The sequence below is a fragment of the Silurus meridionalis genome, chromosome 9 (assembly GCF_014805685.1).
Source record: "Silurus meridionalis isolate SWU-2019-XX chromosome 9, ASM1480568v1, whole genome shotgun sequence".
NCBI lineage: Eukaryota > Metazoa > Chordata > Actinopteri > Siluriformes > Siluridae > Silurus > Silurus meridionalis.
Window position 1 is genome coordinate 18,141,169 of NC_060892.1, and position 144,179 is coordinate 18,285,347.

A 144,179-nucleotide genomic window follows, 5' to 3' on the forward strand; every position below is an offset into this window, starting at 1 on the left:
CAATTTAATCCCATTGTCACTCAGTGTCACTCCTCTGCTATTACACTCCTTACAGTGTTCACTTTGATAATATTCGCACAGAACTGTCTTTTTAATTCACCTCAAGTTCACCTCACCTAAATCACCAATGCATACACAAAAAATCTGTTTATTCTTCAAATACTGTATATTTATATATTTATTTGTTTGTTATCTTTCATTTATAATGTAAATGAGTTGTATAGTTTTTTTACTCTTTATGCTGCTGTAATATGTGTATTATTCTCTGGAACGATTGAACTGTCTGTCTGTCTGTCTGTCTGTCTTATTTGATGTGTAAATTGTGGATTTCTGTAGTTTGCACTTATACTTAAAAATCCTCAGAGTGATTTTGATATCAGCCAATACTTTGTTATATATGTTTTTATTTACATAAACATATTTACATATTTACATTAATTAACATAAGTAACAGTTGGTTCAGTATGATATCCCTAAATCTTCTAGAAATTATGCAATATTATTTTGTGCACTGCCTTCTGTAATCTGAAGGTTATTTAAGATTCAACCAAGGACACATGGGAAATAGTTAATGTTGGTACATTTTGCAGGAGTATCTTTCTTAGCTTATACTATATATAGTATATATACATACATATATATATATATATATATATATATATATATATATATATATATATATATATATATATATATATATATATATATATATATATATATATGTATATATATATATATATATATATATATATATATATATATAAGGTATATTTTACATGATGAAAGGAAATTAGCATTTTGCAAGTGCTGTTCTTGCTTACTTTTATTGTTAGCTCAATTAAAAAGAGAAAAGAAAAGAAAAGCAAAGCAAAGAAAAAAAAATTAATTTGATGTAAAGTGAGAGTTTGACCACTAGGTGGCAGTGTCTCTCTTAACGCTCTTCTCTCCAACTCTGACTCTGTCAGCGAAGTAGAGCCGCATGAGGAAGTGGTGAAGATATTTTTCTCACCCACTTGCTGCAACCTTTTGACAGATTTTGGTAAAGTATATACATTATTTCTTTCAGATTCAGTTTGTTTTTCTGAGTAAACTGTTCCTATTGTATACGTGCAATTTTCTCACACTGTTGTGAGAAAAGCTTGACAAAGCTTGACACCCGAATGCTACATGGCAATCTAATAGAAAAAGGCTGTATGTCAAACGGCGATAAATTGTAAACGCAGTGCACTACATGTGACGCAGTAGCGATCTCGTGTCTGACCTTAAACAGTGAGCGTACAGAGGGAGAGCGATGGATTTGGGGTGCATCCGCAATCGGTGCTTTTGTGTATGGAAGGTTTGATAGGTGTTTTTGGATTGGGGTCGTATTGTATTTCAGCTATATGGTGTAAAGCTTTGTAACTTTAGTGAGAGAATAAACTTTAAAATATAGACAAAATATGTTTTAAAGTAGTGCATTAGACATGTTTAATGAGAGAGTGTAAAATAAAAAAAGAAAATTATATTATAAATATCAGACATAACAGTGTGTATTTGGTTTGTAAATTGGTTTATAGCTTATTTTAAAAAAGGCATCAGGATAAATTGCACAATGTATAACAAATGTTCATAATCTTATGTTCAGTGAGTCTAGGTAAAAAGGGTTCCTGACAAAATGTGTATTTTCTGTAATAGTTAAAGTGACAGTTGCGACATTTTATTAGAGGACTCACACACACACACACACACACACCCCTTCTTGTAGTCTATAATGTGGTGATCGATTTACTTTACATGTAACCAGCCAGTGGTCAGACACAGTTGCACTGTTTGCTTCACTTCTGGTTTTTCTCCCTGGTTTAATTTTGGTTCATACCCAGCCTCCGTTATCATCTGACATTAAACAACACGTTTTTTCAGAGAAATTCAAGGCGACCATTTGTTCATACTGCAGCTCGGACTGTGTCACATGGCAGTGTAACAGGGTTTAGGAAAAAAAGCTATCTGCCCTCTTCCACATACATGAGCTTAAATAATCTAATGGTAGCCTAGAAAGCGTATAACATCCTTTACACCCAGAGAGCACAGACAGTGTAAAAGAGACGACCACACTGCACTTTTAACATGGAAAATCTTTCAGAAACCTGCTTTTGGTATGAGCAGCAACCAGATATTATCACATGCAAGTGGTAAAACATCTCATCGGATCCTGTATGCAGAGACACCACAAATAACGCAGCTTCTCTTCAGACATAATTTTTTTTAATTTGTTTAATATTATAAAGATCCGTTGTAAAAACCAGGGTGGGTCCAAACCACTATAATCAGTGCTTTCTTTAATTAGGATTTTCTGAAAATGTCATCCTGTCCACTGTAGATCACATGACTTCATGTGCTACCAATTCACAGGTCTGAGACTGACAGAAACATGGACTTTATATATAAGACCGTATATATAAGAGTATCGGAGGGTCTATTATTATCACCAACTGTGTGAACTTCTTATTGGCAGTGGCAGTAAAAAAAGATATACCAGTAGATTTATCAGAGACTAAACGCAGCAAAAATGATTGTTAAAATTTTTTGCAACAGATTTAAAATTATCAGGCGTGATGGAAAGCGCAGATCCAGGGCCAGCAGATGGAGAGGAGCGAATGGTAGAGCTACGCCCGAGGACACGCTCCAATCCGGAGGGAGCGGAGGACAGACGGAGCAGTAACGGTGGGCTGAACAGTCCTCCACCCTCACAACCTACTGTGGGAAGTCGAGTGGAGGGTGAAGGAGAAGCAGCCAGCACTGACAGTCCTCCAAGTTCCACATCCACCATCACAACGACTATTTCTGCCCCCATCACTGCTGCAGCCACTACCTCAGTTAGCAGCTTGTCCAATTCAGTACCTTCTTCAATGGCTGCGGCCAAAGAAAGGCCCAAACCAAGTCAGCCCTCACTGGCCTCGCAGATTCCTCCAGCTTCAGAACTCCAGCTTCGAGCACCAAGAGTCAACTGTCCTGAAAAAGTGGTGAGTCTTGGAATGTATTTAAACAGGTACCTTAATTCCAGTTAATTGTTGAGTCATTGATTTGATTGTGTGGATTATGTTTCCAAAAATAGATCATCTGTTTGGATTTGTCAGAAGAGATGTCCCTGCAGAAGCTCGAGTCCTTCAATGGGTAAAAATATTCACTGAGCTTTAAAATCAACCCATTTTTTACTTGAAGAAATCAATGGTTTATATGAGTTCTCATCTTTAGATCAAAGACGAACGCCCTGAATATCTCCCAGAAGATGATCGAAATGTTTGTGAGAACAAAGCACAAAATTGACAAGAGGCACGAGTTCGCCTTGGTGGTGGTCAATGATGATGCCTTGTGGGTGAGTAGAAAAGAAGCAACGGATACTAACCTTAATAAAACACAATCATCAGCCAGCCAATAGCTTCAGATCCCTAAATCTAGTTTACCTTGTGCAAAATTTTTAATAACTATCAATGACATCATTCTTTTGCATCTTATACCACAGCAGTATTTTCTGTAACTATGAGGCATTCTGTTAAAAAACTGACCCCCTTCAAGCCAATCATCAGTGCTGTGGTATAACTGCACAAGCTGGCATATTAGAATGTCTGATTACTGTGTTATTTATAAGTTTGTGTTCGTCCACTTCCAAAGCTGTTGTTACTGTAAATCCTAATCAGGCTCTCGTCCTCTCTCTCTTCTACCCAGTTATCAGGCTTCACCTCCGACCCACGGGAGCTGTGCAGCTGTTTGTACGATCTTGAAACAAATGTTTGCGAATCGTTCAGTATTCTTTTCATGTTCATAATTAATTAATGGATCAAATGCCATATTACATGATTACTACAACAAAAACAAATAGCATTTCTTAACCTGTTGAATTAGACCTGGAGGATCTGCTCAACGTAATGTAAGTGTCTTTTTTACACACTGAAGATGTTTCTTTTCAGTTTTCTACAACCGAACGCATTACATGTTACACTGCATTTATTTGTAAGTTGATCAGCGCACCTATTTTGTTTAAATCAGAAGTACATTTTGAAATAATCAATTATAGACATTTATTACAGTTTTTACAAGGTCAGAGTACAGAGTTGGCTATCCCCTTACACAGTCTAGGTGATGGGGGTAAATAAAACCCCTGATGATGAACAAACTTTGGTTCAAAAGGTTCAACTGAACCCCAAGACTGCAAAAAAAAAAAGAACTGTAAAGGAATTGGATGATTCATCGACCAGAGTATTAAGAGAGTCGTATATCAACCATCGGCTAAAAGGCTAACGAAACTGGAATTAAAAACCAGTAACCAGCTTTTGCTGGGGGTTCTTCTCAGGTCAGATCAAATAAAAATTTGACTATAATGGTGGAAAAAGGGTGAAGACTTGAATTCAAAGAACATTAACCTGACTATGAAGCATGGAGGTGGCGGCATCGTGTTGTGAGGGAGTTTTGCTGGAAAAGGGACTGAATGGCCGTGTGAGGAAGATGTTTATAAATACTAAAGAACAACCTCAAGACATTAGCCAGAAATGTTAGAACTTGGTTTGCAACTGGGTCTTACAGTAGGACAGTGATCATCAACATATCTCCAGACTTATAGGAGAATAGCTTTAAGAGAAATAAGTAAAAGGATTTGACATAACAGGAAATGTATGGTTTGGTAAATAAATGATTAGGTGTATGCAATATATATATATATATATATATATATATATATATATATATATATATATATATATATATATATATATATATATACAGTGCCCTCCACAATTATTGGCACCCCTATTTAAGATGTGGTCGTGGACTTCAAAAATTCTCCTTTTTTAAAACAACATAGAACCCAAATGCAAAAAAAGAGAAAAATCCAACCTTTTATTTAAGTACATTACTTTGGTGGTTTAAAAAAATCACACATTTAGAAAAAAAAAAAAAAAACTTGAAATCATGTGTGCCACAATTATTGGCACCCCTGATGTTAATACTTTGTACAACCTCCTTTTGCCAACAAGACAGCACTTAATCTCCTCCTATAACATTTCACAAGATTGGAGAACACAGAGAGAGGATTTTGACCATTCTTCTTTGCACAATCTTTCTAGATCATCCAGTGTCCTGGGTCCTCTCTTATGCACTCTTCTCTTTAGCTCGCCCCACAGGTTTTCGATTGGGTTGAGGTCTGGGGACTGAGATGGCCATGGGAGGACCTTGAGTTTGTGACTGCTGAACCACTTTTGTGTAGATTTTGCCACATGTTTTGGATCATTATCCTGCTGAAAGACCCAATGACGACCCATCTTCAGCTTTCTGGCAGAGGCCATCAGGTTTTTATTTAAAATATCCTGGTACTTCAAAGCGTTCATAATGCCATGCACCCTAACAAGGTTCCCAGGGCCTTTGGAAGAGAAACAGGCCCACAGCATCACAGATCCTCCACCATACTTCACGGTGGGCATGAGGTGCTTTTCGGCATACTCATCTTTTGTTTTACGCCAGACCCACTTAGAGTGTTTGTTGCCAAAAAGCTCAATCTTAGTCTCATCTGACCAAAGCACACGATCCCAGTTGAAGTCCCAGTACCGCTTAGCAAACTCCAGGCGTTTCGTTTGTGAGTGTTAGTGAGAAAAGGCTTTTTCCTTGCATGCCTCCCAAACAGCTTGTTGGCATGTAGAGAGCGTCTGATGGTTGTTTTGGAGACTCTGTGACCCCAAGATGCCACTCTTTGATGCAATTCTGTGACGGTGAGCTTGGGAAATTTTTTTACTTCTCTTACCATCCTCCTCACTGTGCGTTGTGGCAAGATAAACTTGGGACCTCTTCCAGCCTTGTTTGTCACTGTTCCAGTTGTTTTAAACTTCTTAATGATTCCTCTGACTGTAGATACCGGCAAGTTAAGGCGAGTGGCTATTTTCTTGTAGCCATTGCCTGACTTATGAAGGTCGACACACATCTGCCTTACTTGAATGGTGTGTTCTCTTGTCTTTGCCATGTTGACAAATGGGTAAGAGAATTAGGCCTCTGTGTCACGTCATATTTATACCCCAGGAAACAGGAAATCATGAATTACTAATTAAAAGTCCCTAGATACCCTGACCAACCTTAGCAACTACAGAAAATATATAAAAAAAAAAAAAAATTTTCAGAGGAATTGTTAGGGGTGCCAATAATTGTGGGACACATGATTTCAAGTTTTTTTTTTCTAAATGTATGATTTTTTACCACCAAAGTTATGTACTTAAATGAAAGGTTGGATTTTCTCTTTTTGCATTTGGGTTCTATGTTGTTTTAAAAAAGGAGAATTTTTAGAAGTCCACGACCACATCTTAAACAGGGTGCCAATAATTGTGGAGGCACTGTATATATATATATATATATATATATATATATATATATATATATATATATATATATATATATATATATATATATATATCAGAGCCTCTCAGAGCCTTGTGAGTAAAAAGAGTAAGCTTTTAGAACATTAACTAATAAATAAATTTGCATCCATTTATTCCTGGGACTGGGAAATTCTATGAACATTACGGTAATAGTTACACTCTAATTACATGCAGTTAAACCTTCACTTTATTATTACAGTCTCCAGAAAATCGAGCTTCCACAGATGGACAACGTCCAGACGATCCCACCACCCTTTGTGGTCCGTACTCTCCTCATCTACAGTCGGCACGTAGGCCAGCTGCAGTTTAACCCGTCTGATGCTGTCAGTGTAAGTAAACACATCATTCCCAGTCATGCCATGCCAGTCTTTTTATTTTAAAATTTTCTTAATTAATATGCTTTTCTGATTAAGTCTTGCGTTGTTGTGTTACAGAAAATGCTACGCTCTCCATACTTCTTCTTTGATGTCATTTACCTTCATAATGGCGCCGATGAGCAAATGGATGACAACAGCTGGAAGGTCATTTGATTTTCACAGTCTCTCTGTCATGCAGGCTTCGTTTTTTAATATTTACTCATTTATTTATTCATTCATTCATTCATTTATTCCTTTATATTTTTACAATTTTACTATACAAACCTAGAAGCCGTGAGGTCTTGACGCAGGAGACGCTTGTCATGTTTCGTATTAATCATTTTCTAACAAATCCAAATTCCAGGCAAAATTAACAGGGGGTAAAACTAAAAATATTTCTGTCATGACACGTTTTCTTAGGGGACCCAAATAATAGTAGAAGATTTATAACACAGTAAATTCCCAATTCACTATGCAGTAAATGTTTCTTATATAGGGACTTATATATCAGACATTTCACATAATAAAAATATTAAAAGCCTACTGATAAATGGATAGAAATTGTTTAATTGGTGATTTTGTTGATTGGTATTTAATTGGGGGATTTTCTTTGGAATGATATGAGTCTCATTATATATACAGTATCTCACAAAAGTGAGTACACCCCTCACATTTCAGCAATAATTTTATTATATCTTTTCAAGGGACAATACTATAGAAATGAAACTTGGATATGTCTCGTTTTGCATGTTTACTCTTTAACATCCTGTAAGAGTAGCTTCCATTACGATTTCTGACCACCTCTCCTCCCCCGCAGGACACGTACGAATCCTTCTCGAAGTTGGACTCGAAGGGGATGTGCTACCGTTTCGAAGTGTCTCTATGTGGCCCAGCTATCGAGCTGCATAACTGCATGGCTAAGCTGCTGTGTCACCCGCTGCAGAGACCCTTTCAAAGCCATGCCTCCTACAGCCTGCTAGAGGGCGACGAGCCACCAGAGATCGAGGCCACGGTGTAGAGCAGCGCTCATTAACCCTGCTCCTGGAAATAGCACTGTAGAGCTCCAATACTGATATAACACTTTTATCTGGACAATCAGTGTTGCTGATGCGCTAGAACTGTGTTGGAATCGTCTTGAATTCTGTAAGATGGTGCAACAGATAGTCCAGGAACAGGATTAATTAATGAAGGACTAGTTGACGAAGCATCTTACACTGAGATTCCTAACGATGGACACGTTCAATGCTAAGGAAAAAAAACAAGAAATCTAGTTGTCTTTATATGTGGACTGCTGTGGATTTTCTTTAGCATTGAGACGTTCAAGGGGGGAGGGATTGCCTTTTTTTTCACTGCTTCCATGCAGGATTTTTCTGTCTGCTTTTTAAATGTATGCCTTTTGTCTTTTATATTTTAATCGTTCATTAAGTTAATGTAGCCACCAAAAATATTTTTTTTTAAATCGTTGTTCTTTTTCTTTTTGGCATAAATCAAAAACCCTTGTGTCTAGATTGGTGAATGTGTAAATCCTTCTCTTTTTTTTTTTAAATGCCACGGTTGAAAGTATACTGAAATGTGTGATCACTAGAACATGTAACGTTCTGGAGTGCCATTCTGGCGAGTAAGGATGCGGTTGAATAAATGATGAATAATGAAACGATAAAGAGCACTGTGCAGTGAAATGAGTTTGTTGAATGTAAATCTGCAATACATCACTGACACATAACTTTAAGTCAGATTTTTTTTTCATATTCACTAGACATTAATCTCCTGTATATTCAAGCTTGTTTTTCACATGTACAGATGTCAGTTACAGTTTGTACAATGAAATGCTTAAGTGAGGCACCAGGCAAACTACAGCAATGTTGTGTGTGTGTGTGTGTGTGTGTGTGTGTGTGTGTGTGTGTGTGTGTGTGTGTGTGTGTGTGTGCAAAAAAAATACACGGTGTCCAAATCCTAACTACAGCCTCCCAGTCATTAGCAACATTACAGGGACTTTTCTTTATTACATGCTGTAATCACTGTCCTGTATAAGTTCAGTTGGCACATACCACATAAATTTAGAGTTATTGTTAAACTATAAGATTAAATGCACCTGGCCCAGTATGACACAAAAATGACAGTATAGTGCAGAATAGGAAAAATTTTTCCCAGTCTTCAGTTGTCTAATTTTGATGAACCTGTGAACACTGTAGTAACAGATTTCTGTTCTTGGCTGACAGGAGCGGAACCTGATGTGGTCTTCTGCTTTTGAAGCTCATCCACTTCAAAGTTGATGTCTTGCGCATGCTGAGATACTTTAATGTTCACCCCAGTTGTACAGGGTAGTTATTTGAGTCGCTGTATCCATCCTGTCAGCTTAAACCAATCTGGTCTTCTGATTTTTTAACAAAGTGTTTCAGTTTGCCGAATTGACCACTCTTACAAAATGTACCACTCTATTAACTTCTCAGGAGATCATACATTAATAAATTACACAAACCAGCCTGTCATCAACAACCATGACATAATTTATATGTTAGGGAAGTGGTCATTTCAAGATCAACATGGTTTGTCATCGTTAGCTAACGAAACACAAATGAAAGCAGGCTGAGGGAAATGTCTGCAGGAGATATGAATCTAACTGGAACAAGTGCATTTTGCTAACTGGGAAGAGTGCCACTGCGTGGCCCTTGAGCAAGGCCCTTCATCATCAGCACAGGTTTAGTTTAAAGAAAGTATCTGATCATGTCTTTTTGTTTTGGTGTGTTCTACCTAACAGTTCAGAGATGGAGGATCTGCTGTAGCGACCCCTAATGGAAGAAGCCGAAAGGAAGAAGAGTTTGTTTCTTTCTCATGTTGTTGTTTGCTGCATTTGTTCTGTGCAAATCGCTTAAAAATTTTTTGAAGGTTACTTTATGAAACTTTGATGTCGTTTCCTGCCATTTGAAACCTGACTTGCACCATTTACCAAATAATTGTCGGAAGAGTTTTAATGGTTGCGTTAATCTCGCTTATAATTTCCTTTTCTTCAAGCCAATAATTAGTAACCTGTAACCTCCTTATTTCTCAGAAACCAGGCACGCCAGCCCAAATTCAATTCCCAGCTTTTGCATACATTCTCAGAAAAGGGGCCTGCCCGTTTGCCCTTATGTGATTGTGTGCAATCTAACGTGACCTCTCCCCACTGACTCATGGTACACAATGGTGTGTTTGGATTGTAACACTGAAACAATGTCAACAAGTCAACAAAGCTATTTAAGCCAGCTGTTGGTCCTATCAATGTACCTTGTTGTCGCAATATCAGTGTTAATGCCAATTTTATCTTTCATCTTTCAAAAACACAAGATTATACCTTTAGTTGCATTAATATTACCACTGATTTTACACAATTGAGTATTTAACTATATAAAAAAAGTCCAGTAAGGCAAAAAGAATTACTACAGATTTTCCATAGGCTTTTAAGGGAAAAATAACATACCACAAATGAACAACATATTAAATATTGCATAGGTCTTTTTGCTTCTTAAAATCGATCTGTTATCTGTTATATTACTTTCTGCCCTTTTTAAAAAGCATCCTCATAAATTATGCTTTCCTCTGAGGACACATCAGAGTGAAGACAATAGGCTGCAGGAAAACCCCTGGCTTTCGTTATTTTCCCTTTTCACACCCGTCCCGGACAGGAGATGGGGCACTGAGCAGGGCTCTGAACGTCATCGGTGCAAACAAGAATTACCCGGCCTGGGAATATTTGTTATTTGTTCCATCAAAAAAAAAAAAAAAAAAAAGCTGACAGGTCACTATTGTTGTCCTTCTTGTCCCAGCGATGCTTACAGCAGTAGCACAGGATGCTGAGGTTTCGATGGCTTATTTTGAACCCCCATGTTTATGTGTGGCTTTTTTTGATCAAGGAAGAGATAGAGGGAGGTTTGGATATTGTCATTTACTCATGAGTTGCTTTTCCTGTGCCTCAACTGGTCAAAGTTTACTCTTCGAGAGGAAAGGGTCGGGAGCATGGAAATAAATTAGAAAAATAAGTAAACACAGTGTACACATGCACTCGTGTGCTGAAAAATAGCACGTGGTGGTGGAATACATGGTTATTTTTTTTTACAAGATAAACAGTTTGTATTAAAGCTTTATATCAACATACTATTTATAAAACAATGAATCATCAAGATAATGTTTGAAGAGGCATTTGGCATGATGAAGATGATGGAGAAGATCTAACTCAATCTGAGCAATGAATAAACAGAAAAATATTATATATTATATATTTTTTATAATATTATATATAATTCAGTGCTAACATAGTCAGCCAATTACATACATGCTGCCACTAAATCAGTAGGCTATAAATGGTCAGTGAAATCGTTATAATGTTTTATTTAAAAAATCTTTAACAATGGATATAAGAAAATGGTTTGACTTGTTCTTCAAAAATGTAATTCCTCCTCCTCTCGTCGTCTGCAGTGCTTCTAAAGGTAAGATGCCCTTTTGCTTTAGTAGCTACATTTGGTTATATGCTGGTGGTTAATTTGCGTGTGTTTTCATGAGTCTTGCACTTTAGAGTTATGATAAATTATTGTTTACAGTCAGTGACATGTTAAATATTTTATGTTTATTAAAGTATAATAATTATTATAATAGTATGTATCTAGTATGTAAACGAGATAGGCCCCCCGAAGTTAAACATCAGGCACAATCATTCTGCATTCTCTGGCGCCAACACTGTTTTGTTGGTATGCAATTATGGTGATATAACACCAAAAGTCAGTGGCGGGCAATGCATTTGGTACCTGGGCCTTCAGTGGGGACTTACCGACATAATCCACCTCTTCATACCACCACTATCATGTCTGTGCCACCTACATCATATGGAGCAGTCAGTTTTTGTCGAATAACATGAAAGAAACATTTATATTTAAATAAAATACAACCTACTCACCAGAGATGCAAACTCATAATTTGCACCGCTTCTCAGAGGCTGTAAACCAGTAGTACAGCTTGTATTTACTGATCTGGAAGTGGTGAACAAACCCTTTCCCGGGCTGAGACAAGCTAGCTAGCTTCGGGGTTGGCCGACCTCTCCTCAAGATGTCTAGCTTTTCTTCTAAATTGATTTTTACATATGTCTGAGACCAAATCAATTTCTCTTCCTCAGTCAGAAAAAAAACTCAGAGTTAGACTAAAAAAAGTCTAACTCTGATGTATTAATGTGTGCAGATCGCTACAAACAAGTTTTGCTAGTCGAACTTGGCTGTAACAGTTTCGCACTGACTAACCAATCTGAGTAGGGAAAAATGCTGATGCTATTCTTGGCCAGCTAGCTGGCCCTGTGAGGCGAATTTGAAATCTGATTGGTTAAAGAATCAGAGCCATTGATAATATAGTCAAAGGTACATCGGCCAGCACTACTGATTGTGAAGGCCCTGGGCAGATTAGATTGACATGGCAGCACATAGAGGCTGAAATCTGATTGCCCTAGTGACAGCCCACCACTGCCAGAAGTAATGAAACTATTCAACACTTCACTACATTTTCATTGTCTGCTTTTATCATCCTGGTCATTAAAGGAAAAAGTGGAAATTCTTCATAGAAAGAGTAATTTTTTTAACTATATTACAACAAGGGGATATCATCTTTGCAACAGACTTTTTTTTATAAGGAATAAAACTCAATCTGGTGCTGTTATCAGAACATAATCAACAGGATAATTACATAAAGCAGAAATTTTCTAATAATGTTAATATAAAATGCTAATTTTTCTTGTACTGCAGCGATTTCCCAAGGACTACATTCTTTATTAAGTAAAGAGCGACATGTCAAAGATCTTTCCCAGTTAGAGTTATGTTGAATGGAGAGAGAAGCCTACAAAACATGCTAGTTCCTGTTATCACTTAAATTAGAACAGCTATAAACAGTCCATTTCCTCACTGGTCTGTCTTTTTATTTGTGGAAATCGCATAGCAAAAATCATTGGAGACGCCTTCCTATAATGTGAATCCTCATTCCATCATATAAACAATAAATTGGTTTATTTTGAGTATCCACTATGGCGTATCTTGTGTTAGCTGTTACTATGGTACAATAATATCGTTAGCAATAAAAGCAATTAAGTAAAGAAAAACTTCTGTACCAGTCATGTTGTTAGGGAAAAGGAATCAAAAAAGAATTTCCTGCCAATCAGATTTGAGAATGTAGTAGCAATGTGATATAAAACATATTAAATCAATGTATATATAAATATATTTTTAATCCAGAAAGGCCCCAAATTGCTAATTTCTGGGTGATATGATTACAGTGTTAACGTCAACATTAACAGTCATGAGCTGTTACTATGATTTATGATTGGCTGTTCTGTATATCTCCAACCACACATTAGCACAGTGTGAAGTACAGATAACTATTTGGAGGAGGGTCAGGAAAGAGCTGCCCTGCAGGATGTGGACGCCAGCATATATAAGCACAGCAGTGATGCAAAACCTAGTAGTTGTGTGTACATGGCACATATGTAATTAGAAGGCTTCAAGACTTTAACTTTAGCAATTCTACTTGTCTGACAAAGTTTTTTTTGGCAGAGATGTACAACAGCAGTTACACTCGGCCCAAAGTGGCGATGAAGGCCCAGGACATACGCAGGTCGAAGGGAAAAGGCTGCGGGTATTATCTGCGCATCATCTTCTTCTTCTCTTCCCTGATACAGTCTCTGATCATCGTGAGTCTAGTGCTCTTCTTAGTGTATGGACAGCCGGAAAAGAGCGCTGATGAGAAAAGGGTGGCGGAGCTGGAGCAGATTTTTAACAAGCTCTCAATGGACAACACCAATCTGAGGAAGGACAACGTCAACCTCAATGCCACGCTTAAGATCAAAATAGATGAGAAGGATGCAGCTTATAAAAAAGTGACAAAACTCACAGCAGACTTGGATGCTGCCAAAGGAAATAACACAAAACATTTGCAAGCACTAGTAAGTCTTCATTGTTTTCAAATTATGTGCATTTTGGGAATGTTTTATTCGTACTGCAGGAACATAAAAGATAGAATTTGAGTAATATTGTATGGTCTTCTTTTTGTGTGTTCTTTAAAGGCTATTTGCAATTCAAATAAGACGCCTCTGCTTCGGAGTATATCCCCATGTCCACAAAGCGGTGCTTCAAGTGGTAAGTTTGATCATTTTTGCATAAAAAAATATACTGGGCTAAATTTAAATCAGCACTGTACCTGAAATTGTACCTTTCACATTTCAGAACAAACAAGATACTTACAGACTCTCTTGGAACAACAGAAGTCTCTGTATGCAATTGTCCAGGCCAATTTCAGCCAAACGGTGCAAAACCTCAAGTTTAACTTAAACAATGTGATAAAAGATAAAAATATGCACGAGATGGCCATGATAACACTAAAAAAAGAGTCGGAGGACCTGTCTTCTGAGCTCAAACTTTACAAAAAAAAGTGTAAGGAGGACTTTGTCACGTTACTTCAGGGCATACAGGTTGTCACGACCGCCTTCCTCACTAAGATTGACAGCCTCTTCCCCAACAGCTTTACCTTCCACCTTACTTGTGCAAATCAACAAGAACAAATGCGGAATATCCATGCAAACTGCACAAACCTTTCCCGGCAAGTAGAAGACAAGTTCCAGAACTACCTGAACATGGTTGGCGAAAAAGTCTCAACCCTCCAGGCTGAGAGCAGCCGGCTGGAAGTTGAAAACACACGGCTAAAATCTAATGGTGAGAAGTGTGACAAGGAACACACTCAGGTAGCCGAGCAGTGCACAAAGACTCTTCAGGAGCAACAGCAAACACATGACACCAAGGTGGAGCAATTGCTGAAAGATTATAAAGAACTGCTCCAGGAAAAGCAGATGCTTCAAGCTACATGTCTACCAAAAGTAAGAAACCTTAAGCACTGAAAAATAGATGCAACAGTATCATTCAGCAAGTATCAGTTTAGTTATTTAGCTGCAGTAGACATTAAACACAAAGTAATATGTCCAGTACAGCACCACAGGTCCACTGATTACAACTTTATTAAACTTTTTAAATAAGCCAGAATACAGAAGTGTTTTAAGCCATGTTTCCTTTTTCTGAAGTAATCTCGCCATGTGTTCTTCGAAAGCTTAGCAGATTATCCTTACTTGTTTCACAGCCCCCTGTGCCAAAACCAAGTGGAAACGAATGGCCTTTTGCACAGCAGAGACCGAATTTCGCTGGAACGAACACTGGATTCCAAAGCAAACCAAGCAACAGTCAACCACCAAAGGTACTTGACTACAGGTTTTTTTTTTATGCATAACTAAATTGCTTCCTTTATCTTAAAGACTCACACATGGCACAAAAATTTGAAACCTTCTCAAAGTTCTGACTCTTCTGAATCTATAGTGATTCATTTTTGTTGTTGTTGTTGAATAACAGAAATTCATTCAGATACAGGTCAAGAGTTTCATGTAAAGTGCATATCAAACATCAGAATAAAAAGAAAACAAAATTCTGATAGCTGTGAATTTACTTGTAGAATAGCTGTTGGTGCCAGATGATCTGGTTTGACTGTTTTTGAATTCAGTTAGGATTTTCACACACAGAATGGTGTGTGGTTCTGTGGGTAGAAGTGCAATGTAGTAAGAGATATCAGAGAAACAAAATTGCCAAATGTATTTAATTTACAAGGCCTAGGCTGCTGTAACTCAATCACTCTACACCCTGAGCTGAAAGGTATCAAAAACCTTGTGGTGAAAGAGCTTCACCAGCTGAACACCACATCAGATTTTACTCCTGTCAGCCAAGAACAAGAGTCTAAGGTTATGAAGCTAAGACCAGGAAGTAATTAGAAATAAAAGCTTTTATTTTCAGTCTTAACTGATCCAGTATTGGTGAGTCTGTCTATTATAGTCTGTGAATCTTGATCTGGGCTGAGAGGATTGGAACCTGGAAAGCTTTGACGCATTCAAAGCATTGTGCATTCTGAGATGCTTTCCTGCTCACTATGATTGTAAAGAGTGATTATTTGAGTTACTATATTCCTCATTTTTCTCAAATTAGTCATTTCTAAAATGCATAAAACCAGTCTGGCACAAACAGAGATCAAACTATTACCACATCCAGATATTTGATGTGAACATCAACTAAAGCTTTTTACTCTCCATTATCTCTATAATGATTGGATGATAGGTCTTCCAAATAAAGTGTATATAGTATAAAATAGCATATATAACATAATAGTTTGGCAGTTCACTGTTTTTTTTTTTTTCTTAGATTTAGGACAGAATTCTTTTACAGAAATGAATGGAATATTGAAAATGCATGTGTTATTTGTTCTAAACTGTTAATAATACATTTATATTTCTTGGTACAGGTCAGGTGAGCAGTGAGGAATGAGATGCAAGTGACAGACAGTATATGTCATCTTCAGTCACGTCTCAGAAAAACGCCTCAAAATGTGTAATTTCAAGGCTCTAACTTTCATGAGTTTAAGGTGAATTGTAAAAGTATTTGATGGGTAGGCATTTATAATACTGTGACAGTATTAATCAGCTGTACCTATTCCATTGTACATGATTGTATTACCAGTTCTTAGTAGTTTGTACATCAAAACATGATTTTTTTGTGTAAAATGATCAATAATATTATATATACAATGTATAAAATATCTCAGGGAAGTGTGAACATAGCCATGACTACATTCATTTTTTAAACCGACTGAAATTATCTTCACTGTGAACTTAGAGAATGTTAAACACTAAGAATGTTAAATGAATAGCAATTTATTTTTTGTAAATCAAAAATGACTGTTGTTAACAATGCAAGATTACCATTTAGCCTTACATATCCTCTTGCAAAGGCTGGGGTAAAAGCAATCTGAACAAGGTGTACTGTACATTTCTTTTTTTTATATTAACATTTTTGTAATATTTAAATTTGCATTTTCTAATCATTTAATGCATATCACACTTATTTTATTAAATCATAAAATAATTTTGATTTCTCAATGACTTGCATCTACATAAATATTTTTTAAATAATTGATTTTGTTCTTGTTATTACTTGATGAACATACACAGCTTATTCATATTGTACTTTTTATTCGACTGAAAAGTAAATTTTACGTCCAGGAATCATGCTATGTGGTTGCAATGGTGGACAGTTACAAACTAAATGTAATTCATTACTATTCTTAAGTAGCTTTTTTGCTGTATTTACTGAAGTATTTACATCTGGAAAGACTTTAACTTCACTACATTTCAAAGTCAAATATCGTACTTTTTACTTATTACATTTAGTGAAATCAGTCAACGTAACTAAATGTGCAAGATTACAATCCAACCACCAATCAGGGTAGAGCACGCTTTGATGGGTTTTGATGGCTGCTTGGTTGAATCTACTTAACACGAACATACAGTCCAGCGTCAGTTCAACAGCAAGCAGTTTTTTGATAGTAATAAATGATGAAAGAAACTCCTACCTAAATTTCTTTCTTCTTTTTTTATTTTTTTAAGAAGTTAAGCAGATTATGTTATCATTATAATTGTAATAGCTATTAATTAATCTTTTACTCATTAATATCATTCTATTAATAGATTGGTGTGCTAAGAGTAACATTAGAGTCTTTTCATATAAATTAAGTTGACTAAGCAAAGAGTCTTGTGACAAAAATATTAATAGGAACATTATAGTTGTAATAAATTATAGTACTTTGGATACTTTTGTACTCAAGTGAAGGTTTAAAGTAAGCAAAGAGGAAATGCAGGCAAGTCCAGAATTCAAAACAGCAGTTATATGTGGAAACAAATAGTATTCACTTTCCAGTGATTACTTCTTTTGCTATGATTAAACTGAAGGATATAATATGATTTTTTCCCCCAACCTCTCTTGAAGTGACTCTACAGCAGTTGGATGAAATAAATGATTTGAATGCCTTTTTATTATTATTTTTTATAATCTAAACATCATTTAACTGATAAGTATTCATCCCAAGTTGTCCCACAGGTGCCTCTGAGATTTTTAGTTGTAATTTTAGTTGTGTTTACAATGTAAAATCCAAAGATAAATGACAAACTAAAACTTTTTACATGAGAAATCAGATTCTAATGTATTTAAATTAGCTGTTGCAAAACCTCAAAAGATTAATAAGACGGGGGGTGAATATTTTCTCGGCACCGTGTCATGACATTTTGTATAAAATTATGCATAATATAGCAGTTAATCATTTTAAAACAAATAGTTCAGGATGATTAACAGATTAAAAAAGTAAAACTTCTAAGATTTAAAAGAACGTTTCTATACTTACGCTTCGTTACATATTTACATTTCCCTAAAGATGGATGCAACAAAGAAAACCATACCTCAAGAAATTGGCCCCCATTACTCAAGTACACTAGTTACTTTTTTGTTACTTATATATATACTATATTTATATAACCTTAAACAGCTTTCTTAAGGAAGAGGGATAACAAAAAAACACCTCATTCTTCATCCTACCACATAGGTCTCGGTGTTATTCTAAGCACCATCTGTTTTATGAATTGGAATACAGTACATACTTTGCTTGCAGAAAGTGCGTGGTGTGATTTGTGAGACCTTCTAACCTCTGTTTGGTCCTGCAGTGGGCTGAACACGGCATGACGTCATTTGGGATGAATTGTAGGAAAAGGTGAGGGTGCAGTGTGCTGCCTTAAGCGCCTTTCTGAACTGCACAAGGCAATGCCATCAGAGGGGTGAGGAGTTCAACAAACGAGCATAAATATTTAAATGAAGGTCGGATTGACAGGAGAACAAAGACCTGTGGGAGCCCCATTAAGCTGTTTGCTTCCTTTACAGCCAAAAGATCATCCACAACGTTTACTTTGGATCAAAAAAGGCACACTTAGCAGTTTTTATTTAACTCCCTATATACCACAAAAACAATCTTTGCCAGAAGTTATAAAAAAATAAAACTATTATAAAAGATTTCCTAGTATGTGATCTGCTTTATCATTTAAATACAATTTGAATTATTATACACCTTTTAAATGACAATTTATATAAACTCTTCAATCTTGTGTACAAGTATGTTTATACACGTAACTATATGACGTCTATTTTACACATTTTATGTCCGACTCAACATATTTTTACAAAAGGATTTCACATGTATGGCTCAATCATGCCACTTTCAATGTGTATTTTTTTAACACTACCCCTCCATGAGTTATGAGTACAGTGTTGTTGACAGTTCCCATGGAAATGTCATTTGTACTTGATGGAGTCTTTAATTATTTACCACAATTTGAGGCAGATAGAAACCATCACAGAATTTGTAATGATTTTAATAATTATAATAGGAATTGTACACTGCCTGCTCAAGAAAATTCCACCTACTGCACTCTTTTGATCAACTGCTTTTTGATTATAGTTTCATTGAGCTTACAGTATGCAAGGCCCAACATTTATTTTGATTCAGAGTTGCATGACGTTCAAGTACAGGTAAGTTCAATATCTTGTACTGATAATGTAAGACTCAGGCCATTGTGTAAATTCTTCTCCAGCACATCCCAAATATTCTTAATGGTGTTTAAGGTCTGGACTCTGTTTAGGTCAATCATTGAGTAAAAATTATGCCTCATGCTCCCTGAACCACTCATTGACAATTTAAACCAGATTAATCCTGTCACCTTGGTCTATACCCGTGCCATGAGGGAAGAAAAAAATCCATTGATGGAAAAACGTGGTCATTCAATATATTCAGGTAGTCATTTAAAAGACTGGAGGTGGAGCTGGAGGTAGCAGAGCTGAAGATGTTGAGGTTTTCGTTGGGAGTGACTAGGATGGACAGGATTAGAAATGAGTTTATTAGAGGGACAGCAAATGTATTATGTTTTAAGGACAAAGTGAGATAGGCGCAATTGAGATGGTTTGGACATGTGCAGAGGAGGGACATGGCGTATATCCGTAGGAGAATGCTGAGATGGAGCCGCCATGAAGGGGAAATGAGGAAGACCAAGGAGGAAGTTTATGGATGTGGTGAGGGAAGACATGCAGGTAGTTGGTTTGAAAGAGGCAGATGTAGAGGACAGGTGGGTATGAAACGGATGATCCGCTGTGGTGACCCCTAATAGGAGCAGCCGGAAGAAGAAGAGGTTCACCATTATTTGGGCACATAACATTGCTAAATCTAGCCCTGACCAACTAAAGCATTCCCAGATCATAACACTTCCCCTCCCCAACCATGCACTAGGCATAATTGTTACATCACTTCATCTGCCTTTCTGCTGAGGTCCTCAATAAATTTAAATTAATAAACATAATAAATTCTATGTTTTTCTACACTGGTTTTAGGATAACGATTCGATGATGTACACAAAGTCACTATAAAATGGACACTGGTGGTAAGTGTTTTAATGGTCTGTTATATTATCTATAGAAACAATCTAATGTATGTAATGGTTTTAATATCTTTTATTTTTTTAGCAGGGATAGTCTAGGTACCTTACTTAGTTTAGCATCCATAGTTCTTAGTTGCTTAGCAACAGTAGAGCTGTTTCTCGACCACTGGAGTACCATATATGTTGACCTTCTTCTCTAGTTGGGTTTAAACAAACCATAAAACAATAGATGATTTTTTTATTCTTTTCAAGTAATTTTTTTTTTATGACCATTAAATAATAATTAAAGTAAGCGCATTTGCTATTATTGTATCTATTTGAAATTTTACAATCGTACAAAAAAGCTGGATTAATGTTCTTTTAAACACAGAAAATAAAAATCACAGGCACTTCTTTAAATACTTTGCACCACATAACAGTTTTTGCTTTTATTAAAATGGTCAGTTCCCTTTCAGGAACTCGAGCTGTGTCACAACACTTAGGTAACACAACCGCGTTGTCCACGCTAAGAAATAATGTGTGTAATGAGTCAAAATTGGACGCGGGCCGTCACGACCAGGAAGTTTAAAACGTACATGGAGTGAAGCTGGCGCCAACTTTTGCTCGTTCACGAAGCGCTCTGTGTGTATGTGTTGAATTGTCTCAAATTGTTTGTCAAAAGACAAGCAAACAAGAAAGTTATGCACACTTTTCAGCTGTGTGTGTGGCTTGCTTGGATGAGGAGCTCGGTTCTTGAGAGTTCGGTTCTTGCTGTGCTCGTATGTCTCTGCGCTCGCTCTGCTCCCACTGGGCACTCTTCGAAGAGGGTGCCCTTACTCCTCGCAGTTCTGGCCCCGCTCTTGCCGAGGCAGAGCGTCGAGCTAGCTCATGGGGTTTGCAGATGGACCTTGCAGACATTGCAAAGGCTGTGCTCTGCGACACCAAGGTCCATGAGTTAATGGAGGTTGTGACCCGCGCCGCAGCCAAACTCGATATAACTTGGCCGGCTTATGAGAAGAAAGTGCCTCCAAACAGTAAAATGGTCGAGCACTTTCTGACACCATTACCGCAACCTCCACGTCAGGGTTCCCTGTTCTTTCCCGACCTGCACACTGGAGGTGTCCAGGTCATGGATGAAGCATCGCATCTCGCACTCCCCCTGTCAGGGATCCTGTGCGGCGCTCTGCATCAAAGCCCCGAGAAGTGACAGAACTGAAAACATCATCTTCTATAAGATAGCTTGGACAAAATAGTCCTGACATAGGACGTTCTGGGGATCTGGCCATGAAAGGGTGCGTATTACCGCATTACCCGGTGCCCGCCCTGTTCCGGCACCCTTGGGACCTGGTCCGTACCCCTTTCACGGAGCATCCTTCTTGTTCTCCACCCGATCACGTAGTGGTCCAGGAGAACTCCCCTGGGTCTAGGCAAACCAGAGGTCAGTCTCAAGTGACTGATACCCTTAGGGGACTACTTGGCAGCCTGGAAAGCTCTGCCAGACGTGTCTCAGTGGGTCCTGCACACTGTAGAGCGAGGCTATTCAATTCGGGTCTCGTCTGCCCCGTTTCGACGGGGTCCTTCCCTCTCTGGTGGGAACCGAGCAGGCTCTGGTCAAGAAAACACTGTTCCTGAAGATCAAGGTGGTCCCTCCATCAGAAAGAGAGTCCGGGTATTACAGCTAATACTTTATAGTCCCCAAAAAGGACGGGGGTTGCGTCCTATCTGGATCTACGTCAGCTGAACCGCCCACTCTTGAGATTCAGGTTCAGAATACTGACAACTAAGCAGATCGTGTCTCAGATCAGATCCGAGGACTGGTTTGTAACGGTAGATCTAAAGGATACGTACTTTCATGTACCCATCCTTTCTTCTCACAGAAAGTTCCTGAGGTTCGCTTTCGGGGCAAAAGCTTACCGGTAACGGGTTCTTCGGTTTGGCCTTGCCCTCTCACCCTGCACCTTCAGGGCATCCGCATCCTCAACTTTATCAACGATTGGTTGAAATTAGTGAAGTGTGTGCTTTTTCTATTACAAAGAACCACTAATCTCGGCTTTATATCCGATTTGACTACTTTGCACGTGCAGCTTTCCCCTGCCCACATTGTGTCCATGTATAATGATGGATGCATCCCCCTCACTTATGACCGCTCCGCCCAAGGTCTATGGGAAGGGCCCCATCTACTTTGAGATGCTTGCCATGCCTCTAGCATTGAAGCATTTTTCCCAGACCTCAGAGATCATCACCTGCTGATCTGTTCAGACAACACCTCGGATCAACCATCAAGGAGGTCTCAGCTTGCGCCCCCTGTACAGGCTGGCACACCAGATTCTCCTTTGGGCCCAGAGGCTCCTCTCTGTGACGCCATGGCTCAGGCGTGGCCGAGACTTTCCCCCTGTTGCGCTGTTTCCGGGAGTTCTGGAGAGAGATCCCTGGGACGGAGTCCGTCTCCTCCTCCTTCAAGGTGGTCGGGCGAACCATGGTACGTAGACCTGGTAGCATCGAATTTTGACTGAGTAAACACATTATTTCAGATCGCAGACAACGAGGTCGCGTTCCCAAAGCTTTGCGAAGCAGTGTCTCATTCCCTCAGGAAACTAGGGTTACATACGTAACCTGGAGATGTTATCATTCATCAGACATAAGGACTGTGCACATTGTTCTATTTATTTCCCAATGCAAAAATCTCTAAAAATCACATCCAAAATCTCTTCAGTGCCAATCTTGCCAGTGATTCTACCCAAGCAGCTAAGACCTAAGCGCAGTCCTTCTGCTGCCAGTGCCAGGTCCACATCTCTGTACTTATGATATTGACTCAAGGCCTCAACACTCTTTTGCAGGTTAGTCCGATGGCGAGTTTGCGTTAGACTTGGACTACCGACCAGTGGATCTGCACACCTTGAAAGAAAAGGCAAAAAGGGAAGTTATTATTCAGTTCTAAGTGTAACTTTGTATTTGGATTGCAATGACATGAAATGTTATGATTTTTCATATATATTAAATTTATATAATAATCAAAATAATAATAAAATAACTAAGAATATAATTGCAATAACTGAATTTTTATATTCTATACCAGATTATTATTAGTTATGGATGCAGTACAATCCATTTTCAAACTAAGATTCAGATTTTTAAAGCTTTAACGGTGAAATGGTAAAGATTCAACTCGGGTTTGTGTTTAGATCTGGTGTTTTTAAAATATAAATAAAATTTTAAATGCATATGCTGCCAAAATTTAACACCTGATTATTATGCAATTTTATTTAAATCTTCACACAACAATTCAAGCCATGGAATAAGATTTCAATTAAATTTAATTCGACTTCAAATGCATCATTTATAAATTCAAATTAAGCCAGAATAAACAGCAATTCTTTATATTATTATTCAGATTGTAGTGGTACATTGTCCAATTTAGAATAGATTTAAAAGATTTAAACATTCATTTAAGTAATAATATATTATAAAATTATTTTATTAAATATGTTTTCATAACCCTTTAATGGTTTATGTCATTGCAAATATACGGACATTTCCACCATATTTAGATTCTCTGTGCAAATCCATTTATGCATAAACAACAGGAATAAACACATCACAATGTTTTACTTACATTGTCTTAACTCTCTCCTGCAACACTTTTAAGAAATCAGCTAGCCCTTCTCTGGTACTGCATGATAAAATACTGACTGGAGCCACAGGTAACACGTCACTAAGGGCTTTCCGGATGATGCTAAGATGTTCATTAGGCAGTAGATCACTTTTGTTAAGGATCAGGAGATGCTGCGGCATGTGATCCTGATCAGTCTCTTTTGGCAGCACATTGTTGAGGTAGTCTTTCAGGAAATCTGGCACCATCTGAGGCTCCTGAGGAAGCTGTGTTGAGTCGAGGACCACTAGAGTCAGATCTGCCACTTCCACCCTGTAAAAGAAAAAAGAAAAAAAAAAAACTTATTTAAAAAAAAAAACAATTCTGCCTTGTTTTATGGCTTCTACTTATGACCTGACCAATGTGACAACTTAATCAGCAATAAGATAGTGTTAAGATAAAAAAATTAAGATTTTGTATTGGCTCATATTTGAATTTATGCACACTGACAGTTATATTAGTAAAACCCTGTTCAACCAAAAAAAAAAAAAAGTATGTATTTTATTTTGGGACATATTTTCAATTTTTTCACAGGTGATCATTTTTATAGGAAAAAAAATTAAGATTATTAGCAGGTTAGTCCGATGGCGAGTTTGCGTTAGACTTGGACTACTGACCAGTGGATCTGCACACTTAGGAAGAAAAGGCAAAAAGGGAAGTTATTATTCAGTTCTAAGTGTAACTTTGTATTTGGAATGCAATGACATGAAATGTTATGAATTTTCATATTTAAATTCATATAATAATCAAAATATTAATAAAATAACTAAGAATATATTTATTATAATCTGGTATAGAATATAAAAAATCAGTTATTGCAGTTATGGATGCAGTACAATCCATTTTCAAACTAAGATTCACATTTTTAAAGCATTAACAGTGAAATGGTAAAGATTCAACTCGGGTTTGTGTTAAGATCTGGTGTTTTTAAAATATGAATAAACATTTTAAATGCATTATGCTGCCAAAATTAAACACCTGATTATTATGCAATTTTATTTAAATCTTCACACACCAATTCAAGCCATGAAATAAGATTTCAATTAAATTTTATTCGACTACAAATGCAACTTTATTTATAAATTCAAATAAAACCAGAACAAACAGCAATTCTTTATATTATTATTCAGATTGTAGTGGTACATGGTTCATTTTATAATCTGGATTTCCTTTTTTTTTTTTTTTTAACAAAAGATTTATACATTTAAAAAAAAATGTAAAAGAAAAAAAACTTATTATTTTTAAAACAATTCTGCCTTGTGGATTATGGCTTCTAGTTATGACCTGACCAGAGTGACAATTAAAAAAGCAATAAGATATCAGTGTTAAGATAAAAAAATATATATATATTTTGGTTAAACAGGGCTTTACTAATATAACTGTTAGTGTGCATGAATTTAAATATGAGCCAATACAAATTCTTAATGTATGTATTTTATTTTAGGATATATTTTCCATTTATTTTCACAGGTGATCATTTTATAGGAAAAAAAAATTCAGATTATTAAAAATTACACATCTGGTTTTATATCTCATTGTTACTGATCTTTTTCTTTCTTTCTTTCTATCTATCTATCTATCTATCTATCTATCTATCTATCTATCTATCTATCTATCTATCTATCTATCTATCTATCTATCGTGCATTCAGACTTGACCTGTATATATTACATATATCAAATAATATATGTAATTATGAAATGGCCTACAAAAGTTTGACACTTGTGAAGAGGTTTTATGGCTTCATATCCATGTTGCTACAGATGGCCTTTAATATTTCTTTAATTCAAGGTCAAAATGTGACAACAAATGGTTAAAGACTGGGGCTGGACGACGTATTGTTTCTCATTGAAGTGGACACTGCACAACAAAACACTCAAGGTCGGAAGTACAAATGACTAACAGAGACTGCTATTCGTCCGCACAAGCACATCGTGCACGGTGTACGATCAGAGCTTAAAGGAAAACTCCCTGGAACACACTGATTGTGTTTATAATAAACCTTAATGTGCTTAGTGAATAATTTCTGCTGCTAATTTGTTTGGTAAAGCTATTTCTTCAAATATTCCTGTGAGACCTACATGATTGAATGATGGCACACTCAACCATGAAGGAGATCACTAGCAAAGGTTACAATGAAATAGAGAAAAAATAATTAATAATACCAAACATTTACAGTAGCATTTAGTAGATCCCCTTATTCAGAGCAACTTACAATTATTTCATTTATACAACTGAATACTTATGGGTTAAAGGCCTTGCTCAAGGGTCCAGCAGTGGCAGGCTGGACAGAAGTCATTTGTCATATCCACAGATTTACCACTTCTCTTCCCTTGCAAACAGAAGTGAAGATGTTCAGGTTTTACAGGATTAAACTCAACAATTTGTATTTTTTTTTTCTTTTCATATTAATGTAGGCGAAAGAAACAAATAGCACTGAGTTGAAATGTGGACTGTAACCAGCTTAGCTAGTCACCAATTTACATGATCATGAAGGCTTTGTTGGAGAACTTCAGTATTATTGCGTTATAAAATTGGAAGAATCGGCCAAGCCCAAAATGGCAAAATTAAGCTTATAAAATAAAGCAGTATTAAGATTTTATGGTCTTAACAACAAATCAGTGATCGGAAAATTAGCAAGAAGTAAACAAACACTGTGGATCTTTGCCTTTCTATCTATCCTGTGTACATTTTACAAAAAATATACACCCAGTTTTGTGTTAATTTTACCTCAAACATTCTAATCATTCTTGCTTACAACAAAACTATAAAAGTGAATGTCCCTGTTTTTAGCCCAGCAGCCCACTGCAGCAAAAGTAAACAACAAATGGTGCCACAGGAGTTCTCAGGAGCTCTGTGCATTAGTTTCACTCTTGCAAATGTTTTGATAAATAATTGTTGGTAAGGCACTTTTTTCCATTTTAGGCTTTGCCCAGGAGTGTATGAGAAGGTGAGAGAACTGGCTGAAGGACTAAAGTGCTGCTGCATCAGTCTCATAGGGTGGAGAAGCAAGGGCTAATTGATGCCATGATCCATCCATGTGAATTAGCATTTTAGGTATTGTACAAAAGTGGTATCAGAAGTGAAAATAGACCATCATGGTGAAAATTTTTTAAATGAATTTGAATTCTGTTAAGAAAGAAATCCTTGATGCAATTTAAAAAACAATATTATATTATTAAGCTATTTTCCTTTACTTTTAGAGTTCATCTTAGTGTTTGAATACCAGTGGGTGTAGTTCTGTTAACCACTACCTCTCAGTGTGTCCTCTTCAATATGTTTAAATTAAAAGCCTCTTGGTTGTTCACAATAGCAATAAAGATGGTTCTTCTCCAGAACATTTAAAGTGCTTTCACAGTGTGAATTCAACTAATGCCAATAGATTAAATGTGTTTACTTCAATATTAACCAATTTCATCAGCAAGTGAAAAAAAATGTGAATCATATTCAATGTAGAGGTGTGCAAACTGTTTAAAACATGATTATTTACATTACCGCTACAATCTCCATCCTTCTGTTCACACTGTATGAAAAATTGTAAATGATTATCAGTGTAATCAGAAGTCAAATATACATATATGATCACTCTTATTTGTTTTCTTTTTAGATAATTTTTAAGTTGGACATGTATTACATAAACATTGTGTAACCCATTCGTACATACAATCTAAAAAAGCAGAGCACAGGAAACCTACCTGAGGTGAAATTTTAAAATCATTGTTTCCACTCACAATAAGGAAAAAGTGTTTGTTTCCTTCCACCGGGCATTTAAAAAAATATGTCACAAAAATAAAATGCCAGTGCGTTTAAATTAGATGCAGTGTTGTTTATATTGTTTACCACTTTCCCACAAGCAGTATTTACCTTTTTAGGGCACGCTGGACACCCTCTTGCTCCACAAAATCGTCCGTCTCCCTTAAACCTGCAGTGTCACTCAACAGAACCGGAAAACCTCCGATGTCCAGTGGCGTCTCTACAACGTCACGGGTGGTCCCTGGTATCGGAGACACAATAGCTGCAGGACGTTGGCCTGTGGAAAAAACACGTGTATTTTAGGTATTTTATATATTATATTTATTTATTTAAGTGAGTGTGTAGATATAAAGATATACTGTATATACAAGACAACATTTTGAGAGTTTTTATACAAACCCTTAATCATTTTTTTTTGTATAAAATGAGAGCTTTTAAAAGGAAAACTAATCAAAACACCATGTCCCAGTATTAATGACAAAATAAAAAAACAAGCTCTACAATTTTGAGGCAGACTGGAAACAATAACAGGAATAAAACTGAGAACTAATGAATGCGGGTCACTTGGGGCAGGAAACTCAGCGATATCCACACACCCTGTCCTGCACCCTCGCTACTGTCATTACTGCCCTGTGTGCCAAAAACACCTCGAGCATTATCTACAGTTATTACGTAAGCTTTAAAACCCTAGATCTTTATCATCACAGATTTATTTGTTAAATGTTTTTAATTACAAACAAAAACTTTCTTGACTTTTCCTTTAATCTCATCAGGTGCACTTTCTCTAACTCTACCATGTTTATGCATTATATTATAAAGATAATCTGTATAAAAGTAAAAAAATAATAATGCTTAAAATGATCAAATATATGTAACCATTAATAAACAAATGAAATAAAACCAAGTAAATGGAAATCAGCAGATAGAAATGTCATTGCAGTGTCTGCTTTATTTCCCTTTTTTTTTTTTTTTTTTAAACTCCAACACACTGTGTAAGCATCTCCTGCTCATTTACAGAGCAGGAGATGATTTTACAGAGGTAGAGGAAGGAGCTGTGGCCTGAGTAATGACTGCCTGGAGTTGTTATGTCTAGCGATATTTCAGACATCAATTTATCCTAATAAACCCTGATAAGGGAACTTGGACCTACTTAATAAAACAATTGCAGGATTTCACCTCTAGTCTAGAATCGGCTCGGCCAATATATAAGGAAACACGTTTACAAACAGATGATGCTGAACGTTTCTCCAACACGTCATGACAGGACGTACGTCTCAAGTAGACAGTGACTCATTGATATATTCCACCATGTATCCTTTGCGAATTGAACTGTGGGTTAAATATGTCTGCAACCTTTAGGCAGTGTAGTGAAGAACATCCGTACAGTTTCTTCAGATGTGGAACAATACAGTGTTCCAGAGCAAATATTTCCTAAGTGAAAGAATAAAATGCTGGTCTTCTGAATAGGCTGCATGGAATCTAAGCTCTTGTCTAAGACAGAGCAAATTAGTCTCTATTTTAAATAAAATCAAACTAATCAATGAACGATATCCATTCAGCAGACATTGTCCAAATACGTTTCCATGCATTTAGGTCAGATCAAAATTATTTGATTATCTTTTACCAGTTATTGTTATGACAATAACAACTACAATTTATAATTTATAAAGAACTGTTAAAAATTAATTGACCATTTGCTGTACTCTAAGAAAGACTATGGTAGGAGCACAAACATGGTACCGTTTAAATAAAACACAATGTAAACATTTAACAAAATGAAACAAAGATATCCAGACTTATAACTGTAAAACGTAATGGCAAATAAGACTTAAATGGAAGCACAACTAACTTAAAAAAAAAAAAGGTAAGCATCCAGGCAACTAGGTATGTACTCAGGTGGAATTAATAACTTTGCAAAATGTACTCTGTGTAATCACTGTTACATTGTAACATGCAATACAATGTTAAGTCATGTTGACTTTTTTTTTACCAAATTAGAACTGTCAGTAAATCAGTTCCCTTTTAGGAACTCGAGCTGCATCACAACACATTGAGAATTCGACTGCGTTGTCCACGCTCTGAAATAATGTGTGTGATCAGTAAAAATTGGACGTGGGCCGTCACCGGCGGGGTGACGTCACGACCAGGAAGTATAAAACACACATGCAGTGAAGCTGGCGCCAGCTTCTGTTTGTTCATGAAGCGCTCTATGTGTATTTCATGTTGAATTGTTTGTCTATTTTTTAACACAAAACTGGGTGTATATTTTTTGTAAAATGTACACAGGATAGAAAGAAAGGCAAAGATCTACAGTGTTTGTTTACTTCTTGCTAATTTTCCGATCTCTGATTTGTTGTTAAGACCATAAAAGCTTAATATTGCTTTATTTTATAAGCTTAATTTTGCCATTTTGGGCTTGGCCGATTCTTTTTATTTTATATTTTTTTATATTTATATTTATGTTATTTTATAACGTCAATAATACTGAAGTTCTCCAACAAAGCCTTCATGATCATGTAAATTGGTGACTAGCTAAGCTGGTTACAGTCCACATTTCCAACTCAGTGCTATTTGTTTCTTTCGCCTACATTAATATGAAAAAGAAAAAAAAATACAAATTGTTGAGTTTAATCTTGTAAAACCTGAACATCTTCAATTCTGTTTGCAAGGGAAGAGAAGTGGTAAATCTGTGGATATGACAAATGACTTCTGTCCAGCCTGCCACTGCTGGACCCTTGAGCAAGGCCTTTAACCCACAAGTATTCAGTTGTATAAATGAAATAATTGTAAGTTGCTCTGAATAAGGGGATCTACTAAATGCTACTGTAAATGTTTGGTATTATTAATTATTTTTTCTCTATGTCATTGTAACTTTTGCTAGTGATCTCCTTCATGGTTGAGTGTGCCATCATTCAACCATGTAGGTCTCACAGGAATATTTGAAGAAATAGCTTTACCAAACAAATTAGCAGCAGAAATTATTCACTAAGCACATCAAGGTTTATTATAAACACAATCAGTGTGTTCCAGGGAGTTTTCCTTTAAGCTCTGATCGTACACTGTGCACGATGTGCTTGTGCGGACGAATAGCAGTCTCTGTTAGTCATTTGTACTTCCGTCCTTGAGTGTTTTGTTGTGCAGTGTCCACTTCAATGAGAAACAATATGTCGTCCAGCCCCAGTCTTTAACCATTTGTTGTCACATTTTGACCTTGAATTAAAGAAATATTAAAGGCCATCTGTAGCAACATGGATATGAAGCCATAAAACCTCTTCACAAGTGTCAAACTTTTGTAGGCATTTCATAATTACATATATTATTTGATATATGTAATATATACAGGTCATGTCTGAATGCAGGATAGATAGATAGATAGATAGATAGATAGATAGATAGATAGATAGATAGATAGATAGATAGATAGATAGATAGATAGATAGATAGATAGATAGATAGATAGATAGATAGATAGATAGATAGATAGATAGATAGATAGATAGATAGATAGATAGATAGATAGATACTGCAAAATTTAAAGACATCCTACAATTGTGTGCCTCTAACTCCTAGGGCTGCATCAGGGCACTGCCCTGGCTCTATCCACACACCAGAGGTCAGTCTCAAGACTGATACCCTTAAGAGACTACCTGGCAGCCTGGAAAGCTCTGCCAGAGGTGTCTCAGTGGGTCCTGCGCACCGTAGAACGAGGCTATTCGATACAATTTGGGTCTCATCTGCCCCATTTCCACAAGGTCCTTCCCACTCTGGTGGGAACTGAGCAGGCTTGGGTCATTGAACAGGAAGTACGCACTCTCTTGAGGAAGGAGGCCATTGATGTGGTCCCTCCATCAGTATGAGAGTCTAGAGACAGTTCTACAGACGTTACTTCATAGTTCCCAAAAAGGACGGTGGGTTGTGTCCTGTTCTGGATCTACGTCAGCTGAATCGCGGGTTTTGGCTGAATACCGGGAAGAGTGTGCTTTCTCCATTACAGAGAACCACCTATCTCGGTGTCATCTGGGATTCGACCATTATGCGCACACAGCTTTTTCCTGCCCGCATTCTGTCCATCCTTATAGCTTTTAGGAAGATCAGAGAAGGACAGCCTCTCACGGTCAAGCAGTTTCAGAAACTGCTAGGGCTAAGGGCAGCTGCATACAGTGTTATTCCACTTGGCATTCTGTACATAAGATCCCTTTAGTAGTGGCTCAGGACCCATGGGTTCTCACGGAAGGTCAACCCCCTCTGTATGATCAAGGTCGTGCAGCGATGTTTGGAAAGATCCCTGGTTCCTATGTCAGGGCCCCTTATTGGGAGTTTCCGGTCGTCGCGGAACGCTACTACGGATGAGTCTCTCACGGGGTGGGGAGCGGTCATGAGTGGCCGCTCCGCCAAAGGTCTATGGGAAGGGCCCCATTTACTGTGGCACATCAATTGCCTAGAGATGCCTGGAGGCACCTATCTATTAAGACAGCGTTCTTATTCGCCATTTGCTCTCTCAAGAGAGTCAGAGTTCTGCAGGACCTTTCTGTGGCCCCTCCTTTTTGAAGTTTACTCCAGGCATGGCCAGTGCCTTCTTGTACGCTAGAATGGGTTACATCCTTAAAGTGCCCTTGGTCGTCCCACGACCGGTGAGGTTACAGGCATTCTACCCTCCTCCATTTCAGGCCCCGGAATAGAAGAAACTGAAACAGCTGTGCCCGATGCGAGCACTGGACACTTACGTCCACAGGACGGCACCCTGGAGAAAGTCTGAGCAACTGCTCGTCTGCTACAGCCCTCCGAGGAGAGGCCTCCCTGCTAATAAGTAAAGCTTGAGCATTGATGCCACCGCATCCTCTCAAGAGTCCTCCGGTCTCACAGCTCCATTTGGCGTCAGAGCTTACTTGACCCAGAGTGTGACAGCCTCTAAGGCTTGGTCCTCTGGAGTACCCCTTCAAAACAGCTGCAACACTGCAGGCTGGTCTACCCTTCATCTGGTTCTACAACCTGGACCATAGGGCCACTCCTGGGCCCTCTGTCCTTTGACCTAGCTGTGCCCACACACATTAGTCAGGAACTGGTCAGTCTGGACACTCATTTTACCAAAGCGTTGCGAGGCAGCTCGAGTTCCTGTAAGGGATGCATCGTCTCATTCCCTCAGGGAACTAGGGTTACATACATAACCTAGAGAAGTTTCCTTTAAATGCAACAACACTAAAAAAAAGTGGATTGTCATATTGCATAATCATTGGCTGGATGAGAAAAGAAACCTTAAAGATTTGTAACAAGTACACTAAATAACATAAATACTAAATAAAATAAAATATGTTTTTAAGGGGCAATGAAATCAATAAAGAGTACAAGTATTCAATTTCAGTAGTACTAAAGTAGAGTAAGTAAAGGAAACCAGGCATTTATAAACATCAATGCCACGGGCTGCTTCTTACACAGTAAATTGAAAAGGCTGCTCTTGCCCACATTGGTTGATCCGGCTATGACCATCTGTACACCATTGCGCAGTCGTTCGCCTCGTCGCTCATCAGAAAGATGCTTCTGTATTTCCACTTGTAGCTTCGATGCTGCAATGTCCACTGCATGGATCGAAACAAAAGCATGAGAAGATTAAACATTTAACTACTCCAGGAGAGTTTTAATAATGGTAAGAATTTTATTGAGGTTAGCAAAAAAATATAATAATAAGGCGTGACCTTACATGGGGTCGCTTGAGTTAAAAATGGGGTTGCAGGAGAACTTCTTACATTTATTTCTTTTACTAATTAATTTTAGAAAATGTTGAAATTGTGTGTGGTAATATTTTCAAATGAATCACAATCAGACAAGCCACAATTTAAATGACTACAGTACATGTTTCTTTAGCCTTTTTCATGATCCTAAAACACTGTGCTAGAAAAGTTATTACACCACAAACTGACAAATTTCCCTGTCCTTTTACCACTTTTACATACATTGTGAGTAAAAAAAAAAAAGGCAGGTTTATCTATTGTCTTAAACTGTCACTGAGCACAAACTGAGCAGTTCTCCAGGTTATCTACTAAATACCTTTAAATGTCAACTCAGTTTTAAAAGAACAATAATCATGTTAACAGTAGAAAAGTTTCAAGAGAAACTCAAACTCATCCGTCTCCCCAGCAGCACTATGCATGAAATCACAACTGTGAAATCTTTGCCAGAACATTTTTATAAAAAATTTAAAAAGTGCACACAAGAGTTAATTAAATATTTCAGTTGTACTCTGGTTGCTTTAAGTTTGTAAAGCTGTTATTCATACTAAGAGAGGATTTTTCAATAAAAAGAATAGTTTAACACCTGTACATTTTGTGTTTGGTTAAAGTAAGTCTTCATACCATTAAATTAACTTTGTTGTATATAAACAGAATAAATATGCATATATTTATGCAAAAGGCATTAGACATTTTTCGTTCTCTTAAAGTTATTTTGTTCAGTTAATGGTTCTTATCTCCTCTTTGGGGCAATAATACTTTGGTAATTGTTTTTAAAGAAATATTCTAATGAAGCAACCTAAATATGAGATGAATGTGTAACTACTGTGTCAGAAATGTGGAGGATGTCCATAAGTTTCTGTACACCTGACCATTTTACTTACATTTGCTTTTAAAAAACTTTTCCAGATTTATTCCCACCTTTGCCCTTAGCATAAGCATAGTTTATCCGGGATGGTTTTCTACTAGATATTGTGTGTCTGTGGGACATTGTGGTCATTCAGTTACAAGAGCATTGGTGAGATCACAAATTAAGAGGCACAAATGTCATGGGATACAGTCAATGTTCTAGTTCAACTCAAGCTAATATAATTTGTATAGTGCTTTAAACAAAGGACTTGGCCAGAGAGCTAATTTATAGAAATCTGAATATAATATTTATGGGGTTATGGTCAGAGCTCTGGGCAGGGCACTCAAGTCCTTTCATTCAAACCTGGATAAATGTTTTTGGTGCGCAAACAAGCTCAGCAAAAACATTTATCCAGGTTTAAATGAAAGGACATACACACACACACTTTATTTATAATTTTTTATAAATATATCTATTTATATAATATATCTATATCTATACACATACATATACATACATATATACACATATACACACACACACACATATATATATATATATATATATATATATATACATAAATATATACACATATACACACACACATATATATATAAAGAGAGAGAGAGAGAGAGAGAGAGAGAGAGAGAGAGAGAGAGAGAGAGAGAGAGAGAAAGAGAGAAATAATCTTTTTGATTTCTTGTGAACAACTTTTTTTCTGCATTTTTCATAAAAATGTAACCTCGTATCAAATCTCATTCTAGAGTACTTCAACCACTTTGAGATGGAAGTACAAAATAAATGAATGTTCATAACATAAATGATCTTGCCAATTCTATTGAGTGCTGTAGCCAGCAAAATCTCTTAAACTTCAGATCAAAGCCAGCATCCGTTTGCACTTCAGCTTCTAGCCACTGCCAGCCAAGCTGATGTCACTCAGAGGAAGGAGATGGACTGTGACAGCCTTGTTCCTTGACGCATGACAAAGTCCAGTAAACTCTCTTGAGGAACACATCGCAACACAAATACAATGTGTCCCTGCCTAATACAGATGCAGGGGAAATGATAACAGGTACACTAAGCACGTAGTGAGGAATGTTATTTTTTTCGTACTGCAAAGCTGCATTGAAACATTAATCTGACCATTTCTCCAAAAGGAAACTGACATTTCAACACCTCGACTACAATAATACAGTGGTTGTGAAACAGACTTCCTGGTGCAAACAGGAAGTTTTTTCATTTTGTTCTGTAAAAATATGCCTTAAGTGTTTATCTTCTCAAGATTTTGAGACACACCTTGATTTAGGACTCCATCCTCTATGAGCTCATCCTCACTGAAGTCAATGAAAGCTTCCAGGTGTGCTAAACACTGCAATTAAAAGAAAACATGCAATTAATGTTCAAAATAAAAAGAAAGTGATTTTTATTCTCAATTTGCTCCAATTGACTAAAACACGTTTCCATGCAAAATTAAATAAAAGAGTCTTTGAAGATTTTACTACTTTTTTTGAATGAACCTTCACCATTTAAGGATTTAATTTCTCTGCCTTGGTCATTGTGAAAGCAGAGAACGCTGACATGCTGCCTTTAATCAACACAGGCTGAAGAGTTGGACTAAATCCAAATGGTGGGATGTTTTTTCGGACCTCCCAGGAAAGGTCGGAAAACACAAACAAAAAAAATAACAAAAAAAACATTACACAATCCCAAACATAACCGTTGCCAACAACAGCATTGTTACTACTGCTACTTATCAAAGAAGACTGGCATCCATTTTGTGCGATGCGTTTTTTTTAAACAAACTACAAGAAAAACTGGCACTAATCATTCCTTTCATTTTGAAGCAGTTCACAACTAGAATTACAGCAAAACAACTAAAATATAATAACTGACATTTTAAGACATATTACACAGACACCTGATCATTACACCCATGTGGTTCAGCCCCAGGCTGTTGCCACAAAGTTGGAAAACCACAACTGTATAGGATGTCTTTGTATTGTGTAGTTTTGAATTCCTCTTCATTAGAACTAAGAGCCCCAAACCTTATCCAGCATGGGAGTGTTTATGTACACAAAGTGAGCTGCAGAAAATAACTCAAGAGTACTATAAAGATCCCTGTCCTCATCCCCACTAAACACCTTTGGGTTGGAATGAAACACAGACTTCACCCCTGACCTCCTCAATCAACATCAGTGTCATATCTTACTAATGCTCTTGCAGGTAAATAATCACAAATCATCACATACAGAAAATACACAAAATCTACTGAAAAGGCTTTCCTGAGTAGAGTAGAGCTCATTACAAAAAAAAAGTTTACATTATAAAGAAAAATTGGGTAAATCTGAAATGAGACAATGCACATAAAGGTTTACTGTGTCTGGTGTCCACAAACTTTTGGACATAGTGTACCAATCTTTCATCTGGTCAATGGACAGTATTTCTAAAATAATCATTGTCAATACAGCACATGAAATACAAATGTGTGAGCAAGATGTACAAAACAATTAGACTTTTAACAAAAAAACTGAAAAAAATCTGCTGGATGATTAGGATGTGTTACTGAGTAGATTAAATATAGCATTAGTTTTAGATAAAGGTCACTGTTTTTTTTATATATTTTTAAAAAGCAAAGATAAACAAACAAAGAAATACTAATCAATGAATGTAGCATACACAGACCCCCTGCTGCCTTATTTATATTACGTCACATAATTATCCTAGTAATAGCAATAAAACACTTAAAATAACTTTTACATATCAGCAAGTATATTCATTTCATAATAGTTCAAAGTGCTATTTATTAGAACAGAAGCAGAAAACTTCTTGGACTGACATCGGACTTCTAATCAGAGGGTTGTAAGTTTAAATCCCAGTGCTGGCAATCTACCACTTAATTTCATTTACTTCCTATACCACTTTTAACAATGGACATTGTCCCAAAGCAGCGTTGCAGAATTAAATAGATTATTAATACAATTTTTACTTTTACCTTGCGCAAGTAACCCTTAACTACTCACTTGTACAAATGAAATAATTGTTCTTGATAAGGGTGTTTGCAAAATGCCACAAATGAAATCCCAGATTGAATATCTGAACTAAACTGCCCAAAGCATTACGATATTAAAGTTCAGCTTTAAATTTCTACAAAGAAAAATCGCTACTCAACTGTGTTAATATATTGTCATCTAGATAGAAAACAAAAATTAAAAAATAATACAAGCATGTCTAACAGACTTAAGAATGGCATAGATGTCCTTATTTCAAATACTATGCAATCTGCAAAAATTCCTGCATGCTTTACACTGGACCATTGAAAATATGTGCTTTGGAGTGCTTGCAAAATTCCTCTGTATGAGACCAGCGAGCCACCCTGTCACTCAAATCCCTCAGGAACATAAGAAACTCTGGCGTACACCCATGGCAGGATTTCCTGCCTCCTGAGCTGTGCTCCTCACCTACTGAACAGCTCTGGATGAGATCCAAAACACAAACAGGCAGGAGAAAAGAAGGTATGCATATGTGCGCGTGCACACACACACACACACACACACACACACACACATGCAGGTATGTACACAGTGACAAGCTCCAAAATACACATACAACCACAGTATCAACCACACAGTGACATCCACTGTGAAGTCCACATACATACACCCACAGTGACATACAAATAAATAGAAACATACACACAAACACACACACACATACACACACAGACACAGACACACACACACATATATGCAGGTATGTACACAGTGACAAGCTCCAAAATACACATACAACCACAGTATCAACCACACAGTGACATCCACTGTAAAGTCCACATACATACACCCACAGTGACATACAAATAAATAGAAACATATACACACACACACACACACACACACACACACCCACATAGACATACAAATACATAGAGATATACACAAACACACACATACAACCACAGTGACATACAAATACATAGATATACACAAATACACCCACAGTGACATGCATTCTTTTAAAGAAATTCTATATCAAAGACATTTAAACATGTGCACCTGCAAACACACAAACACACACTCGCATTCTCAATACTTCAATACTGATTGATAATTTATTAGAGGCACTTCAGTGTTTTAGTCCAACAACGCCACCTGCTGATCAACTGAAATCTGACCGGCTGATCTGCATTCTAAGCCAGTGTAAATCCTCAACACAACTGCAATAGTAAACACATCACAATAAATTTAATTCTGCATAAATGAACAAAGGTTTTAAGGTCATGTTACTTAGCAGCCAATGCTTAACAAACTGTACTAAATATAGAACAAAAATGTCCATTGCAACATTGTGAACATTTTGTAATAATATTACAGGGAACCAATCCCAGCCACTCTTAGTGCCGGTCCCAAGCCCGGATAAATGTGGAGGGTTGCGTTAGGAAGAGCATCCAGCGTAAAAACGTGCCAAATCAAACATGCGGATGGTCCGCTGTGGGACCCCTAATGGGAGAAGCTGAAAGAAAGAAAGAAATTACAGTACTTTTGCTGTGGTTGACATTATGTGTTAATATACTAAATTAAGAGACCTGTGCAGTATTAATGTAATATTAATACTGTCTGTATGTTTGATACTGACTTGGACCTAATATTGCACCTGATTCTGCTGTATTGACATGAAAACTTAACATACATGTTTGAGCTGCTGACTCCAGTCGTTGTATAGGCGCCCGAGGTCCCCCGCCATCTGCCTGAGTGCTTGTCTTCTCTGAGCTTCAGTCTCTGCATGGATTAAATCCCCCAACCCCTCTACTTCAGTCAAATCCAACTTTCCAGCATGGAACGCACGTCGGGTAAACTCCCCTGCCTCTGCAGGCCGCAGCCCGGGCAGACTCCCTAAAATAAAAATACAAAAAAAATTAGTATAAAAATTTAAAGTAGAATTGCAATATCTGTGGAGTCAGAGGGGGAATGTATACTGAACAAAATTATAAATGCAACACTTTTGTTTTTGCCACCATTCTCTATGAGCTGAACTCAAAAATTCAAGACTTTTTATGTGTACACAAAAGGCCTATTTCTCTCAAATATTGTTCACAAATCTGCCTAAATCTGTGTTAGTGAGCACTTCTCCTTTACTGAGAGAATCATCCACCTCACAGGGGTGGCAAATCAAGATTAAACAGCATGATTACTGCACAGGTGTGCTTCAGGCTGGCCACAATAAAAGGTCACTATAAAATGTGCAGTTTTACTGTATTACTCACGCATTTTGCACTGTACAGTGAAAACCAGGATTCATCCGTGAAGAGAACGCCTCTCCAAAGTGCTGGACACCATTGAATGTGAACATTTGCCCACTCAAGTCGGTAAAGATGACTAACTGTGGTCAGGTCGAGACCCCGATGAGGACGACGAGCATGCAGATGAGCTTCTCCGAGACAGTTTTTGACAGTTTGAGCAAATATTCTTTGGTTATGTAAACTGATTGTTGTGTCAGACTGGCTGGCTGGTCTCCGACAATGTTGGAGATGAAGATGCTGAATGTGGAGGTCCTGGGCTGGTGTGGTCACACGCGGTCTGCGGTTGTGAGGCCGGTTGGATGTCCTGCTTAATTCTCTAAAACGCCTTTTATTGTGGCCAGCCTGAAGCACACCTGTGCAATAATCATGCTGTTTAATCAGCATCTTGATATGCCACCCCTGTGAGGTGGATGATTCTCTCGGTAAAGGAGAAGTGCTCATTAACACAGATTCAGACAGATATGTGAACATTTGAGAGAAATTGGCCTTTTGTGTACATAGAAGTAGTCTTTGAGTTCAGCTCATGAAAAATGGGGGCAAAAACAAAAGGTTTGCGTTTATAATTTTGTTCAGTATACAAAAAGAACCAACTGTTATTGCCATCTTGTGGGTAAAAATGTCAGCATTAATAGTCATACCAAGGGCTTGTAAAACACCATTAATGACAGCAGGTCCTCCATGTATGTGAAACTCAGCACTGTCTTCTCCTGTGAAACTGCGAGGACCTTAAAGAAAACACAAAGTAGACAGTGCCAAAAGAATATAGACCAATATTAGATGCCACAACACGCAACATTGGTGTATATACATTCATTATTTCATACTGTTGAGTGCAAAAGTTTGCATACTGCCAAAATAATGAAACAAACAATGCAAATTGTTTATCTTCCTACAGGATAATGACCAACAAGTAGGTCTCAAGGTCAACAGTGTTAACAGAAATGGCTGTATACAAGTTTAATACTTCTTGATACAAATTCCTATGCCTTAAATATCCCTAAATGGACCTTCAGATGGGAAAAAAAAGTGATTGAAGAAAAGCAAAACATGGACTTTTTGGGACACTACAGTGGTGCAGAGTGTAAAATTCCCATCTCACAGCTCCAGGGTCCCTGGTTCAATCATTATCTTAAGATGCTGTCAGTGTTGAGATTAACACAGTATTTCTTCAGAAAACATGTCAGAAGTAAAATAGTGTCTTAATTGCCCCCAGGTGTACATACACCAACCAGGCATAACATTATGACATTATAATATTATGAGCGATGAAGTGAATAACAGTGATTATCTCATCATAGCACCTGTATGTGGGTTTAGAAGCAGGAAAAATTGGCAAGTGTAAGGATTTGAGCGAGTTTTACAAGGGCCAGATTGTGATGGCTAGACGACTGGGTCAGAGCATCTCCAGGACTGCAGCTCTTGTGGGATGTTCCCAGTCTGCAGTGATCATTATCTATCAAAAGTGGTCCAAGGAAGAAGCAGTGGTGAACCAGCAACAGGGTCCTAGGAAACCAAGGCACACTGATGCACATGGGGAGCGAAGACCCGCCCGTGTTGTCCGATGGAACAGACGAGCTCCTGTAGCTCAAATTGCTGAAGAAATTAATGCTGTTATGGCAACAAAAGGGGGACCAACACAATATTTGGCAGGTGGTCATAATGGTATGCCTGATTGATGTGTATAAACGCACACATGGTACATGTGTACATGTACATGGTTCATTTTTGATAATGGTGTGATAACTTCTACAGTTTCATGTAAATATGGATAAGATGACTCATATTTGACAAACAAATGGTTTTACAACATTCGACTTTTGTCCAGAACCTACAGGATACAAAAAAAAAAGAAAAAAAAGAAAACACCAATAATAACCAAATAAAAAAACGTTGTGTGAACCGTCAGGAAACGAATCCTTATCACGATCTCTGATCACGCACCTGGGAACCACAGAACAAGGCCCCGGTCCAGCAGCTCCTGAGATGTGGGGTGGGTGATGTTGCGGAGGAGCGCAGTGCGGGGGTTCGGCGCGCGCTTCAGGCTGGTCAGTGCGCGCAGAGCTCGGGCAGCATCCGGTCCGCTCACGCGCACGACGGCTACCCCACAACGACCTCGTCCTGAAGACAAAGCGAAAATTGTGTCCTCGAAACCGGTGACAAGACAGCTGCCGAACGGTCTGCACAGCCAAGCCTGACCAGAGACGACAGGACACCTGAGGTACACTCGTCGCCTATGGAATTAAACATGTAGAAGGTTTATGGAGATGTTCGCCATCTTGATCTCGCCGTTTCCACACGCTATAGCGACTTACAATTTAGCTAGAAATCCAAATCGATTTATACGCACAAACGTATTTCACAAACCTGACAACGTTTTTAAAAAGGCCAATAATCCTCCAGCAGCCGGCAGGTGTCATGCTCAGCTTCTGCTATTTTGCTAACGATGCTTTTTGGCTAATATTATAATCAAAGGATGATATTCTGATTACACCGCTCGATTTTGCATTTAACATCATAATCCTTTTTTTAGACACATTTCCAATTTTAAATACATGCAGCTGAATATAACGAAAAAAAAATCCTGCAACACGTGAAGGTCTATTTTCCTTTTTAAAATCCAATGAGGTTGCGGCTCTTTTGTTTTCCCTGAATTTCATTGGTCGGCGTCACTCTAACTCAAGTCTAGGTGCGCCTCTGATTCGTTGTTTGTGCCGCCGATCAAATCTGACCACGCCTTCGTGCGTCTTTATAAAGTGTCCGTATTGACACTGTAAATGTAAATATGGACAGATCCGGTTCTTTAAAAAAAAAAAAGAAAAAGCATTTTTTATGGCTTAGCATTATTATTTCTAAGAATAAGATAAACATTTAAAAATGTCATGCGATCTTAAAAATTTATATATAATTGTATTTATATATAATATATGTAAAGTCGGGGTAATACTATTAATTACTACTGTATTAATAGAATAATAATAATATACTAAAGTCTTTTGTTTCGTTCATCACCCCATGCTGATAATAACCTGATCTTACTGCCAAAATAAAATATTGCAGGAAATAGAATAGTCTATACCAGGCGTCTGGGCTGTAAAGCACATGAACAATGAGCTGGGAGTGTATCAGGAATCCAAAGCTCATTCAGCATGGTGCACTTCTCTGCAGAGGTGCAAAGGCATGGGAATGGTGAGTAAGCAGAAATGATATGACTTGTCTTCCTCTCAGCAGTGAGGGGAGGGCTGCTCAGTAGCTACGAGGGGATGAGGACAGAGATATGTATGGTCCTGTCTGTAGTTTGCAGTTTCGAGCACGATTTTAGATTTCCCAGTCTACTGCACGACTACTGCTCCTGTATTTTCTCTTTTCAGTGCACATGCATCTCTCTCTCCATAGTGCTTCTGTACAGCAGGTTAATCTCTCATTTCCTTATAATAGTCATCAGATTTATTGTTCTGTAACTGAAGAAACTCTGCTGCACTAGGTTATTATACAATTACATTTGAACCGTAGACAAAATGTTCATCTCTGAGGAGGTTTTTTTTTTATTTGTGCTGATAAATAAACCATACACCTCTTAAAGATCTGTCAGAATTTGCCTTTCATTAGCGCCATGTTTACTGAATGCACCTGCTGAGAGAAATGAGTCACACAAGTTGAAGGATTTAGATACAAAACGATGCCAGGGCCCTCTCTCTCTCTCTCTCTCTCTCTCTCTCTGTTTTTTAATGGCCCCAAAAAATAAACACAAACAAAAGCACTGCAAGAAGTGGTAAAGTATTTGGCTTTACATAGAGAGTCTATAGCAAAATATATAGCAAAAACCAGATTTGTGTTATTTGATGCTCCTGTGTTGGATTAAGTAAGGGACAAACTTGTGAAACATGGCTTCAGTTCTCTTGTTCTCTTCTTGTGTGTATGTGGTCACATTTCTACATCATTGTGGGATCAAATATCTGCTACAAGGATGAGAATGTTCTCTAACCGTGTGGGAACCTTCTTAGTGATCCCCGAAGAACCAAATTATTATTATTATTATTATTATTATTATTATTATTAGTGGTAGTAGTAATAGTTTTTTTTTAACTGTTGTTATTTGCTTGATTGTTTACAGAGAACTGTAATTTGTGCAGGTATAAATATTAATCTCTTGCATTGTTTATTTATTTTAAATCCCATTTTACTGTTTCCCACAGGGCAAAAAAAATACGTTTTAGGATATTGGTTGTATTGTTGTTTGTTTGTTCGTTTGTTCACAGAAAGCTTTTATTCATGGTTAGATTAGGTGTAGGCATAACATTGAATTAGCTGCATTAATGCTTGGGGATAGAATGTCCTCAAAAAGGATAGTAAGGCAAATATAGTGTGTGTGTGTGTGTGTGTGTGTGTGTGTGTGTGTGTGTGTGTGTGTGTGAGAGAGAGAGAGAGAGAGAGAGAGAGACACGATGTGTCACTTCTCTCCTTTGTCCCTCCTCCATAGTAAAGCTTGTGCTGATCAAAAAGCGGCGGATCTTCACTCCTCACCCCCCTACAAAGCAGGATGACCCACAGCCGCGCCTCCACGCTCCTTTCCGTTTAAACCTCCCTTTAACCGAGCCGAACCGGCACTCACTGCATGCTCCTTCAGCCTAGGACACCGCATCCCCTTCCCTTTCCTCCGGAATAAAAGCCCTAACAGCCAGTCGGTGCGTTCAGCAGCATGCCCGACGCTGCGTCCGCCGGTAACGGCGCCGATCCCGACGCCTCGCGCCACCGCCACCGCGCGCCCGCAGAAACGGAAAAACCGGAGCAAAGCGCCTCGTGCCAGCAAACGTCTTCTGGCGTTTTGGGTAAGTTTTTGTCCCCCATATTTTTTTTGTTTTGCACCTAGGAGACAGGGGGGGGGGACTTAAAGCGACCGGAGGCGCAAATGAAGGCAATAAGGCGAACGCTCGGGACAGGTGCATGTGACGGGAGAACGTAACGAGGCGCCCTGAACAATGCGCTCGTGCTTTTGTCTACGCGGTTTCAAAGTGGCACGAATGCGCGAGCGCAGGCGGCTCAGGGCCTGGAAGGTCATCCGCCGTATTGCATGTCAACATGACGCTAAATCCAGCGTTGTGATCGAGAAAAAGAGGAGGCAGAGCTCCCGTGCAGCGGGCCACGAGACAGCCCACATTCTGCGCTCAGCGATTTCCTTCGGTATCCCGTTGGTTTTCTGTGAGGCTTTGTGCTGTTTCTGTAGTTGGCGTGTTGATGATTTGTTTTTGTTTGTTTGTTTGTTTTTGTATTATACGTATGCAGTTTAGCCACATGCAGGATGCGGGCTCGTGCATGAAGCTCCTCTGGTTTCCGTGATGTGCCTGTGGTAATAGCCACCTGGTGATGTCACGCTCAGCCTTCATCACTAGACGTGTCTGTGAATGGACTGAACGTCCCCCCAGTAACGTTTTGTTTGTTTTTTCATTGTCTTTGAAACGTGTTAGTGGTTTGGTTAATCCTTGTGTTCAGGCCCGCATCCTGCACACCTTCCAATGCGGCGCAGTTTAATGCAGTCAGCTAGAAAACATCAAATGTGGACATTATATCCTACAGTTTGTGGAAGATAGGCTGAGATGGTTGAACAGTCAGCAATACATTGTACACAGTGGAAAGGACAACAAAGCTTCCCACATTAAAGAGACCATAAGTGACTCTGTGGATTTGATGTCATCAGTTTCCTCTTTGCGGTGATGAAATGAATCCCATTACTGATACATACGGAGTTTTATTTGGGATTTTGATACAGCAGTCGCATGGCCTGTATGTCAACAACTGATGTAAGCTAAACTGTCCAATGACAACTGTTTCCTTGATATTAGAGCAATGAACCAGGGTATAAAATGTTGTCCTGCTCACCCATGCGTTGAGAAATGGTTTTCAGTAGGGCATAAACTATGCACAGTTTACTGTACTGATCAATGCTGCACTGTTACTGTGTTTATTGTCTTCACTGCGTTGTGTTTGTTTACACTAAATGTTGTTTGCACGCACTTTATGTAGCGTCCTAGTTTGCGTCATCTTGTGTTCATTTATGTAACTTTATGTAGCATCTTGTGCCTGGGAGAACGTTGTCTTGTCCTCTCTAAATGGCTGAAATGACAATAAAAGCCAAATTTTATATACTTAATATATTAATGTATTGATTTAATGTTTGTGTAGAGAGTGTTTTTTAATTTCAGATTGATCTTTATTTATATAGTCACTCCATCCTACAAGCCACTCTCTTAGAGAAGAATGTTTAATCTGGAAAACTTGAACATTCTTGGATTTTTCCAGTCATGGAAACCCCTATAACTCTTATCTCTTATTTATGAGAAAGAAACAGTATGCATAACAATATGCTTGTACATTTCTTTTATATTTTTTTCGTCCTTTTAATGTATGAGCAACATTTGCTTAAATTTTTATTACTTTTATTTCTTTCATTAATTTACCAGACCATTCCTTTATATAAATCAGTGACACGTGACTTGTTTTTCTGTAAACTTGCATATGTACACAGTGGCCCTCTTGAATTCTCTACATGTAAATCAGGCATGGGTGACATGGCACATATTTGAGGGAAACATTTTTTATTTGCAGCCTTAATTTCGACAGATGTTTTTAGATTTAAATAATGAAGATTTAACAACGCTTTCATTGAGCAGAATTAATCAAATCATTTCTAAACATATAACTTGGATAGACACCTGGAGGTTGTTTCAGGTCTGTGCCGAGTCAGCGCCTGGGACACAAGCCTAACAGACAATACACAGGATTGCATTTGTCCTGCATCCATGAATTCATTAGCGAGCAGTGGACAGTCTTTTTAGATTATTACTTTCAATGATAATTAAATGGTTATTTCGAAATTCCCCTCCAAATCTAAAATGCATCGTCACCTTTCCATTTTAGGAAAAGCATTTTAAATACAATTGCTTATGTCTCATTACTTTTCTTAACGTTAAACCTTTGTTATTATACGTTTCTCATCCTACCTTTCTGTGCTGATGTAAACCCATTTTTCCAGGTTGTAGGTGCAGAAACTAAATGTGCCTTCATTTGCCGAATCTCATTTTTCTTTGTCTCAGCCATTTCACCATAATTTCCCTTTTTTTCCATTTTCCATTTAGGATTTCTGTAGAAGTGTAATCATTCAGAATGTGGTGATAGATCTGAGTGTTGTGTTATCAAATTAGCTCAGACTCAATTGGATTGTTCTTTCTTTTTTTTACATTTTTGCTTTGCGTATGAGCCGGCGTATCTGCTTACAGTCTTGTCAGTCACATTCAGCATCTGCTTTTTGTATCTAAAACTGAAGACTGAAGAAACGACTAAAAAATACGGTTCAAAAGAAACTCTCCAGTGCAGTTTAGTCAAAAAGCAACTTAATAATAAAAAATAATAATATTTGTTTCCAGTATTCTCTTGATGTAAATATATCCAGGGTTGAGTCAGAGCTTTTTGTCTTGTACAAAGTCGGCTTTAATCCTCTGCCAAATGGCTTTTTTACAACCTTTAAGCTGCCATATATTCCTGGAAATGAAAGAATAAGCTAAATGTCCAGACCTTTAAGAGTGGAATAAAAACAATTGTACGGTAAAGTTTTCGTCAAAGCTGCGTCAAATATATGCCGTTTCGCTTTGATCGGGCGAGATTCATGTCATGCGTTTAGAGAAAGTGTGCTGAAACACACTTTCTGTCCTCATCTCTCTTGGTACTACGCTCAAGGTCATATATGAAGCGCAATTACACCAGCTCTTAGTATTTGACACCATTTAGATAACGCAAAGTGAGAGGACACTGGCACGTATGGAAATGTTAAAGAAACAGGAGCTAGAAAAATTTTTACTCTTAAAATTGTGTGTAATTATGCCATTTCCTGGCATGGTTGCTCTTTTTCGAGATGAAGGCAGATTTCAAATATATGATCACTCTTCTTTATTCTTTTCTGGTCAATCCATTATGAACAAGGTCAAACTTTTATACATTACTTTTAGGAAAGTCATACCTGAGCCACTGAGAGAATTCCATTTGTTACAGTGTGATGACAGAAGCTGTCCGGTAAATCAGTGACGTTATGACTTGGGCCTACTACTATTACTTGGTGTGACAAAAATAAGTTTTCCGTATTCATAACTGGGAACCAAGGAAGTGAATTTGGCAGTTTTGGGTACTAGGGAATACTCTCTCCCCTCTGTTACTGATAACTAGCTTTTTGTGGGCATATGAGCTCATGTATGAGGAAGAAGGCAGTTAGCATTTTCCTTTAAATGGGTTATGTGACCTGTGACAAAGCATTAGGAGCATTATGTAGTTTGTTGGCTTAAGTGTCACAGATAAAGCTTTCACCCTTTCAAACAAAAGTGGATTTGCCAGAATTTGCATCTGATCCAACCAAGGAGAAAATTACCTGTGAATTATGAGGGTTTTTTTGGGGGGGCAATTTTGTGATTTGATCATATTAATTTATAAAATGTTGACTCACCATTCTATCAAACCACAAACATCTATGCCTTTTACATATATATTTATTGCTAAAACTTACATGAAAGTATGACTAAAATTTATTTTCTTTTTTTGTCTTAAAAGTGTCCAAAAAAAACTATTCTTATGTCTTGATGACGCTTTTATTCACGGATCCACACAGTATGTATATTTTCCTCCCATTCATATGTTAAAACGTGTTTACAGAATCAGGCTCACTTGCTCATTTATAATTTACATGCACACTCACAAAGCTGTATTCAGCCTCATAGATACCAAGGAACTGCAATACAGAGAATGCCATATTGACTTTTAATGAGGAGGAACATAACTCGTGGTTGTATAGTACGTAGTAGCTCATATATATTATTCAGAAATAGCCTGAATGAGCAATGTTTCCTTTGGGAATAAATTTTGCTTGGCTATACAGTATCTTTAAAAAAAAAAAACAGATTATGGAACAATGATTACCTATAGTGCAATAGTATATAGTATAGTTACATCAAATATGTGTAGTTATTGTTATTTATACATACATAAGGACACTTTATTTTCCACTAACCACATTTTCCACAGTTTTGTGGGACATTTAATTCTGCTATGGGTCTAGATGTCTTAGGAGAGTAATGTTTGTTCAGGGGTATACAGTAATCACTGGTAGTGGGTTTGGCAAGTTTTTTGTTCAACAATTTTCTTTGAAATGTAAAGTTTATATTTTGAGTCAAAGGATAACAGCAAATAAGGATTATTTGCTAAATGGTGAATGACTTCTTACCTGCTTTTTTGTACACATTTCCAACTACGGCTACCCAAATGTCCATGCCACTCTGGGTGCCTGCAATGTGACGTGTCGTGTTACTGTAAGCTGTTCTTAGAGCATTAGCTCATCACAATCACCTGTCATTTCAGTTCTCTTTCGACCTAACACAAAAGGCCTCCCTCACAACCACAGGGGCCAAGTGTATTTGCTTTATAAATTTAACAGGAACATTTTTAGACAGGAGAAACAATTGGCTGCATTTCAGAATGTACCTGTAATACAGGTACAAAACAATCACAGTGGCAGAAGGCCCTCCGTAAGTGGTACAAGGGTTTAAATGAGTTGACCATCTAGTGCCTGAAGTCATGACTGCTCTAGATTTTATATTTAGGTAGATTTTTTTTTTTGCTTTTGAAATTACAAGGAGGTAACAGATACTCTAATAAAGTGCACAATAAAAACATGCACACGCCAACAATGCTATACCCATTTTCACAGACTTTCAATATGTCATTAGAATGTATTTTTTTTGGCCAACGTTCTTGAAAGATCTTGATTGTTTTGAAATAATATTATCTTTCTATTTGACAGCATCTGCTATAGTTGCAGTTTCCAGTGTGCCATCTGTTATTTACTTCATTGCATTGTGTCATTAATGCAGTTATTTTTGTTGTTGGTGGTGGTGTTAATACTATTAGTAGTATAAGTATTATCCTTGTCTAATGTCTATGGTGGAACAGTAAATATTAGAGGTCGACCGATTGATCGGCCGGCTGATTAATCGGGCCGATTTTTGGCATGTTTGAATTAATCGGCATAAGCCGATTGTGCTGCAAATTAGACTGATTGTTAAGCAAACTGACACAAAAAAAAAAAAAAACGTGCGTGTCCTTCTACGCTTGCGTGAGAGAACATAACTCTCCCTTAGCAGCAGGTGGGAGGAGTTTGTATTTTACATCCAAACAGGGAAACCAGAAAAGCTAGAACAGTAAATATAAAAAGCAATCTGCGTTTCCACCTGCCGTGATCATTACTAACAGATTCCTGAAGCTTTTATTCAATGATGTCTGCTTAGTTGCAAAGACAAGAGCAAGAATGACAATAAGCGTGTTTCGTGTGCTCATTAGCTAAACTAAGCTAAATAGCCAATCAGATTCTCTTTTCCGCCGGCGAGCTCCGCCGCTGATTTGACCTGCAGAATCGGCCAAAGAACAGTGGATGCCATCTGAACAGAGGCAATGGTGTGGAAAAAAACTAAAGCCGACCATCTTATTAATTAACTATTAGATTTTATAACATGAAGGGGGAAAAGAGAAAATCGTCCATGCATCATATAAAAAAACTCGCATCGGTTGACCTCTACTAAATATCTTTTTAACTCTTATGCCATAGTTGGACACACAATTGTATAAATGTCTTTGAATGTGGTTGAATGCAATTTTTACTTCATTTAAAACCAGGAGAGCCAGACTTGTTGCTGTATGATGATTTCTCTGTGCAGGAAGCAAGCTGTTGAAAGATATGGTTTACATGAGTTGAAGTGGACGATATTGAGTGGACTGCTATAAAGCTCTGGTCCCTTCAGGATGAACTGGAAAGCAGACGGCAACCCAGGGCTCCTCAGCCTACATCAGCACCTGACATTATTAAAGCCCCTGTGGCTGAATGAGCACAAATCTTAACAAACACACTCCAAAATCTAGAGGAAAATTTCCCAAATGAGTGGAGTTTATTATAACAGCAAATAGGGGCAAAATGTGGACTGGGATGTTTAAAAACACACATGAATCTTATGGTCAGTTGTCTACAAACTTTTTCCATATAGAGTATTTGGGTGGTTGCCATTGACACACTTTTAGCATTTCGAGTAGAAAAAACAATTCGGTGGCTTTGCCTTATAACATGGACAATAATAAAGAATGCACAATGGTTACATTTGCTGACTGCAAATGTGTTAAAAAAAACCCACAAATGACTGTAGCATGTAGGCTGAAACCAAAGTGTTGACCTAGTTGTCAAATTAGCTGGATAGTGAAAACATCTGTTGACATATCAGCATTTTTCCTTGTGACAGATGCAGCATTATTTGGCTGTGTTTATTAGTAACTTGACAGAGTTGTTGGGCAGAGCACAGGGATAGCAGTAGTAGACAAATAATCAAATGCTATGTTTGAGGTAGCTTTCATAAGATTTTCTATGTTTTATAGCTGCATAGGAGAATTATTTTTTTATAAATTGAAAAATGCTAATTGGTTTTCCTGTGGCAGCTTTAAAGTGGAAACCTAATTAAGACATTTGTTTACAAAATGCCATTTGTGGAGATCCTGGCAGCCTTTAGCCTTGGCTAACTGTTTTTAATGAGAATTCTTCCATGGTAGTCTCTGTTGCTGGAAAAGAAAATGACAGTTGTGGCATTAATGCACCGATATATATATACTACGTCTGCTACTAAAATTCAATATTTCCACAATTTGCCAAAAATTAACATCTGTTAAGTTTTAAATTCTTTTATGAGATTAATGTATTCCATTTGTAGAGGTACAATGTAACTGACTGATGCATTGTGAGAGGTGGATTTTTTTGCTGGTTTTGATCTGGGGTGTCTCCAGGGTGTCTATGATGATTAGGTTTGATTTCAAAGAATACGTTTTTAACAGCTTCTCCGATTTTCCTTTCATATTTTTCCAATGCTGGCGTATCCAAGGCACATCGGCTTCCACCCACTCATGACACTGAAGCCCCCCAGAATGCTTTGGCATGCTTCATTTACATGCTGCAAATGATGATGTCTTGGGTTGTAAACACGTCCTTGACTGTTGTAGCATATGTCTCTGCAAATGTGTGAGTGAACTGTTTCTGGACATTTACATAGGTCTTTATCTTCATCTATCTAACTAGTTCATGTTTACATCAGAATGGTTTGATACTTCTGGGTTCTAAATGATTAATATCACACTAAGAACACAGTAACAGGTTATGGAGCATGCAGTTATATGTTAATATATATATATATATATATATATATATATATATATATATATATATATATATATATATATACAGTGAGGAAAATAAGTATTTGAACACCCTGCTATTTTTCAAGTTCTCCCACTTAGAAATCATGGAGGGGTCTGAAATTGTCATCGAAGGTGCATGTCCACTGTGAGAGACATAAACCAAAAAAAAAAAAAAATCCAGAAATCACAATATATGATTTTTAAACTATTTATTTGTATGATACAGCTGCAAATAAGTATTCTGACCCTCAAAGAACTGTTAGTCTGCCTTTAAAATGTCCACCTCCACTACATTTATTATCCTAAATTAAATGCACCTGTTTGAGGTCATTAGCTGCATAAAGACACCTGTCCACCCCATACAATCAGTAAGAATCCAACTACTAACATGGCCAAGACCAAAGAGCTGTCCAAAGACACTAGAGACAAAAAATTGTACACCTCCACAAGGCTGGAAAGGGCTACGGGGAAATTGTCAAGCAGCTTGGTGAAAAAAGGTCCACTGTTGGAGCAATCATTAGAAAATGGAAAAAGCTAAACATGACTGTCAATCTCCCTTGGACTGGGGCTCCATGCAAGATCTGACCTCGTGGGGTCTCAATGATCCTAAGGAAGGTGAGAAATTAGCCCAGAACTACACGGAAGGAGCTGGTCAATGACCTGAAAAGAGCTGGGACCACCGTTTCCAAGGTTACTGTTGGTAATACACTAAGACGTCATGGTTTGAAATCATGCATGGCACGGAAGGTTCCCCTGCTTAAACCAGCACATGTCCAGGCACGTCTTAAGTTTGCCAATGACCATTTGGATGATCCAGAGGAGTCATGGGAGAAAGTCATGTGGTCAGATGAGACCAAAATAGAACTTTTGGGTCATAATTCCACTAAACGTGTTTGGAGGAAGAAGAATGATGAATACTATCCCAAGAACACCATCCCTACTGTAAAGCATGGGGGTGGTAGCATCATGCTTTGGGGGTGTTTTTCTGCACATGGGACAGGGCGACTGCACTGTATTAAGGAGAGGATGACCGGGGCTGTGTATTGCGAGGTTATGGGGAACAACTTCCTTCCCTCAGTTAGGGCATTGAAGATGGGTCGAGGCTGGGTCTTCCAACATGACAATGACCCAAAGCACACAGCCAGGATAACCAAGGAGTGGCTCTGTAAGAAGCATATCAAGGTACTGGCATGGCCTAGCCAGTCTCCAGACCTAAACCCAATAGAGAATCTTTGGAGGGAGCTCAAACTCCGTGTTTCTCAGCGACAGGCCAGAAACCTGACTGATCTAGAAAAGATCTGTGTGGAGGAGTGGGCCAAAATCCCTCCTGCAGTGTGTGCAAACCTGGTGAAAAACTACAGGAAACGTTTGACCTCTGTAATTGCAAACAAAGGCTACTGTACCAAATATGAACATTGACATTCTCAGGTGTTCAAATACTTATTTGCAGCTGTATCATACAAATAAATAGTTAAAAAAATCATACATTGTGATTTCTCGATTTTTTTTTTAGATTATGTCTCTCACAGTGGACATGCACCTACGATGACAATTTCAGACCCCTCCATGATTTCTAAGTTGGAGAACTTGCAAAATAGCAGGGTGTTCAAATACTTATTTTCCTCACTGTGTATATATATATATATATATATATATATATATATATATATATATATATATATATATATATAATAAAGAATAAAGTTAATTTATTTCAGTCATTCAACTCAAATTGTGAAACTCGTGTATTAAATAAATTCAATGCACACAGACTGAAGTAGTTTGAGTCTTTGGTTCTTTTAATTGTGATGATTTTGCCTTAACAAAAACCCACTAATTCTCAAACAATTTGAATATGGTAACATTCCAATCAGCTAATCAACTCAAAACATTTGCCAAGGTTTCCTGAGCCTTCAAAACGGTCTCTCAGTTTGGTTCACTAGGCTACACAATCATGGGGAAGACTGCTGATCTGACAGTTGTCCAGAAGACAATAACTGACACCCTTCACAAGGAGGGTAAGCCACAAACATTCATTGCCAAAGAAGCTGCTGTTCACAGAGTGCTGTATCCAAGCATGTTAACAGAAAGTTGAGTGGAAGGGAAAAAGTGTGGAAGAAAAAGATGCAACAGAGAGAACCGCAGCCTTGAGAGGCCTGTCAAGCTAAATCGATGGCTGGGTTCAAGGCATCAGACGTGTCAAGGAATTTGGCTACATTTGTTGTATTCCTCTTGTTAAGCCACTTCTGAACCACAGACAACATCTGATGCATCTTACCTGGGCTAAAGAGAAGAAGAACTGGACTGTTGCCCAGTGGTCCAAAGTCCTCTTTTCAGATGAAAGCAAGTTTTGTATTTTATTTGGAAACCAAGGTTCTAGAGTCTGAAGGAAGGGTGGAGAAATTCAGTTTCTTGAAGTCCAGTGTTAAGTTTCCACAGTCTGTGATGATTTGGGGTTCAATGTCATCTGCTGGTGTTGTTCCAGTATGTTTTTTAAAAACCAAAGTCACCCGTTTACCAAGAGATTTTAGAGCACTTCATGCTTCCTTCTGCTGACCAGCATTTTAAAGATGCTGATTTCATTTTCCAGCAGGATTTGGCTCCTGCCCACACTGCCAAAAGCACCAAAAGTTGGTTAAATGACCAAGGTGTTGGTGTGCTTGACTGGCCAGCAAAGTCACCAGACATGAACCCCATAGAGAATCTATGTGGTCAAAAGGAAAATGAGAAACAAGAGACCAAAACAAATGTGCTGAAGGCCACTGTCAAAAAAACCTGGGCTTCCACATGATCTCAGCAGTGCCACAGACTGATCACCTCAGTAATTAAAGCAAAAGGAGCCCCTACCCCTACAGTATATGTAGTATTGACTACATATACGGTAAATGAACATACTTTCCAGAAGGCCAACTATTCACTAAAAATGTTTTTTTGATTAGTCTTATAAAAGTATAAAAAAATTTTGAGATGGTGGGTTTTTGTTAAATAAGACTTAAACTACTTCAGTCTGTGTGCACTGAATTTATTTAATACAGAAGTTTCACAATTTGAGTTGAATTAGTGAAATAAACCAAAGTGTTGTGTTCTCCTTTGTCAAGAGAATCATCCACCTCACAGGTGTGGCAAATCAACATGCTGTTTAGACAGCATGAATATTGCACAGGTGCTTCAGGCTGGCCTCAATAAAAAGCAACTCTAAAGTGGGCAGTTTTACTGTATTGGGTGTCCTTCGCATAGAGTTGCTACAAAGTGCCGGACACCATCGAATGTAAACATTTGCCCACTCAAGCCGGTTACGATGACTAACTGTGGTCAGGTCACGATCTCAATGAGGACGACGAGCATGCAGATGAGCTTCTCTGAGACGGTTTCTGACAGTTTGAGCAGAAATTCTTTGGTTATGCAAACCGATTGTTGCAGCAGCTGTCCGGGTGGCTGGTCTTAGACAATGTTGGAGGTGAAGATGCTAGATGTGGAGGTCCTGGGCTGGTGTGGTCACACGCGGTCTGCTTTTGTGAGGCCGGTCGTATGTACTGCCAAATTCTCTGAAACGCCTTTGGAGACGGCTTATGGTACAGAAATGGACATTCGATTCACGGACAACAGCTCTGGTGGAGATTCCTGCAGTCAGCATGCCAATTACACGCTTCCTCAAAACTTTCGACATCTGTGGCATTGTGCTGTGTGATAAAACGTGCTGTAATCATAATCATGCTGTTTAATCAGCATCTTGATTTGCCACACCTGTGAGGTGGATGATTCTCTCGGTAAAGGAGAAGTGCTCACTAACACAACATTTAAACAGATTTGTGAACAATATTTGAGAGAAATAGGCCTTTTGTGTACATATAAAAAGTCTTAGATTTTTGAGTTCAGCTCATGAAAAATGGGGGCAAAAACAAGTGTTGTGTTTATAATTTTGTTCAGTATATATGTGTTACAAAAAACATGTAATGCAGCCAAACGAGAAATGATTGGGTAGTTTCCTATAACAATCCCAACGGTTTAAACAATGGTTTACTTCTTATTTATTTAAGAAGAGCACATCAAATTTTTTCTTTATAAAATATACAGATACCTCATGGAACTTCCATGAATTAGTTCTTGTTCTTGTCATCAGTTATATAAAAACAGCACCTGCTTCTCCTTTTAATTTTTAAAGGCAATAAGATAAATATGCTGCTTGGCATTTTTACTGAGAAACTGCACAGCACAAAGATCTTTGCCCTGAAAACTTTGATGTAACTTTTTTGAAGTGCTGAGGGGAAAATAGAAAATCTTGCACGATCATTTTGCAACGGCAGTTTGCAAAAGAAAACATCTCTGAAGCTTGTATTTGTTTTTTTTAACTCATCTGTTTAAAGCATATTAAAGCAGCCCATATACTCAAGGACTTCACTTTAACTTGTATTTACATCTACGAATTCCAGCAATCTCAGAATGATGGATGCTTTAGAAGGTTTTTAAATTGAGTTGCTGTGGTTTACATCAGCTGCATTGTGTCTTTACTAAAAAAATCAGTTACAGGGTAAAACAAAGCAATGTGCGCGATCCTGCAGGATATAATTGGTCATTATAATGACAGATACAGCTGGTACTGCTACAGCCTCTCTCTTAATATCGATATATGCCACAATATCATAGTTGTAGTTTCCCGTAAATACATCCAGCATCCAGTGATGATATATTGCCTTATGGCTCAAACATGAATGACAGAATAAAACAAATCTAACCAATGCTTACTCATGCTATTAATTAATAGAATTTTGTATGTAAAAAGTTAATCATAGAGGAGACATTTCATTTGCAGACACTATACTATGAGACTAACAGAATGAACAACGTTAAATTGCCATGTCGTTTTTCCATGTAGTATTTTTAACATTCTGCACATTGTTAATATAATGTCTGTCTCCAGCCTGTGGAAGACTATTTAAAGTACTGGAGGCAATAAGGAAAATTTGAAAAACATTTTACAGTTGATATTTTCAGATATTTTTATATCTGAGATGTACATAATATCGACAAATGTACTGGGACACCTGACTTTTCCATCCGTATCTGGTTCTTCCCCAGCTGGAGGCGGACAGTAGTTTAGGATACAAATGATGCAAATGAATACATGTCTTAACTAGCCAATGACACACTTTTCGTCTTTCGAGTACCACACATGCCTGTGGTCACATCCGAGGTCTGAATGTCTGTGTTTTTGTACACCGCAACAGAAAAGTATTTATATCATTATCAGAAAATTAAACTGTGGCCTATTTTCCAGACACAAATTAGACATTATTGTGTAGAACGAGTGCAATACACACTGGAACATGTTGCTAAATGACTTTCTCATAAGCTAGAAAGTTGATGTTACTGTATTGTGCTTTCACATCATTTATGAATTGCAAAAAAATAAGCATTGAGTTTTCTCATTTAAAGTATATGCTAAAATTGGAGTATCTAAGTACATAAATGGAAAGATATCTAGGAATTGAAAACAGTCTGGATCTAATCGGAAATGTCGCTGTATACATCACTGTAAATAAGTTCTTATAACACATAGCATTTATTTGCCCTACAGCTGATATTAGGACGGCCTAAATGTTTTATCAGTAGGCTTAACTGGTTTACCTCCAAATGCCCTTGCCTTTAATAAAGAACTAATTTTGAGTCAGGAGCTTGCCAGGTAACAGGCCCGTTTATATAAAGACATGGGTTATTGGTAGGAAACTTTCCTGATTTACATCTCTGTCTGTACATTGTTTTTTGTATCGGGATTAGTGATTGAAGTAATAAATAAGGTTGAAAGTGTAAAAGTCAAATAAGAATGTATTATTATTCACCTATTTTTCATCTCTCCTGGCATGGCTTACCCAACCAAGTGAACAATATAGGGAAGAACAAAATAGTCAAATTTGCTGAGAGAACCGATAAACTGATGTGTTGATGAGTCAGCATCCCCTGGCAGAGATGGCAGATATATATTGCTGTCAAAGCAGGGTTATAGCTCTAGGGAAAATAAAGCTAAACAAAAAAAACCCAATATGCATTTTTTTTTTTTTTTTTTGAAAAATCATCTGGTGGGCAAACATTACAGAGTTGTATTAGATAGTCAGTGGCATAATAATCACCTCTACAGCACCAAATGTTACCCTGGAATTTATAAATAGAATATAATGTACCTCTAATGCTAGTATCTCCCAGGAAACAAATCAAGCATAAACTAAGTGATGACAGTTTAATTTGACAGAAGATACCTTTAACAGTGAGTTATGGGAAGGTAATATTATTTTGTCTGTCTGCAGTTATTTTGTCCTCAACTAAGACAGATAGACAAATATCCAAAAAAAAGGAAATGTCTGGTAAAACCATCTTCTATCACTAACCCTACAATAGAGGGTTTCCCTCTTTCACAAAAAAGGAGTTATTAGAAACATTAACATCCATAGAACTCTCCAGAGCTGGTTCTTCAAATGCTTCCAAAGGAAAATGTCAAAGTTTTTGCCAAGCAAAATAGAATCTTTCTGCTAGTTAATAGAAAATGTCAATATCATTTGTACTACCTAATAGCTTTAGAGTGATATTTAGCTCCAGTTCTAGGTTGGCCATGAAACCTGTGTGAAAATGATGAATCATGCATTTGTGGTTACTTTATTGGGAATGAATTAATAGCAGATCATTTTGCACCAGATGGCAGTTTATAAAATGTGGTGGTCTCTGTAGCATGAGCATTTGTAGAAGCCTGCGTATGCATGTGCGAGTGAGCAGAAAGGCACTGCGGTCCTGCAGGTAGCTAGATTAAAGTCACAGTGCGGTAAGCTTTAACAAAAAAAAACATTATCCTCTGCTGTTTGTCCTACTGTGTGGTAGCTACACACACAGCTATACACAGCAATCATACAGGTCTAAGCATTTTTTTTTTTTTTTTTTTAATGGCAAATTGAATTCGGGTTTCCCAGTCTACTATTTGAATTGTGTGTGTATGCATGCATTATATTATGTGAGTTATGTTTTGTCATGAGGTCCTGATCATTAAATATACCTGGTCTAAAATACCTCTTGTGTTGACAAAGTTGTTGCTTCATTATTTTAAATTGAGTTAGTCTAAACAGTATTCATGTTTAAAGGAGCTGACACATTGTCAAGAATGCTTTCATGTAATGCAATTAGCTGGCTAAATTAATTTAGTTGACACCAACTTAAGACACTTGGATAGATCCAGCCAACTACATTTTCATTAAGTGATACAATGGCATCAAAAGCAGAACTTAAGTCACATATCTTCTTCTTTCGGCTGCTCCCGTTAGGGTTCGCCACAGCGGATCATCCGTCTCCATACCACCCTGTTTTTACAGCTGCCTCATTGAAACCAACTACCTGCACATACACCACATTTTAAAATGCACATCAGATTATTAAGATATGAAATTGCTTTCTGGGTTTCTTTTATGCCACTTTCTGGAAATATTATATGAAATTGTGCTCATAAAATATAAGATCTTTCCTGCTATAGCCTTGGATTTCTGTTCCAGGCAGACAGAAGTGGAGCCCAATGTGGTCTTCTGTTGTTGCAGTCCATATTTCTCAAGGTTTGACATGTTGGTGCTTTTCTCCTCACCACAGTTGTAAAGAGTGGTACTATAGATTACTATAGATTTTCTTTCAGCTGGTCATTCTGCTCTGACCTTTCTCATCAGCAAGGTTATGTTTTTGCTTGCAGTGCTCACGGGATGTTTGCTTGTTTGTTTGCTTGCATCATTTTGGATAAACTCCTGGGAATGTTGTTTGTGGAGTTTTCAGATCCGCAGTTTCTGAAATAGTCAAGCTAGCTTATCTAGCATCAAAATTGACTGAGATCACAGCCTTTCCTCATTCAGTTGTTTATTGTGAACAATTAACATTAGCTTTTTTTTTTTTAACTCAATATGTATTTGTCTGATGTATTTGTCTGACACAACATGTACCATCTGGAGAGTGATGGAGCAAGCATGTGACTCCTCCAAGACATCTTTGCTTTGCTGCTCCTGTATTGCATACATAAGCTCAAAGACACAAATTATCAGCTATCAGTGGTGGATGAAGTGCACAAACCATGTACTTGAGTTAAAGTAGAGATACACTCAGTAAAATATTAATCCAGTAAAATTAAAATTGCTTCCTTCAAACTTTCGCCTGAGTAAAAGTACAAAAGTATTTGCCTTTAAATGTACTTAAGTACTATGATTTAATATGACTATAATGTCCTATTATAATTTTTGTCAAAAGACACTTGCTTAGTGTTGAGGCAAGTTAGAGTCCGGAGTTTCTTCCATCATTTATTACTCTTAAAATGTTCTGATTGCTGTTGAACTCATGCTGAACTGTATATTCGTGCTAAGTTCGTGCAAAACAGAGTGCGCTCCTCCCTGATTGGTGGCTTGCTGCGTGCTTGACTATTTAAGTTTTTATTCACTCATAAATAAAAATTCAATTCAATTCATTTTTATTTGTATAGCACTTTTAACAATGAACATTGTATCATAGCAGCTTTACACAGATAATGTGGTGATAAAAATGAATAAGATGTTCTTTATAAGTGTAAGTTTGTCCCTGATGAGCAAGCCGGTGGCGACTTTGGCAAGGAAAAGCTCCCCGAGATGGCATACGGAAGAAACCTTAAGAGAACCAGACTCATCTGGGTTGCATTAAATGTCCATTTATTACAGATAAACAATGTTGAGGTGTGCAGTGATGGTGATCAGAATTTAACTGTAGAGGAACAACTGATAAGGTATTTAACTTTGAAATGTATTGAAGTTAAAGTAAAATTCTGCTTGAGTAAAGTACAAATACACAAAAAAAAAAGCTACTTAAGTACAGTAACGAATTTCATTTACTTCCCTACTGTCCACTATTGGTGGCTATTACATACTCACGTACACATTTGACATATTGAAACTTGCATTCTCCCAACAATAGTTCAAACACTTTTTTGCTGCCTTTCTTTTGGGTTGTTGCATGAGTGAGCAGGCTTCTAGCTATTCCTAATAAAGTGGCCATTGGGCGTATTTCCAATTCAGATTTTTCCCATGCTGCTCAACTATTTTTCTCTCTCTTTTTTTTTTTTTTTTACAGGCTGGAGTTGCTCAATGCGAAAGGTGCTTTTCACACTTCTCTTGTACGTGCTAATCTGTGACAGTTTACTCATCCACCTACCACATTTCAGTAATAACACTGAGGCATAAGTGTTAAAATGTCCTATATATGATATAATGATGGTGTCCCAAATACCAAGTGCAGATAGATGGTTAGTGTCTCCCATAAGACAGGTCTTACACACGTCTAGAGGATAGTGCAGCCTTGGGTATGTGAACAGAAAAGTCAAGCCATGTCTAGCCTTCTCATGTTGCAGGGGAAACGTGGGTGACATTTACACTGGACAAAGAGAAGTGGAAGAGAGGGCGTGTGCCTCACAGTGTGTGTGTATGTCTGTCCATGGCAACATGGCAAGGTCACTGACATTCTCTCTCTCTCTCTCTCTCTCTCTCTCTCTCTCTCTCTCTCTCTCTCTGTCGGTCTCTCTCTGCTCTATCTCTGGCTCATAGATAAACTGTTTGGAAAGAGGCTGCTGCAGGCTGGGAGATACATCATGTCTCATAAATCCTGGATGAAGACAGTGCCCACAGAGAACTGTGACGTCCTTATGACTTTTGCAGGTCCTCCCCTCCTCTCTCTCTCTCTCTCTCTCTCTCTCTCATGACAAGGTGTATCATAATAAATAGTAATCTTGGGTCATATTTTTTTTACATCTCCCTGCAGACACCACAGACGACCACACATTACTGTGGCTGCTGAATCATATACGCCTTGGCATCCCCGAACTTATCATCCAGATACGACACCACAAACACACACAAGTCTACGCGTTCTTCGTCACAGCAACATATGAAAAGTAAGACAGTGTGTGTGTGTGTGTGTGTGTGTGTGTGTGTGTGTGTGTGTGTGTGTTCATGTGTGCGTGGGTGTTAAACAAAAATTAAGTCCCGGTACTCTAATATACCGCAAGAATACAGCGGTCCAGAGGTCTGCTTTCGATATTCTGGTGATTCAGGTTTTTGTGCTAGCAGTGACTTACAACTCACAGCTGGGTGTCTCAGAGGAACTTTTTTCTTATTTGAACTGTACCACTATGTCCACACACTGTACTTTCCAGTTGTATGAGTTTTCTGAGCACTGTAATTAAAAAGGGCATGTTGTATAGTTTTAATAGTGTGAAAAATGGTTAGATTATTATTATGCAAGACGGTGGTTAATAGGAATAAATGAATTAATAAATAAATACAAACAAACCTGTAAAAACCTGTACAAAAACCATTTAATAATTTATTTAAACTATTATCTCTTTCTTTAACTGTCTCTAAGCATGTTCTATCATCATTACAGTATGTTTTACTCGCATATCAGTTTCACCCTGAGCTATAAAGTCAGTTTTCATGAAGTTCTTAACATACAGTAAGGCAGCCTAACCTTATGTCAACAAAAATGTCACTTGACTCGGATGATGCATCAGACCAACTGCAAAATTGACAAAAGCCGGTCGTTATGAATTCTACGGCCTGTAGGTAAAAGTATTTACAAATGCTTATGTAGGCTTATGTCTACCGATAGAATACGATGCTGGCATTTTACTAAGGACATTGAAGAGACTTAGCTGAAATTTTATTCAAAGTAAAAAAATTGCAAAGAGTGCACTGTTAAGGTGCACTGATACAAAGCATTGAACACATTTTTCAAAGGTTCAAAACCGGGAATTCAAGTCAAGTAGATCTTTTTATTGCAACCATATACCATTTACTGAACACAGTGCGATGAATTAACGTTTCTCCTGAAGCCTCCTGAACAAGTGATCAATGCAAGTTTGTAAAATTGTATAAATAATCAAGGTGGAATGGCAAATATATCAATAATAATATATTAAAATTAATAAATAATACAATGCAGTACAAGTGCCTAGTAAGGTGTTGGAGGTTTATTCCATCACTTAGGAGCAAATAATGTTTAGAGATTAAGAGAGGAATATACCAAAGACCCTGAAAGTAAAGTTTAGAGTTTAGATGCAAGGGTCTGGAAAATGTGGTTCAGAGCTCAAGGATCTTGAATTTGATTCTTGCTACATCAGGGAGCAAATGTAATGGACTCAGTAATGGACACAGTAGTCATTCGAGAGAACTTATTTGATTAAATATACAATATAATTTTGTCATATGTCAGAATAACTTACTATTGATTTGCAGTGATTCTTCTAAGGGCTTAAACTGATCCAAGAAAAATGCCACCATAATACAATAGGGACTATTTTTTTCCCCTTCAAACTTATTTGCAATACTGATTATATAAAAATATTACACAGGCATGTTAAAATGTAAAAGATTACCAATATACGGTGGTGAAGAAGAACTCTAGTACTAGAAGTGTGCACTTTACCCTGATTGGTGGTTTGCTGCGTGCTTGACCAGTTAAGTTTTTATCCACTCGTAAATAACCGACCAATTTCACAAAATGTAGTTGAGTAAAAAGTAAGATTTCATAATAAAATGTAGTGAAGTTATAGAAAGTCAACCCAAATGGGGACTTTACTATGTATCTGTACTTCAGTACAGATACACGAAAAAGCTTCTTAATTACAGTAACGAATTTTATTTACTTCATTATTGTCTGCTAATTTAACACATTTTAATTTGTCAGTTTTATTTCACACTTCTATGCAAAAATGCTCCAGGTCTATTGTGAGGTGATCTCTTGTGCACAGATAGTTTCTAGTAATTTAATCGTTTTTTTAACAGGATTTAGTTTTTGCCAAAATCAATTGGTATTTGAAACTTTCCATGATTTTCTATATCTGTATAATTGTCCCAGGAACAACAGGCCCATGAAATGCTGCCACCACCATGCTTCACCAAAAATATTGTATAGATTTATGCAGAAAAAGTTCTTGCTAGGTCTCATCACATCTGCCACATGGTCTGCGGTCATTTAGGCAATATTGAAAAGAATCTTATTTAATGAGAAATGTATATTCCAGACATGTGAATAATATTTCTCCCTTATTATTGCTGTAAGCCTCATGGAAGCCTGCTTAATACATTTTATTAATTTGGAGGGACATCCTGTTCTTGGTAATCCCACTTGTTGATGATGGAATCCACAGTGTTCCAAAGTTGGAGACATTGTTTTTACCCATCTTGATATCTTTTGATAATGAGGTCCTCTTCATGCTTTTGGGAATGTAAACTTTTTATATCCAATACTGTATATATTGATATCCTGTATAAATCAGTTAAGCAGTCAAACCATCTTGTAACTTATACTGGAATTGAGGGAAATATGAAGTCTGCACAGCCAGCCGATGTGATGATAGAAGTTGTGGCAGTCGCATATTATTTCCGTGCGGCGCCGAAGGCAAGAGGATGGCTGAGCAGATTGATGATGCTTGGTACAGAATAAATTCTTCACAGAACATCAGCCATGCTGCAGTGCCTTACTAAATAAAGCTACACTTTGAAACAGAGGCACTTTATGTTCATCTCAAAGCACAAACTTTTGCTAGTATTTAGATGGGGTTATACAGGGCTGGATTGTGATTCTATAGTCTTACTCATAGTATTTCACTCATAGTATACCGTGGTATTTCAAATTTGGTAGCCTTTACACATACACTATATGGAATTAATAAAAAATGTGTGTAATCGTTTTCTTTTGTAATATCAGTTGAATCTCGAGGTGTAAACTTTCCCTTTATTATACAGTATATCGCTGTATTATATCTAGATTGCTTGAAAACAAGAGTATTCTTGATGTGGAGTAGGTTTGAGTGTTTTCTGTGAATGTACTGCTTTTGTTTAGTCTGTTGCGAGGAGCAGAAGAGATGGGACTACGGAAAGCAGTGAAGCCAGAGTTTGGAGGTGGATCTCGCAGTTTCTCTTGTGAGGAGGACTACATTTATGAGAACATTGAGAGTGAACTGTGCTTCTTCACATCACAGGTGATTCATGCCATCAAATTATTTTAGCTTTCCCTGAGTACTATTCTAATGCATGTGATTTAAAATACAGAATCTCACAAAAGTGAGTACACCCCTCACATTTCAGCAACCATTTTAGTGTACCTTCTCAAGGGACTATACTAGAGAAATGACAATTGGATATATTTTAGAGTAGTCAATGTGCAGCTTGTATAGCAGTTAAGGCTGCAGTTATCGATTATTTTAGTAATCGAGTATTCTAGCGATTATCTTAATGAATAATTGAGTAATTGAATAAGAAGACCTTTTAGAGCAATACTAAACATACAGGAGAAAATCAGATGAGTCTCTTAAAATGATTTTTTTAAGAGAAGTATTTTGTTGCATTTTATTGCTGACAAGGATATCTGCGAAAATTAAACCTATTCAGTGCATTTAATTGCCATATTACATCAAAATACAAATATATAAATGAAAAAATCATAAATAAAAATACATTTCAGATGATACAACAGAGCACTACAGAGGGGTGACGCTGCCTGAAAGAAAAAGAAAAAAAAGGAATTAGTAGAAAAAAGCCTCTTACGGTTTTCTCTCCCGAATAGCACTTTTTCGGAGGCAAGAAAACCACATCACTAAACTGTGCAAGTTTAATAAATAAATACATGAGTGAGAATAATTATGAGTTTCATTAAACGGATAGTTTCCCATAACCTGCTCTAAACGGCTACTGCGGAGGGACTTTTTAAACGCACTGTATTTGTATTTTAATGTATTATTGCTATTAAATGCACTAAATGGGTTTAGTTTTCACCGATATTCTTTTATGCGATTTCAGCAATAAAAATGCTAATTTTTCTAAAAAGAAAAACAAATTACCTGTTCATTTTAAGATACCCGTCTTACTTTTTCTCTCTTATTTAGCATTGCTCTTAAATACAGAAAAAGTACTTTTTCTACCGATTACTCGATTAATCGATGGAATAATCGTTAGAATACTCGATTAATAAGATAATTGATAGCAGCAGCCCTAATCATAATCATAACTATCAGTTCAAAAGGAGATAGTATTGAAGGATACTCTGTAAAGGTTTTCTGTCTCTGGATCTTCACAGGAACGCCAGAACATAATTAAATACTGGCTGGATAATCTCAGAGCCAAACCAGGGGAGGTCCTTCACAACATCCACTTTCTTGAAGGGCAGCCCATAAGTACGTGTCTACTCTGTGCTTTGATGTTTTTGTGTTGCTTAAAATAGATCCAGTGTGACTGAAATAGTTTTTTCAATGCCTTTACTTCTGTTGCAATAAAAGATTTCATCAATCATAAAAAAAAAAAAACTAAAAGCAATTTCATCTTAATGGCTGCATGCTGTTTCTGAGGTGTGTGTGTGTGTGTGTGTGTGTGTGTGTGTGTGTGGGCCATGTGTAATTCTAAACTGTGCGCTTATTACAGTCCCAGAGCTAATGGCACGAGGTGTGATCCAACAAGTCTTCCCCCTCCATGAGCAGAGAATTCTGGGCCAGCTAATGAAATCGTGGGTGCAAGCTGTGTGTGAGAAGCAGCCCCTAGGTTTGTAATTTTTTACTACGTGTCTATATTCACACATTCACAAACACACACACACGCCATAGCTGTTGATAATTGCGAAGTACCTAATTTAACTAATAATACAACTTCATATTGTTTTCTTCCCCTACCTCTGTCAGATGATATATGTGATTACTTTGGAGTAAAGATTGCCATGTACTTCGCCTGGCTGGGATTTTACACAACCTCTATGCTGTATCCTGCTGTGATAGGATTTGTACTGTGGATGCTGACTGAAACTGATCAGGTAACAATTTAGAGGGATTAAAACATGTATTCACACTTGTTAGGAACCACATCTGGTTATTAGTGCAAGTTCAATCTAATCGGCAGTCATGTTGCAGAAGCACAATGCATAAAGTCCTGTAGGCCAAGAGCTTCATATTAAATATTAGAATGGCTCCAGCTTTGGCATGGTTGTTTGTTCCAGGTGTGCTGGTTTTACTATTTTTGAAACCGCAGATCTCCAGGGGTTTTTCATGCTCTAAAGTTTACACAGAGCATTAAAAAAAAAAACATCCAGTGAGTGGCAGCTCTTCAAGTGGAAATGCCTTCTGGAGGAGAACTGGGCAATTGAATCTGTAGCAACCTGATTATATGAACTGCGATTGCTGCCACATAATTGGCTGATTGGATAGTTACACGAATGAGCAGATGTACCTAATAAAGTGGACTATCAGTGTACAACATGTCTCTTTGTATTTCTTTCACTCTTGTTGATGATGCCTGTACTGTTTCTCACACAGACCAGCAGAGATATATGCTGTGTAGTATTTGCGCTCTTTAATGTGGTCTGGGCCACGCTGTTCCTGGAGAGGTGGAAGCGAAGAGGGGCAGAACTGGCATATAAATGGGGCACGTTGGACACACCAGCTGAATCACTTGAAGAGCCACGGCCACAGTTTAGGGTAACTCGGCAGTTTAATGTGGTTTTGGTGAATTATATAAGAAAGAAATCATTGCATGGTAGTGAGTTTGCTACACTATATAACCAAATCTGCATGAAAACTGCATTTGTCTTTAAATAATGTTACAAATAGCAAACTTATGGAATATTATTTAGACCAGTTTGTTTATAAAGTAGAAGGAGACTATACATTTTACACTATACACTTTAGTGCACAGTTTCTTCAGTTATATCTGCTTTAGTAAGCTTTATATAAATAGTGGTGTCATCATCTTTACCAGAAAAACGTTTACAATTATTTTTTAATTCCTTGCCACATTGTACAGTCTAACCTAATTGTATAAACCTATTTTTTACAGTATAATGTGTAAAATTAGTTAGTACTTTATTCCAGAGTTTAGATTTGATTAGATTTGATTAGATTTGATTCCACTTTATTGTTATTGTGCAAGGTACATAGAGCCAATGAAATGCATTTAGCATCTAACCAGATGTTTATAAGTGGCCTATTTACAATAAATTAATAGCAGTGTGATAAATAAGTGTATGGGGTCCATATGTACAGGGGTAAAGGTGAATAATGTACAGAAGGTGCAGTAGGTATATATAATATATGTATATATAGTAATATACAGTATACTGTACAAAGGTTTTGCATAGAGTCGGGAGATAACATGATCAAATGAAAAAATAAAGTTATGTAGAAGTATGAATGTTGTATGATTTAGTATATACAGAATAAATATGTGTGGAATATACAGTAGTAATGTGATAAACAGCTATATTATAAACCGCTCCTTAATATGTCTTTCTCTCTCCTCTATCTGCATGTCTTCTTCCTGCCAGGGTGTAAAGCGATGCAGTCCAGTGACGGGCTGTGAGGAGTTTTATTACCCACCTTGGAGGAGGAGGGTGTTCAGATGGTTGGTTAGCTTTCCTGTCTGTATTTTCTGCCTTTGCTTTGTCTTCCTGGCCATGCTCATCTGCTTTGAGCTTCAGGTTGGTGGTATGATATTTTTTTGCTTCATATAATTCTCACGCTCATAAAGGTTTATAAGCAGATTCTAAACGCAGACAGAAGTTTGTGAGGATATTGGATGCACTGTTTCATAAATAGTATTTTGTAATGGTATCACAGAAATGGTGCATTGAGTAGTGAAAGTGTATAAAGAGAATAGACATTGAATTAATATATCATATATCAAGATGTCTAAACAGAGACTTACACTTCCGGTTGGCAGGAATTTGTGATGGGGATTAAAGAGCTGCCCCGGGTGGTGAGGTTTATCCCTGAAATCTTACTGGCCATCACTGTGACTGCATGTGATGAGGTGTACAGAAAGATAGCCTGTTGGCTTAATGACATGGGTGAGTCTTCAGTGCTTTTAAAGTAAAATCGTTTTTTTTTTAAATGTTATTCGTAGTGCTTGCTGACATTAGTCATTATTATTAATACATCATACCATTATACATTCAATCATTGCTATAGAAAAAAACACATTCATAGGGAAAGGCTGAGTGGATGCACCACATAAGTGGAATTATCAAAAATGTGTCTAAGTGTTTAAATGGTTAATTTTGTAAATGGTTAATTTTGTAAATGGTTAATTGTCCAGGAGAACACATTTATGTAACATTTTTGGAAGGAGTCTACAGTAGCCATGACTTGTAACAATCAAAGGTAAACTGAAAGTTAACATAGTGATAAATAAAACTTTCACAATATCACAGCTTTAAATTTAATTAAAATTAAAATAATTAAAATTATATACTTTTATATGTACTTGTGCTTATCAATGAAAAATGTGTCATTATTGTGAAAATTGCTGTGGTAGAAGTGAAATTCAATATCTGTACATGCTGTTATAGGACAAATATTTGCTAACAGCATTGTACCACCCTGTCATTTGATTACTTTCCTATTGCAGCATGTACATGATGTTTAAATGTCTATATAATAAACATCATAATATTATACAATAAAAAGATCTTGAGGGTGTGAAGCTCTTGATATACAGTTTGTAAACCCATTTACTCATTCATTTACATTAACACAATACAGTGATTACACAAATTTAATGATAGAAGAGCTTATTTCACTTGTGTTTGTCTATAATTACAACAGAGAACTACAGACTCCAGAGTGCCTATGAGAAAAATCTCATCATCAAAATGGTTCTTGTAAGTAGTCTGTTTTTATGCAATGTGAAGCAAAAGCCAATTTCAATCAGGCTACGATATGAAAATCTGAACTGTTGCATTCGGATGTGTCTGTTGAATAGAATGTGTGTGTGTATAAATGTGTGTGTGTGTGTGTGTGTGTGTGTGTATGTATATATATATATATATATATATATATATATATATATATATATATATATATATATGTATATATATATATATATATATGCGGATGCCAAAGTTATCCCCAGAAGTTAATGTTCTATTGATCGGGAAATAAGGAGGTTAAATCTCAGTTTCTAGTGAAGGCCTTAATCCTACCCGAGGGCACCCGCTTTGTTGCAAGTTAAATATAAATGTAGTGTTCTGAAGGAAAAATGCATTATACTAAATTTGTGTTCATAATCCTTATGAATAGTATATAGAATGGCAGTGAAGAGTTTTGTAACTGTTTCTACATTGCAAGCATGGTTGCAGAAATGTTCATATCCATTGATCTTTATCAGTTCTTGCCATTTTGGGATTGTAAAAATATAATAAAATTTAAATATAGAGTATGAACATGTAGAAAAAAACTTTTATCAATCTGTTGTATTTACAGTATTTTCTTAACCTCTGTCTTTCAGTTTCAGTTTGTAAATTCATATCTCAGCCTTTTCTACATTGGATTCTACCTCAAAGACATGGAGCGTTTGAAAGAGGTAAGACAAAGCAGTGTTTCGGAATCCTAAGGATTGTGGAATAGATGCTTAACTCATTGTATGTATCCACAGTATGTATAGTCTGAAGGATTAATGGTTGTGACTTCTCACAGCATTTGTATTGGTAGTGCTCTGGGGGAGATGTGTCTCTGTTTGAGAAATCTTCCATCATGTATCTTCCCTAGCTTTCCTTCTCTGTACATCTGTCTCAATGTCTATGTTGCCATCTGTCTTTTGGTTTTTCCAAACGGTTTGCTGAAGTTCTTCCCTATCTGGAGCTGTAGCTCAGGAAAATGATTACGTCTTCTAATACTAGCGTGTGGCAGAGGGTCGATGTTTGCTCAACATGTCCATCAATAAAAAAAAAAAGTGTGGACTTTGTGAATGAGCTATCAACATGTTCACACTTATTCTGGCAACAAAAAAAGAATGTGAAAAAGTCAGTGGTTCGTGTTTGATTGTAATTTCCCCTATGCAGACTTGCTATTCCTACACTACTTGAGTGATTTGAAGTATGCATGTGGATTGATGATTATAATAGAGCAATGCATTGGCTCTGTAATTTTAAGGTGGGTCTTATGTCTGCATATGGCTAGATAAGAAGTCTATCAAGCTTGCTTTATTCTTGATGTAATTTATAGTAATTTGAGCCATGAGACAATACAGGGGTTTTCAGCCTCCTTTTACCAGCTAGACCCATACCTCAGACTGCAAGATGTAATATGATTACTTAGTAAGGCGAAAGAAAACAAGTGAATATCAACTCTTGTTTTCCAAACGCAAAAAAAAAGCAACTGATCAGAAATTCCTTGTTTTTTGAATCAGCTTTTGCTGGAGCATATGCTTTACAAAAAGTACAAATTGAGCATTCATCAATTGTTTATCACTGCACAGCCAAGAAAAGTTGTATAATATTTTGTGGTGGTATTTAATGTATTATCATGTGAATGATTTGCAGATGCTAGCAACCCTGCTGATAATCCGGCAGTTCATGCAGAATTTGAAGGAAGTCTTGCAGCCGTACCTGTACGAGCGTCACCGCCTGGGAGAGCTCACAATGCGTGCCGTGTGGGACCTGCTGGTATCAGCATTAATAAAGTATGGAAGTCTGGCAGTTGGAAGGGCGCATATGTCTCCTAGCAAACCCAGAATCAATGGGCATGGCCTGCAGGGTGTTCTGGGCCAGCAAGAGCGCAAGTGTCTGAATGGAGGCTGTGGAGTCCCAGATGAGGAGCATGAGGAAGAGGCTGGAGCAAGGAACAGTGCAGAAGAGACAGAGGAGGAGAATGCCATAGATTGTGGCCTCAAACTGCGTAAAGTCAGCTTTATCGAGAAGGTGGAGCGCAAATCTATTGGTTGCATCAGTCCCATGGATGACAGCTTCCTGGAGGAAGGGAGTCCCACCATGGTGGAAAAAGGAATGGACCCAGCATTGGTGTTTGAGATGTGTGACGATGATGATGATAATGTCATCCCAGATGCAAAGGAGCAGGTCGCGGAGTCAGCTGGGCCTGAAAGCAGTCTGCCGCAGAAGCTGCGGAAAAGAGGTCGCAGTCTGGAGAGGGCCGACAGTAAGAGTAGAGAGAGTCATGGATGGATCCTCCTGAGGAGCAAGAGACCACCACACTGACCCAAGCTGAAATCGAGAGCTGCATGCAACGATATGAGGTAAAGAGAATTGTTACCTGTTTGCCAAGTTATTGTGATCATTTCAAATCATCTCATGCAGACCTGATCATTGCTTTTAGGTGATTGTATAGTAATTCTGGTTCGCCAAAAAAAAAAGGAAAGAGCGAGACACAGACCTTACATTTAGCACCTTTTTTTTTAATTGTAAGAAAATTTGTGTTTTAATATACACTTTGAAGGCTTATGTTACAATTCTATTATACAATACTATACTTTCGCTCTCTCTCATATATATATATCAAGTTCTTGTGGTGTGTATAAATACAAATAGTTTGATCAAATACTCTATGCATTTCCAGGACACATTTCAGGATTACCAGGAAATGTTTATTCAGTTTGGCTATGTGGTGCTGTTTTCTTCCGCCTTCCCACTGGCAGCCATGTGTGCGCTCATTAACAATATCATCGAGATCCGTAGCGATGCCTTCAAACTCTGCACAGGCCTTCAGAGGCCATTTGGCATGAGAGTGGAAAGCATTGGACAGTGGCAGGTTAGAACATAAACATGAACAACAGCAAAAAAACAAACTTTACAAATGATCTTTTAACCAGAGTTTAAAATTGATGTCATGACTGAATATTTGTCACACAGACACTAATGGAGGCTATGGGTCTGATAGCAATCATTGTGAACTGCTACTTAATCGGTCAGTGTGGGCAGCTACAGAGGCTTTTCCCTTGGCTGAGCCCTGAGATGGCTATCATCTCGATCGTGATCTTAGAGGTAAACACATTCAGCGCACGTACACAATGCACTGTTCCACAGGCTTGTTGTTGTCTCTAAATATTACATACAGTATTTATTTATTGAATTATTTCTCTACTTTGCAGCACTTTGCTGTCTTACTGAAATATGTCATTCATGTGGCAATCCCCGATATTCCCAGCTGGGTAAGTGAAGAAATGGCCAAACTGGAGTTTCAGCGCAGGGAGGCATTCAAGGTAGATCGCATTCATAAGCAGGCTTCAGCAATCCTCATTATTTTTCTATTCTCCTGCTGGTATGTAATGCATTTGTGTTTTGTCCTTGCCAGAAGCATGAGCGCCAAGCACAGCAGCACTTCCAGCAACAGCAGAGGAGAAAAAGAGAAGAGGAAGAAAGGCAGCGGCAAGCTGAGTACCAGGCCCGGCGTGAGCGAGACGATGGGCGGTCGGATGCCTCTGGAGGCGACCACCATCACGAAAAGAGCCAAGGAAGCAAATCTAGATCGGGCGGAGGAGGTGGAGGGTCTGTGAGTGACAAACCGAAGAGACCCAGCTCACTGCTGGCCAACAATAACGTAATGAAATTCAAACAGATCATACCTCTGCAGAGCAAGTTTTCCTCTGGCACGGCCCGTTCACCACAGTCACCAACAGGGAACGAACCGAAGCTCCCAGGCTTCCTTAGTTTTAAGTTCCTCAAGTCTCCAGAAAACAAAAAGGAAGCAGCCGCAGCTTCAGCTTCAGCCAGTGCTAGTATGGCTACTCTCAGCCAAGAGAAATCTCAGTCCCCCAGCAAGTCCTTCAATCCCGGGAAACTGTTCAATTTCGGGAAATCGGATGGTGGAGCATGTATGAATGGGGCTCAACAAACAAAACTGGGGGAGGGGGTACAGCCAGCCGAGAAGCCTGTAACAAAGTCTGATCTCAATGATGTGCCAGATGAGATCCCATCACCCGGGGAAGAGGAACAAGAGAATGGACATTCATTAGACTCTGAGTCCTCAGGCCCTAAAATATAAATCCAATAAAAACACCTACTGTAGAAAAATGACTAACAAAAGGATGTAGAAAGTCCGCTCAATGCCCTTCGGCACAGTGAAAGACTGAGCCTGGAGGCTGTTAAGTAATAATGTGGGGGGAAATGAAATAGTGTTGTTGTTTTGTTTTGTTTTTGCTGAGGAGCATAGGCTTTTTCAAAGATGACTCCCCCTACATACACACACAATGCCTTTTGTCTACAATACACACAGGAATGCATGAGCTGCATTTCTAATGCGTTTTAAACATGATATTCCTGAAAGAATAGTGCAGTTTTAAGTTAACATGGTCAGAGAATTGTTAGCATTTTATGCACCGTTCGTAGTGTTTAAAAATATTTTACCATCGGTTTTATATCATACAATGAGACCATTTAAAAAAAAAAGAAAAAGAAAAGAAAAAAACAACACGGATTAATAACCTGAACATTTTCAGTTTGAACTGTGAGTGTTTTAATCCTGAAAACTTTTCTACTTTAAGCAGCTGGTTTAGTTTTAGCAGTTGCACCAGTATTTCATGAACATGGAGGTGCTGTGAACCTGCAAGTTATACAAATTCCTGCAGCACTAGAAAATATAGGTACAGTCTAAAGAAAATGCAATATCTCTATTTTGAATAACCGATACACCGGTTTGTGACGTAAGAACGTATGTAGGAATGCATCAAAACCCGAGGCAAGTTTGGCACGTGCAAAATTGTAAGTGAGAGAGCGTCATGTATGGATGGGTGAAGGAAGTGTTGCAGCTACTTTGAAATACAATCTCTTATTGCAGAAGTGCAGTAGCCGCTCGAACAGGCTTTTCCGTCTTATGTGAGTATATAGAAAATGCTGGAGACCAAGACTATCATGGTACTAAAATCCCCCCGAAAAATGTGTGAGTCCTCCTGTGCATCTTAATATATTTAACCTAGAGGATAGCATTTGACCTCAACATTTACTATTTTTTGGTTCTTACACTGGTATGGTAGAGGGATTTCTTGATTTGTACAGAAGACATTCCTTTAATTCGCAACTCAGAAGCCTGCTGGACCATCATAAAAAAGAAAAAAAAGAAAAAAAAAATACAGGCCTTGCCTTGAAAAGGAATTCTGTGAGGAAGTGTAGTAATGCGTAGCATTTCCATTTCCACAGTTCATACTAGTTGCAGCCTCAGAGAACATTTTGCACTAAATCCTACTGCTGGTGGGAGGGAAAGACTTTGCTAAGAATAGGAGAACACCAGCTTGCCTCATAATGTATGCAAATGCTTAATTATTGTTTTCATTGCAATGCACTACAGAAGCATTATTAACCCATCTGGTTTCTGTACATCTCGGTGCTTTCTCTAACTTTGGTCTAACCTGTTTATTTGCCTAATCATTCCTACCTTGTATATTCTTTGGATAAATTCTGATTTCATTACTTGCCAAAGCAAAACTAGCAGAAACACTTTTGTGCATCGTGATCAAGTTTCTTTGTGAAGCCATAATTGCTTGGAATATTTTACCAGAATATACTTTTAGTTTGCAAAAAAAAGAAAAAGGAAAAAAAAAAAAATCCTTGCAGCTCTAATTTTTTATTTTAACAGTGTTACAGAAGATGGAAACGGTTCCATTAATATCAGTATCATTTTTTTATCACATTAATACCATTAATTTAAATAAAAGTAAGCCTATTGTTAGATTTTAGCAATCTGCTTTTTGGCTGAACTGCAAATTAACACAAATTAATCAACGAAATAAAATGTATAAATGAATGATTGCAGAAAGTTAATTGACCCCAAAGTGGATAATCAAACCGTATGCACATATATTTGTTTGCCATTTTATTAGCATTACCCAAATAGAAAATGAACAAATGAAGTGAGAGGAGTGATAAGCCAGTTATAAAACAATTCTCTTGATATACCCATCAACGGATTTGAACTAAAAAAAAAAGCAATTCTGTTTATCATCATCAATGTACTTTTGATTACTTTTTTTATGTGAAAAGAATAACTGGTGTCAGAAAAGAAATATTACACAGTACACAGTTTTATTAGTTTTATCATGATGGGTAACAGGAACTATGCACTTAATTCCTCATTTCATTAACAGAGTTGGCTCGAATAACTGTTGCAATAATATGTCAGTCTGAACAATAATCCTTATTCATTCAGATCTGAGGTTGTATGTCCTGAATGTTGAGTAATGTCAACAAGTAGAATTTCAATAAGATGTGGTAACTAGTCTTTTTTGTTTTCTTTTTTTTTTTTATGTTAAACTTTGTTTTTCATGCAACTGTTCACCCATATCCAAATCACCTCTGTGCTTCCATTGGGTCTTAAATAAATTTGTTTTATTAATTTTATCCCCCTAAGATTTACACAATTCAATTTGGTGGTAGTTTGAATTTGTCTAATATTGCATCTATGTTTTAGTATACTTTAAAAAATTACATGTTAATCACATATAAATAAATTAATTTTTCCCTGTTAACAATGTTTTATACATATATAGCTGCTTAGATTTTATATTAGACATAACAGTCAGTCATATGCATCTCTGGCAGTATTATATATAATACATATATACACTATATATTATATATAATTCCTTAAAAAGTATGTTTACGAAAACAAACCCGAGACATGTACACAGCAAAGCAACGAGGTTTCGTATTCAACCAAGTATTTTCAACTACTCGAATAAATGTGTTAATTAGTATCAATTAAAACCAATTTTTAAATCTCAAACATATCATGTGTAAACTGTTGTGTATTTGGAACTCAGAACTAAGAATTCTTTGGCGTGTTAGGGCAACACACATGATGTTTCATGACCAGGTAGATAGAACTGTGGTCTGAAATAGATTTTAATTTCAATTTCATTATTTATTTATAACAATATTTCCTCGACAGAAAAAGTCTCTTAACTCCTGTGTCCAAAGTGAAATCTGATGTGGCTTTATATGGGGCACACTGTCGCTGTTCTAAAAACATGACATAAATAAGCTATAATTCATATAATTCGTACCCTGTTTTTCTTGAGTGTTACTCTGTGTTTATGGCAAAGTTTTGTGTCTTCGTTTAACTGAAGAGCAACATGGATGCTGCAAGGTTTTTGTCATATCCGTCCAGCAGTTAATGTCATCACCAGTTAATCATCAGTTCTTGTTGTTCAATAAGATCGGACGTTTATTTTTTAAGAATTATAAGAATACCTTATATGTGACTTAGGAACCGTGGTTTATGTTCAACCCTACTGTGAATAATTAATGGGCTATTGATTTATACTTTTAAGACATTGCCACTCGGAAGCGGATATGTGCGGTTACAGACAGTGGAAAAAAGAGAGCCTAGAAGTACTCAAGTGTGTAGAATTCCTTCTCTGAAGGCAACCTCACAAACTAACATGCTCTTCCAATACACCACTGTAAAGTTTATTTCATTTTTAAAGAAAATGATCATAAGAAAATGGTCTTTATTTATTTCTGTTGATTTATTTTTGTCATATTTTTGTAAGACCTGAAATGGAATAATAAACAGTTTTAAATTTACAGTTTACTGTCTGTTTCTGAGTTGTTAAAACTGACAGTGAGATTCATGGTACATGCTATTTAATCATTTTTATGATTTTTTTTATATTTATGTAATGAGAATTGTTAGTACCTTATACAAAACTCACCATTGTGGTTTAAAAGGCTGTATGAATACTCTGTGTATTTCAACAGATTTTCATTATAAGTATTGCTGGCACTTTGAGACACTTCTTTTGTGCACAGAGTTACTACTACTATTAAAGGCTTTATTTTTATTCATTTACCTTCCTTCGGTAACAGTAAAGGTTGGGGTCTGGGGCCATTCTCGGAATTTAGACATAATTTTTTAAAGGTGATACAAAAACATTAAGAGAACGGCCATAGGCTGGAACCTGAATCAAAGGTTTATATTAATGCACTTGTTTTAATGTGTCTAATTGTTTCTATTGTAACCACTTATTTACATTTATTATAAACTTTACATATTCTAAGACTAATACATTAGTCTGGTTAAGCCAAATGTATAATCGTTGATTGTTGACGTTTTTATTAGGAGACCTGGTTTTTATTGTGGGAAATGTCTGAATGTCACTGTGCTTTGTACGTCATTTTTTCTCATCTCAAAATGTGTTCATGACACATAAGCGTATGCTTTCTAGATAGGGAGGCTGGAGTGATCGGGAGGCTGGAGTGATAGGGAGGCTGGAGTGATAGGGAGGCTGGAGAGATAGGGAGGCTGGAGTGATAGGGAGGCTGGAGTAAAAGGGAGGCTGGAGAGATAGGGAGGCTGGAGTGATCGGGAGGCTGGAGTGATAGGGAGGCTGGAGTAAAGGGAGGCTGGAGAGATAGGGAGGCTGGAGTGATCGGGAGGCTGGAGTGATAGGGAGGCTGGAGATAGGGAGGCTGGAGTGATAGGGAGGCTGGAGAGATAGGGAGGCTGGAGTGATAGGGAGGCTGGAGTGATAGGGAGGCTGGAGAGATAGGGAGGCTGGAGTGATAGGGAGGCTGGAGAGATAGGGAGGCTGGAGTGATAGGGAGGCTGGAGATAGGGAGGCTGGAGATCGGGAGGCTGGAGAGATCGGGAGGCTGGAGTGATCGGGAGGCTGGAGATAGGAGGCTGGAGATCGGGAGGCTGGAGTGATAGGGAGGCTGGAGTGATAGGAGGCTGGAGTGATAGGGAGGCTGGAGATAGGAGGCTGGAGAGATAGGGAGGCTGGAGTGATAGGGAGGCTGGAGTGATAGGGAGGCTGGAGTGATAGGGAGGCTGGAGAGATCGGGAGGCTGGAGAGATCGGGAGGCTGGAGTGATAGGGAGGCTGAGAGATCGGGAGGCTGGAGTGATAGGAGGCTGGAGATCGGGAGGCTGGAGAGATAGGAGGCTGGAGAGATAGGGAGGCTGGAGTGATAGGGAGGCTGGAGAGATAGGGAGGCTGGAGAGATAGGGAGGCTGGAGTGATAGGGAGGCTGGAGATAGGGAGGCTGGAGTGATAGGGAGGCCGGAGAGATAGGGAGGCCGGAGTGATAGGGAGGCTGGAGTGATAGGGAGGCCGGAGAGATAGGGAGGCCGGAGTGATAGGGAGGCCGGAGTGATAGGGAGGCCGGAGAGATCGGGAGGCTGGAGAGATAGGGAAGCTGGAGAGATCGGGAGGCTGGAGGATCGGGAGGCTGGAGTGATCGGGAGGCTGGAGAGATCGGGAGGCTGGAGTGATAGGGAGGCTGGAGTGATCGGGAGGCTGGAGAGATCGGGGGGCTGGAGAGATAGGGAGGCTGGAGAGATAGGGAGGCAGGAGTGATAGGGAGGCTGGAGTGATAGGGAGGCTGGAGTGATAGGGAGGCTGGAGAGATAGGGAGGCTGGAGTGATAGGGAGGCTGGAGTGATAGGGAGGCTGGAGAGGTACTGTAACAAAACTGTAACATAGACAAGAACAAGAACTAACTCCTCTCCCAGATGTTTTAAACAACAAAATCGAACTGTATTGCATTACACTGTGCGATGTAATGTTAATTTATAAATGAAAACCATAATCGTAGTAGAATTGCTGCAGTAAACAACACTCTGATGTACACAACACCACAATCTGTGCTGTTACTCTCTACATAAACAGGCCGAAAATGTATAAAATGTAACCCTTTTAATAAAACATTGTTTTATAGTATAACTCATATACAAGGACTCCGATAACAAATTAATTTTAAATCGTGTTGTTTAATATTCATAACTTACTGGATATGTAAATTAGCTTATGATGTCAGCTGGCGACATCTTTTTTTTTTTTTTTTTTGCAATTCCCCTCTGAAAAGAGGCGGGTATATTGTGTAGATCTGGCAACCCACCGCCCTCTGTTAGCTGCAGTGCCCCGGCTAGTCATACGTACATTCACTGTGTTATTACACTTATTTTATTTAAAGCGGATTTCATTACTGTGTTTTACTGTGAGTTTGGCCAAGAAAACAAAAACAAGACTCGGATTCGACCTGGATGTACGACACGTCGATCTCGGTCACTTTGTCGGTATAAAATTAGTTTTGGCCCTGTGCTTGTTTGTGCTCCAGCAGCTAGCCGTGTAATCCAGTGTTTGCTGCGAGAGCGCCTGGAACTGAGGGCTTCCCAAGGCAGCACTCGTCGATCCTATTCACAATATCACGATGGACAAAGTAAGTATTTCTTTCGTTTGTTTGTTGTTTACTTATTTACTCATTTTATTACAACATATATTCGCTAACTTATCCAGAGCTGCATTTTTATGCGAGCTACGTAATATCGCTAGCCGGCTAATGTAGCTGAGGGTTAGCCGGTTTTATTTTGTGCCACATTTCAGAGCAGTTGCTGACCGGATTTATGTCTTCTAGTCGACTCTACATCACGTAGAATAGTTAGTGTATATATCTCACATACTTTAAATCATATTTTGTAATGTATTATTGTTTATATTGAAATAGCAGCATGGTTGTGTTAGCAGTGTAGCTAGGAGCCGAGGAGGTATGCCGTGTCGACTCGGTCTGACTCCTGTTCTTGCCTGTTGTTAGTGAGTCGAGGCGATAGTTTATTTTAGTAAAGATACAGTAGAATATAAGTTATAATATAATGTCATATGAGCGCATATTATTCACATTGACCTGTGATTGGGAATCAGACTCGGTTAGAAGGTGACATGAGCTTCCAGTTAATCAGATGGAGATGTTGATAGGAAACGCCCAGGCTGGTCCAAAACACACACAAGCTTCATGCCAGGCCTACACACACACACACACACACACACACACACACACACACACACACACGTTTGTCTGTACGTGAACCAGTTATCCTTTTACTGTGATGTTATATATTTGTCACAAATTGAAGTGATTTGCTTAATAATGTTATAGATGACCCATAATTGGTATTTCCGAGCATCTGGTATTTGACTCTTAGTGTTCTGGACATTATCCTGATAGTATGTGTAGAAAAAAATACATTTGAAATACTCTTATTTTTTATTAATATTATATATTGTCATTTGCTGGTCCCTTGGGCAATACTCTTAACCCTGAACTGCTCAGTTGTATGAATGAGATGATCGTAAGTTCTGGATACGGGCATCTGCCAAATGTTGTACTTGTAATCATTTATCTGTGAGCCTACTAACTATTCAGATGCATCTTGTTGATTAACACAAACAGACAGACAGACAGACAGACAAGCTGGCAGACAGCCAGCCAGACTGACTGACTTCTTACTTACTGACTTACTTTCTTTAGGGGGGAAAAGATTGATTATTGCACTTGAACAGTGAATAAACAGTTTCTGTGCCATGCCTTCAATAGAACAAAATTGTCACTTTCAGGGAAGCTATAATAAGTTTCAATACAAATAAAAATAGTTGCAGCCTGGGAAGCCACTGTGGCTATTTTTCAAAAAGCAACAGTATCAGAAGCTTTCTATTGTGCAGTCTGAGGCAGATGTCTGATATTTGGGAACAGAATCATGTAAGACAGTTCTAGGAGGTAGTTATAACAAAACGTTTTGATGACAAACATTCACTTAGTTTTGCTAGTCACATGACTTTTTTAAAATTTTTTAAAGAAATGTATCAAGTGTGTTGGCATCTTAGTTTATGTGCTTGTCTTTTGGCACATTTTGGAGATTTTTGGATACCTTTCCGTTCTACCAGTAGATTGCGATCGACATATTGTACACCACTGGTCATAACCTAATAATGTCATGTGGTGTCAGTCTTAATAAGTGAATTCAGACTGTGGAGAAGGATTCCCTTTTTCTCAAATTTGTGTTAAACCCTCGCATATCGCGTGTCCTAATGTAAGCGTTTTCTACATATAACCATTCTGTCCATTTTGCAGGCGGATTTCCTGAAAGGTCTTCCAGTCTACAACAAGACCAACTTCAGTAGATTCCACGCAGACTCAGTGTGCAAAGCATCGGTAACATTTTTAACCATTTCGAAACAATCCCACTTTAAGAGCTGGTTTGGTCGTCTCAATATTCAGTAGACACGTTGATCACTTTCAGTTGTTAATTGCATTTACAACGTTTTTTGCCAATTTGTTACAGAACAGAAGACCATCAGTTTATCTACCAACACGAGAATATCCATCAGAGCAGAGTAAGTGTTTGTGACTTGCTGTATATACATAAACAGATTATACACATTACATATATGGATGATAGAAATCCACCAATCACTGTATGTTTCCTGCATTCACAGTTATTGTCACAGAGAAAACAAATATTCTTCTGCGCTACCTTCACCAACAGTGGGACAAAAAGGTACGTGTTGCACACTGAAATTGACTTCAGCAGGGTGTATCGGAGTATAAGCCACAATAATTACAAGCTTATCCTTGCACGCTCGACAAACCGCATCATGCAATGTCACATTCATTTTGGTTTAACATCTACACTATTCTCCGTGCTCGGAGTGAAGACATCAACCACTGCGTATGAACAAAACTGTTGAGCTTCTCAAATGTTGTGCTAAATGGAGATTGTGATCTGTTCTGGTACAGATCTGGTTCTGGTTTAATAACAAAGTTCACTCTTCTAGCAAACACTGTAGGAGCTACTGTTATTATTTTGAGATGTACAGAATAGTTTCTCACTTTTGCACAAAATTCTGCCTCATGATTCGAATGTCTGCTCCATAGTGTATTTATTCTTCTGATCTTTGTCATTTTTTTTATGTAGTTCAGAAAGATAATCCTGAAAAACACTATTTCGGGATGCAGATCAATTTGTTTCCCTTCTGCCGTCAGTGTGACTCCACAAATCCCTATTTATAAATAAGTAATAAGAAAGGTACCTCTCTAAGTAAAGGCAATCACAGTGCTTCAAAAACAGGAACTGCAATCCACAAAGCAAATATACTCACTCGCAGTGCATTTTATTAGAAATATTATACTAATACTGAGCAGGGCTTCTCTTCGCTCTCTGTTCTTTGCTTCAATATTTCATGGCCTGGACGCCACAAAATGTTGGAAACATCATGCCATTGCGGTAGATTCTTCCATTTTACTATGTGCCAACGGTGATATATTGTATTACTTTTGGCTGGGAAGGTTACTGAAGAAAACTGAACTCATTGTCATGTTTATTAAACCAGTTATGCTACGTGACCTGTTGCATTAGTTGTGGAATTCAAGTGATGATTAACAGCCCAAAGAAAGCATTCCCCACACCTTTACACCACCTCCACCAGGCTGGACTGTTTAGAAGAGCCTGGCTTTGTTCGTGGATTTGCCATGTACCATCAGTGTGCCTCAGCAGAAATTGAGATTCACGCGTTTTCAGTAATTACATGTCCAGTGTTGGTGAACCTGCACCCACTGTAGCCTCAGCTTTCTGTTCTTGGCTGAAAGAAGTGTAACCTGATGTGGTCCTCAGTTGTTTGAACTCATCCACTCTGTTTCAATGTGTATTGGATTCTGCTTCACCACACTTGTACAGTGTTGATCTAAGTTACTGCAACATTTCTGTCAGCTCGAAACCCGTCTATGTTGACCCTCCGTCAACAAGTTTTAATCTCTAGAGCTGCTGATCACTAAATATTGTTTTCTGGATTGCACCTGAAATTCTGAACTCTTGACACTAGTGAGTGAAAGTCCCCGGAGATGAGCAGTTACAGAAATACTCATTAGCCCATCTGTGATATTCTCACTCTATAAGTTCAAATGATCGATCATTTAGTCATATGAACAGTTATGTTTTAATAGGAATCCTCAAAAGCTTGATCATCACAATTAATGCATAAAGACATGTGCATGAACATCAGGCATTCCCTTTATATGGAGTGTAATGGCTCAGCTCCAGGACATAGTCCTATCCGTTTCCTCTTCATCTGATTACAACTCCGTCTCACAGATGTAAATGCACTCGAGAGTAAAATGCAGTTTAGTGGGTCTTTCTGATACGCACTTAGCAATCCCCTAATGATTGTTTTATGTTCTCCCGTAAGCAGATCTAATGTTAGCGTAATGCAATGAAGGTTTTACTTTTCAGCGTGGCTTTCATTTTCTGCTCGTCAATAATGAAAAGCAATAACATTTGTGTATTACATCTGGCAGGTTTATGCCACATATCAATGTGATGGTGAATTTTCTTATTTATTTATTTTTGGTATGGTTTTTGAAAAGCTTTTATTGATTGTATAGAATTATACAGAGCCCCATTAAAGGGAACGCATAATAATTCTTTAGATGGATTCATTATTTCTGGCATAGCGTGCTGAGTAATATTTTTTGATGCATTGTATTTGCAGAATGCAGCCAAGAAGCGGGAACGGGAGCAAGAGCAGGGTGAAGGAGGGAGTCCTGCACCTTCACGCAAAATTGCGCGGACCGACAGTCAGGAAATGAACGAAGACTCCTAAACTGGATTGTTACCCAATAGCACAGGGACAGGCACAAATAAATAAATAAAAAAAAGAAAGAAAGAGAGCCTTTTCAGAATAATACATGGTCTACATTTCTTGTAGACACCTGCACACGAGACTGGCTTTAAAATGAAAGAGAAAAGTGAGACCTTTTTATGTTGGGGTTTTTTTTTTTTTTTTTTTTTTTAATTGAGCGCTTCCTGTCAAACTGTCCCATTGTGCATCCTTGCAGCCTGGTGATAAACACTTGGGGTCACTGTTAGCTTCCACTGCCAGAATCTGTGGACTTGGTGCACTGACGTTTGCTCAGGTAGAGTAAGGAGACTTGATTGCTGGCCCTAAGATACACTTCAAAACGCAGGAATTTATCAATGTGTGGCAAACTTAGAAGGCATCACACAGTGTTGTGTGTGTGTGTGTGTGTGTGCAAATTTTAAACCCCAGTTTAAGTCATTCCCATTAGCTCAGCTGTGAATTTCTTTTTGTGCCGAGAGGCACGTCAGTTCATAGACACGTGGTAATTAAAACCTTTTGTTTGGACAAATTTAGACGTAGGAGTATTGATAGAAGTGGTATCTTCCAAGCTTGTGCCTAATTGTGCATGAATGCACTGTTAAGCTTTTGATCTTTCGTATTGATCATGTCTTGGACACCGTTTCAGTGGAACTGTCTTGATTATTTTAAATTACTCACCAAATATTCAATCAAATTTGGGTCTTCTCTTGAAGCTGTAAATGATGTTGAGGAAAATGAGTAACGCTGTCCATCTTTTTTGGCTCTTTGCACATTCTAAGGCAGTTGGATTTTCACTGAAAATATGATTTCAAACCCTGTGTGTGACCAGTTCGGGTATTCTGGTGTTCCCCTGCACATGATTGTTATACTTCAAAAATGGCAAATCTAGTTTGTTATATACTGTATGGACAAAAGTTTGTGGACACCTGACAATAAGATTTGTATAGTAAAGAGGTCTGGGGTGCATTCCGCTTTACAATTTATCCCAAAGTTGTTCAGTTGGGCTGAGGTCAGTATTCTATAGCAGCCCATTCAAGATCGTCCACTCCAAACACTCAACCATATATTCATGGAACTCACATTGTGTACAGGGATATTGTCATGCTGGAACAGGTTTGGGGCTCTTGGATCACGTAAAGGAAAAACTTAATGCTACCTCATCCTTAGACAGCTTATACATTTGCATGCCTCCAACATTGTGGTATCAATTTGGGGAAGAACCACGTATAACTGGAGAAATCAGGTGTCCCAATACTTTTGTCAATATAGTCTATGTTGGCGTTCAGTGCCATGCTTTGGTTCTACGCTTGGCCTTCAAGCACTAATCAGAGCTACACTACTATCTTTTATTTGCTCGAGTAAACATGAATGGGATAAAAATGTTTCAATCAGATATGTTTGTGATACAGCAACAGGTAACATCTGTTTAAATCGTTTTCTGCATGTGGCCCTCTTGTTTTTAATTAAAATCTATCCTGTTCATGGTGTTTACACCAATGACTAAACGCAATGTGAAGAAAGGCTAAGGTGTCAGTAGTTTGTCTTTAAGTATTCCTTTTCCCCCTTCACTGCAAAGTTTTGTTGTGTGTTTGTTGTATTATTAAAATTTTGCAATGCAGAACCGGCCAGTGGTGTTGGATAAACCATGTGTAAGACTCTCTAGAATTTACTTTGGCAGTTAAAAAAATAAGCTATAAAGATAAACTATTTACACTTACCTAAAGTATCATTTTATTGCATTCTGTTAAGATTTTACATGTACCTGCCTGTGACTATAGAGATATATATATAGTGTACACTGCAGTTATAAGAGCTAAAAAAATTATTACAGATGATTGGAATTGGGTTATCATTTATACTTTATAGTTTCAATGTATGGGTTTTACGTTTAGCCATTTGGCAGATGGATCGTATTCAGATTAACTAACATTGAGACAAGTTGATTTCACCACTGAAGAGCCGGACCAGAGAGAAGGACACACAAGTGGAGTGCTGGCAGAAGGGATTACATATAAAGTCGGAGTACATAATCAGATATATAAATTCGACTTGTGTGCAGATTTGAACAGATTGTTTAATCAGTAGTTGATGTCACATGGTCATGAGAGTTCTATCATCTCCATCAATTAACACCGATTATAAGAGGTACACATGAATGAGACAGTAAGGAGCTAAAGGAGGAGAATGGTGATGTCTTGATTACAGAAATGCAGTTTACTTGATTGGATTAGATTAGATGCTACTTTGTCATTGTGCAAGCAACATGTACAGAGCCAATAAAATCCAGTTAGCATCTAACCAAAGGTTCATAAGTGTCCTATTTACAACAAATAAATAGTAGTGTGATAAATAAGGGTATGGGGTCCATATGTACAGGGATGAGGGTGAATAATGTACAGAAGGTGCAGTAGGTATATATATATATATATATATATATATATATATATATATATATATATATATATAGTAATGTACAATATACTGTGCAAAGATATTGAGATAATGTACTCAAATGACGATATAGTTATGTAGAAGTTTGAATGTTGTATGATAGTGTATATACAGAATAAATATGGATGGAATATACAGTAGTGCGGTGATAAGTTATGGATGGTGCAAAAATGCATAATGGATAAGCAGTGCAAAAAAAAAACAAAGTGACAATGCAGTTGTGTATTTTGAAATTGTATGATGATCAGCTGTTCAGTGCAGTAACAGCCACAGCCAAAGCTATTCTTCAGTCTGTCTGTGCGGCTCTGAGGCACCTGTAGCGTCTGATGGGAGAAGGGTGAATAGTCCATGATTGGGGTGAGAGGTATCTTTAATAATAAAGGTTTTCACCACCCTCTGAAGGGCTTTACGGTCCGAAGCAGTGCAGCTGCTGTACCGTAAAGCTGCTGTATTGAGATGCAGTTAGTGAGGAATGCTCTCAATGGTACAGCAGTAACGGTTCTCCAGTATCTTGTAGCACAGACGACACTTTTGAAGTCTCCTCAGGAAATCCAGGCTCTGTTGTGCCTTTCTGATCAGGATAGTGTGGTTGTAAATTAAAATCTTCTAAACCAGTTATTAGTCACCTCTAAAGCAAACAGGCAGGAACCTGACACCCTGTCGTAAACATAGTCATGGATCAGTGATGTGAAGAAAAAAAAACTGACGCTCACTGAATATTCTTTTTTTATTGCACCAGAAAAACTGAGAAAACTTCTAGAGTGTTGTGCATTTAAATCCCAGAAGACCACCCCATACCAACAATCATACTATAGACAAAATCACAGAAATCTCTTTTTTGTTCTTTTCTGATGGTTGAGGTGAACTTCTGCCGTCCCCTATAGATAGATACAACTTTATTATCATTGCATTGTACATGTACACAGCAACAAAATGCAGTTTGGCATCTAGTAGTGCAAATAGTGTAGATTAATATGTAGCATATTTACAGCATGTGATTTATATGAAAGCATATGTACAGTGAATAAATATAAAACAGTGCAGAGATGTGTGGACATCATTGAGAAGTACAGACAAATGTTATAAGGCATTGAAGGGGAAATGTGCAGAAGTGGAAAGTTATTTATTTTTTCATTTAGATTATGGCATTTAAGAAATGTGCAAGCTGAATAAACAAGTCTACTATATATATATATATATATATATATATATATATATATATATATATATATATATATATATATGCACACATTATATACATGAATATGAAATGTTGGGCAGAATATACAGTAGGGATATAAAGATACATATAGATAAAATAGTGCAGATGTAATGAGAAGTAAAAAAGATATACTATGTAATATGTACATTGTATGTATAATTGTACACAGGTTATATATCTGTATGACTGTATACATTGAGCTGCTGCCACATAATTGGCTAATTAGATAATTGCATGACTGTGTAGATAACCAATAATAATCACCCTGGGATTAGAAAACCTGTCATACATGTCATGTACCAGGAGGATTGGCACAGTGATTTCAGCATTATACACCTCATCACAACAGTCACAACTCAGGGCAGATGAGTTACAACAGCTGAAGACCATGTCGAGTTCCACTTCTGTCCATCGAGAACAGAAATCTGAAGCTGCAGTGGCACAGGCTTATCAACATTGGACTGTGGAAGATTGAGAAACCATAGCCTGATCTGATGAATCTGGATTTCTGCTATGGCACACTTATAGTAGGGTCAGAATTTGGCACTAACAGTTTTAATGCATGAACCTTACCTGCACTGTGGGAACAGTACAAGCTGGTGGGGGTGGTGTAATGGTGTGGGGATGTTTTCTTGGCAGAAGGGTGGTTAATCCTAATCAATCATCTCTTAAATTCCAGACAGTGTGAGTACTTTTGCTGACTCTGTGTATCCTTCCATTGCTTTTTGCAAGTTAGTATAATGTAGTTCGACCTGGTTACATTTAGTCTGAGTTCTGGAGCATGTATGTTTGTTTGTTTGTTCTGTTTTAAAATCCCACTCTGCCGTCCTGAAGGTGAATCTAGCCAATCTATTAATAAACCAGATGAGGGCGCAATTGCTATTGGAGAATAGGAGAAGCTTCATAACTGCTTGTTGTGGCAGAAGATGGCCTGCAGGTGTAATCCCTCTCTAATCTGTTGGTTTACAGTCAATCGAACAAAAAGACATAAACAGGCTTGGATGAAGGAGAACAACAGATGCACACGGTTTAAAAGATTCCCACAGGGAAGAAAACCAGGTGCCATTTTTAAGCGTTTGAGACAGAACAACAGATTCAGGTTGGGATTAAACTGTTGGATTATCGGCAGCAGATTATCAGCAATGATTTTCCACAACCATTCAACTGGATGAAGAGCAATTATTACAACTTGTTTATGCATCGGTTTAGCTGTTTATCAGGTAAGAAACTTGCTAGAGGAAGTGAATTCCAATAGAACTCGTCTGATCGCAAATTACAGTAACACTGAAATCTTTATTACAGTTGACAGTTTCCTACATTATAATCTTTTAGGTCGTTTTGATCAAAATATATGATACTGGTTCTCACCTGAATAGTCTTAAAACCCCCAAAACATCTAAACATGAGTCCATTGCATAAGTCACTGAATGCAAAATGGTTAAACCAGTTGTCATAATCTGTCAATCTTATTTTCTTAAAATTTCTATGAAACCTTTTCATTTTTTTGTAAACGTGTCTTAAATTAATTAATTGTGCAGATGAATCTTAAATGCTACATTTGAAGGCAAGCGTATGGCATCAGATAATAAGTGATCAACTAGTTCTCTAAAAATAAGATCAAAGGTCAATCTCTTGAACCTTCAATTGGTGAGAAAATACACACAGCAAAACACAGAATTACAATTTCTGAACATAGACGAACAACCAAGAAACGAAGGCACACCATTACAGTAGAGATGTAGGTGTGAATCCTGTCTGGCTTGCAATTGATAGTTCACGTACAGTATTATATACATTTGTGCTATTGAAATTCATAGACGCCATAAAGAAGAAATTCAGCCTTGTGCATTTTAAATCATCGTAATTCAAACCGTAGTTTGCATCAAGAAATAGTGAAACCGTGCACTCGTATTGACTATCTTATTTGAGAACAATGACAAAAGGACTTGTTATTCTAATGGCAATAAATATGTTCATTGACAAAAATACTTGCTTTAAGGAGATGAGAAAAGAGAAAAGTGCACGCTTTTGCAAGTAAGCCAATGTGTAGTGCTGTTTCTACTGTGTTCTGAGACATGTACTTACTGATTTGCAAGTATTAAGAACTATTCGAGAAATGCTCCAAAGCAACTGAGAAAAACTGTAATACCCAAGAACAATAATGAATGGTTTATATGAATTTGATCCAATATTTATCCATTAATGCAAACAGCTTTTGTAATATTTGTCTAGTTATTGTTATTATTATTTAATAGAAAAAATGCTCCAAATTTTTCCACAAACAACTGTAAATGTTAATGTAATGGTTACAGATTCAGTTGCAATCCTGTTTACAGTCACTTACAGAGAATGCATGCTCCTAAAATCTGCTGTTGTCTGTCAAACTCCAACAATCTTTCATCTACACATGAGAAATCTTATACATTTTTCTTATTTCTCTAGCTTGATGGGTGTAAATACTGTTCTTGGGCAGCAGCAGAATGAAGAACAGTCCTTGGAAAAGATTTGTAGTGTAATGAACACTACAGAAAATAATATGTTGTAAAATCTAAAATAGATATAATGAAATTATTAGAAGCACCGGCAGGTTTTTTTGTTCAGCAGGATGAAAGCAGTAACAACATTGTAATAAAATATAAATAAGTATGTAATAAGTAATAATAAACAACTCAACTTGACATTCGGCACCTCTGCTCCTCTTGTGTTAGATACAGCAGGTGTGCGTTCATTCACAAAGGGCCAATATCATTAACTAGGGTTGCCAGGTTCCTTCTCATAATTTACACATTCATTTGAAACCATTTTTAAAAATGCACTGAAAAACGAAGACAGTTTGCAGGTCACACACACAGTTGTAAACAGAGTCATATATATATCGTTTGAACTAGTTCAATCTGGCAACCTAATTATCAGTTATGTCCTCAGCTCCTCCTCTGAGCATGGGGCTGAGTGCGTCTTGCCCCAGTGGCCCTCTATTTGAACATAGAACTCAATTAGTCATAGTTTTCTTTTCTTTTCTTTTTTTTTGCCAAAACAACTTTTTTAACATTTAGAAAGGCAAGCAGATCAACACATTTAATTTAGATTTAAATGAAGATTTTTTTGTAATCCTGGATGCTGAAAATCAGAATTTCAGACAACTTTATAAAGTTTTAATGGCCCCTGTGGACAGATGGCAACTGATACAAAAAAAAATGTTTTTAGACGTTTTAAACGTTTTTAGATAGAAATATATTACAATATGTATTTTTCATTTCAGAAGTGCAGAGTCAACCGTTTGTGTTGAAATTCTCTCAGCCACAGGTGATCACTATGCTGACTGGCTTTATAAATGGAATCCTTTGCTGTTTATCGGGGAAGTCCGCAAACATTGTGGTCCCTATAATAACGTCTGATCCTGCAGACCATTTCGAGTTTGTGGAGGTAAAACCTGGCAGAGTGATGCGTATTTGTCATATTATGCCTCAGCGAGCTGTGATCGAGGAACCTGACACAGGGGAGGTGGGCACTGTGAGCTGTCGGAGGAAAATCACTGTGTATCACAGCGGACAGTTATTCATTGAGAACATAAGTGAAGCGAATCCCCCTGAGCTCGTGCACTGCCATAATGAAGAGAGTGCGCTGGAGATGGATGTTGTGGACTGTAACAAAAAAGCCTCAGGACACCTTGTAGAGTCTGGCAATAATACAATAGCACATGAGCAGCCACGGCGCAGATGGTCCAATGGTAAGCCGAAGCGTACCGTGATGATCGACTGTGAGCGCAAGATCACCCGGTGCAAAGAGACCCACCCTGATGTGGCCTTGTTCTTCATTCATGGAGTAGGAGGCTCTATGGATATTTGGGAGAGCCAGCTGGACTATTTCTCTCAGCTCGGTTATGAGGTGATCGCACCAGATCTAGCTGGACATGGAGCCAGTTCCGTACCTCAAATCACAGCCGCCTACACATTTTACGCTCTTGCTGATGATGTAAGAATCATATTCATGAGATATGCAAAACGGAGGAATATTCTCATCGGGCATTCATACGGGTAACGGGTCAATTCTTTCTGTGCTGATCCGATGAATGGTGGTTTTATTTGTTTGTTTGTTCTTATAGATGATTTGTTCTTCCTGTATCTCTTTAGTGTGTCTTTCTGCACTTTTCTGGCTCATGAGTATCCAGACCAAGTTCACAAAGTGGTGATGATTAATGGTGGTGGCCCTACAGCCCTGGAACCCAGCCTCTGTTCAGTCTTCAATCTGCCAACGTGTGTCCTCCACTGGTTGTCACCCTGCTTGTCGTGGAGCTTCCTCATGTGAGATTAAAGCCGCAAGCATGTCATTCCTCCTACTGCGATTCTCTGACTAAAGGTTTGTTTCTCTAGGGCTGGTTTTGCTCGTCATGGCCCAAAGGAAAAGAAAATTATGAAAGAGAAAAATGCCTTCAATGTATCACCGTTTGTGCTGCGGGCGATGATGAATGGGCAGTACTGGCCAGAGGGTGATGAGGTGTATCATGCTGAAATCACTGTCCCAATCCTCCTGGTACATGGCATGTATGACAGGTTTGTGCCAATACAAGAAGACCAGCGCATGGCAGAGGTAAACATTTTAGTGCTTGGTGATCAGAACACTACTGTGCACCAACAAAATTATGGAATACTAAAGTCATAATATAATTACTCAATGTTTTGACAGATATTACTGCTTGGCTTCCTGAAAGTCCTAGAAGATGGAAGCCACATGGTGATGATGGAGTGTCCTGATGCAGTCAATACATTGTTGCATGAATTTTTCCTTTGGCAACCAGCCACTGCCTCCAAACCCAAACAGGAAACAGCACATCAAGCAAACACTAGCAAAACCAGCACCTTCAAAGATACAGCGAAGCTGGCAACTGTTCCCATGACTACAACACTACAAGAAGACTCAATAAGGCGAAAGACTACACATTGTGCATAAAGACTTTTTAGATCATAAAGACTTTTTAGATCAGGGTTGTCCATAGAGGGTGCTGAGTTTCTGTTTAATCAGTTGGTTTTAATGTTTAATATCTGGAGTCCCTAGTGTTTGGTTGGAATGAAACATTGACCCACAGCAGCCCATTTGGTATAAGATTGCTCGACACCCCGATTTAGACAGATTTACTAGATTAGTCAGTGCAGGAGAGAAAAAATAAAAGAATTATATATAAATATTTCTACTTAAATACAAAAAAAAAGGACTTTTAAGAATCCCAAATGCTTATAATAAAAATAAAAATAAACCTCTACAGTGCCTCCCTCTGGTGCTGTGCTGCCCATGCAGATACTAAAGTTAAAGTCCAAACCCATAATTAAATGTGTGCAGGCTGCCCCGCTGAGGACAGACCCTCACTCTTCAGGGTGTATACTTCAAAACAGGAAGTAGCTCACCATGATCCTGACCCCCCCTTTTCAAAATTAATAATGACTGAATTTATCCAAAACATTGTTTACCAAAACATAGCATAGTAATGCATTGTGCAAATGTGTCCTTCTCCAATAGATGTTTAATATACAGCTGGAATTTATTTTCTAGTTATAACTGAATAAACACTCTAGGAACCAAAAAACGGTTTGTGTGATTATGTTTTACCATAAATTATGGTACGTATTTTTCGGATTATAAGCCGCTACTTTTTCCCACGTTTTGAACCCCGCGGCTTAAACAACGAAGCGGTTTATTTATGGATTTTTCGGGGTTTTTTTTCCTGGTTTCACAAACTTCAAGCCAAAAAAATGAGCCCTATAACGTTAGATCAATGAAATTTCTGAATGGAAACGAAAAAAAAAAAGAACGCACCTCACCTGTGTTCTGAGCTGCACGGCATTGGGAGAAAAAACTTTTTTTTTTAACGCATGACAAAGCCAAAAGATAAACTCTCGAGAGAAATAGTTGTGAAAGGAAGGAGGAAGACAGTGAACAATGACTTTCTTGGTAGGCTACTGTTTAGATACAAGCCTTGTAACACGTTGAGTCTGGGTGAAGGGAGAGCTCGCTAACTCCAGTTGCAACAGAAATCATATAAGCACAGACAGGTTTCCAAAACTCGTGCTTTTTTTATTTTTCTTGGCAACAGCGTTACGGGTTAGTCAAAGAAACTTAGAAATAAGCATCAGAAAATAATAAGGACATAATCCTCGGTCTTGCACACATGCAGTAATAGCGGAAAATGCAGTGCCAGGCTATTCCCAAAATACCGCTATGCTCCTAAATGAAGCGCAACATATTTCACCTGTTACACCGTGTGTAACGTGTCTTTCCTTAAAGCCTGTGTAAAGTTCATTAGTTTCAGTGTAGCGGCTTATAGACAGGTGCGGCTTATGTTCAAAATAAAAATATTTGTAAAATTCAGTGGGTGTGGCTTATATATGGGTGCGCTTTATAATCCGGAAATTACGGTAGTCAATATAACGTTTTTAACGTTAAAAACAAAACAATAAACAAGACAAATTTCATGTGTTGGAAGTCACTTTTATTTACATCAATTATGGTTTACTTCAGAGGAATGAAGCGGGAGGAGTGGGTGGCTCCAATACCAGGGCGACCGTGCTTAACAGGCTTGTATGTAATGGAGAATTCTCCAAGATAGTGACCGATCATCTCAGGCTGTGAACAGAACAAATAAAATTACATTAGTCATTTACATTTCTCCCTCATCTCAATATGAAAAAAGATGAGAAATAGTGTTGGAGTTTTGATGTCTGTGTACACACACAGCAGCACATCTTCAGAGATTAATTGCACACAAAAAAGAAAAGAAAAAAGAAAAAGAGAAGTTGTCCCCTGACTTAACAGGCCAGTGCTTAATCAGTACAAACAGCCATTTTATAAATGTGTCTTTAGATTATTCAATGTTGTTGAAAGATAATGATTTAATTCCAAGTCTGAATCCAGATTAGACTCATCTTTTTTCCACTCCCTCACCTTGATTTCAACCTGGTTGAAGGTCTTGCCGTTGTACACGCCGACCATGGAGCCCACCATCTCAGGCAGGATGACCATGTCCCGCAGATGGGTCTTCACCACCTCAGGCTTTTCCATAGGAGGCGCCTCCTTCTTAGCCTTGCGCAGGCGTTTGAGGAGAGACTGCTGCTTCCTCCTCAGGCCGCGGTTCAACCTTCTCCTCTGGCGAGCGCCATACAGCTGCATGAGCTGCTCGCTGAAATAAACACAAATAAACCAGTTACAAAACTAAACCATAGGAGCACAAATATCCACGTCTTAGCTGGAGTTTGGTTGCCATATAGTTTCTTGGCAGAATATTAGAGAACAATTCTAGCTAAACCAAACCAACATTATCTGAATTGGTTGTTTTATAGTCTGGTGCATTAGATTCAAGATTGTGTCAAACTTTTATATAAAACAACTTGCATTGAAATGTAAACCTGATCAGCTGCTCAGAAAACTGTGCATTAAATAAACTATAAATATAAAATAAGTAAAGATTGTGGTAGTTAAAAACAGCACTTCATTTAAATGTGCAAAATGGGAGAACAAAATACATTAAAATCACATGATCTGTTTGTTGTCAAGAGCAACACCAGGTACTGAAAATCTTAGAGCACCTGCTTAAAAACAGATCAACCGCCTGATTTTCATACCTGTTACCATGATTTATAAAAAATAACAAAAGAAAAGTATATCAGTACTTATTACAGGCTCATATCTATAGCCAATACCACCAAGTACATTTAAAATAAAGGGTGTGTCTGGTTGTGAATTACTGCTGCTTACATCCTGGTCATATTCACCAAGTTCAGGAATGTATGCAAATTAAAAAGCGAGTTGAGTGGAAAATAACGTGCTATAAGAATTAGTATTCTGGACACTTTAAATCACAAGCGTCGCACGATCGATGTTTATTTACGCATTTAAAACCATGAATGAATTCACGTCAACAAGAGTGCATACTACTGCCTCAAAAACAGTGTATTAACCTCATCCCATCTCCGTCTGCTCAGGTTCTGTTTATGTTGTATCTTTGCAGAGCTTTTTGAAACGTCTCACAAATCCTGCGTCTCGACTCGTATTAAAATTCTAATTCATAAAATCTGAAGTGACCCACGAAAACAATCGACTCAAGCACGTTGGAAGCGTTTACATGCGTATCCAGCCAATCAGAACCGAGCGTTCATACTGACCTCATTTAGTTTTTCTACTTGTATTAAATGGTGCACTGACTTTTCCCCATTCTGAACCCCCAAATGAATGTTTATAACAAATAAACTTTGATATGATTTGAATGAAATCAGTCAGTCATACTGGAACTGTTCAGTTTATCCCAAGAATGTAAATTAAAGAGGCTTCCACTTTTACCTAAAAACACTACAGCAAAATTAATTCTTCACATATCCCAGCTTATATCCCCGGGTCAGCCATGATACAGCGCACCTGAAGCAGAGAGGGATGAGGGCCTTTGCTCAGGGGCCCAACAGTGACCAGGTTGGTGATACTGGGACTTGAGGCTCCTTGTTCCTGATCAGTAACCCTGAACCTTAATAATGGAGCCAATATTGTCCTCAAAATATAATGAACACAGAGATGGAGAAGAGACAGAAAGGCAGGATTTCTCTCTGAGCATGACAGAATGCGAAGGTCCTGCTACTCACTAGGACATGTCCAGGAGCTGGTCCAGGTCCACTCCTCTGTAGGTGAACTTCCTGAAAGTACGCTTCTTCTTCTGCTCGGCGTCCGCCTGCACGCGCACGCACACACACACACACGCGTTAATAAAACAAGTCTCAATTATACAATACAGTCCCCTGGCCGGTGTCTGAATAACGCTACACGAGTTTTACTTCAGCAAACTTCTCATTTTCTCACAAATATAAATCTAAAACACTAATTTATGTCTCGGTGTGAAACTGAAATCCTTCATATTTGAAAGGTGGAAGTTTATCTATGGCGCACACTCGGCCTCTTCTATCAGCTCTGAGCGCTGGCGACTAAAATCGTCCACATCAAACCCAAACCTTAATAACTAACAAATAAAATCAAAACCCAACACATCCGTGTGCACTGAAACCAAACACACACAAATAGGGTACGATTTGGCCGGATATTTAGTGGATTGTATTAGATTGCAGTAAAACAGAAATAAAACAACACCTACCATCTTGAGAGAGAAACCGGAAAAGGAAGTACTAGGCGATGGCTCGCGCTAAAAGAAAAAGAAATGCTGTATGATGTGACGTCAGGACGTTAGCTTGACATCTGGCGGTGCGGGGATGGAACTGCATGCAGAGCTCTTTATTAGGGTTTTTTGCCTGTTTATTTATTAGCGATGGAAGAAAAAGTGGAAAATACACGGAATTGCTGCTACTGTAGTATGTATTTACTTGATAGAAAATAACTAATAGTCGAGATGCTCTCAGTAAGAGGAGTTTTTACCTGCCACAGTCACCACCGGCTTCCTAATCAGGGACAAACTTACACATATAAAGAACTTTTTTTTTCACCACATTATCTGTGTAAAGCTGCTTTAAGACAATGTTCATTGTTAAAAGCGCTATCCAAATAATAATGAATTCAATTTAATTGAATTAAGAGTGAAGTAGTCTGAGATGTACTCGAGCGACTACTTTCAATCACTAAATTTCTTTTCTTTTTGACTTAAAATCTGAAAATATTCTATTTTCTCCCTTTACCCAGTGAGTTATACTAAAGAATACATCTCCTTTATTACGAACAGAGAGGTCTGATGGGTTTTTAGCTAGTTCAGGTAATTTGCAAAATTTCTTTTCAAACAGGCAGATATCTAGCACAGACGGACGGATGGATGGACGGACGGACGGACAGACGGACGGACAGACAGACAGACAGACAGATAGATAGATAGATAGATAGATAGATAGATAGATAGATAGATAGATAGATAGATAGATAGATAGATAGATAGATACTCCCTTTATTGTGATGTGATATGATCATTGGTACAGATTATTGAGTGCACTTTCATGCTGTGAATCTCCTATTCTACCATAAACCGATTTTTGCTTCATGGCATGGTGCATTATATGGAAAGAAATGATTAGATGGTGGTAAATTGTGGCCATGAGGGATGCACCTGGTCAGAAACAATTGTCAAATTGTGTGTGGAAATGTTAGTCATCAGCCTGTGTTGGTAAGCCTGTGTCCTCTGCAGCCTCATCTTTCCATCTAGGCTGACAGAAGTGGAGCTCGACATGGTCTTCATCTGTAGTAGCTAATAAACATCAACATGTGATGCATTCTGAGATTCAGAAACTGGTGAGCTGAGTTACTGTAGCCTTTCTGTCAGCTTGAATCAGTCTGAGCGTTCTTCATTGTGCACAGAACTGCGTTTACTGGATGTTTTTCTTTATTGCACCGAATTGAGTGAACTCTAGAGACTGTTGTGTGTGAAAGTTTCAGGAGTTCAGCAGATATACTGGTTCGTCTGTCACCAACAATCATGCCATGGTCAAAATCACAGAGATGACCTTTTTTCCTCGTTCTTATGCTTGACGTGAACATTAACTAAAGCGGTTGGTCCGTATCTACGTGATGTTCAGTGCTGCTACTTGAGTGTCTGATTGGATTATTGCACAAATAGTTGTAATAAAGTGTGCAATTTTTAATTGAGAAGTTATAATTCTCATTCTCACTGTAAATGAAGCTCCTCACAGACAATAAGAGAATATTATTTCAGGTTATAATTACAGATCTGACAGGGAAAATATTCAAGATGACTCAAAAAACTGTTACAGCCTTGGAGAAATATGCAGAAGCAGAAATATGTTTTTAGGGACCCATACATTTTCGTCGAGGTTCTCTAATTAGAGGAACTGGTTATACGTACCTGACAACTTTTGCTAAATTGTTTGAATCTTTAACAAAACATTCAATAATAATAATACAATATATGGACAAAAGTTTGTGGACACCTCACCTGTGCTTTTTGGACATCCCATTCCAAATTTAGTCCCCATATGCTTCAAAATAACCCCCACTCCTCTGTAAAGATGTTCCATTATATTTTGCAGTGTGCTTGTGGAGCTTCATGCTCGTTCCGCTGCAAGGAAATCAGAAAGTCAGGTACTGATGTAGGGTAAAAAGACCTGGGGTTCAGTCAGCGTTACAATTAATCCCAAGGGTGTTCAAAATCACTTTTGTGGTTATCCACCCTTTTCCACGTCGCGCTGGATAAGGGTGTTTGCTAAAAGCCGCAAATGTGAATGTACACTGAACAAAATTATTAACACTTTAGTTTTTGCCCCCATTTTTCATGAGCTGAACTCAAAGATCTAAGACTTTTTCTGTGTACACAAAAGGGCAATTTCTCTTAAATATTGTTCACAAATCTGTCTAAATCTGTGTTAGTGAGCACTTCTCCATCCACCTCACAGGGGTGGCAAATCAAGATGCTGATTAGACAGCATGATTACTGCACAGGTGTGCCTCAGGCTGGCCACAATAAAAGGCCACTCTAAAATGTGCAGTTTTACTGTATTGGGGGTCCGAAAACTAGTCAGTATCTGGTGTGACCACCATTTTCCTCACGCATTTTTCCCTGTACAGTGAAAACCAGGATTCACCGTGAAGAGAACACCTCTCCAAAGTGCTGGACACCATGAAATGTGAGCATTTGCCCACTCCAGTCGGTGACGATGACTAACTGCGGTCAGGGCGAGACCTCGATGAGGACGACGAGCATGCAGATGAGCTTCTCTGAGACAGTTTCTGACAGTTTGAGCAGAAATTCTTAGGTTATGCAAACCGATTGCTGCAGCAGCTGTCCGGGTGGCTGGTCTCAGACAATGTTGGAGGTGAAGATGTTGGATGTGGAGGTCCTGGGCTGGTGTGGTTACACTCGATCTGCGGTTGTGAGGCCGGTCGTATGTACTGCCAAATTCTCTGAAACGCCTTTGGAGACGGCTTATGGTAGAGAAATGGATATTTGATTCACGGGCAACAGACTTCCTCTAAATTTGCAACATCTGTGGCATTGTGCTGTGTGATAAAACTGCACATTTTATAGTGACCTGTTATTGTGGCCAGCCTGAAGCACACCTGTGCAATAATCATGTTGTCTAATCAGCATCTTGATATGCCACCCCTGTGAGGTGGATGATTCTCTCGGTAAAGGAGAAGTGCTCACTAACACAGATTTAGACAGTTTTGTAAACAATATTTGAGAGAAATTGGCCTTTTGTGTACATAGAAAAAGTCTTTAAGTTCAGCTCATGAAAAATGGGGGCAAAAACAAGTGTACATGCAATAGTATTGAAGTAAGAGCTCGGTAGATCTTCACTCTGACCCATGTAAACCATCAGGAAGCTGGCTTTGGCATAGGAGCATTATCATGAATGCTGAATGCCTATGCTTGTAAATGCCCATGCTAATTAAATTTTCTTAAATGCATAATGATAAAAGCAGCTGAACTCTATCGATCTGCTACAAACCTCCACTTTGTTGTGGCTCCAGTGTTTTTGACTGATTCATTTGTGGCTATTAAAGTCCCAGTCTGGGATTTTAATACTCTAACATTATTAATATATAAATATTTGCAATATTTTATTCGATTGACATTTGGGGTTGCAAAAGACGAATATGCGACAACAGATCAGAATTTCAGCTTTGGTTTCCTGATATTTACATCTGTATGTTTTTAAAGTACGAAACCTTTTGTTGGTATAAAAAATACCGACTTACATCTGGGCAACAAGAAACATGTATTCTGAAGCTGAATAAATAGTTACTAGCTCTGACTGTCTACTCCTGGTTTGAGTCTTGGGTTTGAACTGTAGAAGACTGCATGTGTTGCTAAAGAGGATAAACCAATGTGAAGACCTGAGAGCTGTCTATAGGAGAAAAGTAAATCATTCTGAAGCTGAGAAGAGAGGAAATTTATTAGATATTGTACAAGCAATGAGATTTGGAATGTCTAAAAAGAGAGAAACCACTGGTGTACTGTTAACTAGTCAGTGAACAGGTGGGTCAAGGAAAACAGCAATTGACAAATTTTGTGTAAAATAAATTTAAATTAAAACAAAAGTCACGTGACCTCACTATCCACCTCTACAGGGTTGGGTGAAGGTTTTAAAATCAAGTGTTCAAACTTCAAAGGAGAAATAAGGAAATCATCAGCAGTAAGAACAATGGGGCCAAATTTTAAATTCACGAACTTGAGATGAGCCACCAACCTTCTGGAACCAGTAACCTCTCTCAGTACTGCAAAGATGAATGTGTGGAGAAAGAAAGGAACTGTTCAGGATCTGAATCAGTTAAGCACAGCAGTGGTAATGTCATGGCTTTCTACAGACCCTCTAATCTTTATTGACGTAACAGGATGGAGAAGAGGAATGAAATCAGAATTCTGGAGAAACATTCTGAACTGCATCCAATCGAATTGGGAAAAACGATACAAACACAAAAGAACACAACAGTTCGGTGATGTCAGTGGGCAAAGGAAATGCAAATAAATATTAAATACCTACACTTTTGCTCACCAAAAAAAAAGGGGATGGTCTGCTTTCAAAAGTGACATGTTCTAAGCTGTTTAACATCTAAAAAGTAAATAGAAAGGAAATGAAAGCTGAAATTCTAGATTTTTTTTCCCACAAAAATACATTCTGAAACATCAAAAGACAACTGTTTATATGTATCTTTAAATTGTTTATTTCAAATAAAATTTCTCTCTTTTTTGCATAAGTGCAAAGTGCACTAAAACAGCCACCTGAGGGAATCCACTACATTCTTAAATAAAAACAAGAAAAGCGCACATTTAATAGTACAAAATTCTTTTAAAAAATTGCACAGTTCAGGTTTATAATACATATTTGTAAGTTCTATTTCAAACAATTTCTTTTAAATAAAATGGTCAAAGGCTCAGATAGTAAACAAAAATCCACAAAATTAAAAATAAAATATTTTTGCCCTAATAGAATTAAAGCTGAGGAAATGGGAGACCCTGTCACTCCGCTTACTGTCATGGATCTGTGCTGATGGTTTATCAATCAAAAAATCTATTGCTAAATAGCGCTACCCTAGAAAAAAACCACACACAAAAAAAAAATTAAAAGAAAAAAGAAAACACAACAAATGTGGCCTCCTCATAAAGGAGTATAGTCCCTGTTCATAACTTACACACACACACACACACACACACACACACACACAACCACATACACCCTCCAGTTACATTTAGAAATGTTCATCAAGCTCACAATCCAGTGGCATTTGTGATCAGAACATCGATTCCCTGACGGTTTGTATTGCATTGAGGAAGTCAGATGGGAATGGTCAGCGTCGATAAGGATGGAAGCCCTGGACGTTGTGGTTTTGCCCACGACCAAAAGTACTCGCTGTTGGCTGCGGTGCTGATGTAGGCTGTGCGGAGGGGCACCGTATGAGGCAGTCTGCTGGCTAGGGTCGGCAAAGCTATGTCCAAAGCCACTCAGATCCTGCCCATAACCTGTTTCAACAAATACAACAATGCAATAAAAAATCAATACAATAAAAAAAAAAAAAACATCAAAACATGGATGGAGGTTTCTGAAGATTAACGAGATCGGCCTTTAGAAGAACTCTTTATTACATAAAAAAAAAAATACAAACTGTATTAGCAAGACACTAAACTACCTAATCCACTGATAAAACAGAAGAGAAAAAACAAAATAAAAATATATTTAGAGCAAAGCTATTCAGGGACAAGAGTTAAAAAGAAATGCTTGCACAATCGATCTTCTCAAAACATTTCCCTTAGCTTTTATTAATTATTCATTCATGACAACAGATTAGGCAGCCAGGAACAGTTTTTTTTGGCCAAAAATAAGAAAAAATGGATAATAAGCTATGGATGGCTAGCATTTTCTTTTCAACACATTCAATCATTTGTGAAAACATATTTGTCAACTGGGCTACAAATGCTGCATGAAACAGAGTAGCGCAAGATGCAGAACCATACAGATATACACGTTCTCTTATAATTAGATCATCCTTTTGCCGGCAAAGCAATGCAGAGACAGAAAAAGAAACAAGTTGAAGGACGTTGCCTTTGTATAGTAAACTACAGCTACTAAGTCACGAAAACATGAAATGTAAAGAAGTGTGACAAATTTAAATTGGGAACCAATTTAATACCAAACACACTGAGAGACTGAAATGACCGGTAGCTGTGTTTAGTATATCAAATGGAGAAAAAGAACTGTATGTATACTGTATGTACAATATGCATACAACATATTCATACAGTCTGTGCACAAACTTGCGTATGTAAAATGCATGTAGAAAAAAAGAAAGGGGAAGAAAAAAAAAAACTGTCACTGAAATCTCATGAGTCTTTATACTGTTCAATCTGCTGTTTTATTGGGTGGTTGTAAAATGGAGTAGCTCCCACCTACCTGCACTATATCCCTGCTCATCCTGACCATAAGTGTGAGAAGGACGCGTTGGTCCGTAGGCAGAGGGGTCCTGAGGATAGTTACCCAAGCCTAGCAGGGAGATGAGGAGACCAGGTTGACTAAACCCAGAGAGAGCCTACTTTTGTTACTAGCTCTGGGGGAGAATTTCTTATACAAATGGAACTGCTTTTCTACAAAAAAATCAAAGATCACGCTGCTCTGGCGCTTGAAAAATATTCGATTGAGGTGAGTGGACTGGTCCTTTGACGCCTTTAAACGGTTGAATCTTAAAGGCAGTCACTTGTAATGGTAATGATGGATGGAAGCAAAGCATAAGCATGACACACTGAGCCAGGTGAGGGCAACGCTGCTGCACTGACCAACTCTGCTTCAGTCAGAATAATGAGGTTCAGGTCAGTGCACAACATTTAACATCTGCGATTTGGCAGGTTCTCATTGACACAATGCACTGTATTAATTGTGTGATATGTACAACATCTACATATCCTACAGCGTAGTCTCTGCTATGTTCCTTTCAACCTCTGAGAAACAGGAATCATTCTGAAAAGCATTTGTTGTGTACAATAAATTCAAATACAATTCAATCGTGTACAAATGAGTGTGTATCGTTAATAGTACACCTGCTGTCTACCCACCTTTTCTTACCTACAGCTTGCGAAAGAAGTACAAAACTATAAATAAAACTATTAGCGTCGACGTAGTTACGAAGCTGCTACTTAAACTTTGTGCAAAACAATAATCTGATAATATTCAGCTTTGCTGCAACTAATTACCTGATTCATTATTAAATATGTGAAAAAGGCCAGACACTCTAAAGAGGGACATTTTTCAGTTATATATTGCTTCCTTAAAATAACTACTGTATGCTTAAAGATGAAGATCTCTCATTAAGATTTTGACTGCTATTTCATTTTTACTCTGTGTATATTTATCAGTGATGAGGAGTCAATAAGCAAATGTAATCACTTACACACTTAAAACTGATTTAAGTGATGGACACCTCCTTAACCCTATCTTCATTAAAGGAGGTGTGCCATTGTTCAAAAAGCAACAATGCAACACAGGATGATCTAATTCAAATAAACAACTGATTATTGTTTCACATCAGCATAATTCACACAAACTAACACAATCAGGATATTTTTATCAAATATAAATATTTTGGTGGCATCTACGGGATCATCGGGTATGCAGGCTTGTTTGAGCGTGATGCCATCATGCCAGTTCAGCCATGTTGTGTAGAGAGCAAGCTCTTGCTTGTGTGAGGATCACTGTAATGGGCTAGAACTATGGTGGTTTAGAAAATGGATCCAATCAGCAGTAACAGGAGAGCAGGTGGCCAGGCTGAGGTGAGCCCTTTACTCACCGTACTGGCTATAAGAGAAGTCAGGCTGTGCTGGTGGGGCTTTGCTCATGTCCTGAGTAGGGGTGGTAGCAGGGGCAAAGCCCAAAGGGCCAGCTCCAGGAGTAGTAGGTGGTGGAGGCATTCCTTGGGGTACAAACTGGTCACCTTGTGGCGTGGCAAAACTATACCCTGTCAGTTTGGAAAAAGAAAACACGTTGAAAAAATGTTGCAAAATTAGACATTTTCTAACTCTTTGCAGTAATTTAAAAAGAACACTGCAGCATTAGCACTTTCGGCAAATAGCTTCCAAAAATCTCCCCTTAGGTAATTCAGTGGCTCCTAGTTGTGTAAAATAACGCGTTTCAAAGTTGTGCCTGGCAATGAACTGGAATATTCTGCTTCTGGCATATACCATGCCCAGTGTTTCTAAAACAGGCTCCAGATCCACCATAACCCTGACCAGGATAAGGCACTTTTTGAAGTTACATGTAACATGAGCCACGTTTAATGTATACCTAATCCAATATTAAACAGAGGGAGCTATCTTACCAAATTGAGGTGGTGTGCTGTAGCCCTGCTGTGGATATCCCTGAGGTGCCCCAAATCCTCCTGGTGGAGGTGCTGTGACTAGGAAAGCATTAAAGGGTGAAGGAGGTTGGGCAGCACCTCTGCCTGCAGGCAAAGGAGGACCATATCCCCCTGAGGAATAACGGACAGGCAACGATTACAAAGCAACTCCCTAGTCAGATGGAAGTGTCAAATAAAAAAGCTGTTCTAGAAAATAACTGTAAATAAAATAACCTACCTAACGGTTGCCCTGTGGACACCCAAACACCTGATAGAGAACAAAAAGTATTTTTACATGACACACATTACACAGTGCCAAACAAATAACCTTTGGTGAAACTTTGTATAGACCATATAAGAGAATTGTGCCGCCAAAAAGTGGGGAAACTGTGGCTCAAATAGCAGTTGGCACCTCTGGTGTCTTTTTTTTCACGCTAGAATGTCATGTTCCTGGAGGGAGACTTAGTCGGCCTCACTCACCCTGAGGGCCATAGCTCTGCTGCCAGCTCTGAGCAGGCTGCGCAGCCCAGCCATTAGCTGCACTTAAGATGGCTCTGGGTCCCCACTGATTGGCTCCCAGCTGCCCAGGGCCAGGAGCTTTGTTGTCCCGGGGCTCAGCCTTCTTCACTTCAACCTGAACAAAGAAAAAGACCAGAAGGGCATGAAACAGCAAAAATCAATAACCAATGTGCCTTCTTCACCCCATCAATTACTAATCCTGCAATTCAGCTGAGATAGTTTTACTTAGTAGTAATACAATAGTTTATTAGTTAGAAAAATGAATCCTAGGCCCCTTATTCTACATAATGCTGAAACAATGTTTCTAAGGTACTTTTGAATAAAAGAGAGAAAAAAAGAGAGAGCTTTAAACTAATTAAAGGAACAAAATATTGAAATTTCTTAATAGAAACTGCCAAAGTTCCAAATGTTCCCTATAAAGTGTACCTGAGAAACATCATCTTTGCATTTCTGCTGTTCTTATCCCTTTTAATTAGATTAAAAACTATGATAGAAAGTCCAGACTTACCTTGCTAATGCATTTAAGAACCTCAATTTAGATAAATTTGAAGTAGAAATATGAGAACAGTAGTTTTAAAACTAACTGGAAAAATAATCATCATGCAGAGAATAATGGTGTCATAGATCTAATAAGAAAGGAATCTTCATACTGTGTCAAATACGGAAGGAAAAACACAATGCATATCATTCTCATTCAAAAACGTGAACTATATTGTAACTATGTCTATATTTATGTTTATATGTTCAAAGCATCCAATCTGCATTATCAGAGAGGGAAATGTATCATAGCTCCAGCACCCAACCAAAGGTGTACCAGCCTTAGTGTAAAATGGCTAAGACGGAAATAGCCCGGCTCCTAAATGGGTTGAGTTATTGGGGTCACCTTGAATCAAGAGCAAGGCATGACTTTTTTTTTTTTTTTTTACTTGCTTCTGCAGTACAAAACACAGTGACCTCCTTTTTTGTCGTCCTGCTTTCCTCTTTGTTGACCTAATTAAGTGCCGGTTTGAGCGAATAGTCTAGGCAACTACCTAGGCCCTCTCCCGCGGGCTTCAGAGCTCAGCATGATGCGAGGAAGCACTTGAAATTGTGTCGTCCGACTCCAGAACTGGGATTTGCAGAACAGTTTGATATGTTCCAGTTTCTAATTTTACAACATATGGCCCCCACCTCCCCAAAATCCCATTGCAATAATGTCACATCAAGAACAATGGCCTATGTACTGGAGAACCTGTTTCCTTCAGGAAAACAGGACAGTCAAGGGGAGTGTAGATACATTAGAGGAAATTTTACAATGTAGGACATCCTCAATAGAAAGTGCAAGAGTCTTTTAAAAAAAAAATAATAATAAAAAAGTGGTTCGTCACTTAGAATCACGGCACAGGACAGAAAAATGCCCGTGGAAATTTCAGACTATTGAGTAATACATATCCACCAGTAAGCAGACTAAATGAGCAAATCATGTATTTAAAGCTGAGCTAGTACTCTTGTATTTCAACCCATCACTGCTGGAAGAAACCCTCTTTTAACAGAAAATTGACACAGTATGAAGATTCTAACTGAGGTCACTTCATTGAGGTTTTGCTTAGTTTTTCTTTAATAATATCAATAACTCAAACTGTAAGTGACCTGGCAAAAATGGAATAAATAATAAATGATGATAAATGACATTGACCAGTCCTTTAGGTGAAAACTGATTACATCGTAAGCATTGTAAGACTACAAACAATAAAAAAAAACCTCTCAGGTACAAAAACCTGGATAATGTTACACAGCCTATACATGATCACCTGCACAAAAACACCCAAAGGAGCAGTCAAAGTAAACCAAACCTTGGGTGACTGCAGAGCCTGCACACAGTAGGCTTCACTATCAAAACATCTAGTTTTATGTTTTTGTCTTTTAAGTCAATGTTATGACAAGGATAGTATCAAATCTTGAACCCAGATTCATTTTCTTTTGAGTGTAATCTGTTAAATCATGTTTAAATATGAATTCATGGTTCTGGAAGTAAACAACACTGATGGTCACCCAAGCTTCAGTTTTTTACTTAGGGTAAAATAAAACTACAACTACACACTTTTTTGCCCATGATGTCGTGAAAATGCATGTTGACAGCCTGGTCCACTGATTGTTCGGCCTCGAAAGTAATAAATCCAAAACCTAGCCAACGACCAAAAGTGAATCAAGGTAGCAGGGTGTTGGGACAGAACAAGGTGAAAAAACAGGGGAAGGGGAGTTGAACAAGGTGACACTGGGGGGGTTTGGATTGTGTTGCAGTCTGCGATACAAGCAAAGGTCACCAAACAAGTACTGCAAAATAATTAATACTGTTCTTCGTCTGTGCATTAAAGGTTCAAACCAATCTATGGAATTATTTGCCATGTAACAATGTATTCCAAATTTCCATTTTATTATTAGACAAGCGTGCTTTTAAACTTTAAATTCTTTTTTTTTTTTTTCATTTCTACATACAGTTTATACAGTATCATCCAAACCCCCTGACTGTACCCTTGTTATATACTTGTATAACATGTACAACAAATGCTGACAGCAGCCACAATTAATAACACTTATTAATGATGAATAAAAAATAGTATCTCAAAGCCTTCCCAAAATGAGACAGTATTTTGGGTAAGCTCAGAGAACAGCAATTTACAACACAGCTATAAAAAGCACCACAGAGATAAAAAGGTAGGGTTCAGCTATGAGTCTGTGAATAGCCAGAACTGCATGAGGTGTAACCAAAGTTTCTGCTTTCCTTTTTGAACCAGTAGAAAATAAAATAAAATGTGGTAGAAAGTGGCCACACACTGTTTGCCCATGAGGGTAAAAAGGTTCAAATTAGAAGGGCATTAATCTAATTGAGACTACTGTAGAAAATGACACCCAAGTCCTCATTTTCAAGGTCAGACTTATGAGCAGAGGATGAACCATATAAAACAGTGGGCGAGTTGTTGTTCTGCAGCACCAGCACTACTGTGTGAACTAGTTTAAAGTGATCGAATAACTGTGCAACAGAACTGGGTTGTGAGAATCCCTCCACTTTGGGATCTAACCCGAATTCCAATTAAGCAGCCTCTGAGACCCAGGTGGGGAATTCGAGATTTCTGATACGATACAGAGAGCCTCATCTGTTTAAATGAGCACTAAATATACATCTGACCTGCCACTCAGCTACTTCAGATCAAAATTCATTAACTTATTAAAAACAGAAAGCAATTTCTGTTAGCGTCTGTCAAGTCCCTACAATGTAGCAACCACCTAAACAGTTTGAGACACACACCCTGCATTATAACGCCTCTAATCTAATTTTAGTTTCATATAAAAAAAACTCCAACTAGTTAACAGTCTTGGTGCAAACTAAAACAAGTCTTAAAACTTAACCTAATATGCTGAATCTCACAGCACAAATACTTTTTAAAAATAATTGTGCAATGATACTTCTATTAGAAGGGATATAATCTCACGATGCAATTTTATGTAGGCACTCTGGCTACACCTGCCAATCTGACATAGCAACGCATATTATACACATCTTTTCTGACTTTTATCAGTGTGGTGCCACTGTGAACACAAGACCCTAAAGGAAAAAAAAAAATCTAAGGAAACACAGTTAATTACAATCAAATAGTTCACAAGGAAAATGTATATAAAAGAAAGAGAACTTATTTTACTATCTGTATAGAAACTTGTATTATTATTATTATTATTATTATCATCAGTATAATAACTATATAATACATATGGTTAATTAAAACAAAGTATAAAATTACTACCAAATCTAATGACAAACTATTCATGTGTCCTCAAAGAGACTTGGTGATGGGCAAAAAGACTTCTTGACTAGATAAAGGATTCCCCCCCTTTGTATTAAGCAAGAAATGAGGAAACAACAATTAAAAACACCCAAACACAAAATGCATAAAAGCAACAAAAATGTGATCCACCGATACTTATAGTGCAGATCATTTGCATTGATTTGGAGTTGCATTACCTGAAAGACTTGAATGTTGAAGTAATATTTTGTATTTAACATTCTCAATATTTAATACCAATTATTTGTGCTTGGTCATTTTATTTGAAATTGAAATGCTAACAAGTTTCCTGCCGTCTGCCTCCTTTCACCACCACAGCAAGGGTGTTACACTGTGGAAAATTCAACACTTTCTGCACCTGTCTGCTTCATTTATATCACCCCCATTCAGTTTCACCACTATGATGAAAGCAAGTGAGATATTTGAAATAATCAGTTTTCTCTTCCAAATTTCTGCTATTTATAAGCACAGTGGATCCAAGTAAAAGCAGCTGGAGATCAAGGCTAATGATTTTGAACAAAATGGATCAAGTATTTTAAGATTAATACAAAAAAAAGCAAATGCTTCAGAGGCTGAATCAGTGAAGTCTCCACAATGCACATGTGCCATATATATGTTGTGGATTTGACTTTTCTAAATGCAGGAGCGGTGCAACAGGCCACAATCAACAAATGAGAGACGAGAATTAGAAATGAGACCAGAATGAGTTCTCCTGAAGGGCATCAAGCAAGACTCTTTTTTTTTTCCCTCTTTGGGTCAGAATAGTTTGTCATGAGTATGAAGATAGATGGATTGGGAAGAGAACTAGATCAGCTTTTACCTCGGGGTCTCTGTTTCTCTGCATCATAGATCATTACCACCTCTGTGACCTTCAAGGAGAAAATGTACAACAAGTGAGACAGCGGTAGTATAAAGTGACCGCCTAAAGGCTGATCTAAATTCAACAACGCAGCTGCAAGAGTTAATTTCTACAGTTAAAATGTCCTAAAATAAAGTTATGATCATATTTTACTTAGCATTAGACTATTCTACTGTACAGATTACAAAAACATCCAAGTACCTAAATCTAAATCTTACCACTCCGAATCTGTTAAAATAGTCCCTGAGTTCAGGTTCACCGCAGTTGTGTGGAATTCCACCAACAAATATCTTCTTGGATTTATTGCTGTCACTTTTTCCTCCTTTCTAAAATATAACAAAGAAACACGGTTAAAATGAAGAGCAAAGTGTATACTGTAAATCTAGGGTATTAATATAATATAATATTATTAATATATATATATATATACACACACACACACACACACACACACATACACACAGACACACACACACACACACACACACACACACACACACACACACACACACACACACACACATATATATATTCTTTCATTTTCAAAAGAATACCACAACACGTACCCAGCCATCTTTTGCTCTTGTCTTCTCTGGCTGCATTCCTCTTGGAGTACATGGCTTAGGATCAATCTATGGGCAAAATAGAAACTCCGATGTCCTTAACTTAGATCAGCCTTAAATATTATTTGGTATAATTGAAAATGGTGTGATGAATGAATACAGATGTTTGACTGATAAAAAAAATGTTTTGTTCTTACATTTCTACCATCGAGGTTATGAGGCTTGGTGTCCAGTACAGTTCGTACACAGTTTGGATCTTTGAACTTTACAAAGCCAAAGCCCCTGGACTGATTTGTGCTTTTGTCCTTCATAATGACACAGTCCACAACCTCCCCATATTGGGAAAAGTAATTTCGTAAAGTCTCTAAAAAGAGGAAGAAAATACGGTCATGTCACACCGTTTGCAGCAAATGATCAACACGTAAATTTTTGGGTTTTTTTTCTGCTGGAGCAAATTTATTATCTGACCGCATCTGAGCACAATTGGTTAATTATTTTTAAACAAACATACATGTGCTAGGCATCTAAGTGGATATTAAAGTTTGTTTTTTAATTTACAATGACAATGGTTTATATGGTGTGGGTACAATGTTCAGATATTAAAAAAAGATCGAACAGCTACAATAAGACATGAGGATACTTTTAATTTCTGGAGGGAAATATAACAGTTCTACTACAGCAGTATGTACAAGTGAGTGGAAAGTTTGAAAAAAGTAACAGTGCTGAAAAAAAGTGCAGAATATTATAAAAAAGAACGCAAATACTGAACAAAAAGTGTTATTTCACTTGTGAAATGAAGAAAACAAACTGCACCCAGAAATATAGCACCATCATATGCATTTAAATAATGCATATCTCTTTCAAACAGTACTATAAAATGTGACAAATGACCTTTATCCAGTATTATAAACTGCACCCGATAGAGGATTGGGATAGAGAGATATTAAATAATTCATATTCTTTAAATGCTTAATATTTAAAGCTGCAATCATATGGATCATGGTGGGTTTTTTAAACATAGAGAGGGGTCATTGGCTCGAGTAACTCAGTCATTGCAGCTGAATCGCTAAAGTTGATGAAACTGCCGCATTGGCAGGCTACGATAGAAAACAATAAAAAAGTTCTTCAGCTAGTGAAGTTCTACAGTGTGTGAAGTATAACCTAAATAGAGAGAGATTTGTTACTGGGAGATTTGTTACTGCGAGCAACAAAAAGCCCTAACTGTAAACAAAACCTGACGTATCTGTCCTGAGAATGCAGGACGTTTTCAGAGCTTAAGCTGAACACTAATAAATGACAGAATATAAGGATATTATGAGGACATCCTTAGTCCTTGTCATCTATTCGCTGTCATATTAGTATACTTTTATAAAAAATATTTTTTAACTCTGCACCTCTCTCATTTTCTCCTGTATATTTAGTATTGCTCTTTATTAAAGAAAAAGTCTCGATTAGTCGATGGGATAATCAAGACAAGGCTTTGAGTGGTGCGCATGCACCCCAGTAGCTACAGGTATGCGCCAGGTGCAATAGCGGTGCGCGCGCACTTGCACGATAACGGCTCGGGAGTCTTATAACATTGACGTAATCGAAAACTTGCATAATTATCAGCTTGGGCAATTCAAGTTCTTAAATATTAAGGACTTGAAGGAATAAGGAATGATTCATTTACTATGCTATTATTCAGTGACAATGTTAAGGTGATTGTTTTGTAACACCCACATCGCAAACCAGTGACATTCCCTCAGCCTGGATCCCATATCTGCAAATACGAAGCTCTGTTGCACATTTTATATTATATATCTCAATATCAAAAAGGGAGATTTAAATGGTTTATTAGATTACATATCCTATGAGATTTTAACCCTGGTCCTGAAGTAGCCGCTGTCCTTTTGTTCATCTCCAAAACAACTAATGGGAGCAGAGAAAACAGTAAGGACGTCACATACTCCAAGACCAGATTCAGAAACCTGTATCAAAGTAATCAAATTATTGTGTTCTTACATGCTGCACAATGGCTACATATGTGGCTTGGAACACAAATCCGATCCTCCGCACTAATGAGACAGATTTTAATTTTGGATTTCGAGGACAAAAATCTTTGTAAATGTGAGACCTAAACCACATTTATATGTGGCTCAGGATCAAATACACATCAGATGTAGAGAACACTGTAATGGAAATTCAATGCGGCTTTTCCCCCCGAAACATGTATCCCTCCATCCAGTCTCGGCAACACAATGGAGGATAAGAAGCAGAAAAGCGAATAATTTAATATATAGGATTGTGATTGAAGCATAACTGAAAGAAAACTAAAAAAACCTGAAGGTGTGTTTAAAAAGTGCAGGGTTTATGTAACAGGTGAGCTCTCGCTAAACACAGATTATGAGTCACCTGCAGTTTTGAATGCGAACTGTCAAGATGGGTAGATCCCATTGTGCAGAATATGTATGTAATGTACAGATGTTTCTGAATCTGCAGAATTATTTGGGGTGGTCACTAGTAGAAGCACGAGCGGAGAAGGTTTGATACGGGTCATACGTACGTTTCAAAATAAAACAAAACAAAACAGGTATTTCAGAAGGTTTGAACGTGTTTACAACCTTAAAATGTTGGACACCATCTCTAAACTGACAGAAAGCCCAGCGGTCTTACCTTGGGTCGTACTCCAGTCTAATCCTCCCACAAACAGCTTCCTATGGGGGAGTGAAAATGACAGAAAGTAAACTACGGCACTGATGCAAGAACAACAAGTAAAGTGCAAAGGGGAAGAAATTAAAAAAAGGCAGAAGAAGATTATTTCTATTCAGCTAGCAAGATATCACTTTGAGGGACTTGTGTTGACACTTGTGCCTGGGTTTTATCACAGAGCTGCAGCTTGACACTCGGCTACTCCTTCGGAGAAAACAGCTCGTCATTTCCAACTTGACTCACAGCCCATGAACAAAAGCTGGAACAACTAAAACAAACTAACCCTGACTTAACTAAACCTAACCCTAAAAAACAAACTAACCCTGACTCAACTACACCTGAATGAACTAACCCTGACTCAACTACACCTGAAATAAACTACACCTGACTCAACTACACCTGAAATAAACTAACCCTGACTCAACTACACCTGAATAAACTACAAACGACTCAGCGCCAGGATTAAGACTAAACTCAAAACTATTTGAATTTCTGTCAGACAAATGAGTTTCCTAAAACTAAATTCATGCACGGATTATATGTAAATTTCGAGTTAGCCGGTTCAGTGTTTCAGCTCCCTCCTCTAACACTTCCCCCCCCAATGTAACCTTCCCTGCTAATTAACCTGCTAACACCAGCTAATATCATTAGCCTGCAAATAAATAAGAGTTTGAAAGACAGAGAGTTTTGAATGACGTTCTCGGTACTATGGTCTTAAACTCGGCTCAAATACACATAAAGGTGTACTTTGAATTAGTTTGTGTCTAAACTCTCTTTTCTTTCGAGACGAGAGAATCACCTTAGCGGCAGGTAAAGCGGCTAACAGGAAAGCTAGCTGTGTAGATGACAGTTGATGGTAAGTGTACGCTAGCCTGAACGGTATCAGAGCTCCACTCTCACTGCGCAGGTCGCAGCCTGCTATAGCGAACACATGAAGAGGGAGTGAGATTATAGTGTTATTGAAATAAAATAAAAATAAAAACTCTCCTGGAAACACAAAAAGCGGTCTTACCCAATTTCATCTCCCGGTAGGTTGTTCATATCTGTAGTGAGAGTTGTGGACTGGAGTGCTGGACTGGACATTGGTCTGCTGCCTCGGTCTCCCCAGCTGCCTCCTCTCTGCTCCTACCCCGGGAAGGTCACTCCGCTTTCGGTTCAAACCCAGCCTGCGCAACGCTGACGCGAAGCCACGGGGCCGCCCTGCAGGGGCAGCGCTGCTGGCGCAAAGGATGCCGGAACCTGTAGTCATCGCCAGCGTTAGCGACGCTAGCAATGGCGCCCTGATTGCTGCACTCAGCCGTTCTGCTGAACTCAGCAGTAAATAGAAAGTGTCTGTGATTTAACAGAGTACATTATTATAAACATAGACAGTTCTCCAGTTAAGAGATCCGTTGCAATTTGCATAAAAAGAGGGTTCGAGGACGCAATTTGAACTGTACTGCATCTGCTGTATTCACACTTCTTCTTCTTTCGGCTGTATTCACACTTAGAGAAACTAAAAACCCCTGCAAAAATTTTATTTGTAGATATCTTATCAGCTTTTAACTGTATTTCCCCTAGAACAGGGGCGCCCAATAGGTCGATCGCGATCTACCAGTCGATCGCAAAAGGTAGTGCGGGTAGATCGCATGACATTCAAAAAATAGATATTTATTCATGCATTTTTATAGTAGGTAGATCATTTTGACTTGGTCATTTTATAAGTAGTGCGTATGCTGGAAATAAATGTGTGCAACCCTGCCCCTGGGACAGTAGGATGATTACTTGGGAGACTGACTTTCTTAGTTCTAGAATCCAGCAGGTTAAGTTAGGAGGGTCTATTTCAGATAAAATGATCACTTTGATCGGAGTACCCCAGGGGTGTGTCCAAAGTCCATTATTATTTATATTATATACTAACTCTTGCTAGCTCTATTGCTCTAGTGAGCCTTTTACATAATGGCGAGGAAGAACATGGGTATGTAAACCGGTGTGAAAATTCAAATCTCCTCTTGAATATCGCCAAAACTGAAGAGATGGCCATTGATCTTAGAGAGAGCAAAACCTAACTTGCCCTGTGGAAAATAACAGGGAGCAATACAATTAGTAACAAGCTACAAATACCTAGGTATAATGCTGGACCACAAACGTAGGTGGGATGCATGGACTGATTACGTAAGTAAGAAGCTCCAACAGAGAATTACTTTTCTCTAATGTCCACAGTAAAATGCTTTATGCGTTATGACATTTGTGTGATGTGTTGGTATGGAAATGCTTCTAAAGTTTAGAAGAGGTCACTAGGGAAGGTATTAATAATAGCAAGTAAACTGTTAGGGATAAAGTTACAAAGTATAGAGAGTATATATAAAGAAAGAATATTTAATAAGGTTAACATCATTGTGGATGATAAGAGGCATCCATTGTCTTACACCTTTGAATTGCTTCCATCAGGCCGATGCTATTGTTTTCCTAGATGTTTGAAAAATAGAACAAAATGATCTCTAATTCCCCAAGAAATTAAATTTTAAAGTCTTCTTTCTCTGATGGTAATTAATGTGTTTTATATGTATGTGTGTGTATGTATGCATGTATGTTCTCATAAATCCGTACATTTCATTTTAGTGCTCAAGTACATGCAACATAATATTAGGAGATGGTATCAAAAACGTTTTGAGACACACAAGGCTGCACGCACAGTCACAGGAAGCACCGACCTTTATGTCAGCATGCCAAAAGACATCGTCCTGTGTACATTGGGAGCAGTGCAACTGGTGCTATTCTGACCACGGCTGCAATTCAATTATGGACAGCAAGTTAACACAAAGAGCATACGTGAAATTCTGTGTAAAACCTGTCAAATCCGCTGCTGCAGAGACATTTAATATGACTTTTCGCAAGTTTATAGTGATGCTGCAAGTCGTTCGAGGTGTTTTGAGTGGCACACACGATTCAAGAGCAGAAGAACAACACTGGAAGACCATGAGTGATGAGGAAGACTTTCAACTGGTCGCCATTTTGACACCATTGCGGAGATCCGGCACGACACAAAATTCAATGAATTGCACAAAATTCAGTGAATTGCCTTTCAATATAGCCACAGCTGCACTGCCTGCATTTTAAAAGTGCATTACGGTTTTCCTGAAGTTTTAAAATGAAGGGAAATTGTATGTTCTTGTAAAAATTCCACAGGAACAAAATCACAATGCTTTGACTGACCTTTTCTCAAGATGTCCAGCTTTAATAATGGCCTGATAAGTATATTAGTATAATTTCTTCTACTCCGTCAGCCACTGTGCAATGAAAAAATAGCTATTAAATCTACACTAATATATTGTAGCTTAGGTGGTTTGTTACAGATGCAGTTTGCTAGCTCAGTGTAGTGGGCTCTCTGACCATTCAATCTAAGGACGTTAAAATGCCAATGTTATTGTATGCTCAATGGATGGCCCCGGGGTAGCCAACTCAAAAATGTTAATACAGTACAGTACTTTTGCATTTTTGGGGTGGCATCCGTTTTTTTTGCGGGCGGTTTTGGAACATAACCACCTCGATAAACGGGGGATTACTTCTGCACTGCATGAACACTGTGAAATGTCCTTTTACTGGGGAAACAGTGTCAGTGCTGTAACACTCAGTACATTTCCTAACACAGAAAAAGTCTTCAGGTTAGAGGACTTTGAACTTTTTTGGTTTCTCAGTAACATGTCATTGTTTTTTTTTATTATTATTATCTTTAACAGAAAAAGAGGCAGAGGACAGAACATTTCTTTTTTTTTGTCATTTATCATTGATATTAAAGTAACTGTAATTTGCAATGAAGAAATCAAGTAATAGAAAAATCTAAATGTTTATTTATATTGTATTATTTAAAGAAGCGTTTTGTAATTGTTAGAGCCCTCTGCTGGTTCCAAGGTGAATTACAATGTCAATAATAACATTTATAAGCCACCCTCTTCCCCAACTGATCCTATCCTGTTCAGATGAAAAGATGCATGTGTTGTAAGTTTCAAGGTAAAGGGGTGGATCTTCTAGCTAGAGGCAGAGATAACATTCAGGCTAGAATAATATAAAATGTCATTCTGAAATACAGGAAGTTACAATAAGTTTTATAAGGAATCTAAATGAAAGGATAATTACAAACACATTTAAATATTTCAAACTGTACCTTTGATGTTATTTTTTGTTCTACAATAAAGTATTGGTTTTGATTATTTCCGTACATTTTTGTTTATCTATGTACAATACTATACAATTAGCTGAGAATTTCACCTTTCACAAATTTAATTTAAACCTTTTTTTTTTAACAAATTGTTTTCTAAAATTTTAAATGTTTTTTAATGGATTTCCTGCCCTGAAATAAAATGCTATACACATGATATAATGCCAAATGAAAAGCAATTTAAGAGTTAAAATAGAAAAGAGATGTGAGATAACAGGCTGTGGAACAAATAAGGGGAAAGAGCAATACAAAAGATTAAAGGGTAAATTCACAGTGAACAAGCCCAATAAAACATTACAGAACCAGAGCTTCAGTGTAGTTAAATGCATTTTAACTTTTGCTTAAATGAACTGTGGCCAGGTTTTTATGAATGGTTTAAAAAAGAATCTCAAACTGAGATTCTGCACTGCTTTTAAGATTACTACATGATTAGCGGGAGTCAGTTATCTGACATTATGTACTTTGACTTCTAGATTACTAATATCAGTTTTGAACCATTGGAGTGTGATAATGTGGATTATCTGAACTCTAAAAACACTGATGAGACTTCACACTGAGAGAAACCTCTGTCTGTTGAACAGAAATTCAGCTGGGGATAGTTCCTTTTAGTTCCAGCTTTTTTTTTCTTTATAACACACTAGTTTTTAACCTGTGAGCATGTAGACTGTGGGTGCAGTAGGGAGCATCAAAATAGTCGAGTTGCTGTTAAAACTATTTTGTGCATAGTAAAATATCTAAATATTGTTACTGCATTATGTCTCTCTTTTTTTTTTATCATCAATGTGAACCAGAGATGGCAAAAAGTACATACATCCTTCACTAAAGTAAAAGTACAGATACTCATCTTTTAAAAGACTTTAAAATTAGTAGTGACTGAGTATACTATTTTACTCAAGTTAAAATAAAGAAGTTTGGTCTCTGACGTACTTAAGTAAAAAGTAGCCATTACTACTACCTGTTTTTACCTCATATCATATGAATACAAAATAATTTCAAAATTTTATATCTAGATAGATAGAATAGCCTTTATTTGTCACATATACATTTCAGCACAGTGACATTTGTTCTTCGCATATACCAGCTTGCTCGGAAGGTGGGGTCAGAGTGCAGGATCAGCCATAATATGGCGCCCCTGGAGCACAGAGGGTTAAGGGCCTTGCTCAAGGGCCCAAGAGTGGCAGCTTTGGCGATACCGGGGCCGGAACCCCCCGACCTTTCGATCAGTAACCCAGCATCTTAACCACTGAGCTACCACTCCCCCATAGTGGTAAATCTAATGAATAATCTAAAGTAGAAATCTAATGAATGTGTCCAGGCTGCACATCCACCATATAGAAAACAAGCAGGGAAAAGAAGATGATGATCAGGTGATCAGGAAAGTCTCTTTTCTTAGAAATGTTTACATCACTGACTCCCTCTGTCTCATCCACGTTACCCCCATACTTCCTGTTGCCTTCTGCCCTGCTCGTTGTTATCTTTGTAAACTAGTCTACGCTTGTAGTGCAAGGAAATTATACATCAGTGGTAGGTTGAACAAGTCTCACAATGACAAGGAATAGGTTGATGGGCTGAAAACAGCATGCAGTGAGAAGAAAAAATATTGATTGTGTCACCGAATAGATTCAAACTAAAGTTACGAGTATGTAAGAAGAAGAAAGTACAGATATTTGTGTAAAAAAAATAATGAGTAAACCGAATATTTGTACTTCATTGCTTCTCATCTCTGATGTGAACATATCCAACCTGACCATCACACCTGTATGTGGAACTAAATGATCCAAATTGATATAGGATGACAGTGCCCAAGGACAGGTGACATCCATGAAGACATGGTTTGCCAAGTTTTGAATAGAAGAAACCTGAGTGTCCTGTTGAAAATGAGCCCTCGCCTCAACCCTACTGAACAGCTTTGGGGTGTACCCAACATCAGTGCCTGACCCCAATAAGCACTAACCTGAATAAGTACTAATCCTCACAGACACAACCCAAAGTCTAGTGGAACACCTTCCCAGAACAGTGGAGGCTATTAATAACAGGAAGGGGGACTTAATCTGAAATAGTATGTTCAGCAGTCATATATGAGTGTTATAGTCAGGTGTCCACAAACTTTTAGTCATAGGATGCATAGCAAGCAACAGTATTGCAATTACCCTGCGCATTTCCCAGCAGGGCAAGTTCACAACATGGAGCGGAGCATAACATTCACAATAGCGTCTATATCGCATGACTAAAAAAAGACAATCACCTTGTTGGCTGTAAAAAATTTTATTTTTGCACTAATGCATAAACAGCATTAGTGCAACAGGAGCAATTTCAAATTCTTGTTTAAAAACAACATGTCAATCTGTTTCTGGTATATGGGCCACTATTTATTCCAGTAGATTGAGGTCTGGACATGCATGATTGAGAATAACTGTCTAGAAACGTTGCCAAAATGGCTGTAGAGTAGACAGAATTTTATTAAAAGGACTCTAGTGGTACTCCCTATGGTAGCTGAAGAGATATTCTTGCAACAGCTGTTGTAGTGGTAAAGACCCAAAGTAAAGTGGTAAAGACCTATTTATTTTCTTACATAAAGGCTACATCTGACTACAAGTCAACCACAACTAAAACAGGCATTTGCTTTGTAGCACATGTTATGTAGCCTTTGTCATGCTGGATCAGGTTTTTGTCTGTGAAGTAAAAATTGTACACTATGGCATTATAATATATCTTGCAATTGTGTGCCTCTAACTTTGTGCTAACATTTTGTGAAAGAATCGCATATGGCTGTAAATGCCAGGTGTCCCAATACTAATGTTCAAATAGTGTATCTATGCATGTATTTCCTGTGTTTCATGAAGTCACTGGTTTATATTTTTATATTTTGTTCTTTACGGAGTAAAGAACAAAGCGTCAAAGCTATTGATCTGCTGCAAAACTACCTTGCTGAAAGCATCACATATTTTAGGTCTCAAAGAAAAATGGCTCTAATCCTGACTGGATTATTTTTAACAACAATGAACTACTTTATGTATCCTCAGTCTCGATTTGAGTCTTGTTTTTAAAGTTAACATAAGGGGACTCAATACCATTGGCTTCCAATTATATTTTAATTTTATGATCACAGTCACTAAGGTTTCTGACCCACTTTTTTCTGCTACAGCATATCCTGCCCTCCAGACCTGCCTGATGACCTGCTTGAAGCTTCTGCACTTGTGACTTACTGCAGAGGTGAATTGTCCAGCATGGACATCCTGAAAAAATGTTCATGTACTGTTAAGTTTCAACCTTGGAGAGGGTCTCAGAGAGATGTTCCTTGAAATAATAATCCCTAGCCTGCTCATTAGAAAGCTAAATATGAGTTTACACCTACATTTCTGTAAAATTACTAGCCGACTATTCGCAAATTCGTAGCATGTGTGTGTGTGTGTGTGTGTGTGTGTGTGTGTGTGTGTGTGTGTAGTTCACCTGACATTTCTCATGAATTTTATTTAATAATTAAAATGTAATGGTTCTTGAGGCACAGTTATAAAATACAATAAATTGAAAAAAATTAAATAGTGTGATATACGGTTATAAAGGAATATTACACAATCTACTCAATTAAAATGAAGCCAAAACAGCGTCAAATAAAAATAATAAAAGCAGACTTCACAAATATATTTTAAGATAATACAACCTTTATCCTAAAACCCTCATGCAGGGTAACTGTAATTGGAAAAAAAAAAAAAAAAGGTTTTATTTGTAAAAACCAGAAATATTCAATAAACTTACAATAATAAAATGTGTTAATAATATGACACATTGTCTATGGTTTGGCCTTAAACCTGTTTATGATTGTGTACCTGAATAATCCTGTCAGGGGAGTTTATGTTAGTTTTATAGGTAAAACACCAATTATTTCCTGTTATCGTCCACAGAGACACGCCCACATTCCCCGAGACACGCCCACATCCCCATATATGGTCTTACAGCCTCTCATTTACATTTTGTGCGCTGTACTTTGTAGATGATCCTACAGTCCAAAGGTCATTCTATTGTACTAAATCATATTTCAAATGTCTATTTTTGAGGTTTGGTACTGTAGTAAGACTATGTTTGGACGTAGTGACTGCTCGGCGGAAGGATACCACACTGGAGTGATTGAGTATTGAGCTACACTAAAGGGCTCCACGTGAAACTTTTCTCTTGACATTGTGAACGTGCTGCTCCAGCTGTCTTGGTAAATGTGACCGCCTCCTTCCAGCTCCTTATCGCAGAGGCCCAGTTAAAGTACAGAATATTGTACGACCTCCCTGCGGAATCAGCACTTCTTTCAACATATAACACTCGCCCCAGAGGCAGATTTCCTCTTTTCCCCAACCTGCAGTGCCCCGGACGCACCACATCTACTCCTTCCCCTCTAACCTGAATAAATCATATAGTCATGACCACCTCCCAGCCGATTTTCTCCAAAGGAGAGAACTGCAAGCAAGGCTGGCACGACGCGAGCGCCGATTACAATGAGACCGACACACACCTGGAGATTTTGGGGAAACCCGTCATGGAGCGCTGGGAGACTCCCTACATGCACTCCCTGTCGACTGTCGCAGCGTCCAAAGGTAATTCCTCTTAATCCTGATTTACAGATGAATATCAATGCATTCTTTTGCACTATAGTGTGTGCACATGACACACACACTGGAAACTTGATCAAACAATGGAGCAACAAATTGTGTGCGCGCGTGCAAGTGCACGAGAACGCAATCTAAAGTATTTTAACCGATTATGAATAAACATGCAATCTTTAATTTCCCCTCATGTACACTACAGCTGTGACACACACACACACACACACACACACACACACACAATGCCGGGATCAAAACGAACTATCACAAGGTTAAAGGTTGCTTCCATATGTTAACCAGGACATCTGATTTCCCCGTCCATCAATGAACTACAAAACACAAAAACAGACTAAACACTCTCCGGTTATGCAAATACATGCACAATAATAATTTGCGTATTTATAATTAAAAAAAAAAAAATTTTGCAGCCTTGAAATTTTTTAATTCTGAATTTTTCTAACATACAAAACAGTCTGACCATGCTGAGATTATTAATATTGGTTTTTTTTTTACTATATATATATATATATATATATATATATATATATATGAGGTTTGGATTAAACCTAACATGTATTAAAAAAATAATTTAAATTTTGAAAGTAACTGTAAATAGAATATTTTTGGAAATGATTGTATGTATTTTCTATCACTGCGTTAAAAAAAGAAAAAGAAAAAAGAAATCGGTGTTTGAACCAGTATGAAAGCAAATATACTGATTTAAAAATATCCTATCAAAAGTGAATTAAATCTCCACAATTGACATTTGAACAATTTTCTACCTACAAAATGAATTACATTGTTTTACAATCAACCTAAAGAGTATGTTTATTATTTCCATGAACAGAAATGCTTACACTAGTTCCTAGTTCACTAGTTCTATAATATCTTTGGGAAAAATTGCAGATGGCCCCTAAAAATCCTGTTCAAACCCTGACTGAGGGGCTGTTGCTGGTCACATGCTCACTGTTTCACTTGTCTATTTTTATCCTTCTTAGACATACCATGGCCTCGTGTAGTGTTTCTCATGTTCACTTCTGTCTTAGTTGTAGGACTTGCACTCAAGCAATCATACTACATATTATATAATCATTGGCCTTGACTGGTGTAATCAGTAGTAGAAATCATTTCCAATCGTGAGTTTCTTTATTTAAAGTCACCCTTCTGTTCTGCTGTGTAGGTGGACGTGTCCTTGAGATTGGCTTTGGCATGGCCATAGCTGCCACTAAAATTGAATCCTTTCCTATTGAGGAACATTGGATCATTGAGTGCAACGACGGTGTGTACCAAAGGTTGGAAGAATGGGCAAAGTCTCAGCCTCATAAGGTGAAAAAGGACTTTTGTTTGCTTATTTCATTCATATTGTCATACAGAGTGAAAATAATTGTAACTTATTTATTTATTTTTAAAACCCATACAGATTGTTCCTCTTAAAGGTCTGTGGGAAGACGTGGTTCCCACCCTCCCTGATGGTCACTTTGATGGTTAGAGAAATGCTATAATCATAGTGTTTTGCACAGTGCACATAATGATGCAAACTGTAGTTTAAGTGCTCTTACGGATGTTATTTTGTTACAGGAATCCTGTATGATACATATCCCTTGTCAGAGGAAACATGGCACACTCACCAGTTTAACTTCATTAAGGTAAAGTGATAAAGTATCATAGAAAGGATAAAGTAAACTATAAAGATGAATAAGTGCATTTGTGGCTCATGAACATAGAGTTCGGGTGGGCCTAACTGCTGTTTATAATAATGAAACACTCAAAAAAGTTAAGTCAACCAGTCATTCACCACTGTCAGGCAGCATTCGTTTGTTTCATCAAAATGTATAGTCCAACTATGTCTCCAAAACCACAAAAACAAACAAACCAAATAATACAAAAACAAAAAATACATTGTAAAAAAAGAACATGCATTTGTTTCCTTTCCTACAAAAAAGTCACTTTCAAGCATTTTTGATGTACAAATATTATCTGCAGTATAATTTTTGTTCTTCTAATCTTTGCAATATTTCTTACAATAGAAATATTACATCATAGACACAATTTGTTTGTGAATTGTTTCCTTGTAGCTCCTATTTATTATTTGAAAAAAGCTCATTGTTTTACGATAACGCAACCCTACCCATTTATCTGGGCTTGGGTTTAGTAGCTCAGAGTATCCACTAAAAATGTTCAGATTGAGCATGGGGCAGCAGGATACCTGCCTCAGTGGTCCTTTGTTTGGTTTGTTGCACTTCATATTTTTGACCACTAGGTGCAATGACAACCTAATGGTGCTAAAGAGGTCTAAATATGTGCAGTACGGCTAAGTGAGTGTTTTAGAAAGGCAAACAACTGAGCAACATTGGCTTATATCTGTTAGTCAGATAACCAGTTAAATATATTGATTATTCAAAAACGTAATTAGCATTTCAGCAGAATGTAAAATGTGAACGAGGAACGAGTTATTAACTGCCCTACTTAGCTCTAGGCACTAGTCCCTTTAGCACAAATCTAAATCTCTTTTTCACATTTATCATTCTTGTCTTCATCATTAACATGCTTCAGGCCCATGCTAAGAGGCTGCTGAAGTCTGGTGGCGTCCTCACCTACTGCAACCTCACCTCCTGGGGCGAACTGCTCAACTCCAAATATGACAACATAGACAAAATGTTCCAGGTGTGTATCCTAAGCACAGTGAATTAATATAAAAAATCTCAGACAAGTTAATTACCAAGTGTGCACGTGTGTGCTTCTTTTTCAGGAAACGCAGGTGCCTCAGCTGCTAGAAGCTGGATTCAAAAAGGAGAACATCAGCACCACACTGATGGACATCAACCCACCGAAAGAATGCAAATACTATTCTTTCAACAAAATGATTACACCAACTGTACTGAAAGAATAAGCCACAGGCATGAGCTTACATACCTGTCTACTGTGCTTTTCAATGTCTTGTTTTTGTTTTGCTAAACGCTATCTGTTGTATAGGGAGAAAGTGTAAATCCAAAAATTTTGTATAATTAAAATTTTGTGGTTGGAGTCACAAAATATGTATAAATACACATGCTAATAAAAAAAAAGCACAAGACTGAATGATCATGATCAAAGTATTAATTTCCAATGATAGTGTCCATGTCTAGAATCAACAGTTAGAAGTTGATCTTGTCTGTCTATCTAGCTACACACTTCTATATCAAAAGTGTCTATAATCCTATCACAGAGGTCTATAATGTGTCTAAACTGCAAAATCAGAGCTACATGTTGAAATTTCCAAGTAGTGTGGTTCTAAAATCTAACACATCATGGTGTGAATGGTTCTAAAATCGTCCCAATGTCTTGAGTGACAGTTGGTTCTGGAGGAATTAAAAATAAATAAAAATAAGATGACAAGGTAGCCGAAACATTTAAAGAAAAGCATCAATAATCGAAACTGGTGGTACAAATCAGCAGAGAGAAAAAAAGTTTTGTGTAGTGTTTTTCCATTGAACACATCAGGTGGATATTTTCACACCAAGTGAACTAAGATGTACTTCAGTACCTGTGCTGAATTTGGTAACACAACAAACAGGGATAAAACAGCACAGTCCATCGATTGTTCAGCCACTCAGATGTCCTGATTAAAGTAAACAAAATATTAATTGGTTCAATAGTTTAACTGCTTTTTTTTGGCGCATTTAAAAAGCCAGCCATTTAAGCAATGTATGTTTTAAACAGTAATTTCACACTTTATTAAGTTATTTCTATACTTCTCACTATCTACCTATATTGATGGTACAGTTTCTTTGCTGTGAAAAACATTTTGTTCACTTCTCTTTGTGTCCTACATCGAACATTTCAAAATGGACTCGAGCACAATACCTGCTACTCTCACAAATAATATTTGAAATTCGTGTGTGTGATATGTTCAAATAAAATTTGTAGTCAAACTCCTGGATTTTACACAAGAAAAATGAGAACAGGTTTTTTTTTTTTGAGTTAAGGTTCTTCCTGAAACACCTCAAGGGATTTCTCGTCACCAGTGTCTCCGACTTGCTCAATAGGGTTAAGCTTATAGAGACACACTAATTTACTTTATTTCTATTTTTTATTCTTCTCAATCTAAAACTGCTTTGTGATCTACTTGAGTTGACACTGTCTACTGTTAAAAGTGCTATACGAATAGAATAGAATGAAAGTATAATGGTGTGTGATAGAGGACATTGCTTTTAAGTTGGTGGGAATTGGAGATTTATGGGAAAAAATTGTTTAAAAGGGTTTGTTTACTTGGCTGTTTGTTTATGTAGGCAGCCATTAAATATAAGTTTGTTTGCGTCATGGGTTGTGTCAAACTGGAACGTGGACCACATGCATCTGATCATGAATTACCTGCCTTGTACAACCTGTTCCGATCGAACGACCACTCGGTAACCTTCAGCGAAACTAAAATGGGGAAGCGACATGCAATATAAATACACTTTGGCATAACGGCTATCAGTTTAGCTATCGGGCTAAAGTAGTCAATTCATGTGGAGATTGTGTAATAACCCACCTCCTGAGATTAAACATTATCTTTCAACAGTTCAATAAGAGTCCTGATTCAACCGAGAGTCCTTTATTGTAAAGAGGAGGAGCCTGAGCTAAACAGCAAACAGCTCCTGACAGACTTATTACCATTAAATAAAACATTTACAACAGACCACCTGCGAAAGCACGTCTTATTTGCGATACCAAATTCTCATCTTCTTTTCCCGCTTAATTTTCCTCTGTAACTGCAGCGTTCCGTAAAGCAGAGCCTCGGCAGTTGGTGGACAGCCTTCGAGGGGAAAAAAAAAGACAAACATTAGTCACATTTAAAATGTAAACTGTTGCTTTGTTGAAATGTTCAATCTGAAAGTACCTGGAACGTAAATGTCCACAGGGACGATCCGGTCACAGCCTCTGACCACTGAGTAGGAGTAGTGATAGTATCCTCCACCATTAGCACAACTACAAAATAACACATCATACACATCATACATAGTACAATTCTTCCACTGACTATAACGTTTTATTAACTGTTTGGTTTATGAGCTTCACAGTTGCATTCAACAGTAACGAGCGGCAAACTCTTATCCTCAAAACATTTTTGGAAGCCTATGGTGAGAAATCTCGTCCCTCTCCTTTATATAGAAATCACACTGCAAAAAAAAAAAAAAGATCTGGGTCATAATTGGATCGGATCGTCTTTCGCAAGCTTGAATACAGACACTCCGTACGCAACCCTTCGGATGATGCATTAGGTGTAAAGTGGAGCAGAGTGTGTAAGTGGGGCAGAGAGTGTAAAAGACTTCTTTTCTTTTACTCCAGAGAGCAGAAAATGTCTACATTCACTTCATATACAGTAACATACTTCTGTTCCACTATGATCACCATACACATTGTACAGCCCTGCAAAATGCCTCAATCTGATTGGCCAGAATTGTGTGTGTTCATGTAATTTCTTTATTTTATAACAACAGCCTGGGCAGTAATGTTAGCTGCAATGCAAATCCTATATTTATATTAATATATTAATTTTTACAATGTTACTGTTTCTATAGAAACATTGCTCTGGTCAAGCTTTCATTAAAGATACATTTAGATCACATTCGTCTTTTCTTTTATGCTCAAGACAGACAAAAGTGGGAAAAGGAACTCGAATGATTTCATAGGTGTTAAAATTTAACAAATTTCTGCTGTAGAATAATAATAATAATAATAATTATAATAATAATAAGCCGAGGCTGTAATACAGTAGTCCCTCGTTAAATCTAAACTTATAGTAAATTGTTTTTCTTGACTTTTAGGTCGAAATACGGTAATTTATTCATAAAAATATCATTTTTAATTATAAAAATGAAGTAAAAGCATAGCTCAAACACCCTACAGTGTGTATCATACAAGAACGCGTATCATTCTTGTTCGTGAAAATCTACATTATGCGGCTGGATTTTCGGGGTTGCGCCATTTATCGGTCGGTTTTGGCACGTAAACTACCTAGATATCGAGGGACGACTGTAGCCGCCTATTTCACATCGCACTCTGTCATTTCTACATTTCCTATAACTCAATTTATGCGAGGTCCCTCCGCACTGATCATGTTTAATCCTTCCAAAACAGACACCGTTTACATGCTTTTCTTCTTACTGTTGTTCATATTAATACATGCTTATTTTTATTTAATTAAAAAAAAAAAAAAAACTTTTCTGCTTTCATATTTAAAAAACAAAACAAAAACATGAATATAAAGCACCCTGATGAACGCAGCACCAGACAGGAGGAGAACACATATGGCTCGGGATAGAAGCACACGATCAAATGCATATGAAGCAGCTGCTCTTATAATCATCAGTGTGAAAACTCACTCTACTCTTTCTACAATTCAGTCTGCGCAGCTCCTGTCCTCCTTTAGAATTCAAAAGAGCGTGCATTATACGCTTATATTTCCTGCTCGAATCCATTTTTTGCTATTTTGTAAAGACATATACAACCAGTAACTGCTGCACGTGCATCTGTTCTGTTATTCTATTAGTAGACCTGCTAATTTACATAATTACTGCTATAAATAAAAATCATTAGTAATTAATGATTCTAGAAAAGATCACCCCTGTGCTACTATATCTGGGTTAAATAAACAAAAAACATGTTAATTGTTGCACCGGGAAATTTTTGGGAGACAAACGTTTGTCCTTACCTTCCCATAGAAATGACATATCTGGGCTCAGGCATCTGATCGTACACCTACAGCAACAAAAAAACGTTTTACTTTGCATATGTAAACGTGTAAGGATTTTCAGAAATACATCCGAATAATGGACAGAGGTTCCATATGTGAAAATATGAATAATGACATTAAAAAAAATTGGGGCATTAATTATGTTGCATCATTTTAAAAAAAGGTTTTACAATCGGTTTTAAACATTTGGTACGATTTTTTTCTATTTCATATTTGTTTATGCCAAATGACCCCTACATAGACATACTACATAGACATGTGACACCTGACTTTTATAACCACATGTGCGGCTTCCTAAACTGTAACCACAAAGCCAGCTTCATGAAGCTATGCTTTACATGGGTTGAAGTGGAAGATCTTAAGTAGCCTGCTATAGAGCTCTGACCTCCTCCCTACATCATTACCTGACTTTCCTAATGTGGCTGAATGTGCACAGAAAATATTCTCAAAAAGATGGAGGTTATTATTGAATGCTGAAAAATGTGGAATGGGATGTTCACAGCCTTATGTACCAGGAATTATCATGATGATACCTTGCGTAAAGCAGGAGCCATCTTGTTGGTGAGTGTTCCAGCGACAATCATGACGTCAGCCTGCCTAGGGCTGGCTCTAAACACAACCCCGAAGCGATCCATGTCATAGCGAGGTGCGGCCATGTGCATCATCTCCACAGCACAACACGCCAAGCCAAAGGTCATGGGCCACAAGGAGCTCTGAAAAAGGAAGGTAACACATTCCTGATAGAAAAAACAAACAAACAAACAAACAAACAAAACAAGACACTGATTAAAAAAAACAATACTTACTCTGCGTGCCCAGTTCACCAGGTCATCGAGCTTGGTAATGACATATTCGCCTTTGGTGCTCACTGCCGTGGTGGGCTTCGCTGCCACAGCTGTGCTTTTCCCTCTGAATGAAACCAGACTACAGAAATGACAGCAGTTTTTAATAAATAAACTGCCACTTGTGTATTTACTCATCTCCTACTGATCATGTTCATGAATAGCTAAAGATAATAATTCTCTATTTGGTGGTTTTCTAATCGAACGCTGGATTTGTTTCAATTTGAAGGTCTCCACATTTTTTTTCCCAAATAAAATTATTTAACTGACTTCAAATCCACAATTTCCACAACCTTCCATACCTCTTAGCTTCTTCATCGTTTCTGTTCTTGAGCACAACCGCCCTTTGAGCAGCGAATGAAGAAAGGGGTCTGTAACAGAGATTAATGCTTGATTAGAGCTCGGTATCTCTCTGCATCAACATGACGCCAAACCAAAGCCATTCACAAGCATTCTGAATGCAGGTAGATGGATAATGTAACGTCCCACCTTAGTGAAAAGGAGCCGAGTGTGGCAAGGCGAGGAACTGAAAGACCAAAAAACATTAACGGATCATTAACAAGAATAAAACGGATGCCAGAACTTTGAAAAATACCTCTGTAATCATCATATTTATTTGTCTGGGGGCAAAACAACCAAAAATTATAACTAGTTTTTCAACTACAGATACTGAGACCTGAGAAATGCTGAACTGATTATGAATTTATTGACTCAATATATACATGAGGATGTTACATAAGCATGTCACAGATCTTAAACTTGAAAACACCTTTACATTGTTGTATAAGAATTTATTTTCAATTTGCATACGATCAGCTCAGTTTGTAAAACAGTGAGTATTGCGTAAGTATCGCGCACTAAAAATACCCTGAGCTCTAATATGAACATTGGAGTTAAGATGGAAAATAATGCATAACATTCTCAACAATAAGTTCTGAAACTAGAAATATTTCAGACTACATGGTATTCCAGGGAATGATATCCATTAGCACTCTATAACAAACAGAACACGTTCTGCTGCATTACCTGTGACAAATTTAAATGGTTTTGGGGTAAGATCGTTTTGAATATGCTGCCTTGCCAGTTCTTATTTACCAACGTTCCATTTCGATTCCCATCAGAAACATCCTACACTCATTATCAAGTTTATAAGGAACACCTGTACATTCAAGCAGTTTTCTAGGAATCACTCAATTATTTAGTGGCAGCAGCACAATGAATAAAATCACTGTTACAAGTCAAAGGCATTGGGTAATGTTCACATCAAACGAATGGGGAAAAAGGTGTGATCTTGATGACTTTGTTGGTTACAGATGGGCCGGGTTGAGAAATTCAGAACTTCTTGTTCTTATACAAAATTCTCAACGTAGAGCGGTGCAAATAACATTGAGGGAAAGCCTCTGTGAAAGGAAACACCTTGATAAAAGACTGCTTTCACCTGCCATAAAGGATAGAGTAACTCTCATGATCACTCTTTACAAATGTGGTGAGCAGAAAAGCAATTCAGAACATGAGACACATCGAACCTTGAAGTCAACAGGCTACAAGAGCAAAAGACCAGTTCAGTGGAATCTAACACAATCATGAGCAAAGAGATCAGACTATTTCTCCATTCTTTGGAGAGATAGAGGTTTGATGTGAACACTGAAGCTCTTGACCAGCATGATTTTATCAACTGTGCTGCTGCCACATGAGTGGCTGATTAGAGAACTGCATTAATATGCAGATATGGAGGTGTTACAATAAAATGGACAGTGAGTGTATATAGTATTAATTCGGCATTTTCACAGTTCCCTATCATAACCACTGGAACACACAAGGTCGTAATCAGGAGCTCTTTACTGTGACTTATGAACTTATTTGAAGGCACCGTTTACTCCAGGCTTTAACTATCACTCATAACTCTGATTACATGTTGATTATAAGAGTACACTGGTGCATTACACTGAAGAGTTAACTGAATAGAAAGAATACACTGAAGTATCATGATTCCAATTCCAAATGCTCTTTTATAAGGAGCAGGAAGACTTTAGAGATCATTCACAGGTTTGCTCTTTTACACATCACATCTGTAGCTCTGCTAGCCGTGAGTTAAATACAAGGTCAGGGAACAAAACACAAAAAAGAGCCAAGAATATGAACAAACCTACAGCAGAATTTAACCCAAACATTTGCATTAGTTACCGCTTATTGCTCATATTAGAGGGTAAATCAGGCAGCTCTGTTTTTATAACGAAAACATGCCAGATTTTGCTTTTGCGAGACTCACCAACCAACGCCGCCATATTTACACAACACAACTTCCGGTGCTTCTTCTTCTCTTGTAACGGAAACTGGGACACGCGAAAACACGACTCCATCTGCTGGATGTAGCAGGAAATGTGTTAATAAATCTGAAGCAGTCGGTTATATTTCCTCAAAACTTTCCACCAGTTTTTGTTATTTATTTTCTCGTAAGCATCAAGTCTGAGTTTCTGTTTGCGAGTCTTCATGTAAATTTTGGGCATTTGGCAGACCCCCTTGTCCAGGCGTGTTTCATTCATACATCATTTGTGATGTCATGTACTGATGTTGGATGAAGGCTCCTGACCTATAACCGACATCCGAGTTTCTCCTAAAGGTGTTTAGGTGTGAAGGCCACTTGAGGTTCTCCTAATCAAACTGGTGGAACCGTGTTATTTATATAGTTCGCTTTGTGCAGTGGCACTGGCATGCTGTACCAAGAACAAATCCCTCCTCGAACTGTTGCCCCAAACAGTAGAAGCATGGTCTTAATCTTTTTATGCTATAGGAGTGCAAACATCTCACAATGAAACCTTTCCTCCTTTGTCCATCTTTTTCTGTTCTCATGTACAATTGTATTTTGCTTCAGAGCCTTTTTAACGTCAGTGTCAACACTCATTCCATCCTGTTCACCTTTGGCTTCTTCTAGTGTAGAGAATATTTTGGCGATACATTCTCAAAAACAACACAGAATGATATATTATCCTTCACATGTACCCGTACAGCACCGGATTGCAGCAGAAACAATTACTATACACACACACACACACACACGCACACACACACACAATGTATAACTGCTGAACTACATTTCGGTACCCAGACGATGTTTTTCAAACAAACAAATTTTATTGTTTTTGAAGGAATTTAATCAGGTAGCAAAATCCAGGACATTTTATACAAGTGTGTATAAGTGCACAACTGTGACAATTACACACCATCCATTTTAAAGTGTCGCGTCAAAAGCAGCAATAATAAATTAGCATAAACACAATAAATTAAAAAGGAAAAAAAAAAAGCAGAACAATTAAAGCCATCACTCCAAACAAGGCTGGAGCTCCTTTATATTTAGTGAAAACTGCAATTCAATTGTAATATGATTCAATCTATATTACAGCCAAAGTACTATTATGTACAGGAATTTATATACAAAAATATGGGATTTTAGTCTTCAGTGAGCAGGCTGTGAAAATGATCCGTCCTCCTCTTGAGCACCGTCCTGAAGTCCTTCTAAAAGTCAAAGCATTTGAGAGTTAATTTAATGTAAATAATGTAAGGATACTGAATAGAGTGTTCAAAACGGGATTTAATTGCTTGTGTTTATTAATAATAAACAACAGTGTTTTATTGTGTTTATTGTATACGAGACAAACGATAGTTCTCACAGCTTGGATGAGCTTCTCCAAGGAAGGTATGAGTCTCTGGAGCTCTTTGTCCTCTTTGTCCCCACACCAGCTCTTTATGGCCATCGTGTTCATTAGCTGGAAGAAAACAGGAAAATATTTTATCATTATAGTTGTTTTTTGTTTAATATTTAACAAAACTGTTACATTAATAATAAAATATGGCCACCAAAAACTGTGGAAGTGAAAGCTCATACGTGATACGGGAAAGTGTGAGGTGCGTTGTCCAGAATCACTGTTTTGGAAAGATCTCTTTCCAGCACCTCCAAGTCCTTAATATAGTGTCCAAGCACGCACGCACAGTCCTCCTGATACAGTCGATGTCTTTTACAGGGGAAGGAAATAGAAAATTACTTTCTTTGACACACACACACACACACACACACACACACACACACACACACACACAGTTGCTATCGTTTATTTTAGTAATTGAGTATTCTATCGAGTAATCGAATAAGAGGTGATTTTCTTTATTAAAGAGCAACACTAAATATACAGGAGAAAATAAGTCACATCTCCTAAAACTAACGTCATTTTTATAGCCGAAATTGCATATAAGAGTATCTGTTAAAACTAAACCTATTTAGTGAATTTGTATATATTTACATTTTGATGTGATATGACATCATGAATAAAAATAAATTGCAGAAAAAAGGGGGCTTTGGAAACTTTGTCTCTTAATTGGCCTGAATCCTACGATTCCTACGCCCGTTTCCCCACATAAAAACAAACAACTTTTTTTGCCTAATTCTAACTTTTTCTTTGCAATTTAAAAAAAAAGTCGACATTTCTGGTGCCTCCACCAGTAACCATGTTGTCGGCCTGAAGTTTAAAGCTGTTGATGTATGAAGGGGCTCCTCTGCTTCATCTGTCTTGTTTCGTCTCCTCCAGAGCTGATTGTTAAAAAGTTCTGTCCAGAGATCGAAGGCTTCGGTGTATACCATGCGATACTATTGATTATAGCCGATTTCTTTTTAATGTGTCAAGCTTTCTGGCACTATAGAGGGGTGACCCTGCCCGATTGGATAAAATATTTTGAAATACACTCAAATTGTAAGAAAAAAGGTGGAATTCGGCAAACTTTTTATTTAATGTGGTGGAAACAGGCTTCCATATGAATTTTCTCCCCCACTCCTCACTGTTTTCCCTCCATTCATCCATTTTTCATTCTGCGTTACCTGTCCTGAGCGTTTCAGAGTTTAGCAGATGGTGCGTCAGTAATAATGGTCCGTGGGAAACACGGTGCTCTGTGTTTAGTTAAATGGATTCGATAATTTGCCTCTCTGAATGTTTGTAATCGAGTTACTCGAGGAATCGTTACAGCCCTACACATCACAGCAATAAAATCTTACACAGAAAGATCAAAAACACTTTACCTGAATAGCTTTTTTCTTGGGTCCAATATGTCCACGATCATTTCTGCATATTCCTTTTTAGCAGACGTGTAAATAAACATCTACAAACGATACATGGAAGAAAACATGGAATGCTTTTTCGAAACAGTTATAGTTGTTGTAAAGGTATTACTGTATCACACTGTTACACACGAACGTAACCGAGTATGGTTCCTTTCAATTGAATAGTTTTTGGTTTCAGCTGAGCTTAGATATCAGCTGAGCAAAGCCATGGCCTTGTCTACCTTAGAAATACTGATATTAAATATTCTATTCAATTCATTTTTATTTGTATAGCGCTTTTAACAATAAACATTCTCTCAAAGCAGCTTTACACAGATAATGTGCTTGTACAGTAATATACTTTCATATGAAGTCAATTTACCTCGAAATGTTTCACCATGGCTTGTAGAAACTCCTTCACATATGGCCTGAGAATCACATAGACCTGCGTTTAAAAGAAAATACACCAGTAATTAAAAATCAAAGCTTTTAAACTACTTTCCATCCGACTACACCACCACACTGGGGGGAATGAATAGTGATCTGTTCACAATGACCTTGTACTCCTGGTCTTGAAAGGCCGTGTTAAACGTGTATTCTGCATCCTCGATCCTGTTCAGGGAGCTGAACACCAGGGTTTCATCCTACGAAAGAGAAGCAATGAGAGTCCATTTAGATGATCAGAACTCAAACTAAACATATAAATATATCTTTAAAAAATCTAACTCGTAAAAAGCTCACCAAATCGAGCACCATGGTGGCTGCAGGTGTGCTTCTCGTCTTTGGTGGTATGTCTCGAAGAGTAGAAACTGCTCGGGACTGCGGTGACAGGTTTGGGATGTTTTTGATGAACGTGTATCTGTGGGCAATTGTACATGAAATGACCAAACAGTAGAATTTCCTTTTTTCATTATTCATTCGTGAATCTTATATATAATTATAAAAAATAAAAAAGCCACAAGAAGGCATTTAAGCAGGAAATACAAAAAAGGAAGTGACACTCACGGACTGAACACCTCGTCGTTCTCTTCGTCTTCTGACAGCGAGCTGAAGGCACTGTATCCGAACACACACTGCTCAGGGCTGAACACTGCGCCTCTCCTCGTCCTCTCGTCTAGGAACGAAAAACACAGATGGCAGATGTTCTGCAGCATTGTTCAATATAAATGTTAACAGAATTCTTGTCTCTGCTAAAAAGCGTAAAATATGACGCAGCTTAACGCCATTGTTGCCAAGCCTCAGCAAGCAATGATGCCTGTGAATATTGAATTCATGAACCGCGTCTGCACTGAATGGATGCTGCAATCTTGTGGGAGTAGTCGAGGTACCTACTGTCTTTCGTGGGTGTGACAAACCGCACCACAGGAGAGTAAAGGCTGCGGGCAGCAGGGTTCACTGATGAGTAATGCTTTTCCCGGAGATGCTGCACGGGTGTCTTGAAGTCAGACTCTGCCCATGAAAGACGCATCAAATTCAAACTCCACAGCTAAATGTAACTTTCAGTTTGCTTAGATGTAAAAAGAACTGATTCACCACCAAACCAGACCACAATGACAATCTAACTCAAGCTTGTGTTTACCTTTAACCTCTTGTGGAGGAACAACCCTTTTTCTTCCACGTCTTAGGCGCGGACGCTTCACTACAGTCGGGACGGCGTCGCTGTACAAATTGGAGCAGTCCTTTAAAATCTTTACATCCTAAACACAAAATCACAGACGAAAACAATAACATAAAACATCTATATGCTCACAGAGCACTCTATTAGGAACACCATAGTAATACTGAGCCTTTTCCCTTTCCTCTCAAAACAACCAATTTTATGTAGCATGGATTCCCTTTGATATTTGGCATCATGTTGCCTACGCCTACAGCTTTTTCCCCCCTGTGCCCACATTGTTGATTCGGTTTCCTTTGACCGCAACACGTGACGCGATGGCTGAAATCTGATTGGATAGAAACGGCATCATAAACAGACACTGCTTGAAGCAGCGTACTCGAGAGAAAAGTTATTTAATACATATTCAGGAAAAAAAAACACCTATTAAGTCAGTGATTCTGATGGTGTTTAAGCCAGCACTTACTGTGTTCAGTGCATGTATGTGTGTGTGTATATATATATATATATATGAATGAAAACACAGATTTGTAGCTCAGTCTAAATCAATCCACAAGACGTTTCACAATTTCCTTGTAGGTAAAGAAATGGAGTTGTTGAGAGAGGAGTTGTACAGCCAGACGCTAGTTTTTAGAGAACAGGAAACTGGCCTACATTGTTAACAAATCTTCTTATCTGATGGTTGACTTTCAATTTCCAAGCCGCTTACAGATACTATAACTCTCCACTGAATCAGTAATACCGCATGAGTCGTGTTGCTCTTTATTGTAAGAGAGATGAGTATCGCATTATAAGTATTATTCGGCTAGTTTAAAGCATGCTAGCTACAATAACAAACACAGCTGTGCTGTTGTGATAACTGACTAACTCTCTACCGGAGCTGCGATTTTAGACACGGTTACGGTTTTATCACAGGCATTAGTTATAGTAAAGTTGCGTGGATCTTTAAAGGTTCACCTGAGACTCGGGTTTACACTGATGCTGCTCGAAACGCGGTGCTCGACCGAGATCCTGTCGCCTGCGCCGCGGGGTGCTGGGCTGAGGAGAAGGGCTCTCCAGGGATATAATCCTCGACCGTAGTCTCATTATCGAACTTTTCCAGCAAGTTCAATTCCACTCGAACACTGAAAGACTAAAGCTGAGGCAATAATTAAGAAGAAAAGATTTACCGCGTCTATACAGTGTTGTTATTTTTTCCCATGCAGGCCCAAGAACCCTAAACATGGCCGCCCCCTGGCTACTGATACAACGGTTTAAATCTGCCGGGAGGGGCGGAGCCAAGCCGCGCGTTCACAGTAAGGCTCAGTGGGCGGAGCACATGGCGTGCACGCGCGTCGCTTCCCTACACATCTCAACCTGTTCCCAATTACATTTTTATTATAGATTTAAAACTTTCCACACATACAATTTAAATGATATATTTTTCACTAGAGGAAGAACGATTATATGGTGCCATAAATTATGGTTATATGATAATGTTTACCAAAAATATTGGTTCCTTTTGTTGCAACTACAAACAAACCTTCTGAGGACGTTCCTGTGACAATCTCTCCTGGTTTTATATCAGGAAATATATCAAGAATTATTATTATTATTATTATTATTGTTGTTGTTTTTAATGAGAGCGCTTTAACAAGAAGATTAACATTTATACAACGGTTAGTTTCAATGTGCACGTTAGTTGCAGATGCCAAAAGTGTCTAAAACTGTTATTCATGCTAAGGGGGGATTTTTCAATGAAAAAGTTTAACATTTGTACATTTATAGACTGACCAGGCATATTATTATGGTCACCAATCAGGCATAACATCATGACCACCTGCCTTATAATTTGCTACCAAAACAGTTCTGAACCATTGGGCATTCATTCGCCAAACTCACCCAAATGCTTATGCTTGGCCATTTTTCCTGTTTCTAACAGTACAAAATGTTCACTTGCTGCCCACTAACAGGTGCCATGATTATTTCTTTATCAGTGTTTATAACATTATGGCCGGTGAGTGAATGTTATAATATTATGCCTGGTCAGTGTATATGCCTACATATATTTGTTTGGTCAAAGTAAATCTCCATACCTTTAAAATGAACTAGTTTGTTGCATATATATATATATATATATATATATATATATATATATATATATATATATATATATACACAGCAACATTCAGGTGTCTCTCAATACCCATAAAAGATGAGGTGTTTGCAAACTTTTGACAGCCACTGTATATAATAAGAGCATCAAGATCATCTGCAGAAAGCTTGATAAACCAGATTTCAATTTATTATATTTTCATATGCTTACAGTCAGAACTCTGAAGTTATAATAATTACACAAATGACAGTTATAAAAATTAAAACTTCTATAAAAAAAAAAATTCTACAATAAACCTTGGTTAAAATTAAATGAATCAAATGTATAGCTTCCTATACATGAGCAAGCAGGACCAAGTTTAACAGAACAAATACAACCTTCAAACATGCTGCATATACTCAACTTTATTAGAAATAATCTGTTTTCATTTGTGAAATCTGAAATACAAAACTGGTTTTTGTTAAGTAGTAATATTAATTGTTCAAAGTCAGAATATTATTATTTGATTTTTTTATAAAACAGTCAGGATGTTCTCCAATGTTGGAATACATTTTAAACTTCAACTGTTGAGCAAACAAACTGCACTTCAGCAGACATTCTTTGAAACAAACAAAAATGAAAAAGATATATATATATATATTTAATATATTCATATTTAAAATAAAATTAATTCACACAAAACACATTTGGGATTAAATAAGAGAAGTAAGTCAGAGGTGTCAGGAAGCTGTCGTACACTATTCCCTCAAGATACCGCAAAAAAGCCACGTGTTCTATATTTCAAAGAACACGTAAAAAGATGTATTTAAATTACTAATTTAGGCAAAGCCTCCAACAATGCCCATCCTCCTACTATTGTTTTGATAACTCATCTGAGTGAAATAAGTTTTATTTTGAAGGTTTTATCAAAATAATAACTGTGAAGAAAAAACCTGTAAAGAAAAACTATTTCCACACAGACACACACGCATTCTAGCAGTGATGCAACTGACATTCTGTAACACCATTATAAAAGGTAGAATTATGTTTTGCGTACAAATAAATGTACCAAAATCCCTAAAATGAACATATCTATAGATGTGGAGGTAGACGTGTATTTCCTGAGATGATGTCAAATGCCTTGTTCCCCCCCCCCTGAAAAAAATAAAGTAGTTATGCATTTATGAAAATATGTTCATGAACTCTTCCACAGCTGGTACACATCCAGCCTGGTCACATCTTATTCAGACACAAAGAACGTGCTGCAAGAGAAGAAGAAGAAACTTGTGGCAAATAAGAAAACATTTTGCCTTTTGGACATAGCTCTTGGATAGATTTCAAGGCCATTATTTGTTTTCAAAAACCTAAATTTTTTAAGGAAATGTTTAGCTGTTCATATCAACACCACTCTTAGTGTAACATTAAATTCTATGCAAAGGAAACAAACAAACAAACAAAAAAAAAACAAACAAAAAAGAAAACAATTGTCAAAGCATAAGGCATCCCATAATAAGTGTAAGCTGTTCTGGTTGTCGTTGCAATATGCAGTACAGTTAAGTCAAATGTTGTCCATGTGATAGGTCATTTTTTGGGGTATATTTTTCCACTTTTTAAAGGGGTGTTTAAAAAATTATATATATATAAATAAAATAAAATTGCATCTTTCAATAAAAAAATGCACTTTCCTGTCACAGAGCTCTAGATGGTGACTGGAGCAAATGTAAAATATCCATAAACTGTATCTGTGATTCAAAACGGAAGAGTATACAAACATGAGGAAACACTATCCCAGTACACGATGATGGGGGGCTGCAGGTAATAGTTCAAATCTCAAAATGCTATATTCGCTCATGGGTTACTGACAAGGATAAGGGGAACGTGTTCGATTTATAAAAACAATCTCTTCAGGAAATTACCACAAGGAACAGGAAGATGTATTGTTAAACAGAGAAAATAAATTAATGAAATCCCCTGGCATGGAGAGCAGTCTATCCACTAGAAGGCAGCATATTATCTGTTAACTGCCACCGAATCAGAGATGATACAACAGAGGAAGGGCAGAGCCCAAGCTCAAATTTACAGCACTATAAGCCCTAAACAACACTTCTACACGTGGTTAGGAAACACACACGAAGCCTCAAAGCTCTCATGTGGCACAGATTGTACATTGTGTGATTTTAACCATTTTAAAAACTGCTTAAAAAAAAAAACTACTGCCTACAATATCATCTGCTTATATATTTTGTGTTGAATGGTTTCACGTTGTTGCCTGATGGCACCGACTGAGTGAAGTGAACATCTGAGGTAGATAGAGTGAGAACATGCCTAGAAAGCTATGAGGTTCGCCGTCATTTCCTGATAATGAGAAGCTTTTTCCCATAAATCTTTTAAGAAAAAAAAAAAAACAGGGCGCGCCGCTTCCACAGATACTGAATTAACCTATATACCAGTAAAAAAATGTCAATGTAGAAATGAGCCAACGTAGCAGATACAATCAAGCTAAAGAGCAAAGTAAAACGCTGTCAAGGACAAAAATTCTGTATACTGTTTAAAGGTTTTGGACATGTCCTAGAAAGACAGCAGGTTACCGTTGAACGTTTGCTTTATTGCATATTGAAAAACCAATTGCTACTTTATAAGAAGTGCTCAATATCTCGAGTGTGGTAGAAAGTTAGCCATGCCATCTTATACCGGGAAAAAAACCCCACCTACAATACGATAAGCCACCTGACCCTGTATATAGTGTAACACTTAAAGTTTGACGAAAAGCATCACAACCGCATGATGATTACATAACGCTCCCCACGAAGTCAACACAGAATTATCAGAATAATGCAGAACTCCTAGCAGATAACGTGCACACGTACTGTGTTCTGATTGACACGACATCTCCACCAGTCTGTGTAATGCGCTCAACAATTTATAGCAACATCGACAAAAAGATGAGCTGTAACCAAGAACCGTGGTCCAGGTCAATGCTGTTCATTATGGGATTTAAAAAAAGAAAAGAAATCATACAAATTTCAGTGCTAGCTCAGCAAATGTGGATTGTCCACCAAAACAAACTTAAAAACAACAAAGCCTACCTACTAATATACACCACATAGAGCACACACACTGACAGTGAACTGCTGGACCCAACTTGCCTGAGGCTTAAAGATCTATTGTGGGGGAGAAAAAAATTTAAAATAAATAAAACACACACACGCACACAAAACCCCTGGAGTATAGTCTTACATAGATCTCAAGTATGTGTGTTCAGTGGTGTGTGTTTAGAACTTGAGACAATTATGGAAACATATAAGCTTCTGCACAATAACAAATCTGCACAATAAATATATTATGTAAATTTGGCAAGTTTATACTTTATACTGAAGGAGTAAATGAATTTGCTTAAAATATAAATATTTGATTTCCAGAGGAACAAGTATGTTCCTTCTATTGACTATAGATGATACAACAGAGATGCTTTTTCCTGAATATTAGTTCATTTGCTAAACAAAGCGAATTACCAGCAGACAGAATTTTTATTTGCATTTCCTACAATCGACAACCTTTTTTTTAAGCGACTCAATAAATATCTTTCAGTACTTGTTTTAGACTTGTTTTTCATCCACCTGAACAAAAAGCGTTTTCAAATCTTAAACACGGTTTATATACACAGACACGTACGTGCTGGCTTGCAAAAATATATCCTCCATAATGTTTTGAACGTCTGCCCTCGCTAAGCATCGTGTCTGACGACATGACTTCTTATTTCACTAGTAAAATAATTGCCATTTGTTTTTCCAAAAATAGACCAAAAATGCCAAGTGGTCAGGCACTCAGCATGCACTATCAGAAACCAGGCGTGATAGTTGCACACATTCATCGTCATCGTTGGGGTTCAGCGAGTCTATCGTGGCTCATGCCACCAAACGATTAACAAAGAGAAGAAATTAAAAATGAAAGTAGAGAAGGAAACTGAAGTTGAAGAGATGTTTGACAAGGCACTGTAGATATACATGGACTGTACATGTATAGTTTAGAACCTTATTTGCATTACGGCTTTTTATAACACTCATGATGCAACTGCATTCATAAAAATGTTTTCTTTTTCAAGAAGCTTCGTCGTCAGTCAGTAAATGTGTAAAGTGTGTAAACAGTGTGCTACCATTTCTAGAATCTTCTTTATTTCTGCTCTACTTCTTCCAAGAAATAAATTATTCACAGGCTTTGCATAAGAATATATATATATATATATATATATATATATATATATATATATATATATATATTTCATATTCACACATTTTATATATATATATATATATATATATATATATATATATATATATATATATATATATATATATATATATATGAATGAGAGAGAGAGAGAGAGAGAGAGAGAGAGAGAGAGAGAGAGAGAGAGAGAGTGTATATAGGTCTATATTAACCATCGACTCTTTTGTTGCTGTAATCTTTTAGTTCATTTTGGCTACTGAACAAAAGAGTGAATAAAAAAAGTGAGAACCTGAGATAGTGTATGTCAAGTGGTCTGGAAACTTGCTTATTCCTGCTAGTTTTTTTTTCTTTTTGGCATAGGCTCTAAAAAAAAATGAGGTTGATATTTGGCTTTAGCTAGCTTTGTGACAGGGAGGTTGTGACGTATTTAGGGTGACGGGTTGGTGGAGCTGGATGAGGTAGGTGTCTGAGAAGAAGGAAGCTGCTGAGAGGTACTACGATCTCCAGCCGGCTTGTTAGCTGCTCCTGAGGAGTTTAAACCGGTAGCTTGAGCAAAAAGCATACCTGTGAGAAAAAAAAAAAACACATGCAAGCTTTTCATTTATATATTGAATGGCGCAATGGACAGGCCTCTTTATGACGAGATCCGTTTGAATGTCAAACGAACAAGATTTAGAGCTACACTATATGGACAAATGTATTGGGACAACTGATTTTTTCAGCCAAAATGTTGCCAAAGTTGTAAACACACAATTTTATAGGATGTCTTTGGATATGGTAACATTATATTGGACTGCAGCCCAGGCCTCTCCACAATCACACTCCGTACATACGAATCTTGTGATCAGGTCCACACATTTTTGTCCATGCAGTGTTATTTTGGCTCCGGTGCAATTAGGCTAAATGACTTCCAGTTTGCAAAAAAGCACAAGCTTTGAAAAAAATTAATAAATTCATGTGCAACACTATATGGCAAAATTACTAGAAGTTATTACAACAAGTATAAAATAGGTTCTAAATGAGCACTGAATTTAGACACAACGTGTGACTCTTGCATCTGCTACTCACCAGTGTAGACGACACCGTTGAGTTCCACTGACATGCTGATGCTATTCAGGCCATTCATTGTGAGGTTGAGGGCAGAATCTGGTCTGCTTTCTGAAAGGGAAGAAAACAGTCCAATTAAAGGCATTTCCTACACCAGTGGTAACCAGTTGTTACAGAGCCGCAGAGAGAGAATACATAACTTACATTATTTCTGTTTTATTTATTATCTGATTCTGAACGATGTTTTATTTTGGAAAATGACCGGATTCTCTCCGGCACGTTTGTCGATGACTCCCTTATGATGCATGTCATGATGCCTCGGTCAAATGTCTAACACATAATACATTACCGCTAAACTGAAACCCCCAAGTTAGCAAAATGAACAAGAAACACCACAGTGGATTGACGTTTATTATTATATTTAGAAAATACCAATTTTTACCAATGGGGACTGCTGCCCTAATCCATTATCATTTTTGGCTTACATAAAATCATCGACTCATCACTTGTACTTTAATTCATTGCAACCCTGACAATTTTAAGGATGGAAAAAAAAGTGTCGTT

General features: G+C 37.7%; 12 protein-coding genes and 1 long non-coding RNA gene across 15 annotated transcripts in view; 7 read left to right on the top strand and 6 right to left on the bottom strand.

Annotated features, from left to right (window-relative positions):
• The first annotated feature begins 950 nt into the window (after positions 1–950).
• babam1 (BRISC and BRCA1 A complex member 1) lies at positions 951–8,409 on the top strand. Its single transcript, XM_046858492.1, has 9 exons — positions 951–1,039; positions 2,572–2,999; positions 3,092–3,150; positions 3,232–3,352; positions 3,703–3,781; positions 3,880–3,904; positions 6,592–6,721; positions 6,827–6,913; positions 7,566–8,409. Exons 2-9 carry the CDS (start codon positions 2,592–2,594, stop codon positions 7,764–7,766), a joined length of 1,110 nt encoding a protein of 369 aa, XP_046714448.1. The 5' UTR covers positions 951–1,039; positions 2,572–2,591; the 3' UTR covers positions 7,767–8,409.
• A 4,796-nt stretch (positions 8,410–13,205) lies between these two features.
• On the top strand, positions 13,206–16,705 carry plvapb (plasmalemma vesicle associated protein b). The gene is made up of 5 exons (XM_046856761.1): positions 13,206–13,697; positions 13,818–13,890; positions 13,978–14,624; positions 14,882–14,995; positions 16,085–16,705. The coding sequence occupies exons 1-5, from the start codon at positions 13,311–13,313 to the stop codon at positions 16,091–16,093; spliced, it is 1,230 nt and encodes a 409-aa protein (XP_046712717.1). The 5' UTR covers positions 13,206–13,310; the 3' UTR covers positions 16,094–16,705.
• Positions 16,706–22,712: 6,007 nt separating this feature from the next.
• gtpbp3 (GTP binding protein 3, mitochondrial) lies at positions 22,713–41,969 on the bottom strand. The gene is made up of 9 exons (XM_046857369.1): positions 41,705–41,969; positions 41,282–41,571; positions 39,979–40,065; positions 38,731–38,933; positions 35,341–35,413; positions 32,901–33,044; positions 27,583–27,748; positions 23,683–23,991; positions 22,713–22,964 (listed from the first exon to the last, which is right to left on the bottom strand). Exons 1-9 carry the CDS (start codon positions 41,755–41,757, stop codon positions 22,733–22,735), a joined length of 1,557 nt encoding a protein of 518 aa, XP_046713325.1. The 5' UTR covers positions 41,758–41,969; the 3' UTR covers positions 22,713–22,732.
• Positions 41,446–76,924, top strand: ano8b (anoctamin 8b). The gene is given in 19 exon segments (XM_046857368.1): positions 41,446–41,558; positions 43,818–44,166; positions 61,180–61,290; positions 61,394–61,526; positions 64,478–64,616; positions 65,711–65,807; positions 66,052–66,168; positions 66,306–66,433; positions 66,933–67,094; positions 67,940–68,092; positions 68,335–68,461; positions 69,219–69,274; positions 69,901–69,975; positions 70,934–71,552; positions 71,555–71,643; positions 71,964–72,155; positions 72,257–72,388; positions 72,496–72,606; positions 72,699–76,924. Coding segments are annotated over 18 exon segments (3,261 nt in total). The 5' UTR covers positions 41,446–41,558; positions 43,818–44,036; the 3' UTR covers positions 73,389–76,924.
• Positions 44,266–45,485, top strand: LOC124391060. Its single transcript, XR_006926899.1, has 2 exons — positions 44,266–44,518; positions 44,621–45,485. It is a non-coding gene; the product is annotated as an uncharacterized LOC124391060 (long non-coding RNA).
• Positions 76,925–79,231: 2,307 nt separating the features above from the next.
• dda1 (DET1 and DDB1 associated 1) lies at positions 79,232–85,410 on the top strand. The gene is made up of 5 exons (XM_046858353.1): positions 79,232–79,560; positions 81,247–81,327; positions 81,458–81,509; positions 81,612–81,673; positions 83,661–85,410. Exons 1-5 carry the CDS (start codon positions 79,552–79,554, stop codon positions 83,769–83,771), a joined length of 315 nt encoding a protein of 104 aa, XP_046714309.1. The 5' UTR covers positions 79,232–79,551; the 3' UTR covers positions 83,772–85,410.
• A 2,956-nt stretch (positions 85,411–88,366) lies between these two features.
• On the top strand, positions 88,367–93,040 carry abhd8b (abhydrolase domain containing 8b). Of its 2 annotated transcripts, none has more exons than XM_046857861.1 (5): positions 88,367–88,682; positions 90,722–91,496; positions 91,593–91,763; positions 91,833–92,049; positions 92,146–93,040. In XM_046857861.1, the coding sequence occupies exons 1-5, from the start codon at positions 88,631–88,633 to the stop codon at positions 92,407–92,409; spliced, it is 1,479 nt and encodes a 492-aa protein (XP_046713817.1). In that variant the 5' UTR covers positions 88,367–88,630; the 3' UTR covers positions 92,410–93,040. The 2 variants fall into 2 exon arrangements, with proteins under 2 accessions (XP_046713817.1, XP_046713818.1); XM_046857862.1 differs by having other exon boundaries at positions 90,760–91,496.
• Positions 93,041–93,921: 881 nt separating this feature from the next.
• On the bottom strand, positions 93,922–96,689 carry rps15 (ribosomal protein S15). The gene is made up of 4 exons (XM_046856775.1): positions 96,584–96,689; positions 96,081–96,166; positions 94,396–94,630; positions 93,922–94,077 (listed from the first exon to the last, which is right to left on the bottom strand). Exons 1-4 carry the CDS (start codon positions 96,584–96,586, stop codon positions 93,964–93,966), a joined length of 438 nt encoding a protein of 145 aa, XP_046712731.1. The 5' UTR covers positions 96,587–96,689; the 3' UTR covers positions 93,922–93,963.
• A 4,910-nt stretch (positions 96,690–101,599) lies between these two features.
• dazap1 (DAZ associated protein 1) lies at positions 101,600–114,475 on the bottom strand. The gene is given in 14 exon segments (XM_046857588.1): positions 101,600–101,828; positions 101,831–101,905; positions 102,834–102,923; positions 104,221–104,388; positions 104,749–104,898; positions 105,005–105,034; positions 105,247–105,400; positions 107,366–107,448; positions 109,924–109,972; positions 110,181–110,288; positions 110,529–110,594; positions 110,723–110,889; positions 113,181–113,221; positions 114,229–114,475. Coding segments are annotated over 14 exon segments (1,347 nt in total). The 5' UTR covers positions 114,300–114,475; the 3' UTR covers positions 101,600–101,733.
• A 6,977-nt stretch (positions 114,476–121,452) lies between these two features.
• Positions 121,453–125,084, top strand: gamt (guanidinoacetate N-methyltransferase). Its single transcript, XM_046858188.1, has 6 exons — positions 121,453–121,997; positions 123,187–123,332; positions 123,427–123,490; positions 123,585–123,652; positions 124,560–124,670; positions 124,756–125,084. The coding sequence occupies exons 1-6, from the start codon at positions 121,823–121,825 to the stop codon at positions 124,894–124,896; spliced, it is 705 nt and encodes a 234-aa protein (XP_046714144.1). The 5' UTR covers positions 121,453–121,822; the 3' UTR covers positions 124,897–125,084.
• Positions 125,085–126,566: 1,482 nt separating this feature from the next.
• ndufs7 (NADH:ubiquinone oxidoreductase core subunit S7) lies at positions 126,567–131,941 on the bottom strand. Its single transcript, XM_046858186.1, has 8 exons — positions 131,836–131,941; positions 130,056–130,092; positions 129,869–129,937; positions 129,531–129,648; positions 129,258–129,437; positions 128,683–128,729; positions 126,868–126,956; positions 126,567–126,783 (listed from the first exon to the last, which is right to left on the bottom strand). Exons 1-8 carry the CDS (start codon positions 131,924–131,926, stop codon positions 126,686–126,688), a joined length of 729 nt encoding a protein of 242 aa, XP_046714142.1. The 5' UTR covers positions 131,927–131,941; the 3' UTR covers positions 126,567–126,685.
• A 735-nt stretch (positions 131,942–132,676) lies between these two features.
• Positions 132,677–137,525, bottom strand: ctdspl3 (CTD (carboxy-terminal domain, RNA polymerase II, polypeptide A) small phosphatase like 3). The gene is made up of 11 exons (XM_046856903.1): positions 137,225–137,525; positions 136,232–136,349; positions 135,985–136,101; positions 135,658–135,766; positions 135,394–135,511; positions 135,210–135,296; positions 135,035–135,097; positions 134,632–134,711; positions 133,450–133,576; positions 133,235–133,330; positions 132,677–133,079 (listed from the first exon to the last, which is right to left on the bottom strand). Exons 1-11 carry the CDS (start codon positions 137,351–137,353, stop codon positions 133,014–133,016), a joined length of 1,110 nt encoding a protein of 369 aa, XP_046712859.1. The 5' UTR covers positions 137,354–137,525; the 3' UTR covers positions 132,677–133,013.
• Positions 137,526–142,718: 5,193 nt separating this feature from the next.
• arid3a (AT rich interactive domain 3A (BRIGHT-like)) overlaps positions 142,719–144,179 on the bottom strand; it is a 30,269-nt gene continuing 28,808 nt past the window's right edge. For both annotated transcript variants that reach the window (XM_046857930.1, XM_046857931.1), the window contains 2 exons: positions 143,637–143,726; positions 142,719–143,132 (listed from right to left, as the gene is read on the bottom strand). In XM_046857930.1, the coding sequence (XP_046713886.1) occupies positions 142,996–143,132; positions 143,637–143,726 (227 nt within the window). In that variant the 3' untranslated portion in view covers positions 142,719–142,995. The remainder of the gene's footprint in view (positions 143,133–143,636; positions 143,727–144,179) is intronic.

Bases quoted from the DNA above. Each gene is read 5' to 3' on its own strand.
- babam1 (XM_046858492.1), top strand. From the start codon at position 2,592: ATGGAAAGCGCAGATCCAGGGCCAGCAGATGGAGAGGAGCGAATGGTA. The intron at 3,782-3,879 runs GTATTCTTTTCA...CTGTTGAATTAG, and splicing joins AAATGTTTGCGAATCGTTCA to ACCTGGAGGATCTGCTCAAC. The intron at 6,914-7,565 runs GTCATTTGATTT...CCTCCCCCGCAG, and splicing joins TGGATGACAACAGCTGGAAG to GACACGTACGAATCCTTCTC.
- plvapb (XM_046856761.1), top strand. From the start codon at position 13,311: ATGTACAACAGCAGTTACACTCGGCCCAAAGTGGCGATGAAGGCCCAG. The intron at 13,891-13,977 runs GTAAGTTTGATC...TTCACATTTCAG, and splicing joins ACAAAGCGGTGCTTCAAGTG to AACAAACAAGATACTTACAG. The intron at 14,625-14,881 runs GTAAGAAACCTT...CTTGTTTCACAG, and splicing joins AAGCTACATGTCTACCAAAA to CCCCCTGTGCCAAAACCAAG.
- gtpbp3 (XM_046857369.1), bottom strand. From the start codon at position 41,757: ATGACACCTGCCGGCTGCTGGAGGATTATTGGCCTTTTTAAAAACGTT. The intron at 41,572-41,704 runs GTTTGTGAAATA...TTAATTCCATAG, and splicing joins CTTTTTAAAAACGTTGTCAG to GCGACGAGTGTACCTCAGGT. The intron at 40,066-41,281 runs GTGCGTGATCAG...GTTTTCTTTAAG, and splicing joins CCTTGTTCTGTGGTTCCCAG to GTCCTCGCAGTTTCACAGGA.
- dda1 (XM_046858353.1), top strand. The intron at 81,328-81,457 runs GTAACATTTTTA...AATTTGTTACAG, and splicing joins ACTCAGTGTGCAAAGCATCG to AACAGAAGACCATCAGTTTA. The intron at 81,674-83,660 runs GTACGTGTTGCA...TTGTATTTGCAG, and splicing joins ACCAACAGTGGGACAAAAAG to AATGCAGCCAAGAAGCGGGA.
- abhd8b (XM_046857861.1), top strand. From the start codon at position 88,631: ATGAAGAGCAATTATTACAACTTGTTTATGCATCGGTTTAGCTGTTTA. The intron at 91,764-91,832 runs GTGAGATTAAAG...TTGTTTCTCTAG, and splicing joins TTGTCGTGGAGCTTCCTCAT to GGCTGGTTTTGCTCGTCATG. The intron at 92,050-92,145 runs GTAAACATTTTA...ATGTTTTGACAG, and splicing joins AAGACCAGCGCATGGCAGAG to ATATTACTGCTTGGCTTCCT.
- rps15 (XM_046856775.1), bottom strand. The intron at 94,631-96,080 runs GTGAGTAGCAGG...TGTTTATTTCAG, and splicing joins CAGCTCCTGGACATGTCCTA to CGAGCAGCTCATGCAGCTGT. The intron at 94,078-94,395 runs GTGAGGGAGTGG...TTCTGTTCACAG, and splicing joins TCAACCAGGTTGAAATCAAG to CCTGAGATGATCGGTCACTA.
- gamt (XM_046858188.1), top strand. From the start codon at position 121,823: ATGACCACCTCCCAGCCGATTTTCTCCAAAGGAGAGAACTGCAAGCAA. The intron at 121,998-123,186 runs GTAATTCCTCTT...TCTGCTGTGTAG, and splicing joins GACTGTCGCAGCGTCCAAAG to GTGGACGTGTCCTTGAGATT. The intron at 123,653-124,559 runs GTAAAGTGATAA...AACATGCTTCAG, and splicing joins ACCAGTTTAACTTCATTAAG to GCCCATGCTAAGAGGCTGCT.
- ndufs7 (XM_046858186.1), bottom strand. From the start codon at position 131,926: ATGGAGTCGTGTTTTCGCGTGTCCCAGTTTCCGTTACAAGAGAAGAAG. The intron at 129,438-129,530 runs GTAAGTATTGTT...TTCCTTTTTCAG, and splicing joins TGGTGAACTGGGCACGCAGA to AGCTCCTTGTGGCCCATGAC. The intron at 126,957-128,682 runs GTAAGGACAAAC...GTTATTTTGTAG, and splicing joins TATGTCATTTCTATGGGAAG to TTGTGCTAATGGTGGAGGAT.
- ctdspl3 (XM_046856903.1), bottom strand. From the start codon at position 137,353: ATGAGACTACGGTCGAGGATTATATCCCTGGAGAGCCCTTCTCCTCAG. The intron at 136,350-137,224 runs GTGAACCTTTAA...TTTTGTGTTTAG, and splicing joins AGTGTAAACCCGAGTCTCAG to GATGTAAAGATTTTAAAGGA. The intron at 136,102-136,231 runs GTAAACACAAGC...TTTCATGGGCAG, and splicing joins TCCTCCACAAGAGGTTAAAG to AGTCTGACTTCAAGACACCC.